Raw genomic sequence first — 143098 nt, 5'->3', positions numbered from 1 at the left:
CGCGGAGGTCAGAAGTTGTGCACCTCTGCCCCAAAAGAATAGGACTCTCTTTAATGTTCCATATAGGTGACAACATATCTCACCAGCACCCAAACGGTTAAACGCGCTGTAAAACTGCGTGTCCGTCTATAAAAAAAGTTCAGCTTCCAACGATAATCAGATCCTGTTTAAATCGCGTGCACACGGCCAGCAGAGTTTGTCGAGTTGCGTGAGCGTACTTTGAACTAATTGTATGTATTTATCACGCTGTTGGATATATCTGGGAGATATAGATATATAGGTGTTTTTATTCCCATGGAAAGCCTACAAGTGATTTTAAACATTTATTAGAGACCATTGGGAATTTCACAACATTTTAAACAAGCAAAATAAGAGTTTGAATGATTATTATTCAAAAGTAGATCGCTGGCCCCTACAGATAGGGATTCGAGGTGCGGGGAGCCACCATTCAACGAGAGGACTTCCAAGCAAGTGGAGACAATCACACCACTCATATCTCAAGCTTCCATAGATCAATGTATAGGGGATGCATAAGGTTCTGGGGTTAGGGAGAGGTCCTCTTACTAAGCAAGATGGATGCTTAATACTCTCATGATGGGTTTAATACCCCTACAAGGAGCTCCTTGCTTCGGCTGTCCTGTGTGACTCCATCATTTGCATGTAAGCAATACAGTAAAGAATATGCATGGAAGACATGGAGGAGAGAAAAAGAGAACGGAGATTTAAGTATTTGATAGTTCCTAACAAAGTATCGGGACGGGAGTAAGATTTCAAATGAGGGGAAAAGCAAGAACAAGAGGCCATAATCTAACGCTAGAGGGTCAGATGCTTAAAGCTAATGTAAGGAAGTTTTCCTTACTGAAATGGTGGTAGATAAGTTGGACAGCCTCCCAGTAGAAGTAGTAGAGGATACTACAGTGAGGGAATTTAAACATGCATGAGACAGGCATATGGCTCCTGCATCTAAAACAAGTTCAAGGATTGAGTATTTACAGTAGGAAATATGGGCAGAATAGTTGGGCTGAACAGTTCTGCCATCGAATTAGGGTTCTGTGTTTCTATTACACTTGGGTACATTGGCTCCAACTACTTCCCTTCCAACGCAACTTTTAACTTTTTTTCCTAACCCAAGGCTATGAACGAAAATCGGTGACCTGAAAGACCCCAAGCAAAGCTTTACATCTGAACAGATTAGGCATGACACTCTTGAGCGTCTCAAACAGACACTTTAACATAAAGGTCTACTTGGGTTACTTAGCATCTTAAAAACTTCAAATGCCAGCTGTTACAATTATAACCCTATGAGGAGTCTGTGGGAAAGTTGCTACTGTTCCGTAATCTTCCTCTGAAGATTCCTCACTCAGCGCCTGAAGGTTGGATTATCTCATGATAGCCCCCGACTGAACTGTAATTACTTTACAAATTATCACCTCCGTTGGAGAACCACCTTATGCCATCAACTCACTAACCAAAGCATTAAGCCAGCAAAGCATACAAAACAGCCAGCTTGGACACAAGGATGAATCATCAAGGGCCAAAGAGGTATTTACTTACTACCTCCGGGCCCCGCTTTCTTCATTAAGACTATTTTCATCTACAGCTACTTGTGCTCATTCCTAATTGTTCTATACAGTTGATATAATGAAGACATTATCCAGGAGGAGCCAGGAGATAAGATCTGGACGACTGGTCACACGAACGCTCATCCCAAAAACGAACCAGTATAAAACACACCATTATAAGGGTCAACACCAGGACGCAGGTGTGATGATTCAAAATAGTGATGGTGGGCTCTAAGTGGCAAATAACCATAGCCAGTGCCTACGTTACTGCCACCAGATGGCTTGAGATGCAGGGTATGATAGACTTTATAGTATATTGATCTACTGGCGTTGGGAATGGGTCTTGCCAGTTATTGGGCAGATGCCTTCATCAATAAAACATTGAGAAGTGGAGGCGACATTGAAGATGGTGGGAGGTATCAGGAAAAATATGGTTGAACTGGCAATAAGTTATTCAACCGGCAGTTCTGTTGTCCCATTTTCACATTCTTGGTTCGTATGAAATCCTACCAAGTCCTACCAACTTTTTGGTAACGGAACCTATAAAAAGGAGAAAATGTTCCTCTACGCCTTGAAGGGGGGGGGGGGGGTTACTCCTAGGTCACACTAGATGGTTGTGTATCTTTATAACCACGCTATATAAATACTGCTACATTTTCATCTGGTTTTGATTCAGCCCTCCCCCAAAAAGGTCCACGTTTTATGGCACCCTTTGTAAATATAAGATTAACTAGAAGCTTACCAGGCAACTGTGCTGTGCTAGTGTAAAGAGACAAGTAGTCTCAAAAGCTTGCAATCTAATGCGATTCAGTTAACAAATAATACAAAAATACTTTTCTTTCCATATAAAAAGTAACACTTTTAGGAATGCAAACAGGAAAGTTATTTTAATTCACTTATCTTCTTCATCCCGATTGCGCAAGAGGAAGGACTGCCGTGAGTGATATGTTTAAATACATTAAATAAACAGACAAGATACGGTGGAAACATTTGCGTCTCTTTATATAAATGGTTTGTACGTCAAAGAATCATATGATCCATTTAGGTTCAGAGGGTACGTACACAGCCATATTGGGCATCTACATTTGGTTAACCGTTTAAATGCCATCTGAACTTAAATAGCATTTGCGGTAGATGATTGGGTGGAAATGTAACCTTTTCGGCGCGTCATGGCGTTTGCACTATGGGACTTGATGCTTTGCATACCAGGAGAATTTTAATGCTTACCAAGTTAAGTATTTTTCCGGTCGTCCTATAATGTTCGCAGCAATGACATGGTCACCATTAGTCACAGTAATTCCAGCCCAGGCCTCTGCAGTCTCCCTATTGTATTTTCAACTTTCTAAAATGCCCAACCACTCCCCATAGATCAACCCTATAAAATAACCATCTCACTTTCAAAGCTTGGCCGCAAAGGCATCCCATCTCCAGGTCATCAGAGACCTTGTGCGGGGAGACGCATCCCAAGGCTAGGTAGCTGTAGCCGGAATATTAACTCTCGGTGTACCAGAAGGAGGGGAGGCACCATCCCTGCTATTTACACAATCCACTAACAGAGAAAAGTGCTTTAAACTACATACTTTACAATTTGCTTAAAAACATGCAACGTGTGATGACATTATTATGGGTATTAGAATTATACCCAGTCCTACTACCCTTACAGGGGCAGAATGCAAAACCCTGACCCCGCAAAGTTGTGTTAAAAGCCCCCTCCATGTATATCTCCAGTTTTCAATCTGAACTGATGTGTTATTGAAAATAGAGACAATTATCACAGCATACAATACACTTTATATAGTCTCAGAAATACAATGTCACAACAGCAAATTAGTGCCAATTTCTAAGGGCCCATTTCTGTGCCACCTAAGAGCCTTGGGGGCCCTCTAAGCCCTAGAGCTCTATCAGAGTTACGCAGAACCAGGCAAGGAAAGTTGCCCCGTAGACAGCTAAGAGTCCTTTTAATATCAAAGGGGCAATCTTTATACTCGTCTGTCTGGACATGACTGATGGGAGTTGCAGACCAAGCAGCTGGAAGAGCCAGGGGGTGCCTCTCCTGCCCACCCCCTCCCAGTAATTCCCAGCACTCTCTTCCTGTCCTAAATGGTGTCCCAGTCTGACTCCCTCTCCAGGGCCCCACCACGTCTGCAGGAGTCAGGAAGCCCCCTGGCTTTCACACATAACTGATCAACAAATTAGCCATGTCTAACAATCAGGCTATTTACTGGGGGAATCACTTACCACCCCCTCCCAGTCACACTGGGTGAGCACAGATAAGGACTACTCCCTCTCCTTCATGTGCCCTACAAGCCTCCATTCTACATACAATGAAGAACAGTACGTTTTAAAAACACAAAGTGGCCTATAAACTATTAAAAAGTGGGGAGAATCTAGAAATAATGATAAATCCATAGGTTATGGCTTTCCTCTCTTTGTAGAATAAACAAAGGCGCTCTATTAGTAAACACAAAATAATAAACACAAACTCACCTTCCTGGCTTCTTTTGGTAAGAAGAACGTTTAGGATCTGGTTTGTTTGTTTTTAATTCCCGAAGCCCCTGATCGATCTGGGGGTTTGTTTTGTAATCCAAGGTTCAGTCTTTGGCTGATGCCCAGCACTGGAGAGACTCTGAGACCCCCTTCTGTTTCTTCCAAGGAGTTTATCCAGAACAGATCCCTCTCCTCTCCGTGTCTCCTCTCCGTGTCTCCTCTCCGTGTCTCCTCTCCGTGTCTCCTCTCCGTGTCTCCTCTCCGTGTCTCCTCTCCGTGTCTCCTCTCCGTGTCTCCTCTCCGTGTCTCCTCTCCTTCTGCTGGATCTTGAGTCAACCAGCGAGAGGCGCCTGTGATCCTCCTTCTTCTCTTTCTTCTCCTTCCTGATCTTGGCTATTGTATCACACTTGGGGCGGGGGCTTCAAAGCTAAATCCTCATATCAACTCCCACTATCAGGAAAAAGAAAAGCCACAATGTAAATTTAAATATCTAATCAACAGCCTGCTGTATGTGTCTTCTCATCCCACCCCACCCCACCCCACCAAGACAATTCGATCCTCTAGAAGTTTCCAGGATTAAAATATTTCACAACGATCTAACATTGTATCTTCTCACCCCACATCACTAAAACAATATGATCCTCTAGAAGTTTCCAGCATTAAAAGATTTCACAATAATCTAACATTGTATCTTTGCCCAACTTGATTAAATTAACTTGTATCTTTTTTTTTCCCCTAAGATTGTTGTCTCAAAATTCCATAAGAACGCAAGAGGTTAAAGCCTACAGGGGAAAACGAAATCAGATTTCATTCTGTATTTTTCCAGTTATGTGAAAACATTAACTTGCCACAAAAGTTTGGAAATAAGAATTAAAATGAATAAATAAATAAAAGAAAGTTATTTTGGAATCCTAACTAGAAGGAGATAGAACCTTCACAAAAAGTGCAAGCTGGAGTTTGATCCTTTTGAGGATCAGCTTACAGCTCAAGTAATTTGAATTATTACTCAAGACCCCCAAGAACTTCTTTTTTTTTTTTATTGTTTTAATATGTTGTCCTCTTACCTGGTTTTCTATAACTGTGGATCAAAGTCCATCCTGGTGAAGGATCTCTCTGTTCCAGAGCTGCAGAGTAAATGTCCCAACTCAGGCTATGTGAAAGACTAATGCAAACCACACAGCATGGAATGAACTAATCTCTTATAACACCACCCCCTTCCTGAACATGACACATGGAGTTAAAGAGGCAGGACAACCTCACTCATCCCTCAACTTCTCCCAACTCTTAATTAACACCTTAGCACTGTATATATTAGTGGCTGAGATGTGTGAAAAGAGTGAATTAGAAATTCTTAAAGAAATAAAAAAAAAAAAAAAAAAAGATTTGCAGAGGAAATTATAGAAATTCCTAAATTGGTTTTGTGACCCTTGCCCTCAAGACCATTGTTGGAATTTCCTGAAACTGTTTTTTAGTGTAATTTCTTCCAGATTGAGGGATCTGGATTGTGATTCAAGCCTTAGGGTGTTGCGTGGAAGAAGGAGCCAAGTCTGTAAAGTTTCTTAGCAGTGTAAAAAAAAAACAAAAAAAAAAACTTAAGACTTCAGAAAAATTGCATTTTTTTTTCTTTTAATGCAGAAAACTTAAAAAAATGATGATGCTGTAACACAGCCATGCGGAAAAAACTTTCTATAGTGTCTAATATTTGGTGAACCATTCATTGATATATTTTTTTTATATATTTTTTTTATTTTTATTGCATTTTTTTTAATGACTGCATTAAAATCATTGCTGCCCATGTGATGCTTGAAGGAATAATTTATATACAAATATTAATATAAATATGAAATCATATAATTATTAAAATTATATGTAATTAGCTGTTGTTTCTATAAGTCAAATTGTTATGTTATATACTAGGTGTTATGACCTGTCTACCCATTGTACAGCGCTGTGGAATATGATGGCGCTATATAAAACAATAAATAATATGTGGCCTGGCATATTCAGATGGCCAGTATAATTATGGCCGAAGCAGTATATATATGTAAAATTATATGTAAAATTGTGCAGTTATGTGCATTTCGGTTATGGATGTGTTATTGTTGCTTCATATACAGCAGCTAATTTTGCCTTTTTTCTGAAAAACTCCAACAAGTTTTTATCCATGGGATATGCCACATTTCATGGCGTGGCTCGTGACAATTTTACATTTTTTCCTTATGACTGATGCATTCCAGAAATATTTCTCAGAAAGCCATTTATACAGTAAAGCTATGACAATTTTGCGAGATTTTTTCCCCCAATTTTTGTGTCTATGTGTACAACTGCACTTATTATGAGCCCCATTTATCATACTGTGTAAGTAGGAAGCTATAAAGCTATGTAGTTATAAAGCACTGTTGGGGCTAGTGATGTACCTATCTGGGTCTCTGCCCTAGTCCTGGCCTAAGCTCGTGCCACCAGCTGTCCTTAGAAGACCATGCAAAGGGGTCCTTTTAATTCTCTGCTTCAACCTTGTACATTCCACATGACCGCTCTTTGAAGAAGTGAGGTCTGGAATAGTCAATTTGTAGACCAAAGACTACAAAGGTCAGGCTTCCTCAAATTAATTCTCCCATTTTCCTCCCGTCATATCGCCTTGTTGTCCTCAGTAGAGCCATTGACCATATGGACATTTCATTGAAAGACTTGGCTGGGGTGTGGAGCCATCACTTTAAGCTTTGTAGATAACTCAAGGAGTCTGCAGCTGATACTGTCTAAAGTTTTGGCACCTCATCGAGAGACTCCAGTCTGGGAACATGTGTACTTATACGTGTTTTGCCTAAATAAATACGGCCGGACAATACTTTTGACACCTTCTGCTGGGGCCTCCTTGAATAATCTGCAGAGCAATAGAGTGAGGTCCATACGGAAGGGAAGCTCAAAAGACTATTCCGATTTATGACAACATTTACAAATTGTTTAATGTAAAAAAGGGAATAAAATAATAATAATAATAAAATGAATTTCTGGTGGTTTATTAATTATTTTTACGTGGACTGGGAATGTTCTCAACAGAAACTTAATGACATAATTCAGGTAGTTAGCTACAACTATATAACCCAAGGAAATTGTGGTTTGATGACTCAGACATATATTAATTAAGGGTTCTTATTGTCCTTGTGTTCCTAGAAAAATAACAATGCGATTAGTTATTTTGGGGAATGACATGTCGGTGACTAGATCAGACACAGGTATTTAACATTAAACGCCATGTCCCAAGACTCTAAGTTAGACAAAGGGTATATTCACCTGAGTCTTCTCAGAGGGGTTATGCTTACGTGAAATAACTTGACCTCTTTCCTTCAAATCTCTCAAGGACACAGATTTCTTTTGACCGGCTCCATCACCCGCCAACCCTTGAAGAGCGCTGGGGTTGTGGACCTTGATGTCATATCCCAACACGTACAAAACTCAGGCCAAGGGGGGAGTTAGTGAAGCGAGACGTGCGTCAGGGGTACTGAATACTGATTTTTAATCTGCAGACGGTATTAAACTCTGGGTGGTGTAGTGGCTACAGACGCAAGAGAATTCTTAGCACTGTACTGCTTCTTGAGGAACCCTCTGCTCTTTGCCCGGTTGCTCCTGTGGTGTCATACATAGAAACATTGAACTTGAGAGCAGAGAAGAACCATTCGGCCCCATCTAGTCTGTTTCTCCTGCTGTAAAGACTCGGACCTTAATCCATCATTGGTGTCGTCTTAGATCCAGGAGCCGTATGCCTGTCCCATGCATGTTTAAATTCCCTCACCGTATTAACCTCTACCACTTCTGCTTGGAGGCTGTTCCACCCACTTTCAGGTGGTTTTCATAGCTCTACTGGGATATGTCCCATTGACTCTTCGTGGTGGTCAGGAGACCCTAGCAAACTCCGGTTACATTTAATCGAGGTCCAGTGAAGAACCTCTCTTAAATATCTGTTCTTGGGTGCGCAAAGGAAGAGACCCCCCCCCCCCCAGCATAATATCAAGAGTGACTGATTTTTATGTTACAAAAATTCAGACCATTTACTAAAAAAAAATCATTAAATAAATGATAGAAAAGATGTTTTCTAAACAATTAACTGCACTTTTCCCCGTTTGGGATTACAGTGAACATTCTGTGTGTGTAAAGAAATGTCCCGAGCTTGCAGGAAAAAAATCCTTAGTAAGCAGGCTTCTGATGTTTGAAGTGGTTGTATAATTGATAACCCGCTCACCTTTTTGCAAGCATTGCTATCTTTTGCTACATGCCTATACTAATATTTTCAAATGTACTGCTCTTTCCAGAAAGCTGTTGGATATCTGTATCCAGACCCAGTGATTTCTGTGTCATTGTCTGCGCTAAGTACATCTGTTAGCAAGCAGAGCTGGACTGGGGACTTGATTCAGCCCTGGCACTTTAAGGCCATTGGCCAATGGATGTGCGGCTGACGGTTTGGTAGACGAGGTCGCATTCTAGTGCACTGCGCAACCCTCTATTGTACAAATATTTAATATTTTATGGTGCCCACACCATCACATAAAGCCTTGTTGTGATGTTGGGCAACTAATATTAACTCCACAAAATTAGACATAATAGCCAAATTTCACTAAATATCTAAAATACAGAGATGCATGCATTATTTAATGTATACCAATTGCATTTTGATAACTATATATACAAATTAAAAGTAAGATATCTAAATGCAGACAAAGACATGGAAAAAAAGCTTTAATTAAAATAAGGGATATATTAGTAATTTTCGGATTCATTTAATTAAGCATTTAATTTTGTACTGAATAGATATTATCATAAATGAAAATACCAGCTCAGGGATGTATTAAGCACATTAATAATAAGGAAATATACAATTACATATACAATTGTATGCAAAAAAAAAGGGGGGGGGGCATCCCAAAAAGCAGACTTTTGTCACAGGAAGTACTCCAGACAGGAAGTGCATAAGGACCAAACCACTTAAGGCAGCGGGGGAGGTGCAATTCTTCCCATTCCCCCCGCAGTTTGTCATTGAAACACAGGTAATTGCTGTCTGCATATGAGTCCCTTACATCAAAACAAAACTGTAAATATTTAATAAAATTAGAAAAATTACATTATTGAAAATTTTTTAAAAAAATGTGAAAAATTAAATCATTGGCCCAAGCCTTCTCGCGGACATTTTAAATATATATTAATCACCTGCCAGACTAAAGGACGGGTAAAAAAATATACACAGTGCATAGAAGTGACCATGCATAACAGTGAGATTATCCGCGATCCAGGAAACAGCACCGGTGAACCCAAAGCGCGCCCAGGTCGGACCTTCTCCGCCACCTAAGTAGCACCATGGTCTTCATGCATTTATTGTGCCACGTGATTCTCGTGGGTCTCAAGTGACAAATGAATTAGAAGTGAACCGTGGGACTAAGTCGCCATTAACTCAGTTACTTTTGGTTCTACCTAATTTGAGGAGTTCACATGGAAGTAGGAACTTGGGTCAACTAATCACACTCAAGATCTTCAAGAACTTCATGGACTGATACTAAAGTGTTTTTTTTTACAATTGCTACATATTTAGTTGAAATAGGAGTGAATCTTGACCCAACAATGCAGATAATCTTGTGATATATGACCATAAAAGTATTAATTAACCTTCCACCCCGATTTAAAGGATGAGGAGACCTCCTATGTTCCTCTAATCTCGACCTATTTCATATTAGATTAGGACGGCTCCTGGGCAGTCGCCCCCCATGGGCAGGCACACAGGGCTGTGTGTGTTTTACAATAAAGAGAGATGCTTGCATTTCAGTGAGTAGGTTTCTTATTACATGAAGCCTTTGGCATGAGATAACGCGTGGATTGGAAAGACGTCTCCTTAAGGTGGAAAGATGATCTGAATTAGGTTAAAAGATAAACGAATTGGATATTACCAGCCAGTCTTGGTAAAGGTGTCTACCAGCGTTACCCAAACTCGTATTTAATGATCTTATTAGAAAATGTTTTTGAATCATTGGTTTCATCCATGAAGGTTTGATACGGCTCTATTAGTTTTGTTAAGTACCCAATATAGCCAACTATTCAGTGCAAAGTATTTATCTATTACCTTGCTTTTTTTCTGTAGAAATATATTAAATCAGAACGCTTTTTAGGCTCGGATAATGACGTTAAATGCTGCCTGCTGGCTAGGTGGAGCCGATTTAGCCTTCTGTTAAACGAACCATAATTGACAGCTCTGTAATGATACAGGTCATGAAAAGCCACGCCAGATGCATCGACCTAGAAATTAAATGTAATTAGCGGCCAGATGTACCCTTTACACCAGTGAATTGTGTTGATGGAATTAAATCGAGTCTAATTAACTTTAATTTCAAGTGACTGGTTTGGATGTTCTAATGCTGTTGGCTCACAACAGGATCTCAGAAGGATGACATCTAGGTGATGGTCTTGTTCCTAGGCTGGCCTTCGAGCAGGGCCACCTAAAAAGTCCAACCTCTCTTTACCCAGCACTCCCCATCCTTGAAGCCCAATAACCCTGTTCCCCGGGGTTTCTCATAGTTTAAAAAAATAAAATGATTCCCAAAATTATTCCTAAAGTCCCGCCATGATAAAGATGTTCCTCTTTCCTTGGGTCAAATGTCCTACTTTCAATAAGACGCAACCCACTGGGAGCTGCTGGGTGGTAATAAGAGGAGCACAAAAGAGACCCAGACATGGTGTACGTGTTGCATCAAATTCGTTGTGTGTTGAATTACAGACAAAACACTCTAAAAGGCGTTCTGGTAGTTGCCCAGAATATTCGAATCAGAGCAGCCCAGGGGGCAATTGCCCCGTGGCCCCCTCCCTTGCATGCACCACCTTTACCTGCCGCAAATATGCACCTAGAAATGCCTTGGTGGAAAGAAAAACCGATGGAATCCTACGGAGCTATTCTAGTCCCGGTCTGGCACAAAGAGATACTCATTACTTTGTAGCTCACACTCATCACTATAGGGTTTCACAAGCGATTTATTGTGGCTTCTTGTGCATGCGCACACTTCACACAATCCGTACATTACCAATATGGGCATAAAATGTTACTTCTTACCTTAAAGTATATTTGGTTGTGAACATACCCCTATTATTACATAGGTGGGGCAAATACGGCCCATTTAATGGGACAAAACAGCCCATTCCTTATTGTGGAATTAAAGGCTGCTCAAAAAGTAATTCATTTGTCTAAAAGTTTGGATATTTTTCTCGCAGAGCAATGCATTTTTCAGCAACGCATTTGCCCCGACATGCAACCTGTAAAGAATTTTTCGCGTTTCGATGGCTATCAATCAGCGATCTAGACACGTTTTTTGGGTTTTTTTTGCATATTGTTATTTTAAGGTACAGAAGGCCGTGCCTTTCAACTGCGGATTTCGCAAGAAAATGCAAATATTCGACCGTTTTATTATTTGGATACGAAAACAAAAGCCCTTTTAATAAATATATTCTGCACACTCAAGAGCCTTGTGTCGATGTGACAGCTGAATAGCCGGAGGGTCGGACTCACAATGGCGTACTATGTTAAAACACGCCTCGGCTTTATTTCACATCGCAGAGGATCTAAGTACGCAAAGCGTAACGTCGTATGCATGCGGACTTCGGTGCTCTGTACTTATTTTATATATGATCAAATCAGGGGAATCAAGCTTATACTGGATTTCCTATGTACCAAAAATAAATGTCAGCACCGAAAATGTAACTTAATAAACTTCAATGAAACGCAGGGTTTTTGCCCCAATCCGAGGGTGAAGGGGCAGATTCTCGGGGTCACACAGTCTGGAGCCGACTCCTTCCTATTATACCCTGCTGGGATCATATATTAGACTCCCAGTTGGTGCTTTTGCTCCCAGTATGTTATGGTTGATATCCCTGCTTGAATGCAGGTGACTCGATGAAGTGTATCGTTAAATAACACGGGGACCGGTATTAGAGCCGTTTGGCTAGTCACTATAGAATCCAGACAACGGGCTATTAAAGGGTTAATATTTCCTGGCTTTGTCTATACATTATGTGTATTACAGTTAAGAACTCATTGTGGGGTAAACACATAAACAAACGGTGAGTCTCGCTTTACGGCTGCCGTTTTACGCCCCTTGTTAACCTCATTGTGTAGCCCCCCCCCCCCCCCGCCGGGTGTCGGACAATTGTCTACCTGGACAGAAGTTTAGGAAGCACGGGTGGGGGAGGGTTGAAGAGGAGATTCAATTACAAATGAGACAAATGGGTTAATGAGATTTCATCATCATCATCTTCATCGTAATAATAATAACAATAATAATAGTTCATTTGGGATACTTTTTGTTTTTATTTTTGAAAGTGTTTCTGTGTAGTTTCGCAGTGTTTTGGGGTCGATTTTTAAGCAGTTTGGTAACTTTGTTATAGCAGGCAGCTGGGATTCGATTTGTGCATTTAGGTGAAATGGAGAAAAAGGTATGGAATAGTAAGGGTGGGCTTTAGCCTCTAGCCCCCCGCCATGGTCAAGAGAGGTGGCGTTGTGGGACCCCCCCACCCCCCCCCACCCACTTCCCCTACAACCATGGCGCTTTCCTGTGTGTGAGGCTAGAACCGCAGGACATCCTCGGGACCACCCTCTGACATCCGCAGGACCGCCCACTGACTTCTGCGGGACCACCGCATCCCGAAGAGGGTGGGCTCTGCATAGCTGGAGCCTGGATGTTCCCAGGTATGCTGATAAAGTCCGACTGCCCCCCCATCCACATGTCCCACATTTTAGCATGTCTGTCCCTTCCTCTATAAGCCCCTCCCACCACGTACCACACCCTTTCATACAAAGGCCACACCCCCTAAAGACAGTTGGGAGTTTATATTCAAATTGTGCGTCTCAGACGCCCCAAAGTCAAACTAACCAGATATTCCCCTAAATCAGAGTCCCCCCAAAAAACATGCAGGGTTACTGGGGCAACAGGTGGACATCCTCGAAGGCACAGAGGTCTCCAAAGTCACGTGAGCGCCTTTATTATTATCAATATATGTAGCACCATCATATGCCACTGCGCTGTACAATAGGTATATACAATATATATATATATAAATACAATATACAATTCTATATTTGACATAGAAACATAGAAGAATTACCCAAATTTTTATTTTGTATGGAAAGTATAAATATAAATAAATAATTATAAATAAATAAAGATTTATGTATTTTTTTTTTTTTTTTAATTCTTAAACCCAAAGCACCAAACTACTTGAATAATGCGGGGAAAGATGATCTAACGGCCAGAAACTAACTACTATGGGATAATTCTAAGGGAAGGAAATCAGGAGGGGGGGACAGAGGAGGAAGGCTTTGTGACGAATTTCAATAACAATACCGATCCGCGTTCAGGTGACACGAGTTCATTGTTTTCCTAAGTAGCAAAAGAGCTGGCTTTGGAATGAGAAAAGCGTGTCATATCCTTCCTTTTTCCCAATAAAAAGAGTATTTATGGAATGAAAAGTGTGCGTACGCCTTTACGTAAAGACTTCCTTTATCCCCGACATCAAGGGGCGGTGTAGCAATATTTGCATAATAAATTACCTTTAGGGTCCGTCCACAAACAATAATTAAAAGAAAAATTTAATAACAAAGGACGGTTGCCAAGTTTTTATTGCCGTTAACTTAAAACCCTTGAAATAATAATAATTGTGAGATTCCGATACAATTAAAATAATTGTCTTTACATTAGAAAATTCTGGTTAGCTTGCTGAATGTAACAATATTAGAAACATCACTTTTGGTAGGCCCAGACTTGGCAAATGCCCGGCAGGACGCTGGCCAACAGCACCCTATAGTGTCCCAGTCTTCCGCGGTGTGCGGCTACTGGCGGGAAACGGCCGGCCGCACGCTACCTAGTGAGCAGCCTATCATATCCAGCCGTCTTCCAAACGTTTGTCATTAGGTGGCCACCGGCCTTAAAGTGCCAGGGCTGCCTCATTATCCCCACTCTGGTCCTGACATTTCCCCAGAAAAGATACTCTTGATCATGGAAAATTTTCATTCATTCACATTTTGTTTTGCTGGGAAATGGTCAACGGTTAAAGACCATGTGACACATAAGCAGGTACTGATAGGTTGTCGCCATAGAAACAAAATTAAGTAGATGAGCACCTTTAAATTCAACTGTTAGACCAGGTATGGTTGTGTGGTGACAACCAAAGCTTCATGACAGACAGGCTCTATTGTATCTTCTGGTTAAAGGTTTTACTTGATGGATTTATGGATTTACAAAAATGTCCTGAAGCCCCCCTCTCTCCTCCCTCACCATTACAATGGCCGCCTGAATCAGTCTACTACAATCAATGGCTTAATAACAGGAGAAAGATAACTTAACGGGGAGGAATAAGTATGAAGATGAAGTAAACGTGTCTGCTCTCATGGTGGGCTCGAGGATATTGCAGGACTTCCTCGGCCTGTTTCTTCTTTCAGTTTTTTTAAGTTATTTCTTAGTCCCAGGCCTCTTACCCCCTAGGATTATTATTTTGGGAGACCCCCCTCCCCCACACATTTTGGACGTTGCTTAGCAACAACCTGTTTTTTCCCCATTATTTGAATGCATTCATATATGGGACCAGATCAACCATCCATACCCTACAAAGATAACACAGTGTCAGGGCCGAGATGGCAGCCATGTCATTTTAAGATCGGGTGAGTAGTATCTACAGCGGCCATTTGCCCCGTGTGCCCGATGGCCGGTCCGGGCCTGGTCTGTATGTTTATTTTGACAATACCCCTGCAATAAATATAATATATATATATATATATATATATATATATATATATTATGTATAGGTAAACAATCAGTCGTTGGTCTCGTCTTAGATTCAGGAGCCGTATGCCTATCCCATGCATGTTTAATACCCTCTACCACTTCTGCTGGGAGGCTGTTCCACTTATCTACCACCCTCTGAGTAAAGTTAAAATGAGTTATTTTTAGTTATGCTAAACGCTGCGAGAAGAAGGCTTTGTGCTTGAAGCAAAAGTATTTACATTTGAATTGGGTAAAGAGGTGCCTTTAGTTGTAATTTAATTGAAAATCTTTCAATGAGGATCAGTGATGTGGATTTAACTCAATTTTGGTTGGAAGAAAAACAAACATTTTATTTGTATTATTTACCAAGAAATGAAAAGACAAATTAAGCATTTTTTGGTCTATTACAAAAAGAACAACAGCATCCCGAGGCTTCCTTAATTGCGTTTTCCACGTCCCAGAGACCCGCTGCTAAAAATGCCACGTTTAACCACAAATTCACATAAAGACGACATCCTGTCTCCGTGGTAACAGAACAGCAGGCTGTCTTGAAATCTTAAAAAGTTCAAGTTTGTTGGGTCATCGGTCCCCGATTTCTATTTGTTATTTGTGGCAGATCACCATGTTTTTTTAAATTATTATTTTATTTTTATTATTATTATTAATGTTTTATTTTTTTTACAGCGATGAATGGCTAAAAAAAACAAAAAAAACAAAAAAACATTTGTCTCGCATTCACGGGGAATTTTTGTCTTTTTTAAGCTTTGGCAGAAAAATATATATTTATTTTAATAGAATTTTTTAATCAGGGTATATTTTAAACATGAGATGAGAAGCTGTGTGACCAACCGGCAACCTTTTCTGTCTTTATTTATTCTCATTGGGGTTTCGTATTAAGTTTGTTCTACAAAGTTTTTGGGAAATATAAAATAAGGCATGTTTTATACCTACATAATTATTGTGCAAAAAATATGCAACGAACGGAATTCCGTAAATATTTTTGTGCCATAATCACCATTTTTAGACATTGCTGCTTTTATAGATAACCCCCATTTTTTTCTTCCCCTTTTTTCAGTGGCTTAAGGAACCAATCAATTTCCACCAGAGACGAGGAATAATCTTGAAACCCTTGGTAGGATATATAAATATTATATATATATATAGTATACTTGACACATATAATATTGATAAATAGAGCCATAATAAAATAAGTAGGGGAAAACGCAGTGGTTGGAGGGGAAGGTTGCTGGGGGGTAAGGAGTGCCGAAATCAACGTTACGGATTAAAATGATATATATTTATATATGTATCGGAAACCCTACCTTATGTAGGTTCAGGCAGCCTTTGCGAGGTAGATAAAGAGAACTTTCGGACAGGAAATTGGGTGGATGAGCAAGTTTTGCCCCCATTTGCCATAAATTTCAGCCTCCTGGAGGTAAAAGGATCTCTTGGTTTAGAACTGAACAATTACACTATTTGAAAAACAAATGAGAAATAACACGCACTATGGCCAGTTTTAATAAATGAATTCAATGAAGCTTGAGGTTATGAAGTCCCTCATTTATTTATATAGCGCCTTCAGATTCCGTAGCGCTGTTACAAATTACAAATTGACAAATTAAAACTTTTTTAAAAGTGATTTAAACAAAAATTGGCAATAACTTCAACACAGACTAAGACATATCGGTTACAGAAATAGAAGAGGGCCGCACTCTTTCGAGTTTATTAAAGTAATTATAGTGGCAAGTATTGGCATTACACAGCCACCTGCAACCGCTGTGGTCCAGAGGGGCCACTAGGAGTTAGGGAGCCCTAAGATTCTTGGTTCAGGAGGGCCCTTTAAACTGACCTCAATCTACCATTCATGATATTACCCAGAGCATTCCCTTTTCGGGATGTGGGTAGACGTTCCGGCTGACATTGGTGGGGGGTCCGCTGACGTCAGTGGGCGTCCTGTTGATGTTGCATGCCTGGCTAGCCCCACAGGTGGGAAGATGCAGTAGTTGGATGGGTAGTTGGCCAGGAGCGCTGTTCCCGCGACCCAGAGTTTCTCTGTGGTGACCAGGAGACCCAGAGAAGCTTCACCCGGAGTCTCCAGGTAAAACCCAGAGTTCCCAGGTAAGTTTAAGCACTAATGTCACACCTTCAACAACCTCTGGATCCAAAAGTGGATACATACATGGAGGCCCCATTCCAAAGCTTCCAGAGGTCCCATCACTTGGTGGCCTGTTCTTACAGGATAGTCCTTGATATTATCAGGGAATTCTATTGGATGAGACACCAGATCCTATTGTTTACAGATGAAATACAATACATTGAAAAATATTCAACAAAAAAAGGACAAAAAAAAAGAAATTCCCTTTAATTTACACAAATCCTGTGATAGAAGACAGAGGACGAGCTCTTTTGGACAGCCTGGGAAATGAGGCAGCTTTTGCGAGCCAGGTGGTCCTTATCTATCATCAGTGGCCTTGTTATTTTCCTGTGACTATTTGGTTTCTGATTGGCTACCTGATGTTTGTTTAAATAAGCAAACACCCCTCCCCCATCTGACCGCAGATGTATATGTAGAGATCTATGTCCAAACAGCACAAATGTTTACATAATACGGAGGCTTTAAATGGATGAAAGGAGTTACATTTAAATCCGCATGACAGAAAAGTCGCCTTATCCCTGAATTTAGTTTGTTTGGTGAAATACAAAGTTTTGCTTTGTCTACAAGAAAAGAATACAATTTATATTTTGGAAGAAGATAAAGGATGATTAACGATGATTCTAGTCATTACTTGTATGTAGAGATAAAAACTGTGACCACAATGCTGTCCACATTTCAAGGGTCCAAATTGGGACCCCTGTATTGCGGAGTGTGGCTGGACCCAAGCTTGGACATGGGTCATCTTCAGGATCCCCTCCATATGCATTTGCACTTATGTCTGCCTCTCCCATCTATTTTCTGTGCAGGAGATGCCTTTGGGCCCCCGTGTGGATGCATGGAAAGTGCTCCCATTAATCTCATTGGGAGCGTTTTCCTACCGCTGATTGGCACCATGGAGGACAGCGAGACAGAGAGTACTGTAAGTTCAAGTCCCATTAAAAATAATCTTTCCATGCATTCAAAGTTTCCAGATTATTTAAATCATTTTAATTTATCAGCCCTGGAGGCATGCATTGTGCACGCCAGTACTGGAGTGAGGCAATAATCCTGGCCCTGGCCCTTTAAGGCCAGCAGCCAATCAGTCACAAGTATACGGCTGCACCCAATAGGTTGCTGGGAGTCATATTTGCCCAGTGTGCCTGACGTCCAATCAGTAACTGATAGGTGGTCATGTGGTACTTGAATGCAGATTCATGTAATGCTGATTGCTTTATGGCAGGACTTTCGAAGTCCTTGTTATATGCTTTCTCCATAGACCTTCACGAGTCAATGAGTCCCCTCTAGGGATCAAGGGCTTCCTACTGTGCAGGATGATATAGACATGCTTAACGTACAGTAGATCTGAATAGGGTAAACAGTGTGTAGTTCACGGAAATCAGTTAATGATAATGGGTGCTATTAAAGAATATTAGTAAATAAGTCTGGTAGAGCAGTTCTAGGGGGGAAATTTTTGCCCCCATCCCCCCAAAAAAGACACTTCATTGTTGAAGGCAACTGTAGTAATGTCTGAAAGGAGGAAGCCGAGAACAGAATGATCTGATTTTAGCTTTGGATTTCCTTCCATGGCCTCTAAGCCAAAAAATTCAACCGTTTAAAAAAACCCAAAACAAAACATAAGCCAATGGTGATTAACCCCTGCTTGCCTGGATATGGAAGAAAATTACTCAAAGTTTGGAGCATACAAAAAAAACATCACATGAGAAATAGACTTTTGCGCGGAGGTTTTTGGATTTACCTCTGGCATTGTCTTAAGCCCGACCCAAGGCAACTCCTACAGCTGCCCTCTCCGTGGCCACCATCTGTTGGATTATGATGTCATATCCCATCGATCCACGTCTATAAGGCATGCAGTGCCTTTTAATGCAGCCTGTGGATACACAGTCCTCCGTGGCATCGTTGCCAACAGTCCCAAATCTGCAGAGACAGTCCCATAAGTTTGGGTCCCGCCCAGCCACATTCAGATCTTTCCTGCCTACGCTCAGTGCATTACAAGTATGCCATGGTGTAAAGAGGCTGGTTGGCGGATCATGGATCCCCCCTTTAACCCTGCCATGGAGCAGAGGTACTACATGGGGGCCTGATCACCCAAAAGGGCAATTTAAAAAAAAAAAATCAGAATGTCTGCATTGCTCAATAACCATTGGAGTATCCCGGAAATATTTCGATAAATCTACCCCATTGTCTTGCTGATGCTATTGGCTCATCTGTGTTCAAGCAGGGGACAGCCGGAAAAGTATGTTTTCTTGTTCATTGACTACAATGTAAGCTATATTGTAAAGAGCACACTCAGAAACATTCTCCATAGCTTCACCGCATGGCTCCTGACCGCTTGGCTTCCTTTTAGGTTTGGCAACTGTTTTGTGGACAAACATGCATTGTTTAAATTGGCTTTTATTTGCCGGAATCCGAGCCCCTCCTAAACCCCAAATGAATTCAATCAGTACGGTAGGTAGCGAGAGGCTTTTGTGCAGCCGTAACGCTCTCAAGGCCAGAGACTGCGGAATAATAGAGGGGGAAATACTTGGAACTTGGGAATTAGTAAATAGGGCTTGTCTGGAACAGCCGGATGTGAAGGGTCTCGCTGTATCTGAGAGTGAACGGCTATATCTCTTTGAGTTTGGTTTATGTAAAGTGTCATTATAGAATCATAACATAATTCCTCTCTCTCTCCTTCTTCTTGGAAAGCGTCGGTGGAAAAATCACAAAACATTACAACAATATTTTTTTCGGCAGACATTTTTTCCACCGTAGATCTATTTTTAAGGGTAATATTGCTAACTTTTTGGACAATTGTCTCCTTTTAAAAGCTTTTTTTGCCTATACCTTCTAAATATGTATTCAATGTAGGGGGGGGGGGTTGGATGCGCATGCATGGCTGTCTGGAAAACTCTTTCTACATTGAAGCCCCTAGCAACGCTAAAGGGTACATTTTAAGTAGCCTAAAGGAATTAACTAATAAATATATTAAGAAAAATATTAGTGCTTGAAATAATAGGTATGTAATATATATATATATTATATATAGTATAGGTATATGTAAATACTCTCTGGTTATTCTAGCTTTAAATTGTGGAGCATGGCCGTAAAAGAGACCCAACAGACCTTGAAAGTTTAATTAGAATACAAAGACTAAAAAGTGATTACTTGTGCCATTTTGCCCAAAATACCACTTTTTTATGCTATACAGCTGAATACAATGCAAACCATGATAGGGATACTTTTTGCTGGCAGCCAACAGACACCTTATCAGGTTTAATCACTATCATAATCTAGCCGGGGGCTATACAAGGAGCCTTTAATCTGCAGGGGGTGCGACTTTGGTCTCTTTTGATCAGCACAATTTCTCTAGCACATGAGATGTCTCATCTCTTTAAACCTTTTAAGTCTCTCAGCAGGGTTTATCACTCCTGACATCTTGTGACATCCCTGTTAGCACCGCCTGACTTCAGTTTATCTGAGCAAGACATTCCCAAATCTCTGATGAGGAGGAACAAAAGGTGACAATCTCCTCTAATGAACTCTTTCAACAGTGGTTTAGGTTGGCCGCATGTATTTCACAACCAGCTCTGCCTCCAACTAAGACAATTCCACACATCTCTCGACAGCATGGAGGCCTTAATACGTTTACAGAACAAACATCAGGTAAACGACGATGCCACCAGTTATTGTGACCATTTCATAAATTAGCAATTCAAATAAAAAGGTATTATTACAAAAGATCTAGGTTAGGCTACAAGTCTTTTCATGGACGTCTAATCTGCAGATTGCTCCATCCTTCCCTCTGATGCAGAGTTTCCAGATGCCTTTAAATCATATATATATTTGTAAAAAAATAAGTTTGAAGAGAGTAGAGTGAATGTCATCAACTGTTTGCTTCCAGATCAGCGAGCCTGTCTGTGAGCTGATGAATATCTATGTGGACACCTACAGAAGTATCTCATCGTGGATGGAGAAGTCTGGACTTTTGTTCTCCAGGACCGGCCGATCTATGTTAGTCGGCAGAGACTTCAAGATCGAACAGTAAGTGTTTCATGACTTTTTGGAGAAAGTAACAAAGAACTTAGTTACTTTGCAACTTTTTGTAACATTCTGAGCTCACAGGGTCATATGTCACAGGATCCAAACATTGTTACCAAAACACATGAAGAAAGAAATGAGTGTAGTTATAGTGGGTTAACCTCATATTGACAGATGAAACTACTGGAAAAGAAGGCGATGTTTATAAGTTTTACCAAACCTAACCCAAGAGGTGGACCAGAGGTTAATAGTGAGTTGTCCTCAATGGAATTCAACATCACCCATACAGGTGCTGTGGTTTCTTCTTTGGCAGAAAGTGTTTTCTTCCCAGTAATCCATCACAAAATACATTTTCAAAGAGATATTGCTTTTGATGACCAACTGAATGTTTTTTTTTATTGGTGGTCATTTTTTTTCAACCATGTTGATGTTCATTTTGGTTGAAATCTCAACGGTCAGCAGATGCAGGCAGAACAGTGAGCGGTATGGGGCTCACAAAGCTGAAGCCACGGAAGATCTCTTGTTCTTTTGAAGACAGAGGCCAATCTAGCGGGCCTCTCGTTGGCACATATGGGCTCTGCTCCGAAATCCTGTTCAAATGCTCCAGAGGTGGCTAAAAGAAAGAAGAATATAAATTTAGAAAATGTTTATATAAGCAAAACAAATAAGAAATATTGTTTCTAAGATCTAGATGTGTTATCTACTTGGTTCCCACATACCCACACCCTACCCTAATGGATACTGAATATACTTACTGTTTCCAGGGTAAATGGTGGGACTACTCTCCCAGCCTCAAGCTCTTCCCAGTTGATGCTATTAAAGAAGGCACATGATCTGATGTTTGCCACCATTTGGACCCGAAAAGTAGGGAATTTGTTCAGGAGCTATCAAGAGACAAAATGAGATAAAATATTATTATGTGAACTAGACCACATAAAGAAACATAATAATTGAGCACATTTAATGTCTTCACACAAGTAGTGCCCTTAGAATATCTGCTTGTACTCACCAGTTGTAAGATGTCTTTGGTGTCACTGCTTAGCCACTCGGGGTACTCGGGTGTTTGATAGAGGACTGACCTCTTCAAGATGTGATCATAACCATCAAAATTAATGGCATTAAAAGGATAAAATCCCGTGGCCATTTCATAAAGGATGACGCCAAATGCCCACCAGTCGACCCCGCAGTTGTAGCATTCATCCATGTACATCTGTCAAGTAAAAGGTGAAGGTTGGCTTATTTGTTAAAGTGTCCAAATAGAGAAATAAAAAAGATATTGTCAAAAATGTAGATTTCTAATCCTCACCTCTGGTGCAATATAGCCAGGGGTTCCTGCATTTCCAATGGCTTTGGCGTCACCAAACATATTCTGCAGCGCCAGCCCAAAATCAGCTATTCTTATATGGCCGACGCTGTCCAGGAGAATATTTTCTGGTTTCAGGTCTCTGTAAAGACAATAATTCTTAGTTATTTATATTGTTTTGTTTGTTAAAGAAAAGCAGCTTCACTGATGAGGGACTCCCTGGTTATATTATGGGAGTAAGTTGGCCCATTTGTAGAAACCCCTTTCCATTAATGATGAAACCAGCATATCAAATACTAAAATACAATCCAAAGGCCTTCTATGGAGACAGTATCTGGGGATTAAACAGAAGCTCTCAGAGCAAAAAACATTTTGTCCCAGAAATACAAACAAGATAAACATTAGGAAGAGGGAAAACTGGCATGGAATGGAACGGAAGAATTATTAGAAATAACATATATGCGTAAAAAGACGTAAAGCAGACAGAGCAGGTGACAGAACACAATGTGATATATTTATATATATGTGTGAAGGAAGACTGGTAATTACCGATGGATGACGCCATTGTTGTGCAGGAACTGCAGGCCGCAGACAATCTCTGCCGCGAAGAACCTGTTGGATAAACACGAAGTTAACCCCAAATAATAAAACTGAAACCATTGTTCTCCCTAGAGCCCCGTGTAATATTATTCCAACCCTGTGCCTTTTCTATCACAATAATTGCCTTTTCTATACAATCGCTGTCTATCCTCATACCCCAATCTCTTTAAATCTACCCTCTGTCAAGTTTTTACTTCTCATTCTTACTTCGTGGTCTCGATATGAAGCCTGCCTGCATTTGTAAGAAAGTCAAAAAGGGTCCCTCCACTTAAATACTCCATGACATAACAGAGGTGGTCCTATTTCAGAATAAATAGAAAATAAAATCAAATTTACTATGTAGACAAAGAAGGTACTTCTAATAACTACGCCCCATAGGGGGGCAGGTCCATATTTTAATACATTTACTCTTTCAATATTTCCTTCGGGAAGGAAATGGCTTTAGAATTCTGAATCCAGCTGCCTGATTTACTAAACATTTGTTTATATGATATAAAATGGCTTTTTCGTATGCCTTATAAGTAAATACAGATATAGATAGTATTCTGATGGACAGGAAGGTCCCAGTTACCTCTGTCTGGAAAGTGGAGATGGCATGGGTGAGAAAGAAGCTGCCTGCGGTGATCTCCAAAACCTGACGCTCCAACATGATGTACTCCCTGCTGCGATTCACCAAGCGCCTTTTGCTCACCATTTTTACTGCAAGCTTCTGGTTACTGATGTTATCAGTCGCCAGCAGGACCTAAAAGATGCACAAAGGTGAATTAGGATACATTGTCGCGCTTATTCATAGATATAAATAACGGAAGCACATAACAGACATGCCTCCTACCATAATCAGACTTTTACACCTGGAGACTTTATAGGGTATGGGGAAACAAATGTGATTCAGGGGTAGACATTGGATCTTTGGATGCCTTTTAGGAAATCGTAAGGCTCAGGTTTTACTACCAGTTTCCACCAATACACAGTAAAGCTTACAGGTAAATGCTCTAAAAACCTAACCCCGAAACACCCACTTACCCTTCCAAAACCTCCTTCGCCCAGTACGCCATGGAACCAAAGCCGGTCAATAGATGTTGGACCTGGTACTGTGTCTCTGGGTGTGACTTGCGATGGTTCAGGTGTTTTTTTAGTACTAGGGCCAGTTTCATCTTGCGAAGATGAACGTTTTCGCTTTCTGGAACCTGCCTTTTCCCGTTCTTCACCTTCATGCCGCCTTTCTCCTTTTGGAGACCCAGATACCTTCCTCTTCTTCTTACATGGCTCCTCACCAGTTCCCGAATTGGGCCTTTTCGTGCCCCTTCCCAGGCCTACCAGATGGTTAAAACCCTCTTTTATATGACCGGCAATATTCCAGACAAACAGTAGGAGCATCTGAAAGAGAGTGATAACCTCTCCTTCTGCTCCATTAGATGTCCCTGGTGGAACTGGGACATCTTTCTGTGGGCTGCAGCCTTTCCCTGCGGAGTTAGAATTGTTTTTGCTCTGTCTCCTCTCAGGTGTTTTCTGCGCCCTCTTATGGCCTCTCCCTCGGCCCCCCTTTCTTTTATGTTTTTTTGGCATTATGAGTGATTATCTCACAATATGCTTTATTCGCTTGCTTCTTGTACGAAACCTGAAGCAAAGTGAGTTCTGATGGCTCTAGCCAGCTGATATCATCCAGTGTTCATTGTGATGTCATCGGCTGCCTTAGATTCTATGACATCATAAACACAGCTATGACATCTCCGCCCAGCTACCAAATATGGACTATGTTACTATGTTATCTAATTGTCACCGATGGTCAAATTAGTGAGTATTTTAAATGGTTTCATACACCTGTTACAGATTTGATATTTTCCTGAAATATGGCTTTAGATGTAACATGTTTAATCATTAATGTCTTCACTGAATGTGAGAAGAGACCTCATCACTTTAATGACATTGTATCTCATTAACCAATCACATTATCCACTGGACATTATTTCCAAGGATACCAGGAAAATAACGTCTATGATTTTTTTATGTTTCTTTGCAGCATTTCATTTATTATAAAATCACGGGAAGACGTTCTTTGTTGGGATATCTATTCGGAAGACCAGGAAGTGGACAGATTATATTTCTATTACCGATGGTATTAAAAAAGCACATTAAAAGAATTTGACGCCATATGGGCATGGCAGAATATAAAATAGTATTATTTATTCAATGACATTCATGAGAATTGAGTTAAAACAAAGTAATCTTCCCCAGACCCTTAGAATCCAAAATCTAAGACTTTATATCTTCTAAAAAAATTATTAACAAACAGAACATTTCCAAACATAACCCACCAGTGAACTCTTTTACTTTGTTTTGAGCATCACATGTCCTTTTGGATACGATAAATAGGGAGTTTTTGACAATTGTCATTACATTTTATTCACAGAAAGGAGAAGAGGGCCCTGCTCTTGTGAGCTTCCAATCTCCCTGTTCATTTTCTCTCTGCCTCAAAAATAGTCTTGTTTGCTGATAGTTAAACCGTTTAACGGCCCCTCATGAGTGTAATGGATTATTGCATCATAGCCATTTTTGTTGGATGATAATCAAATATCAAATAAATAGTGGGCATTAAAACATTTGTGACGTCATGATATGTTGCGTGTAAAATCACACCCGAAGCTATCTGTTGGAACCGCTGCCCAGCTGCCTCCGTCGGACGTCTTGCACATTAATGTAGATACGAGACTTCCCATAGGCAGCAAAAAAAGATGTAATGTAATGGAGCTTTTCATAAAATATATTACGTTTCTGTTAGTTTTATTATTTGGTGTGGAATACATGAAGATATCCTGGGGAAACATGTTTCACATTAGTACCACTGTATCATGAATAATGCAGGATTTGGTGGTCTATACATTAAAAATAAGCCCGATCTAAATAATATAATATATATTTATAAATTATTGAGTACACAAAAATGAAAAGTGGATTCAAGGTTAAATAAACGTATGGTAAAAATATTTTAAAAACAGGGTTTTAGGGGTTAAAATGACTAATGTGTCTCAGGACTATACATGGTGATTCTGGAATCTCCGTCGCTAACCCCATTAATAAACAATCCTCCGTTGGCTCTGTCTGGGTTACAAAGTGATTACGTCGCAGGAGTAGACGTCCAAGTGGCTTCGCTATGTGAAAAAAACACCAGAATTCATAAAATCATCACGTAAACAGAATTTGTGGCCCACCGGAGAGTTCCTGACCCACTGCTTCCGGTCTGATGTATGAACACGGATGAAACGAGAGCGCCAGGATGTGTGTCTCTTCAGAGACATGACCGCTGTGTGGTTACAGATGATGACACACCTGCGTACACAAACTCGCCTAGTCTTTACTTTTTGGGACGTGGGACCCCATCTGCGATACAAAGCGTAGAAGCCAAGTATGATGTGATTATCTACACGGAAGTAAGCAAGACTCTTTAATGGAATATACTGAATATAACAAAAAGAAAAAAAAACACTCGACAATGATTTCCTCCACGTAGCGTCTACAGAGCATTATAATTGGAAGCACATGTAGAGTGTAACGAAAGAGAAGAAGAGAAAGTGAGATCAGACGGGACTAAATAACATTTCCATGACTAAGCAATCCAGTGTATTTTATACAAAACAAACAATGCAAAATGGGTTAAAAAAAGGGGTAGGGGCATGGATCTCCCCCTAGAGATCTTAACTCCCATTAATCTTAGTACGAGTAGGTAGCACACATCTGGGAAACATATTGCTCTGTTTGAGGGTTGTATACAAATCATGCCTGTGGGTACAAGAGTTTCATGCTTGAATGCATCTGCGATGACATCTTCCAGCTGATGGATGGTCCTCGGCTAAAGCCTGATGGTCTCCAAACATAGATTTCCATCCCAGGGACCCCGTGCTTTCCAAAAAACAGCTAATTCATTATTTCTAAAGAAAAAAAAAGAGAAGAATAAGAGGTGGCCAGCGAAGAAAGTGACAACAGAGCACGAAAAACGATTACAAAATATATAAAACATAAGGAGAACCGTCTCGCAAACACACAATGGTGCTAATAAATAAAAAAATTACAAAAAAATACAAAAATGATATATAAATATAGTTGACAGCCTGGTGTGTTTTCATGCATTTGCTCTGCTGGAGCTGAATGTATCGCAATCCCCTATTTTTTCTGCAAAAAACATATACTCAGCTATTTTTATTTCGGTTATTTTGTGTCGTTGATTAGCATGTGATATTCCGACTAAAAGTTGCAAATATGAAACCAAACGGGTTATGTTTAATAGTTTTGTTTCCCAGGGCATTAACACCAGGCATTCTATCTGGGGACAGTACCGGAGGATTGCCCTGTTGGTACCAGGGTTCCCGGGCTCCTCGGGAATTATAAAATTTGGATAGAAAGAGGAGGTGACAACCAAGCGACTTCTAGCCTAGGCCGCCAGTTGGTCTAGAACCGGACCTGGCATTAACTTTGACATAAGAGTAAAGACGTTTCCGATGACATGAGCCAGGCAATTTCGTGAAATACAGTTTTTAGACTTATTTTAGTGGGGCCCCCAGGAAACTCTGCTATGTTATTATTAGTCTTCATCGTATGGGTTCCTGGGAACTTTTTGGGTTTCCTTATAATGGGCAATAGCTCCACCTAGGTGTAGGACTAGCATTGTCACGATACCCCCTCACCTCCCATGAAGAGCCAGTGGGGCAGAGTCGACTGGCCCTCAGAAGCCCCCCAGGTGTATCTGGCTCCTGCTGGGTTTAATCCTGAAAACCAGCCGCTAGGGAAGGGGGAGAGGTTATACCTGATACACCAGCACTGAAAAGGTTAAATAAAAGTACACATGGATCGCTGAGCCCCCAAGCATGATATGATTAATAAAATATAATTATAGATGTTATGAGTTCTGATTTATTCTGAAGCAGGTCAGGCTTTTTCTTTTCTTTACTAATTAATTTCTGTGTGTTTTGATTTACGGCGGTGGGGGAGGTCAGCGTTATGAATCTGGTGTTCATTAACCCCCAGAGGCCACATACACATAAGCTGAAGAGACATGCACACCCAGGCAGCTCTCCGCATTGTTATTGGCTGGGAGACAGGAAGCGGAGAGAGAGGCAGCTGTTTATACTCCAAATTCCACGAGACATCTGGCCTGGGATGTGTGCTGAGAAGGGTTTCACGTGTAAAGCCTGGGCTGTCTCAGTTCGAGGAAATGTGTTGCAATGCCTCTTCTACAAGACATTAGTGACCTTTATCCTCTAGAACGTCCATCGCTTCTAAGCCCAGGAAATCGCATATATACTTATATTTATATACACACGCTAGCGTTCAAAAGTCACTTCCAAATTTTCTTGTGTTGGGGGGGATATCTTCATAGGTCTACAGATGCCCTTTATCACTCCCATCACTCCTGTGTTCCAATGGCCCTTTGTCACTCCCATCACTCCTGTGTTCCAATGGCCCTTTATCACTCCCATCACTCCTGTGTTCCAATGGCCATTTGTCACTACCATCACTCCTGTGTTCCAGTGGCCCCTTATCACTCCCATCACTCCTGTGTTCCAATGGCCCTTTGTCACTCCCACCTCTCCCGTGTTCCAATGGCTCCTTATCACTCCCATCACTCCTGTGTTCCAATGGCCCTTTATCACTCCCATCACTCCTGTGTTCCAATGGCCATTTATCACTCCCATCACTCCTGTGTTCCAATGGCACGTTGTGTCCGCTGATCCAAGTTTAAGTTTAAAAGGCTTATTGATCGTTAAACAAAAACATTTCGCAAATTTGTTACAGCTGGAAATGTCATTGCAAATTACGCCATGATGGGAAAATGAATAACAAAACAACCGTATATTTCCCTAAATGTCTATTTTTTACTGCCATTAGTATTATTATTTTGTTTGTTACAGTAGCGAACTTATATAACTGCAGTCCTGTTACTTTTCTGGTAGGATACATACGTAGAAGTTGAGTTGAAACGATTAAGTGAGCAAGAAGGGTATCCAATGTTTTAACCAGTCGGTGGCACACAGGGGGCTTCTCCTAAAGGTAAGTAATTCTACAGGTTAAAGGATGCATATCAAAGTACGTTAATATGCATTGTTTGTTGGGGAGGTTGCATGGGACACCAGACTCTCCATTTAAAAGGCATATTCCACATTAAGTCTCTATCAATGTGTAACAAAGTATAGACACTGTGGCCCCACTGCAGCCCACTCTTACAGCATATGCACCACCAGCACCAACATGTTTATCTATCATAAATATCTGAAACTCTAGACTTTAGACAGGAGTGGCCAATAAGTCTATACATGGACTCCAATGTGTTGTAGAAGACCATCGTTGAGATTGTGGAGCATACGATGTCCGTAACAAATCATGGAATGTCTTATGATGCTCATTCAGATGTCCATCATGGGTTGTGCAGCTGATAATGCTACTAAAACATCATCCCTGCTTATAGCATCAAGAAGAAGGAGACGATCTGAGGTGGTCCTTCAATCTTTGAAGTATCTTATACTCCAGAACACAGGGGAGTCATAAGTTGACGAGATGATTAGAGTGGGCAACGTGCATGAAGGTTCTGGATCTCATGTCTTCCTAGACAACCCTGGAGATGGGGGAGAGAAATCATCATAGAACACTGGGAACTGTTTCCGAGAAGGTCAGAGAAGTTTATGTACTTATAATTTATCTAATCTTGTTCATCTCTAAAAACAGCTATTATATCTAATAAAATTATAATAATCAAAAAAGCCTAAAATTGACATAACTGAAATCCATTAGTTTGAGTTTTTAACAAAAACAACGCGATGTTACTTTTTCTTCCCCTTGGGTTATTTTCTTGTGTTATTTTAAGATTATAAATGAAAGCTTTGCAGAATTAAGTAAAATTGTGGGCTGGAGGGAAGTAATCAAAATCATGAAGAAAAGAGATGAGAAAATTTGAAGGAAAAAAAATAAAGGGGGAATGTTTTACCTTCTGGACATCTGGTTTCAATTCTGGAGTCCATCCAGATGTGACAGGCTGGCTCTTCTCCAAATCCTCTGTAAACTAAAACACAGAATCACACTGGAAAAAAAATAACAAAATAATTAACTGACATTGTAATTGTGAACTTGGAAAAAGAGTTGTGGAAAATGTCATGTAAGCAAAAGGCTAACAGGGAGCGAAGCAGGCGTTCGAGACACTATCAGATATAATGAAGAGAGAATGAAATGTGTTCATGGCTATAGAAAACAGAAGAGCGTTCTCATGAAATTATTTGGTGCATTAGTATATTTATTTTTACATTATTATATTTCTTTTTATGGCACTGGCAGATTCCGCAGGGCTGTTATAATACGGGGCAGTGAAAATATTTAAGAAGCTGACAATAGCATTGGCATATGTTAAGATATACTTGGACAAAGGGGGCAATGACCCTGCTCTTATACTATATATACATATATATATATATACATATATATATATATATATATATATATATATATATATATATAGTATAAGAGTAGGGTCATTGCCCCCTTTGTCCCAGTAGCCCACATAATGGTTCTGCCAACTCATTTCTTCTTTATTTAAATATATATATATATATATATATATATATATATATAATTAAATAAAGAAGAAATGAGTTGGCAGAACCATTATGTGGGCTACCCAGTCCTGTCCATAATTCATTTAGCTCCATAGAAAGCCAATACAAGAGCGTGGAAAGGACCCACTGAGGCTGAGATGAAAATACTGGCTAGTGGACTTTGTAGGTTTACTCGTATGGGTCGGTGACGTTCCTGATGAGATCTAACAAGAATTCCAACTCTGTGTGCTATACTAAACGCTACATGTGAAGCGGCAGGCATTTGCAAATTGGGAAGCCCATGTGCCAGTGGGAAAGGAATTAAAAGTAACATATCTTGCGTCTTTCTCTGCTTGTCTACACTTAGATTTCAGAGAGTCCATCGGAAATGCTGCACATATTGAATTCCGAGCAGGTTTTCCAACCCATTCCTTCTCACATTCGCTCTTTCCACTGATAATTACAACCTTTCCTTTACTTGCCGAATGCTCCATCCCATCTGCTACCCTCTCGCGCTGACCTGGCTTAAAGGCATTGTGGATGCGTAAAGGTGGCACGAAGAGCAGAACTAATTGGGATTAAAGTCATTTTTCCCCATATCCCATTCTTTACAGTTCGACGGACACAATAAATCCACGTAAAAGGTGTTTACAGATTAAAACAAGAAATAAATATGTATTAAAACCCAACTTTATGTAGGGTCAGCCATCTTGAAGGGTCACTACAGTGTCTCAGGTAGCCCGTAAACAATAAATACATATGAAAGTGTATGAAACCGAGGAGGGTATTTAGAAGTAGAATCATATATTTGATTTATATAAATTAATTATAATCATTATAATCTACTGCTTCTTTACACATTATTGGGGTTTTAAGGCTGTAGAACCGTGTGATACCTTCATACCCAACAAACATTTTGACCTCCTAGAAAAGATGGACATCAGGGGAGGAAAGAGCGACATTTGAGAGGCATTTGTGTCCCGAAAAAGAGTGTCCCTCCATAACAAGGGTGCTTGGAAGGCATGATACAGGAATAGAGCCATTCAAAAATGCTATTTACTCCTGAGGAAATCCTGTTGGAAGATCTAATGAAAGGCGTTGACAAGGTGACAAAAGCTACTTTTTCACAGCATTACATTTGAAAAATTGGAGGGAAAAAGCTGGGTTCTTTCCTTCAGCCTCTCAACACATTTCCCCAGCAGAAATCTGATTGTTTCTCCCGTTTTCTCCATTACTTTATCTCAGTTGGTGGAAAGAACACTCGAGGAACTCATTTCTATAGGTTCCTACAAGCATTATGTTTGTTTTCACTTTGGGAGTACTTTCGCAAAGTATGTATTATAGTTTTACACCATAATATACATATTTTTTTCTATATATTTCAGAAAAATTCTCCTGGGATGGGAGGTCAGATAATGAAAATCCACAAATCAAAATAAACCAGTTCCATAATATTAAACCAATATTAAGTATTCTCGAAATATGCTCTGTCACGACGTAACCTCTACCTAAAACAAAAAAAAACTTAAGCAATATGAAAGTGTTCTTTTTTCATAACTATGGTTATTTTAGTGAGATAATAGTTTTGGCGGGAATATATTTGTATTGTGTAAATTTTTAGCATTGTATTCCGAGGACGTCCCTAGGGTTTCTTGGTGAACTTGACCTCTGGCGCCCCCTCCTGCACGTACTTGCTTTCTAACATAAGAAGGAACCTTATAGCGGTAGAGACCCCTACCATCTCAGTAACCAAGGCAACCATCGGGTTTGACTATATGGTAGCACCAACTCTACTATCATCTTAACTATGAAGGCAGATGGGGCTTCACAAGCCATGATATATCATTCAACACATTCTAATTCCAGTGCAGGGAGTTCCACCCAAAGGGGGTCCCTAGGGTTATATCGGGGGTCCCTAGGGTTATATGAGATGTAGGCCTGACGTTAGTAAGATTTCCCCATCTACCATGTTTCTTCATATTCATAATTTTCCAGACATGGTTCAATTTACAACAAACATTAGGCAAACCCACTCCTAACATTGTATGTGGTGCCAACAACGGTGACCTGCAGGTCTACAGATAAAGCTTTAAGTAACAAATCTATATACTATATGCAATACTACACAATATAATTCTCAAATCAAATTTTTGTTCAAACATAGAATAATTTTATTAATTTTATTATCATAGAACGCTGCTACTGGTAATAATACTGTGCATTCTATACAGATCATTTTATGGCAAATGGATTGCCCTTAATAATGTGTTGGGGGTTTTTTTGGCCACCTATAGAAACGGATTTTTTTCTCGATCCAAAAAGCAGCCTTTTACTTTGTAATTTCCGTATACCTTCTGGAATGGGATCTGGACTGGCAGACAGGCTAGTAGCCAAACCAGAAACTATTGCTTGGAATTGCCTATTTCTAAAATACTTGCATTCCATTGGCAACCACACGCATAATGAAACCCAGCCAGTTCGTTCCTTTCTACCCAATGTCGGTACAATTCCAACGTTCCAACTGCTAATCAAAACTACAAAAACAACATATTATATTTCCAACTTGAAATAAATCTGAAATTCATCAGATATGGTTTTGTTTTTCCCTTCTGCTTTTTTTACGCATTTATATATTTTCTGTTTCTCCTCTTTCTCTTTTTTCTCGGGAAGTAGGAGAAAAATGTTTAGCTATGTAACATGGGACAAGGTAAGACAGATGTTTATTTTATTACGGATGATTTTCTTAAATGCTATTATTGTCACTTCTAAATGGTCGTTAATGCATAAATGTTTATTATACGATATATATTTACAGCACATATAACACGGACTTCTACATTTTGCAAAAACCAAGTAATTAGAACCCGAGAGACACACAGAAGAAAACTGAAAAAAGTTTGGGTGATTTTGTACAGACCCCTCATTGTTCCAAATGCTTCTTCCTTCCCTGGGTAGCGTGTGATAGAGGAAGTACTTAAGCTCTGTTCTGTAAAGAAAAATAAATATACCAATATATCACAATTATATAATACTAATATATATATCAAATATTATACCTTTTATTGGGTCAATATAGAAAAAGATGTAAAGTTACATCAGCTTTCAAGACTTCAGTAATCACTTCTTAAGACAAACATCTGAATAATTTGTTCTAAGAAAGAGGCCTCTTGGGTCCTGAAAGCCAACGCTAACACTTTTTTGTATGTTGACCCGATAGATAGTTTCGACTTTGACTAAGGACTCTAGAAACTGACAGGAGGTTCAGCCGTACTGTCTACAGACAGCAAAGGATTATGGGAGTCGCCGTTCAAGATACAGATTTATACCTCAGATACCTCTAGACATAAAGAATACTACCAAAGCACCCATTCTTTGTAGCTAAGGGTAACAGAGGTTCCATGGGTAACCATTGCTGGATGGGGGCCAAATAATCTGGATAGAAATACATAGGATCTATTCAGAAGTAGAATCTGGAGCGTTTCCACGTAAGAGACCCCTGGAGACGTATAGGCAGAAGGGGTTACATGACCCAGCCATGCACTCAGGAAGGAACTGGGGGAGGATTTGGGGTCAAACATCGGTCAGCGACTCAGTATCACCTGGGTGGGATTTATTTTGGAGGGAAAATATACTGTATAAATTTATGTGAAAATAACCATATTTATTATTTCAAACTGATATACAGAGGAGAGAAGATTCCCGCCCTCCCTCCCCGAGTCTAGGAGTTCAGCGGAGGACGGCTGCATTGGATTGCGTTGGGATCTGGCGGAGTGATCCAGAGGTTTTTAGACCTTGATCTAGTTTGTGGTATGGGCATACATTCATGTTGTGTTAGATGTTAGATGTTAGAGTGATGCCCATACAGGTTTTCTACATTCAAGGTGTTTATTGCCAAGACCCATCGTGTCCTGAGTTTTACAACGACCGGTGGTATCTGGCGGGGCTGGTGTCGTCAATAGGACCATTAAGTTATGGTCGGTTCAGTTTTAAATTCAGAATTTTAAGACGTGTACATTTCTTTAATACTGTTAAATTTGGAGTAATAAACAATGTCGCGGCATTTAGTAAATAAATGCCGTGGCCAATTCTAAATCCAATGTGCCTCCGTGTCATTTATTTGGTGTTCGAACAGTTTATACACAGTGCCGTAATGATAATGTGTAGTGCATGGGTCATGGTTATCAGCCCGAGATTTTTGTTATCACATTTATTGTGAGATTCTTTTGAATTCTAGATGACAATACAAGACTTTAATCATCTTCCTGTTGTTGTTCCTCAGTTGAAGCACAAAGCCCAAGCTACCATATGAACCACCGAAAACTGCAATATTTGGTGACCTCAGTGTACCGAGGGATTTGTAAATGTCGGGAAAGAGGCATTTTCATCAAAAGCAAAAGGAAAGCAAATTCTCTCGATGGATGCCAAGTTGTGGGTTGCTGAGAGCAAGCACGTATTTGTATGTCCAGCAAAGACTAATTACCAGCACCTTTCACAACAAACCTTCATCCAACATTTTCCTGTAGAGCATCCAGCTCCAAATCATGACTTGACATATTGTTTTTTTTGAGGCCTTGCTAATCACGCATAACACATATTATGGATTTATTGTACATTTCCTCACTGATGTTATGTGTGGCCGGCCCCACCATGTGGGCCAGCTGGACAGTCTACATGGGCTATCGTGATGTGAAAGGTTGGGAAGATCATAATTTACTGTACAGTTTTGACATTTCCTAAGGACCACAAGTCTTGTTGATTTCAATGTGGATTTCAATCTAGTGTGATAATTCTGGTTAATATACCAGGTAGTAGCATTACACAATGAGTAGAAGCTCAGAGGTGGCATGTTCATCGATGTTCTAGACATGGAATATAGACAGTGAATAGGCCTTGGTACTCTAGTTTGAGATAATGTTCATCATGGGGGCAGAGCATTCAACAACAAAAGATGAAAATCCCAAGAGAGTCACATTTTTGACCAACCAGCTAAAAAAAAACCTGCCCAACATCATAAATAACAGGTCAGGTCCCACTGTGGGTCATGAAGCCCACTTTTACTGCTATGGGAATTACTCCACAGTTTTTTAAGATCTGTCCTCCTTCACCTTTTCCAAAGTCCTTGGTGTGGGGGATGCTCGTCTTGCAAATAATGAGCATTCCATGTCTGTTCCTTGGGGTTATCATCTTCCAGATGACACTTTTTAATCATTTTGAGGAAGACAGCTCATGTGCAGGAGAGCAGGCTTCCATTGATATCAGGAATCTTGTGTCTGTTTATGTATCAATGCCTGGTAGCATTTCAGTTATTCTAGAAATAATTTACTAGATATCACATGCCAGGATTAATTCAATAATTCTAGAAAAATATTGGGGGCAACTTCTAAATTATCAAAGTGTTCTATCCTTCAGTTTTGTTGTATTATTCCTTTGTACATGTAATGCAAGGATGTTTTACTTTACTGAGAGGGTGGTAGATAAGAGGAACAGCCTCTAAACAGAAGTGGTAGAGGTTAATTCAGTGAGGGATAGACATGCGGCTCCAGTATCTAAGAGGAGACTATGGACTGATTAAGGTTTGAGTCTTTACAGCAGGAGAAACAGGCAGACTAGATGGGCCGAATGGGGCCGATCTGCCGGCAGATTCTATGGTCCTATATTTTCCAATTTGAACGGCAGTAGTCAAGTTGATTATTTTGTAACATAGCATCACTCGGTCAGATGCAAGAATAGAAAGTCATGCTATGCGACTTTATAATTGTTATTGAAGGACAAGACATGATTAGGGAGAGGAGAGGGCCATTTCACTGAGTGCATTCACCGCATATCGCCATCATATTCTGCAGCGCTCTGACTGAGAACATAATAAACCAGGAGAGTTTAAATGAAATATGCTGTTTTGAAGGGAAGGTTTGTTTGTGATACCAACGGACTCATTTTCCTGCTTTTATTATGACTAAAATGGGTGTAAAAGCCACGAAAACTAAACATTTTGAGAAAAAACATTTGGGTCTCCCAAGCATAAAACGGATTGGAAGTTTGCTGTCAAAAAAATGGAATTGCAGGAGATGTAATAAACAATATGATCGCCAAAGGCATATATTTTATCCCATATGTCTTCTACCCTGTCTTAAGGAGGATTCCTGGTGCGGTAGTTAGAGTTCAGCTGAAGGAGGACACGCAGTTTGTGAATCGAGTTTAAATTAGGAAGGAATTATGTATGTAGGGGAGTATGTCGCTCACGTTTCCGCCTTGAATCAAAGCATTGCAAAGTTGCAGTTTCTTTTGAAATAATGCCATAAAACATGAAATAATTATGAAATACATTGCTAATGTCTAAAAGTATAACAAATGTGACTGTCCTGTGATTAGTGGAGATTGTGATCTGTATCTGCTGGAAGTCCAGCTTTGGTCTCTTGCTTTGTTCCTAATGATAATAGATAATGAAAGAAAAAATGAAAGATTAGGATCATTTAGTTAGGAAGCCACTTATTTATAGTTACTTCACCCACCCCTGGGGATGTTTCCATCATGTCAACTGATGCAAAAGAAACATTGTCTGTACTTTCATCCTTTTTATTTAACCATTAATCTTATGGAAACATCTCTTTAATCGTTTTAACATATCATCTACCGTATTGGCTCGGATATAGGCTGCCCCCGTATATAGGCCGCACCCTAAAAGTTTGGTGCTTTTTTAAAGAAAACGTTTTTTTCTTTAAAAAAGCACCAAAAAAACATGGTGCCACTCTGTCTCCCCCCCCGAGATATGCTGCCACTCTGTCTCTCCCCCCCTGAGATATGCTGCCACTGTCCTCCCCCCCGAGATATGCTGCCACTGTCCCCCCCCGAGATATGCTGCCACTGTCCTCCCCCCTCGAGATATGCTGCTACTGTCCTTCTCCTCCCCCCCCGAGATATGCTGCCACTCTGCCCCCCCCCGACTTACCAGAGGAGACTCCCGGGTGTCTTGCGGGGCCGGCGGGGGACATCTACGCAATACGCGTATACAACTTCTGGTGCCGGCACTCAGCTGATGTGCCGGCACCGGAAGTTGTATACGGGTATTGCGTAGATGTCCCCCGCCGGCCCTGCAAGACACCCGGGAGTCTGCTCTGGTAAGTCGGGGGGGGGGGCAGAGGTAAGACGCATCATGTGGACGGTCACCAGCTGCGGCGATGCGGGTAAACAACCTCCGCAGCCGGTGACCATCCACACAATGCGCTTAGACAACCTCCCGTGCCGGCACCCCCCCCCGTGGAAAGTGCTGGCAGGGGAGGCTGTCTAAGCGTATCGGGGAGTAGGATACGGGTCCCCTGCACCGCTGCGGGGGATCTGTATCCTAACCCCGCTGCCTGCATGTCCCGGGCGTCGGGCGCTACACCCCGAATATAGGCCGCACCCCCACTTTAAAGACTTAAAGTGGGGGAAAAAAGTGCGGCCTATATTCGAGCCAATACGGTACTTATGTCCCGTTTGGATTCGCGGGATGTGTTAAGAAGGTGGCGACATGAGCCTCAGGATATCTGTATGATTTTTGGAGAGGTTGATATTTCTTCAACAAGGAGACCAGCCTAGTTGTGGTTTTAGGATTTAGACTTAAGGAAGGCGCTCAAAAGACTCAAAGAGGAAAGAATGTGAGGCATATGAAGACAGCAACGCATTAAAGGATGGTTCATCCAGAGATGTGGTCTGAAGGTCAGATTGGACACCACGGGAACTTAAATGATAAACAAGCCAAGGGTCAGGAAGAAGGAGAACAAACAGCATGATCAAAGCCAAACTGCTGGTTGCAAACAACTGAACAAAGTGCCCTGCTTCAGTTGATATAGCTCAACCAGCAGCAGGTGCACGTTCCAGATAACCATGGCAGATGTGTATCCCTGGAATGCTGTCAGGAATAACAGTAACTTTAACAATGCTTGACACAACCTAGGCGTAAGTCTGGTGAATGAGACATGGAGCTATCAAGAGATCCAACATGAGATGCAATATTATAATATTTTAAATAATTACTTACCAAATTTTCTTTAAATGGATATTGCCGTATTGGTCCAAGAGATGTTGAGTAACAGAAACTTTTGGGTTCTCTTCTTCATCTGTCCCTAAAGCAGGTATATGAAGATAAGAACCATCCGGTCCATCTAATCGACCCACTTGTTTCAGCAGTAAAACCCTCCAATCTATGTTGGTCCTTGGCCTTGTGTTATGTCCAGGAAGCTTTATGTCTATCCCATGCATGCTTAAATTACCTATCCGAGGGACAGGTGCCACAATGCAGTAGGAATCATAGTCATGAGCCTCAGCAGATTCCTCACAAGCATATAATTAGCAGGGCAAGCAGTCGGGTCACATGTGAAATATACGTCTATAGAGGAATATCAACATAGCATTTGAAAGCAGATAAAAACCACTTGGTCCATCTAGGCTGCCCAGTTTTCCTGATGTAAGACTTAGTGATGTAGGTCTTAGTGATTGATCTTGTCATAGATTCAGTGCAAAATATTATTAAAGATACTATAACTGTCTACATCATGAAACTCCCTATGTCATATGTTGGAGAAATCCCAAGGATGATCACCTTGTGTATTAAAACAAAGTGCCTTTCCTGCAGATTTGCAATTTACCATAATGGGTGTCCCTCAAGATGATTATCTTAATCCAGTCCGCATTCTTACTGGCACCAGCAGAATCTCTGATTTCAGGCAACTTGGATCACGTAATAATTGAAGGTTTATCCGCTATTTGACAAGGATTTATGTATAATATCTATGTGCTGTTCAAGCCTGAAACCGAATTCGAGACAATTTGCAGATTATTCTTCATAAACGCAAAATAAAAGTGAGCCCCGAGCAAGAGATGACCCAGTTAGCAGTAGGATTATTTTAAAATGTCCAGTCTTTGAAGTTGTTTTTCTATACCATGGATTGTAGAAAGAAGCAAAGCACTGCTATCCAAATGAGAAGTATTGATAGAGCCCAAAACACTGGCAGGATTTAGGAACATTAATGAAAAAATCTAATTATGTTTCTAAATTGAGAAGGGGAGAAATTCCACATTCAGACTGTACGATTTAGGTGAAATCTAAAATGCCAAAAAGTTGTGTTTTATTTTTAAAATAGTTGAATGGATCATACAGGACCATACTGGGAACTTCCCAAGGTAGGGTAACCAGGACTCTCTTTCTTCTGAGGGAGTGGCTTCATAAGGGGGGCAGGGTTAGCCATATGTAAGTGCGGGGCTTGGTGTGTGGGGTTAGCTGCATAGGGACAGGACTAACCCACAGACAATCTTAAGTGGGTGGGGAGTAGGCGTGGCCTAAACGCCGCTCTTCTGCCCAGAGAAAGAGGAAAGTGGACCCAAAGAGACTCCAGAGAGTTCCCATGATCTCGCATTCATTATCAATAAAAAAATATTCAGCCTATCAGCTCCCTATTCTCATGTCACATGACTTCATTCAAGGACAAAACATTTCCCGGGGGAAAAAAATCTAATATGTATTTTTCTATAGTTAATGCAGCAGAATAGTTCAGCTTGAATGCAAAAATATCCAATAATAATAAATGCTCCTTTTTTAACCCCTTAATGACAAGGGGTTCAAAATGCATTGTTTTCAATGGGTTTAGGGACCGCCTATTGTCCTTAAGGGGTTAATAATTTTTATAGCATTTACGTTATTACTCGATACACTGTTAACTTAGAAGTTTAATTACAGCGTCACTGACAACGCAACACATAAAATATGTTTCTAAATAGATTATCTGTTTAGCGTAGACTTCAGGGCACCACCAGTACCACTGAACATATCATTTATTAATGTTGGCCTTTTTTTATTAGATAGAACTACTTTCCACTCCATTAATATTTCTCCATTAAATGTACTGTTTTATTTTTTCAACAATTTAAAACACTTTGGTATGTTTGAGTTCATTTATAATAGTTTTCATTCTACTCAATGTTTTTTCTTATTAATGTTAGTAAAAATAATCTATTTTTAAGGGAGACTTAAATGGAACAGAATGAGAAATGAATTCATGTTTGGTATTTTTGTATATTAACTGAGTTATCTAATAGATGAGTAAATGGTAATTGAAGTACTTATAACTTTGGTCTGCATCAATAAAACACATTTTATTATCGGGATAAACCCCCTAAACGCCACCAAATGTACATTTCCCCTTCCCTAATGCCTAAGCACAGGGTCAGCCCCACCATATCGGCAAACCTAAGCAGATGTGCATGCAAACATCCCAAAGGAAAGACCCAAATATTTTTAATTCAACTATTTTTAATTAATGCCTAATGTGTAACATTTTAAAACTGCTGGTCCAGTAACCACTGATATGACATTTGGGGGAGTAATACAGTGTATTAGGTAAAAAAAATAAAAATTTAAACCAGACTCATCTAAACAGATAGGGTCACCTTGACATCTGGTTGCTAGCCTTCTAGTCTACCTGGTATTGTGTTATCTATCTAACCCTAGGTAAGAAACACTGGATTAAAGCTGTCTTCTCTTTCCCTAGAATCCATCTAAACCTGACGCACATGGCATCGTCAGAGCGGCTTTCCACGGAATGGAGCTGGTAGATGGCACCACCATTACGTTCTTCACATTCTTAGCAAGAAAGGACATCAAAGAAAGGGCTTCAGAGACATAATTTACTTATTGCACCAGAAACCCGAGGGTGTGTTATGTGCTACTATCTATATATCACATGAATAATGCAACATAAGTACAGATAAATAATTAATAATTAATAATAATAGCAGTTGATGTTCCATGAGATGTATATTTTAGCTCCCTTAATGGCTGAGCACAGGGCCAGCCCTACCATATAAGCAAACTAAGCAGGTGCCCACGACATGGAGCTGGTAGTTGGTGCCACTATTAGGTTCCATTGTTGTGTTATTATGTCAGAGACTGATGCCTGCGGGGGCCAGCACGGCCAGAGTGGGCCCTGATTGGGCTCCCGAGTAGGGCCAGGCTTTGGCGCCAGTTTTGGTAGGTTGCAGGGTGAGGTTTAGGGAGTGGTGACTTAGGGGGTTGTGACGCGAGGTTTGGGGACATTTTGTAGTCACCTTACCTTGTTTGTCCCGCCCTCCCTCCCTGTTTATTGTGTTATGTTGGGGTATTTGTATTATGTTGGGGTATTTATGCTGTCACAGCCGGGTGGGTAGCTTACCAGGCATCTAGGGAGTGTGAATGCTCTGGGGGAGAGCATTTGATGGGAGGTTCCCGATAGATGGTGCCCAAACCCAAACTTGAGGCTCCCAGCATTTTGTAATGTCCGTCCCTGTGTGGTGGTTCCTAGTTTTCCTGGTAGGCTTTACGGTTTTTGTTAATTATTTATGTTTATTTATGTTATTTATTATATTTATGAGTTCAGGTGGTAGTCTTTGCCCTGTTAACGCAACGAGGTGTCGGGCCTAAGGTTGCGTGGCATTGACTTGGTTAATAAATAAAATTGGCTGTGGCCTTTTCAACCCAAGTTTCATGTGTCTGTCGTTATTGGGTTAAGGTAAATTGGGTGGAGGGGTCCTGGCCGGAGATCGAGGGTACTTCAGTCACTCATTTACCTATGACGCTATCACCCCAAGGGCATGTTATGTGCTACTAGGGTCTGTTTATGACACATGCAAAAGTAATTGCAATAACACCTAAAAGAAGCAATTTTTTATGTTGTTTCGATATTCTCTAAAGAAAAATTTGCAATCATTGAATTGTTTAATTGGAACTTTCCAGAATAAATGAAAAACAATCACCAGGATTTATTAGATTAATATTTTTATTATTTTTAATTGATTTATACAAAGCCATTATATTCTCCAGTGCTTAATAGTTACATTTATTCAATATAGCGTGCAAGGTTATTTTAATGCAATCTGAAAATTATGGGGGGGAAATCAATTCATATTTATTGATATTTGTATATAAAATTTGGTTTTCACTATAACAATTAATAATAACCGTTATAATAATAAAATAAATATTAATAACAAATAATGATTATAATACATTTAGTTATATTGTATTATTCATAGTCAGTATATTTGTCAATATATAACAGCACCCTTTGCTTATGTGGGAAAGAAATACACTGCACTCTTTTGGGGCATTGAAAACTTTGTCTGAAGGATACCAGACAAGAAGGTATATACATTAAAAAATGCTATAGGTCAGGCTTGATGGATTACCCCCAAGGATACCCGATCCCTACAAGGGCCATGAGAATATAACATCAAATGCTTCATGTAAATGACAGCAACATATGGATGGCTGAATAGCCTCTTCTGTGCGTCTGCGGTGTTCAGATGACCATGGATGGTTTTCTTCCCCGGATTTCGCTGCGACTGTAGGAGGACAGGGAAACAGAAAGAATTCGGGGAGACATGTTGATCAGCTACGCTAAACCTTGCAGAAATAATGTTCATGACGTGCCGAGAGAAACAAACACAGATGTGTTAGTGGTGTAAATAGAATGACGAATGTCAACTCTAAAAGAAAGGCATCTTCACGGCTGATACAATGGAAACTCAGCTACCAAACATCGCCTACTTCTTCCACTATACTTAACACTTTTAGTGTCTGGAGGGGTTTATTCATCAATAGACAATGTTATTTGCTGACAATAGGTCGCTTTATTATGGCTGGTTTAATTTGGGTACATATGGACTGATCTGGAAATGCAAATCTGTAGTGAAGAAGTCAAGATGATGCCAGTCTTTGGAACTGGAATTACGTGTCATGCTTTACCAGGCTGTTTACAATTTATAGCCGAGAATGGACAACCATTTAATAGATTGCCTTATGGCATATCCACTGAACGTGTTTAATCAGCGATGTATTCTGCCTCCCCATGCAAAACCATGGAGCAGATCACGTCTTTGGGCGATTAGCCCCTGATGTACCTCTGCTCAATGGAGCAGATCTCCTTCCACCATGTTCTCCGCAGCCACCATAGACAACATTGAACATCACTGCGCACCATTTAGACATGGAGACACGGGTATGATGTCATATCCCAGCGCTCTATAGGAAGGACGGAAGCCATGGAAGGGTCGTCTGGGGTCCTTGTCCTGGGTCAGGCTTTGATATTGTTAATACAATATAGATAGATATTGTTAATACAAGCGTTTGATTTCTTATGTTTGCAGGCAACATGGGGTTAATTAGACGTTATTAAGAGCCGAGTCCTTCTTCCTCAGTGAGTCACTCCAATAGAATATTTGTGGGTTATTAAATGGTTAATGTCAGGGTCAGCTCGGTTACAACTTCCCAGTTATGACTAGTAAAGGGACTTTTAACTTTTATGTACATTAATAATTAACTCCTCTTAAGTACCTGGTCCTACTTTAGATAACACCGTTTAAGCGCCATTACTCCGCGTGGAGCTGTGATGTAAGGTCTTCCACTTCCACGTATCTGATAGCGTGTTACGCTCACCAATTAAGTGTCGGATAAATGTCCGACGGGATAGCGCTCATGGTCTCACTTCCTGGAAATGACTTTTTCCCATTCAGTTTCTCAGCAGATCAGATAAAAATGTTTAAAACAAAAAAATTATATTTCAAACCCTAAAGAAACAAAAGCATTTGGAAGACCAATAGATTCCTGATTCTCTGCAGCACATGAGGGCCGGTAAATGGGGAAGGGGAACGGCTCTAATTTCATGATTTCACGTCTCTAGCAGCATTTTCTTTTGTTTTACTTGTAATTCTATATGTAGCAGTAAAACTGTCTAGAGTAGCTTGCAGACGGAAGGAGTGTTTCCATCTTGAGAACCTTCAGAGAGTGGTGAGTGTGTGATGGTCAGCGCAGGCCATATGTGTATTGGGATTCTACATTCCGAGTTGATTTAGTAGGGGTTGTCGCCAGTAACAGGAGTCGCCAGATCGCCCTTCTCTGTTGATACCTACTTCTGGACCATTCAGCTAGTTGTGAGCTCTTACTAGGTCTTTGTTGACTGGAACATAACCCGAACATAGAAATGTAGCTTTTAATGGCAGATAAGAACCATTTGATCTAACTAATCTGCCATATTTTAACTGATATAAAAAAAATCAAACTTGGCCCTCTCCTTCTTTATGTCTATTCCATGCATTTATAAGCCTCTGACCTTTTAGTGTTAGATTGTGATCCCTTGTTGTAACATTTCTCTTGCTTGGAAATAAACTTCTCTCCTGTACTTTGTTAAAACCCATTACGTATTTAAATGTTTCTCCCCCCCTCTCTCTTCTTTCCACCAAGCTGAACACATTGAGATCCCTTAGTCTTTCCAGATAATTTGTATCCTACAAACCATTCACTATATTAGTCACCTTCTTCTGAACTCTCTCCAATGTGTCGATATCCTTCTGGACATGGGGTCTCCAGAACTGTACCCAATGCTCTAGATGAGGTCTGACTGTAAAGTGTCAGCACCACCTCCCTCTTCCTGCTACTAATGCCCCTCGCCATTTAACCCAGCGCCCAGCTGGCATCCTCCGAGGATTACAGCCGTAGCTAAGCTGCCCATACAAAGACATCAGTGTCTGTAGAAAGTTATTGGCTCATATGAGTCATTTACTAAAATGTACCCCACAAATGCCTTTTCCATTCTACCCCTTAAACTAACCCCCATTGTCACACTGCCCCTACACCATAATATGTGTAGTAGATAAGAAGATGGTTCCAGTAGATGTAGTAGATGGTTCCAGCAAAAAAAGTTCTACATATCACCAGCAGTGGCTTTCATTTTTAAGAGAGGCACCTACCTGACACGGAAGAGGCAGCCCTGCTGCAGAAGCTGCCCTCCTCCTCAATGGTCTGACTATTCTTACTACTGATTGGCTGCTTGAACTAGAAAGCACAATATTCAGAGTATTTATTTGGCTTTGTGGTGAAGAGTTGGTTTACAGTAGTTGTGCAGTTAGGGCTCTTTAAGGTCCCAACGTATGTTTCCATTTTTTTTATAACCCCCGTGATTTTAGCTAATAATACAAATACTTTGTTATTATTTTTCATTATTATTATTTTTTTTTTCAACTTAATGCACAATATTCAGTAAATCGCTGGCATTTCCCGCACCAATACATTCCCTGGACCTCGCTATATTCCAGATGGATTCCGTTATCGGAGAAGAGCTTATTTGTGCCAACAAAATTTCTGCTTCCAAAAGAGAAAATTGTAAAAACATTTCGTTTTTGGTTTCTGGATGATTTTGTGATTTATTTCGAAAAACCCAGCAAGGCATTACTGAAGCTGGAGCACATTTGTTTGGTGATAGAACATGTTCTGAATGTGAAAATGAACATATTATTTATCTTTCTGTTATTTATATTATCAAGTTAGAAAGGCCAAGAATGGATTGGCTTATTGGTTAGGATTAGCAACAACATTTAAAGAGACATTCTGGAGAAATTATCTTAGCAACCAAGTGCATATACCTGCATTTTCCCTTAATAAATAACCCCAAAGGGTGCAATTTGTATCACCTTAATAGTGAAGCATGTTTGCTTATTTTTTTCAGACACATCATATATCTTTAGCTCCCAAGTCGCCCGTTACTTAAGGGACAGTGCCAGATTTGCAGGCACTGTCACACTGTCCTGCATTGCTGCCTCACTGGGGACCATTGGATGGTTGGGGAGATCTTCTGATCTGTTCTCACTGACCCATGTAGCTATTTCAGCGCAGACCCCCATAGTTGCTCCCATATGGCCACCTTACGATGCTCTAGACATGAGCACTGCAATGCGGCTCTTACAGGTGGTCCTGCTTCCAGCCACCCACCCACTCCCGCCACTGACCATTTACCCCACTCCTCCCTGTCTCTTACCACCCACCCCCAACACAAGTATCCAGATTCGGACACCTGAAATGTCACAATAATATTTTTTTATGATACACCAAGCTGGGACAAAAATACATTAGTATTATTTTTATTACATGGACATTTCTTTATGATGTATGTTTATTAATATTAAGGAGATTGTTACTCACCTGCCCTTTAAGTGCTCTGTTAATTATTACCATACCTGGAAACCCTCAGGGTTTTTGCCCCGGTCTCAGGGTGAAGGGGCAGATTCACACAGTCTGGAGGAGACTCCTTCCTATTCTCCCCGCTGTGATCATATATAAGACTCCCAATTGGTGCTTTTGCAACCAGTATGATATGATAGACCAGTATTAGATCCATTTGCGTAACACATTTGAGGAGTTGCTAGATAGAATCTGCATGATGGGCCATTAAAGGGTTAATATTTAAAGCGTCTCAGGGCCAGCTCAGTTGGATTATGACTCTGCAAGGTCGGCCACCTAATAGCTAGATCAATCTTCACGCTTCCAGTCCTTCCCATTTTCCCTCTTGATGTTTAATGAAATAAATACGAGGGACAACAGTTTCACACCATTAAGTAACCGGTACTTCTTTTGAAAGTTTTGTATATTATCGCGTTTTGTTTTGAAACGTGGCCCTGAGTGAAAGGCCGCTTTGAACTGAAATTCTAATTGGAAGTATTAAAGAGGTATAATATAAGAGGTATAATTATTCTCTATACTTCATACAGGACGGGTAGATATGTTTCAGTATCATAACCGGTATATATCAGGGTCTCTAGCCGCACGCTGTTACCCCGGGTCTCCGATTCACTTTCCTATTTCTCCGGGCAATGGAGTGATTTTTGGCCATATCTTCTCCTGCCAACTACCCCACCTACTTCCCACCCACTTATGTCTGTCTGGGGTTAGCTCCTCCCCTATGCACAGATAACCCTGTCCCTATGCGCATATAACTCCACCCCCATATATTGATAGCCCCACCCCTATAAAACCACTCCCGCCCAAAGAGGGAGGGCTCTGGGTAGCCTACCCTGGGAAGTTCCTAAGTATGGATATTGAAATGTATATTCTTTGCCATCGTAGAGAATGTATCAATATGATTAGTTCTGGGCATTCCTGGGGACGTCCTATGAGAGGACCCATGGAGATCTTCCTTTCCTTCTCCTTATAGTAGGCCGGAGTGAGGCATGGAAGAGGTAAGCGGTACAGGTAGCAGCACACAGAACCAAGACTTGCACCAAATGGGCTTGACCTGCAGGAACTCTGATTTTGGGCAAAATCTTCAGAATTCCAGGTTTGGCATGTAGGTATTTCTATTTCAGCAGCTGTTATAAATTTTGGGAGGTGTCCTTTAGCTGCAGTAATTTAGATTGCTAGATACGCGTCTCAGAACAAGAGTTACGTTGACAACAAAGATGACTGAGGCTTGAGCTGGACTTGTGTGTGATGTCTGGCTTGGCTTTAGTGCCCTACAGGATATTTTATAAACCTCACACATTATGGATACGTTACGTGTGGCTGATTCCTTTTTCCCATAGGAGAAGTTCTTGAGGGCCAAACCTCCATAATGCATAGGGTGCATGAACAGAAGGACACACAAGACATACAGGTGGACGAGCAATCCAGGACCAATTTTGATTTGTAGAAATTAGACCACTATATTTTTTCTTTTTACTTCCCATTTGACGTTTAGTAACTCCAAGGACCCTTTTAAAGAAAAATTACTGTTATAAGTTTAGCACTAAGCACTTAACCTGTTACTGGACCTTTTTTTGCTTTCCACCTATGGACTATATCATATATCCAATTAATATATAATGTAACTAATATTAAATAATGAAATGGTTGATTAACAAAGGTGTATTATTGTGATATTTGATCCATAAACGTATCCACCGACTTCACAGAATTAAGAAAAAGAAACAATTCTAAGCAGGAGAAAACCCTAATTTAAAACAATAAAGAAATGGAAATTCTACAACTTTTCTTAAAAAAAGTTCCTCTAACAAGAACAATTATTTTTCTAAAAATCAATTTATCATTTGGGCCAAAACCTATTTTATTTATAATCCACCTACATTACATTATTTTATTTAATATAATTTTAATAAAATATTATAAAGTCCATCTTAGTAAATAAAAAAAAATAAAAAAATCATTAAAATTAATATGCATTTAACAAAAAGACCTAGGATGACACATAATGACCAAGGAAAAATATATTAACAAAAAAAGGTCAAGATCTAAAAACAAACATAGGGAATCCCTATTTCAGGAGAAAAAGATGTTTCCAACAAAGAGAGGAAAATTGGCCTGGCTGTCCTTTTAATGAGGTGTTGACGCCGTTCCTTTAAAACCGATCCCGGTGCACTGAGTGATTCCTTTGTAGTAATTCCATAACAAGCAGAGCGCCTCGGTCTCATTTACATAGAGCGGAACGCTAGCAGCTGTTGGCACCAGATGAATCTAATTACAACGATGAAAACAAAAAGGCAGAGAACTATCTGCTTAATCAAGGGGTCAGTGAACGGAAAAGTAAATGAGAAAAAAAAAAAAGTTAGGGGTTTTCTATTTTTCCAACAAAAAAAAAACAACGTGGGAATATCGGAAAAGGTTACCAGACGGGAATTTCCCAGTTAATGAACTTTTATATTTTTTTCCTGTTTGAGACATACGCTCCTCCCAAACTTAACACTAAATGTTTTTTCACTAATCTGTGAATTGTAGAATTAGGAAATGATATTTAAGACACATGCATTAACTATGCATTATACAGGGCTGAGTAGGTTTTGTTGTTGGGGGAGCTTGCTATAGCTGGCCCTTCATAATACATAGTGTGATTTCAAAATACACAACTGGAATTAAACCTTTAAATGTCTATTATTGTCAATGTGCTCTTCTGTGTATCAACTAATACAACATTCACCTTAAAAACACAACAAACAACCTCTTCCGTTTAAGCACTTAGGACGTTACTATGTTTAAAGCCACCGGAATCTTCTCATCTAACAGTCAAGGTTGGGTTTTCTGTATAGATGATTAGGCGCGTTCCTATATCTATACAAGTTTTTATGGGCACAACCTAAATCATAATTACTAGTATCAGATTCTAGTTTTTGCAGAATATCAAGTAGCTAAAGTAGGTCAAATCCAGATAAATTTTACCTATGGAAGTAAAATATCCTAATGGACCATACCAACTTTGCATAAGGCCAGATGCCTGCAACATGATTCCTCCCCTGATACCTACTGGTGTAATGGATGCAGTGCCAGTCTTGGATGCCCTAGTGTACCAGAGATACATTTCTCAAGACAGGGTCTCAACCTGCTGTTGAATAGTCCTTGTGCTCCTGATTGTCTCAGTGGAAGTGACCACACTGACCATTTTTCCAGGACAGATATACAAATACCCCACCAATCATGGTGTTCAAACATGTGTTGGGGTTTGTGGCCAGAAACTGTGAGGGAGGATGTCAGGTGTAGAAGTAGGCTCAGTGGGAGACATGGCTACTCAGCCTTACCCAAAGAGCCACCTTGTGGCGCTCAGCCTCAGAGCATCACAAGGAGGCCATGTGGGAGCTCTACGGCTCTCTGGTTCAGACAGGGGAGAGCAGAAGGTAAATGCATCTCTGGGGTCAGCAACATGTAAATTAAAATGTATCTATCCTGGGAAAAAAATGGCTGCTGTAGTTCACCCTATGTACAAGGTATGCAAAGAGATTGGGCCCCTTGGATCTCAGGCACCCCATACATCCACTGTAATTACCCCATGGCTCTCTGTTCTGATTATTATCAAAACAATCCTTCCCCTGTTACCTTTCCCACCTTCTGCTATCACAATGACATTATATTACAGCCATGTGTTTTGATTAAACCGTCGCTGTTCCAGACGTCCTTAAATAAACACTCGACCAAAATCGTCTGTATGAACTTTTATTGACAGACATAACTTTGATAACACTACAGCATACATTGAGTAATACGGTTCTAGAGAAGAATGCTAATGAACTGTCTGTACTGTGAAGAACACCAGCAATAATATTAATATCACGAAATGTGCACTCTAGAGGTCAAGGCAGTTAACCCTTTCAGAACTGGATGCCAGGGAGTAATAAAGGTTGGGGAGAGGAGCAGCTTCCCCAGGGCATAGCAGAGGCAAGGGGCAGAATAAAAGGGGTAGGTGTGTTTGGGGCTATATTTAGAAAAACTGCCCATAGACTATTTATTGAAAGAGTTATTAAAAGTTAGAATAAGTCCTAGTATGAGAAGTAATTAGAGTCTAATAACACTTCCACGACCAAACACATCAAAGGTGTTTTGACCAGGCCCTTGGTTAACTGAGAATGATATACCATACGGCATGTAAAGTGTTTCCAAATCTTTATATCTTTGAACGTGAAACACATTGGGTTCCTTGACCTGCACAAAAACAACACAATTAGTTTACTTTTAAGGTATCTTTCAAAACGTTGACTTCCCAATAGCCATACTGTGTATCAAACCAAAGACAGCTATGCAGGCCAATGAGGTCGCTGATGTTTGGACTTTTCTATAACAAAGGCTATATGTAAGTTGTGCAGGAACATTCTGCAGGGCTATATGTAGATGTGTGTCTAATGCCTCTGGACATTTACAGGGTATATATATCCTGCGCCACTAAAGCTTACGATGGGTTATAACCACCATCCAACCTCCATTGTTGTCCATGTCAGATGGTCTTAACATATTGCTAGTTAGTCCAATCCAGACGAGGCAATATATCAGCTCAAAAGAACCCTTCTAAGGCTCTCCTGGCAGTTTGAAATGAATGCACATCTATTAATTATATTGCTTATTAAAGGAAGTATTTAACAGGAGCCTCAAACAAGCTTTAGATCTCAGTGGAGCGACATGCAACTATTGTCAACAGAGAGCTTCAGTCAACTATAGTCTACAGCGCCACCAGGAATACAAAGGCCATCCGAGGTACTGCACCCATCAAACAATGTAACTTTAATATCTTTTTTTTATGCGCCATTTTTCAGCAGAGGGAAGTGTCCTGTACATTCATTTATAGATTCTTCTCTGTTCTGCAGTGCAATCTGACAGGCAGTGATATAACCCTGAAGGACATCAAAACATTCTAAAATACACAAAATTAAATAGTGGAGAAAGAACACAAATGATGAAATAAAACTAGCAGGGCAATGGAGACATTTTTCTTAGTATTGTTTGCAGTTATGATGTTGAAATCGACATCCAAAAAACCCTACAAAACAGAATAAAAAAATAGTTATGTATAATTTGGGACAAACAACCTATGGCGAACTTCTCCTGTAGGAACAGCAGAGATGGTCCTGCATAATGAATTGTTAAAAGTGCTGTGCCGCTTACCCTGCTGATTATATAAAAAATTTTTTAAAACTAAATGCGCCATTAGAAACATTTTTCTTTAATCAAGGAAAATGATAGACAGTACTTGGGACAGAAATTGAAACTGTCCTGTTAAAACCAGGACAGTCGGGAGCTATGGTACCAAAACTTCCCCCCAAAAACTGGGTTATGTCCACAACATGGCACTGGAGCAGATAGGATTATGCTCAACTTACATAAAACTTAGCTTGCTGTCTGCACTTACTTATTAATTTGGAAATGGGCTGATCGGGGTTAATAGACCAGCAGAGAAAGATTTATTTTTTGGCAACTAGCTGCTTGATTGGCTTATTATGGGTATTATTAATCCTCCTTGGGCAAAACATCAGAGATCACCTTAAAAAAGATACACTTGTGATACTTTCACGTGATACTTACTGTCATGTCTTATCTCACTGAACGGTTTTTATGTCTACTGGGGAACTGCAAAGAAAAAGAAATAAAATGGAATTTGTTTAATATTTTATTACATTATTACATTTATTAAATGTTATTAGTGGGGAAAAAACGAATCCATGCAAAACATATACATGGCTGAAGAGTAAAACGGTGTCAATGCATTATTTTAATTATGTTAATGGCTGGATGGGTAGAGTGAATAGTGGACCAGAAACGTGGTCACTGTTGGAACCCTGGGTGACGAGCTGTGGACCCCCGGAGAAAAGCACGGACCCTGTAAAGCTGTCCCTTTTGCCTTGATTTAAAAAGGGGAACTCCCACATTTTTTTTTTTCAGTATCTGATCAACAATATGTTTTTTCAAAAATATTTTTTTTCTAATAATTACATAATTAAATGTTAAATTTTCCGGCAGCTGCATATTAGCCATAGACAAACACCCTGACTACTTATCACACTGCCTGTGGGAATGGCTCAGTCTAAATCACCCTATCTGACTCTACCTAATGAAAGTCTATGTGGGAATGGGCTCCATTAGCATTACCATAAAGCACCAGCTCAGTGTGGTGTCTGATCACATGACTGCAGATAAAGGGAGTTTATTTGTCAACAATCCTGTTTACATCACTGGGGGGTTATATTACTGTAAACATCTCTGGGGCTTACTCTGACGTTGAAAAATATTTTTTTCTCTTTACAGAAGGCCCATCCGATATGGTATGGCCCATCAGAAACGTTTCAGAAGTTGAATCCTCTAACTCCAACTTTGAATTTGTAATTTTTATATTTTTGTCTATATTTCTGAGCTCTTTAGAAACTCATCAACTGGACAGAAAGAGTCCATTGGAAGTGCTGACTGGTCCTTACTAGCACTAGAGACTCAGTAATAATATACAAATTATATCGGAATTTTCATATCATGCCAAGTTAAATGTCAAGGTAAATCAATCCCTTTTTTTAAGCTGTTATCCCCCTAATCGTATTATACTTATTTTTTGTGCTGTAAACCATGGAAATCAAATGCGCCTCCATTAAATGCACCGGTGCACAAAGCTAAAAATCCAAGATCGTTCTCCATCAGTAATATCCCAGCAGACACCATCACAAGACTAACAATATTAACTCTGCACCACCCAGTAGGCAGTGTGAACTCTTGCAGTTCAGAGTCATCACCACCAGATGGCGCACTTACCTCAAATAAATTCAAGGAACATTAAAAAGTGTGATACAAAAAACATTAACCCATTGTTAGTTATTTTCATGCATAGAAATAGCTAATGAATTCTGTAGACACCGTTAAGCGATATTATACACAATCACAACATATGTATCTATTATCACAGATTTCGTGCCCTCCCCACCCCAGTTTTGTTCATTTGCATGTTGGCCATTGGAGCGGATTTTTTAATTACGCGTTAAAGGGGCCGCATGCAGTTTTCCTTCAGTGCTGACCCTGTACTTGATATTTTATAGTCTGCATAGTCTCTGTGTTTATGGTTCTTCTTAAAAGTTATTTCTCTAACAAAGATTCCCAAAGATTTTAATTAGGTTTTATGGATTGTAATGATTTTAGTTACTAACTCCGTGAATGTAAACCTTTCTTGCTTAATTGAGTTGCGACATCATATACTGTGAACTTTCCCTATCCCAGGTTAATAAAAAGATTTATTTTTTTTTTACAAAAAAAATATTTCTGGCTATTAACTCATTTTCAGAGTAGGGGTGATAATTAAAAAAAAGATGAAGAAGAGACTTATGCTGTCATAAAGCTTACAAGACAACTTTTAATGAAAACGTCACCTTCTCTCTTGGATCAATATGACTTCACCCATTCCGTCAAACAGTTGATCACAGATATTATTCTTTATACCTTAGGCAGGTCTGTAAATTCTGCTATTCAAGGATAATGATAACCTTAACCCCGTGTGGCTCTTGGGATCAGGCAAGACATAGCAACATTAATACCCCTAACCCAGATATTTGATTTATTGCTTCCTAATGGAATGTCTTCACATTCAGATATCCTTTTCAAGGACTGGAGATTTATTTTCAGATGTCTGAAAAAAACCCTAGTTAAACAATGATGTCATACAGCGAGCTGAGAAACATAAATAAAACTGGTTCTGGCCTTTATCCTGTCTACAGGCCCTAATCTGGACAGCCATTGTGCCGTTAAATATTTACAAGCATTGGATCCTTTGTATTAACCCTTCTCAGTCCATCAGAAGCCTCCGGCTATATGATGCTCAGTCACGTGCCCTTGTGTGATTTTCGATTTAGAACATTTTCAGGATTACTCACAGTCTCTTCTCTTTATGGTGCGTTGGGCAGAATTAGCTAGCGTTGCGTATTTGTTCTTCTTCATTGTTCTGATATATGGTGATGTTTTGCCTGCGTACCCCTCAGACACCAACTTTTAGAACAGCATCACTTCCAGAGCCAATTACTGCATCATATAAGAATCATACAAACGTACCTCTAACTTCCAGTCTGCAGTCCACTTCGGCTTCTCCTAAATCGTTGATGGCCTTACAGGTGTACGTTCCACCATCAAAGGGGCTTGGTTTGCGGATATTCAAGGTGAGGACTCCTTGGTTATGCTTCATGAGGAATTTGGGGTCATCTCGAATCTCCATCTTGTTCTTCATCCAGATGACTTTGGGCTAAATGATGAAGATCAGAAGATGGGTAAATGTCTACTTTGTGTAGTTAAGGCTCTTTAGTTTCTGTATGTTTCCTTCTCTTAATACAACCTGTTGACGGTTCGGAGCCAATTGGTGCGCCAACCTTAATGGGAATTGTAGCCCATACTGTAGATTTCTAATTTGTCTGTCCCTGTTTTTGTCGTACAATAAGTATCGCTTACAAAGGAACGTTAGATGTGTTCTGGAGAACATCCCAAGCCCTGCAAACCCTGCTGTTTAGTGTGTTTCTTCCATACTCTGCCTGCTGGGAAAACCCTTGGAAAGGAAAACCCATAAACCATTTACCGACACTCATAAAATAATCTTTATGATTTACGCAGCGTTCCAATGCTCCATGGCTTGCAGGAAACATAAAGATGACAGCCAGCTTTTTTTTAGGAAATCTTTCCATTTTTATGTATGTGACTTTTAAAGCCGTATTGTAAATATAATTTAGTGCATTTCAATTTTCTTTTAGTACTTTTTTTATAAGTTACCTTATTCTAAATGGGATGACGTAGTAGTTAAAGATGTTAACTGGCTTCACAACTGCCTAAATTATCTATTTACGAAGTAAAAAGGTCTTGTTTACCCTGCGACCGTCAGAGGGGTTGTTGCTGTTTACCCATCTGGTTGTCATATAGTTAACTGTAACCCTCCGTATAATGTGTGGATCATAAATAAATGAATATTTATGTAAATATGATATTTTCACAAACCCAGGGGGGCTGTTTGCAGCTTCACTTTATATTATGAAGCCCAATCCTGGTGGGCTCATCCTAGAACATTGGGCTGGCTTGCCCCGGATAACTCATTTAGCCTGGAGAGATTTCTCGAAGGTCTAATCACTGGTTTAGATCAGATGTCTCCTTCCAATTTCTCCTTAAAAACTAGTATCATTTAAAGAACATCTGCCGTGTTACCGCCGTATAGTTTCTGCCAAGAAGCCCGTTACCTACCTTTGGATGACCTCTTACTGCGCAGCTAAGGGCTGTGCTGTACCCGGCCACAACGCTACGGTTTACGAGAGGGGTAATGAACTTGGGAGCCATGTTGATATCACGTTCTTTGTAGTCCTGGGGTTTATAAACTAACCCTGTGAAGAAAACACTTCTGGTTATAAACCACGTTATAGTTACGATAACGAGGTAAGGAGATAGACGTTCTTCTGTACCTGTTTTCTGGATGTAGGCTGTGTTCTTGGAGACGCCTGGGTTCTCGCTGAGGCCACAGATATTTTCACTGTAGATTCTGAAATAATATTCGTTCCCCATGATGAGATCGGAAATGGTGCAGCGGGTCTGCCGATTGTGTTCAAAAACATTGAACCATTCCTAAAATAAAAGCGCATTTTAGGCAAGTTTAGGCATCAACTAAATACATTTTTGGGTCACTTAGAAATGTCCTAATTTTTTTAAAGAAAAGCACATTTTGTCCATTAAAGTGCAGGCATTGTTAATGATGTAAATAACTATTGTAGCTAGAAAGGGCTGCTTTTTAATTGAATATCTTCTTTATACCTGAATATCTTCAGGTATACAGAGGCCCTTTATCACTCCCATCACTCCTGTGTTCCAATGGCCCTTTATCACTCCCATCACTCCTGGGTTCCAATGGCCCTTTATCACTCTCCATCACTCCTGGGTTCCAATGGCCCTTTATCACTCCCATCACTCCTGTGTTCCAATGGTCCTTTATCACTCCCATCACTTCTGTGTTCCAATGGCCCTTTATCACTCCCATCACTCCTGTGTTCCAATGGCCCTTTATCACTCCCATCACTCCTGTGTTCCAATGGCCCTTTATCACTCCCATCACTCCTGGGTTCCAATGGCCCTTTATCACTCCCATCACTCCTGTGTTCCAATGGCCCTTTATCACTCCCATCACTCCTGGGTTCCAATGGCCCTTTATCACTCTCCATCACTCCTGGGTTCCAATGGCCCTTTATCACTCCCATCACTCCTGTGTTCCAATGGTCCTTTATCACTCCCATCACTTCTGTGTTCCAATGGCCCTTTATCACTCCCATCTCTCCTGTGTTCCAATGGCCCTTTATCACTCCCATCACTCCTGTGTTCCAATGGCCCTTTATCACTCCCATCACTCCTGGGTTCCAATGGCCCTTTATCACTCCCATCACTCCTGTGTTCCAATGGCCCTTTATCACTCCCATCACTCCTGTGTTCCAATGGCCCTTTATCACTCCCATCACTCCTGTGTTCCAATGGCCCCTTTATCACTCCCATCACTCCTGTGTTCCAATGGCCCCTTTATCACTCCTATTACTCCTGTGTTCCAATGGCCCTTTATCACTCCCATCACTCCTGTGTTCCAATGGCCCCTTTATCACTCCTATTACTCCTGTGTTCCAATGGCACGTTGTGTTGGCTAAGTTTAAATATAAAAGGCTAATTGATTGATAAAAGAAAAAACCTAGAAATGTTCTGGTTTTCCATAATACCAGCTGAGTGACCCCAAACATTTGGACACTTTGTGTATATTGGATTAAATAGGATCTAGCTTGTGTTAATATCAAATTGACTAAAATATGAGTAAAAAAAAAAAAAGTGTAAATAGTGAATTGCAGAATAAAATGTTAACCAAAGTTAGTTTTGGACGGTCACTAAAACCAGGCTTATGGTTTATGAGGGGTATTTCACACCTTAAGTTTGCAGAATGCTAATGATATCATGAGTTTGTACTGAAAAAGAGCAGCCATGTCCTGTTTTCTTTTTAGAGCGTCTGTTTCATATTTTACTGTCCCCGTGTTTCTATAATACTAACCAACGTCATCCACAAGCATCGTTCTTGGATTTTTTCATTCACACAGATATGCGAAGTGTTGATTAAACAAGAAAATTAAGGGAAAAAGAAACACCTACCATGGTCTTCTTGTCGGCTTTTTGGATGGAATAGCCGGTAATCTCGGAGTTGCCATTGTCCTTGGGTGGCAGCCACTCTACGAGGGCATTAAATCCCCACACTTCTTTGACAGTAACAGCCTGAGGAGGTCCGGGTTTTTCTGCGAAAGGTAACATTAAGTGAAGAATAGTTACTTTTATATGAATGATCACGCTTCAGTCCCGCACTCCCACCCGTGTATCACATTTAATGTAACTCTTGTTTCAAGGCTATTGTTCTAAGAATAAAATTTGCAGGGACTTTTTTTTAATCCACAGGACATTTCAGAATTTCTTCTTGGGATTGCTCTGTTCGAAACATGTTTGTCCTCTTTCTCTGGCCAACGCTGACCTAGCAGACGATGCATGCGTTATGACTCCCTGATTGGGTTAAGGAGCCCGTCCCATTTGACTCCCCGCGGCACTGACATTTGGAGCCTGGACAAGTAGTTGTATGGCTATGTGGTATGGTCAAGGAACTCTGGGATTGGTATACTAAGTATGTATGTTTATTACACTTAAATCCAATACCCTATACAGTCCGACTAGAATGTCAGGTGTCTTTAATGTTCTTGTTTCTTTCATATTCTTTCTGTTATCTTATGATGTAATAACAGTAATGTTTTAAGTGTGACACACCACGTATTATTACTCTTTGCCGATGTATGGATTTTAAATGTGGGGTTGTCCTATATGGTTAACATATGGATAATTAATGCCATTCTCCTAGGCTATACACCTATGGTAACTCGTTCTCAACCATATTAGCATCGGCGTAATACAGACACCAAGTATGAATTACTGTTGACCGTACAGTGGAAATGCTGATATTATAAAATTCTTGGCTGGAAAACAACATCGCATGAAACCAAACCAGCCCAAGAACCAGCAATAGCAATCCTGTTGGCCTGTCAATCTCTCAGAAGTGACCATTTCAGGACTGCTATATCTGCACATTAAATTCGGAATTGGACGGGATTCAAATAAACCGTCTTCTGCACTCTGCGGCTCTACACGGCGCAGAGATTAGGCAGCCTCGGCTGGACGTTATCCAGCGGTTCCATTGAGTTAAATATAGATTAAATAAGGGAACATGAGATTTCTCCTGCATAAACTTTGACTAATGTTTCTTGCCTCCATCAGCATAATGAAGACGGAAGACAGAACCTTCAAAATGTTGCCACGCGGTCCTGGGTATATTTATTTTACTATTGGGGGGTTATGGCTGTCTAACTAAATTAATGGGAGAGAGCAGCAGCTACACAGGCAGATCCTAATTGTGTTTCTTTTCTTTGGTGAAGATCTTCAAGGGCCATGAATCAAGGAGGAAGACACGGCGCAGTCATCCTTTAATGTGTTTCCAGATAGAAGCCTACAAAATGCCCGTTTAATCAACGCGTAAAACAAGACAGTGCAGCTGTCTCAGCCATGTTCTAATTTAATTTCGGTTGCAAAGCTCTTTTAATGAGATTTAACACTGGAAGCTGGGGGCCGTCTGCAGGAAATATATCAGACCGATAAACACGGGATGTCTCGCCAACAATCAAAACCAGCTGTGGATATTAGGAAGATTATATGGTTCACAATATGTTAATGGGGGATATTAGGCTTCTTATGTAATTAGCTGTTGAACAAGTGAGATTATTGCTAAATTAGCACGTTTCTGAGGCTAAAATTCTCGAATTAGTGGGAAAATAAGATTGCGGATAGAATTTCAGGAGAGGACTCTGGGTTTGGCTAACCAAGCCACCTTCAAGTGACACGAGACCCCCCTACAGATGCACATTAGGACCAAAACACTACAGTGGACGAAGGGTTTTTGATAGCAGAAGACATGGTTTTTAGCACTGGAAGATACTGTCAATATTTCAATAAATTAAGCAAAAGTGCGAGAGCAAACTAAACTATTTCTGATTTATTAAGAGCATTTTTTTGATCCAAAAGTCTTATCATTATAGAAGCCCATGCAGCATTCCTAATGGTCGGATCTTGTCTTTGGTTACTATGTTGATAAGTTGTGATAGGAGAAGAAAAAATGTACCCATTTCTAAAAATGTTATTTTCTGCCCCAAACATGTTTCTAAAGTCCCGACATATATAATACTTTCGGATGGTTCTTGCCCATTTTTGCATCATGGTTTTGCTGAGCGTTAGCGCGGAAACAGGCGAAAAAGTAGTATCTCCTGCAGAAGTGAGTTTGCTCAGCTCTACCCCACTTTTCAAAGTTTCCGCTATATTTCCTCCTTATAAATAACTCGATATCCGAAAACCCATTTTCCCTCCCAGGTGGTGAAGACCTACCCACAATTCGAATGTTGATTGTCGCACAGTCCTCCATATTTTCAATCTTAACAGAGAGTTCGTATTTTCCCGAGTGACTGCGTTCCGAAGACCTTATGAATAGGATGGTGTCACATTCAGAAGTTCTGATACTGACTTGTTTGGGGTCCAAAGGCTTCCCTTCTTTTGTCCATGTGACAATTGGTCTTGGTTTTCCCTGTGAGGTTTTATAGTTAAACGCCACATTGCCAACTCCATAGATTTAACACATACATGAATCTGTTTCCTTTTCAGATATTCTCTAATGATGAAAACAATGTAGACATGCTAATTGTCTGCTATTCAACAGAACATCTAACTACCATGCATTGTGGTGGAGATCTTAAGTACTATCCAGAAGAAAAGACTGAGAGCCAAATACTATTAAATTACAGAATAAATTACAATAAATAAAAACAATAATATGATACTAAATTACAGAATAATAGTCTAGATTATTGGTGTCCAACAAGGTTTAACAGGAACTCGATTTGTCCATTTTTCAGGAAGACCTCTCGGAGTATAGAGAAAGTGAGTGCTCTATTACCCATTATCAAAGAAAAATAGCCTTTATGATATTAAGACACCTGGCTTTTTGTACGGCTCCATAGTTGTAAAAAACCCATCAGCTTTACCTGAATGCATAATTATTTATTAGCATCTGCCCCCACAGACCTATTTCCCAGTGGAATATGGCCCTTATGGATTCTAGTTCTGTTCTAGATTAATGTGATGAAGTGTCTTTTACAAATACATATTTTGTTTCCCATCCCATTTCTGCGGACATTTCCATCATACCTGAAACGGGATAACTAGATTGACCTGCTCCCCTACTTTTCTAATGAAGGTCTGTCTTAGTTGCCGAGGTAAGCGAATCTTGGGCTGCTCTGAAAAGCGAAGGATAGTGAAAGCAGTGCATTGGTTAAGAATACAGTACATAAGAGAAAATGATTGGACATGGTATCATTCATATACATGGTTAACTTGAATCACACGCGTAAAAATATTTTTTATCTCGACATATATGGTTAAATTAACGGTTAAGGCCTTCACTTGACAGATAATGTTCAGAAAACGAATCTAGAGTACTGCTACAACCATGAAAATCAGGTCACTCACCCACAATCTCCCGGATAGTCACAGGCTGAGCCAAAATGGCTGGTTCACTCTTTCCGGCAATATTTACAGCTCGTACTCGGAATGAGATCTTCTCTCCGGTGGGAAGACCTTTCACAGTGTAGCCACATCTTTCCACCAATTCTTTATTGCCTTCAATCCATTCATCAGCTGGTAAAGTGCATACAAAGTTAACAACGGCAATGATGCCTCTCTTGCGGCCCCTATACTCAAGAATGATATGTTCCCTTGCACTTTTCAAATACTTATACGTAAAAAGTCAAGAGATGGCAAGAGTGTCTACACTGGTCACAGCCGCATTCCGTCTTGAGGTCTCTTTTAAAAAGTAACAATGAATTGGGGACAGTTGGCCTTATGGGCAGGTCCAAATTCGTCTAGCTTGGACTGGACCCAACACACAGAGGCTGGAGTGCATTGGGATCAGAAAATACAACATTATATGACCCCATAATAGCACCGCCGCTCTCATAGTGTGCAAGCAGCTATAACGAAAGGATGTGAGGAGTGAAGTGTGATAGACTGGGTATGTTTTAGAGTGGGCATATATGTGTACGTTTGTGTTAGAGTGAGTCTGTGTCAGAGAGAGTGTGCGTTAGAGTATGTGTGTTGGAGTGCGGGTGTGTAAGTTTGTGTGTGTATGTGAGAGTATGTTAGAGAAAGTGTTTGTGTGACAGAGGGAGCCACTCAGCTTAACCTGTCCCCCCCAGGCCAGAAGTTACCAGTTTTCCCCTATACTTACACCCTTCTTTGCAGTACTCAATGAGGTACCCATCTATTCCACCAGCTCCAATGCGATCTGGAGGCCTCCATTTCAGGGTACAGGTAGTGTCTGTTACGTCCTCAACGATCAGGTGCAAAGGCTCACTAGTAGGTGCTGAAAAGGCAATACATCATCAATGTATCCTCCTCCTTACCATGTAAATGCTGCATTTCACATTACTCAATCATATTGGTGGTGGAATGTATTCATCGATCATGAACTATGCAGCCAAAATACACTAAAAAGCTCTGGCCAAGAATTATAATCTTGGCAGCATTTCTCAAAGTGCAATGTTTTCGGCATGCGGATGAATGGAATATTAAGGTACAATATGTATCCATTTTACTAATCCCTTCTCCGAAATAAACTTCAAGGGAAGAACTGTTTTCTATGTTTTGTTAAGACAAATACAATTGTCCTTTATAAATGCCAAACCTCATAAGGAAAGCCCTCAAGATGTTTGCCTGGTTCTCTTAGGTCCATCTATGCAAAAATGCTACATATTCAGCATTCTCAAAAATACATTGTTCACAGTAAACACTGGAATCCGTCAGTTTACTTACCAATGGGCATGAATGGTTTTGAGGTATTAGCTTGTTGGGAAATTCCAATGGCATTGACAGCAAAGACTCGTATTTCATACATTACACCCTCAATCATCTTTGTGGATTGGTATGTAGTTTCTGTGAAGACTTCAAAGTTCATCTTCATCCATCTCTGGCTGCCCTTCTTTTTCCTTTCAATGAGATACCCTGAAAAGAAATAATATGCAACAAGTTAAAAATAAATTGATTGTAACACATTTGGATGCCAAGCTATGACTTGGAGATACTGCACTTGTCATGTAGTGGATCATGGTCTGTAAACATCCAGCCTGAGGGCAATTCAAGCCAGGTGGCTTTACACATATTAGTGGAAAAGTTATGGATAAAAACCCATAAAGGAAGCATAATATGAATATTACACTCATTTTAATGTAGAATTAATATTATTATTTATTGTTTTATATAGCTCCATCAGATTCCTCAGCGCTGTACAACGGGTAGACAAGACATAACAATTAGTATATAACATAACATAAACAACGGGTGAGGAGAGTCTTGCTCAATTGAGATTTACTTGTATGATTCTATGGCTCTTCAACCTACCTGTTACGGCCTCTCCGCCATTGTATAGTGGAGGATCCCAAATTACATCAGCCCAGTCCTCACCGACACTTGTGATACGAACATTCTCTGGAGGATCAGGAACATCTTAAATTGGAGGAAAGCAAAATATTTGAAATCAATTTTAAATACTCATTGAACCTAAAAAAATAAATACAATATATTATTTGAGCAGAGAGTAACTTTTTAAAAATATTTTTATTAACGTTAACCCTAGAGCTCTGTTGGAGTACATTTGTTTCTCCTACTGATGGGTCATGTTTCTGTATACATTCTGCACAACATATCTTTCAAACTTCATTCTGCACAACGTAACTGTGAACTTTCCAGGGTAGGACACCCTGAGCTGTCCTTCTTCTGAAGGAAGGGCTTGTGAACAAGCTAGCCTTTCATGAAGGTGGACTAGTCACAGGTAAAAGCTTGGCTATACCCAGACAGACATAAATTGTCGGGAAAGATGAGATGAAGTGGGCAGTATTCAGGTGGCCAAACACCGCTCCCCTGGGAAAGCAATGCGTCAACCGGACACTCTAGGTTAAACCTGGACCTATTACCTGTAAGTATATCAGGAAACATCCCAGGAAACATCCGTGAACCGCACATGCGTAGCCCACACCAAGAGGACAGTGGGACTATTTTGCTTACCTACAACTTTGATGACCAGCGTGGCCTTGTCTTCTCCGGCTGGATTGGTTACAATAATATTGTAACTTCCTTCATCCGCCCTTATTGCTCCTTCAATAATAAAGCTGCTTAGATCATTTTTCACCTCAACGCGGACACGTCCTTCGATATCGGTGAACTCCTATTGTGAAAGAACAACACAAGGACTCAAAAGTAGAGGGTAGTGTTTGTTTTGGTTGATGTATCCCCACAAAATAATGTGTTATTACTTATAATTGTTTGTTGGGAAAATAACTCAAAAAAAATGCTTGGTAAAAAAAGTAAAGAATGTCACCAAAAGAAAATATTATGGCGATTGGAATAAGACTTCCTAAGACTAATGACAATTGATTAACATAAAAGGCTAAAGGGTGGAATTTATATCACACTAACACGCCATAAGCTCAAATACTGGGGTATAGAGAGAGAAGACATTGTCTTGATGGACAGGGTTTTGGCAGATATGTTGCCCCAACAGTTTGCTACAACCTCATTGACCAGCATGTCCACCTCCATGTAAGGGGAGACTTTCAGTGCAAATTCATCATGAGTTGAACTAGTCCCAAAGAACTGTATCTTTTGGTACCCTGAACCCATCGCTCAATGCCCTAAGAAAAAACTGTCAGGTTTGGACTTTTCTCAAGCCAACTTGACCAATGGTGGTCTTTTATAATGAATAAATCAATCTTCTCTGGGAACCATATATCCAATTTCCTTGTACTTAAAGTGTAGAATCCGGTGCTTAGCAGAAACAGGGAAATGACAATAAACTTCTTACCGTGTTTTCCTTAAACCAGGTCACAGTTGGTGCAGGTTCTCCAGTGATTGGAACATCTAAACGTAATTTGTTTCCGGCCACAACCACAATTGTGTTGACATGTTCTTTGCCGCTGCAATCAAGGTGGATCTTGGGTGGTTCTAGGGGAGCACAGACCAAGGCTCAGCATCGCCGTTTTTTTTCAATTTAATATTTTGTATAAAGTTATGGAAAACAGACATATTCAAATAGTGAAATTTCTAACACCCTAATTGAGGGGGGTAAAGGTTTGTGGGTTACTTCCTATCAATGTAGCTTATTTTAGATTGGACAAGATTGGGGATGGACATGAACGTCGAGGATCTAATAACTTATGTAACAATATGAATTCCATAAATGCAGTATTCATTTAACCATCATTACTGAAATTAGGCGAGGATATCTTACCTTGACGTGGTACGTAGTCAACTTTGATCTCTGAAAAAAGAAAGAAGACATTTAATTAGTTGGCTATTCTGCTGGTTGAAGGGTGTGTGGGGGGGATATTATAATTTAATTATAGACCACCAGAAGGTTCCATAACACTATAATAGTGAGGAATTCTCATTTAGAGTAACTCTTTGTTTCTCCTTTTACTAACTCTCCACATCTTTCTGGTAGACTTGTATATGTATCAGTGATATGAGCTGTTTATATTACTCGTGGAACTCTGTGTCTGACAGAGCTATCCTCATCTAGGTTGGGACTTCTAAAGGATTCTAAAGGATTCTTTAGAGATACTCCTCTTGTCTAATGGAGCCTTCTCCTCTTCATCTAATTATCAGTCTTCTTTAATGGGACTACCTGTTTCTCTGCTAGCTAGATACTTCAGCAGGAATTCTCGTTCCCTCTTCAAGCTCTTACTATTAGACATTCAGTTGGCCAAGTACCATGTATCTATGAGTATGGTCCAGTTGATGTAAATAATTACAAATGCAGAGTGTACATTTTCGGTTGCTAAGCTAACTCACCAAGGAAGTTGAGTTTGGCAGAAAGAGTTAGAGCATATCCATCAGGTACAAATGTGTAATCGGCCTCATCTTCTGGACGAACATCATCAATCACCAGCTTGTGAATCCTGTAGTGGTAAAATATAACTTATAACGTCCACGAGTTTCCCATTCCATTACTCTCGTTTGTCTTAGAGCTAGAACTGTACACTTGAACTATGTAGATTCTTAAACATGTCTGTGTTGCTCTTAGCCACTGAAACTGATTAATGACATAAAAAGACAAATACTTGTCTCTATCAATCTACAATCCTTGTAGTAGAGCTAAATATGTGCTTATGTGATACACTAAAAATTGCTAGTTTATGAAATAAGACTTTCAAAAAAGTCAACATCATTCATCCACTTTTTTGTGTTTGAATTTCTCTTACCTTCCCTTGTGGGTCATCGTAATACGTTTGCTTGGTCTGATTTCTACTCCATTCTTCAACCACTTGCCTGTTACTTTATCATCAGACACTTCACACTTAAAGACAGCCTGTTCAGCTGCCTTCACTGTTAGATCGGCGATACCCTGCAACACCTCCAGCTGCTTTTCTGTAGCAATCAAGGAGAGGGCAAAAGTATTGTTGAAAATTCAAGAAAAAAATGAAGAATAAGCCGTTTAATTTGTAGGGAGAGTCTCTGGGTTTTTAAGCCAGACTATGGTATATGTATGTTAAATATAAGAATTCCAGAGATGTTATCAACATTCCGCTATGTGGTGCCCACACCTATTACTTGCTCTCAGAATGAATGAGCCGATCCTCAAGGTCCTGAGGAACTACCACCATATGTTTTTGGATGAAGAATGTTGGATTGTTCCTTAAAAGAAATGTTGCGTATGACAAGAAAGCCACCATGTATAAACATACCTTCTACTACAAGGTCAGCCTCGCACTTTCCACCATTAGTCATCACTTGATAACGCCCAGAATCTTCAAGTGAGGATTCGTTGATGACCAAAACGTGTTTTTTCCCATCCTTCTTAAAACGATATTTAAATGTCTCCTCCCGAGTCAACTCAACGCCATCTTTCGTCCTGGTCGATAAAAATAAAGACATTGAATTAAACTTGACACTGAAAGTCTAAAATAATACGCTGTGTTGCGTAAAGGAAGATGCATGCGTGGGGAACCTACCATAAGACTTGGGCTCCCTCTTCAGTAACCTCCACTTCCAGTTCTACCTTCTCACCGACAAATACCTGCTGATCCTCCAGGGGTTTGGAAATTAAAACAGGAGGCTCTGAAGAGAAAATTATATTTTTGAAAGGATGTATTAAAAAATGCTGAACTTGTTGGATCATTGGGTCCCCACTATAATTAAGGACATCTAAGATCACAGACACCACTTCATCAGTGTAGTAGGCGCCATATCATTTGCACCATGTTAAGCACATCTGATAATGAATAGTATCCTCATGTTCTCCACCAGTATTTTTGTTAGGTCTACTAATGGTGGGTGAGATAGATCATGATGATTAGAGGACATACAGTAGCTAACTAAAAATCAGGTCAGTTCAGCGTGGAGCTTTAGGCTCTCTCCTTACCCATCACCTACACCCTGAGCCACATTTGAGATAACAAAAAACACTAGATCAGGGTGGACAACATTTTTCAGTGGTTTAAGTTCCGATCATCTTCAGACAGTTTGGCTTATGGAAGTCTAAAAGCCGTCTTTTCAATTCCTTTACTTTCAAGCAAAATAAACTCATATAAATCATTCCTTGCTTCAATAGCTATAATTTGCTAATGACACATTAAAGAAAATAAAAAAATATATACTATCAAAAAACATATGATATACTGTAACACACTAATCGAAACAAGGGGTGGGCTGAGAAGGAGGGAGCTATGGCTTGTTGGTTCTTCTGACTAGGATAAGATGTAGCCTTTCCTGGTTCCAGGCAGTGTATCCACCAGAAAAAGTCGCTTTTACCCATGTTTATATCTATCACAAGACACGTAGGCTGCTTTGCGCTGAGCAGAGAATCTATAACAAGTATTGGGGCAATGATACTGATGGGCTATTTGGCTTGTCCCCAAAATGTATAGTTCAAAGTACCTTTGACAAAGAGTTCAGTGTTAGACCTTTCATCTCCAATTACACACTCGTAAGTTGCATCATCTGCCAATGTGCATTTGTTGATTGTAAGTATCCTTCTCAAACCAACGTTTTCAAATACATACCTGCGGGGGGGGGGGGGGGAGAAAAAACCCATAAAGAAACGGAATGAAGACTTTTTACAAGCATTCTGGGTATGAATTTGTCCTTATTAAGGAAGAGAAAACCCCTTAGACTAAAGGTTAAACCATCAGAATTTTCAGGTTGTGTATGGAATGTGGACTTCAGTGGCCACAGGTCTACTAGTAATATGAATGGGTCTCAATTAGCCAGTAACATCACTTACTTGGCACTTGGACGAATTTCTTGCCCATTTTTCAGCCACTTTACGGGTATGTCAGGATTAATCAACTCCACTTGCATCTTAATCTTATTTCCTTTGTCCACGGAGTAGCAAGGTTCTAATTTCTTTGTAAATGCTGGGGAGAAAAACATAAATAGAGAACATTTTTTGATGCATCTGCTTGGGTGTAACTGTCTCCATTCTACTGACTTTCAAACATTTCAACTGCTATTTTAAAGAAATGGCAAAGTTTCAATAGAAATCCTAAAATTCTATCTATCCCAAAATGAACTAAGAGAGGAATTAATCTACACCATTGATTTTTGGGGTGAACTGTGACATCCATGCCTGCCAAGAATTCCAATATGTCTTTCTTAATTCCTAAACATGTTCTTGCGTTATCAAAGACAGGTAAAGTCCAGACCTAACTAAGAGGAAAACTAATTGTGCCCAAAGTCCAATAAAGCCGTTTGGTTATATATAGATGTTATAATTTATTAAATATATGTTTACTCTGTACGTACAGTCACTTTTTTTGATCTCCACTTTGACTTTCTTTAGTCGTTTTAGCATGCCTCGGAGGTCGGTGACACCATACTGAAAGGCAATTCTTTCATACTCGCTAGGTTTTGCTTTCTTCAATATCTCCCATACATCTGGGGGGATGCCTTCTATACCCTCCTCTTCTTTTTTCTTCTCTTCAGTGGCAACTCTAGAAACAATATATAGGATACCACAGTCAAAGTGGGGGGCATTAATAACTTCCACCATTAAATCCTACCACTGAAAAAACATATATATATATATTGCCAAAAGTAATGTGCTATGGAATGATACTTTTGTTATTGGACTAACATAATACTTGATCATTCGACATGGGAAGCCTGAAGCCACAATTTAGTATGACTAATCCTTGAAATAAATATTATAGAGTAAATAACACAATACCTTAACTGTTCCACTAAATGATTTCAGGGCCTTGAACGTTTTGTCCCCTGAAGTCACCACAACTTCAGGAGGGCATTTTATCTCTGGATAAGTATAAATTAAATAATTCCTATTGTAAGTTAAGTGCCAGGAAACAGATGACCAAGCACACACACCAACACAGGCTCTGTCACACCGACACCCAGACACACACACCAGGACAGGCTCTGCCACACCGACACCCAAACACACACACAGGACAGGCTCTGCCACACGGACACCCAAATACACACACCAGGACAGGGTCTGCCACACCCACATCCAAACACACACACACCAGGACAGGCTCTGCCACACTGACACCCGAACACACACCAGGACAGGCTCTGCCACACCAACACCCAAACACACACCAGGACAGGCTCTGCCACACCAACATCTATACACACACACCCCAGGACAGGCTCTGCTACACTAATAACCATAAACACACAAACAGCAGGACACAATCTACGTCACAGACATCTACATCAGGATGGATTTTTCACACTGCATTGTCGTTTATACCCCCTTAGTGTTTTTGCCCCTTGTGTATTGATGCCCCAGCCAGCACCCTTTTAGTATAGATTAATGTGGTGCCCCCACACCCTTGTATGATCATCCTCCAGCCACCACTATTTGTATTAATGCCCCCAGCAAGCCCCTCCCTTTATTATTGATTTATGTGATGGCCCCATCGCATATATGCATTAGACAGGCATTTTTAACTACATAATGAGTACTTTTCTCTTTGAAATAAAGACTATAATTGAAACATTATTTCAAAATTACAGCTGAACTGGCAGTTTCGTTAATATTAGCCCCAGTTGCCGATATATATTAATATTAGTCCGTGCTGCCGAATCAGACATACAAATCCTGTATTTGCAGGTATACAATAATAATATATGAAACATAGCATTGAAGGTATAGATCAAATAAATACATGGAAACAGCAGTGCAGGTATTAATTAACTGAACAAGACATACAAACCATGTATTTGCAGGCATACATAAATAATGTATGGAAACATAGCATAGCAGATATGGATCTGCAGAATAACACAAACCTAGCTTTGCAGGTATAGATCAATTGGAATTCACATAAAAACACGGCATTAAAGGTATATTTAAACCCCCTAAATTACAGGCATAGATCACAGGTTGCACACCCCAAAGCCAGCCCTGGTGTCCACACTGCCCACATAGAACCTGACCAACACCCAGATAACACACAAAGGATTTGCCATCTTTGTCCCCAAATAGCCCAGCACAAGTCAACTTTGTCCCCAAACAGCCTGCCTGTGTCATCTTTGTCCCCAAGGCTCAAACATCCTGGTAGTGCCATCTTTGCCCTTCCACAATTATACATCTATGATACACAAAAACACATTAACTCATTCTCTCCCTTATTCAGACAATCGCGCCGGATATGACATCATAATCCGGTGCTCAGCATGAAACGTCGGCACCGCAACGGAGGTAGGGGCCTCGTGGAGGAGACTGAGGGGGGCTGAGCGGTTGCTAGGCGCCCCTCTCTCTCCTCCACGTAAAAAAAAAAAAGCGTTTGAGGCTGCCCGGGACTTAAAGTCCCATTGCGGGACTGTCCTGGGCAATCCGTGGTTCCAAATTCAGCGGGGGGGGGGCAACAGGGGGGGCGACACCACTGCTTCTCTTCCACTCTTTGGTACAAACAAAAGTCGAGGTTACCTTTATATAGAAACCCAGCAGTGCCCTAGAAAGTATAGACCCTTGCACTGAGCTTCTATCATTTGCATCCAGATAAATGGACAAGTACAGAGATTCCAACACCATCTTCAACACTGTCCCATAAAGGTGATATGTAAAAGCCTCCTCTCCTGGGATGCTAATGTAATAGGTGGTGGTAACGAGTTACTCAACAAGCCTTATATCACAAGTGGTCTGGTCCCGGTACATTCTCATCTCTTCTTCTCCCAACTGAAACCTTTACCAGGAGTTATATGGATACGAGGACCATGGTAAAGGGACAAATGAAGGATGGACTATAATTATTCCAACAAAAGCCCTTCATAGCTTAGATGTCTATGGGGCCCATAAAATAAATACCAGTGCACGTTGTGGTTATCGAAAACATGCTGTAATAGTTTTTGATGGTGGATACATGTATTAAAAATTTACAGCAACTAAGTTCATGCAATAGGTTTCCAGATTTCCCTTTTCTGACATATTTATATCTTACCTTTTTTTGAGCAAGGCGCTAAAATCAAGCTCTCCTGCAAGATCATCCTTTTTACCTTCACCTCTAAAAGGAGATAGATGAAAATATTGTTACTATTATTATTATCATCATTATTATCATCATCATCATCATTATCATCATCACACCTAGGATAGGCTACCTGGACCGCTCCCTTTTCTGTAGGAGTGACTTTGTGAAGGGGTGGGGTCTAGCTATGTATTAGGGTGGGGCTTGCTGCATGTAGAGGCATGACTAGCCCTGGATAACCTTTTGTGGGAGGGGTTTGGGTGGTAAATGGGAGTGGTCAAATACTGATTCCTTTCCCGGAGAAAGATGGAAACGGCCCAGAGAATTGAGGAAACATGGCTTCACCCAGAGACTCAAGGTCAAACCCACAAAGCATCCAGACATAATTTCTTAAACTTGATGTATGACTAAACACTAGTCACCTAGTTGCACTTCCTAATGCACAAAAAACACACAAAGTTCCCACATGCCACAAATTAAACACACGAGTCCTGCAAAAGTCATAATGCAGCCTATCATCCCGATTTAATACCTAGCTACCTCTCTTTATCTCCAGAATCTCTACCATTACGTTGCTGGGTCTTTTTGCTGTGTGACTCTTCATTTTTTTGATTGCAGCTTAGGGGTTGTAAATTAAAATCCAACAATACCCATTCTATACATTCCCAGCTCTTCACATTTTTTTAATTTAATTTAATCCTTTTTCTTTTTCATAAAAAAAAGTTATTTGAATCCTTACGTCCTTTTGAAAGCTTGTAAGATGTTTCCTTCATCTCTTGCAGCTGAAGGGGGAAAAGATAAAATAAGATAATTTTCAATATTCTCCATCCCATATTCACCAAGTGAAGATTTTAGCAATTTGGGGTGGAGACCAATGTCATATCTATCTTTGGCGTTGCCCTAAGCCTAACCCAGGTCAGAGCCACCAGCTGTCCCCTTACAGCTGAGGCCATGTGGTTCCGAGCAGAAGTGAACCCTGAGGGCTGCTGGTCCTCCCTTTTAACCGGCTATACAGTGGTGCTATAGAGAGCCTCATCACCCTAGATCAGGCAGCTCCCTGTTTTGCAGTAGAGGCACTGTTGCCCCCTGGACCTGCTACCCTAGACCTTGTTGGCCTAGGCCAGAATCCACCATTGGTGGGCACATTTTGTGAGTTTCAGGCGAGGACATGTTAAATTTATTTTAACTTGCATGCCAAATTTTTAAGCTACGGGGATTTGCATGTTTTTGCAAACAGTGAAAATGTTGTTTTGCGAGTATTAACATACAAGGACATGTTGACATGTTGAAAAAGTATGTTTTGAGGAAGACTAATAGCAAACATTGTGTGTGTTGTATCTCCAATGTGCCTTGGCATGCTTTATTATTAGACTACTTTGGTATAATTGCCCCCAAGGCTGAATGTTGCCTGAATGTTCCCTGGTTATTTCCCCTTTCTTGGTCAATGACAGGTAAACGTTTCAATGTATACCTTCCACATCAATGCTGAAGGAGCAGCTGTCACATTTTTCCTTGGAAATTACTTCACATCTATAGTTACCAGCATCGGCTAGCACAGCCTTAATGATCTTCAGTTCAAAATTATATATCTGTAAACAAATGGAATTTTTTATAAAAAAGAAAAACACAACATTTGAAATGCTTCTTTAAAACGAAATGTATCAGAATTACATTATATGTACTATTTCCTTCAGAGCTCTCATAGAAATAAGACATGAAAAATGGGGACTATATTGTCCCTTTAACTAAGAGCAATTGTTGCTTGTGACGTGAAAAGCAAGCAATGTGACAATACAGTGGAAAGAGCAAGCAGGATTTTTGATTATAAAAATAAAAATAAAAAATTAGATATTAAAGCTTATTTATTTGCAGATTTTGCCTCACCTTCTTTTCCTTGTCAATAATTTCTTTGAACTGGTATCGTGTCCCACTCTTGCTCCCAAGTTCTAGCCATTTTCCTTTAAACCATTTAACGCCAGGTTTTACAGAAAGTTGACTGGCATCTACGGACGCGCAGAGGAAAACGTCCCTTCCTGGAACGAACGTTTAAAAATATATATTAATTGTAAGAAGTCATGTTGGGTGTTACTATTTTTCATTGCTTTTCATCTTGTTTTAGCACTTTGAGCATGAGTTATAGTGAAAATAAAACTATGTTAGGAAATGCGTTGTAAATGACCATCGTAACATTTGTTAAGTTACTACTCAGCGTAGCTGACGTTCCGCATTTATGACATCATATGCCTAATAGTGTGACCAGGCTCCCGCTCATGAGTCAGAGGGGCTACCACCCAAGTGGACCTGCCACCCTAGGACTGGGCTAAGTGAGTTTAGGCCAGAATATGCCAGGGCTGGTATTAGCACCAGGCATCCAAGGCAACGGCCTGGTGCACTTGAATCATGGGGCACTAGGCAGTGGTATATATATATATATATATATATATAGACAGGTGTAAAGTAAGGACATGTCCGGGCAGCTGGCAGAAAATCTATGTGCCTATTTGTTGTCCCCTGATGCCCCTCTTCTAGGAGCTCAGGATGTTTGTTGGGTATGAGGGTATCGCAGGGTTCTAAAACCCAACAGCCTCTGCTGGTTGGAATTATGGCTGGAAATTGATGAAATATGGCTTTAATTAGTGGTAATGAATCAAAAGTGGTTGAAATCACCAATAAAGACAAATTAGGTGCCATCATGTGGTTCATTCCTATGTTGGCAGGTCAGTTAATGCAGAAGAAAGGAGCAGGTCAGTTAATGCAGAAGAAAGGAGTAGGCCGGTTAATGCAGAAGAAAGGAGTAGGTCACTTAATACAGAAGAAAGGAGTCAGAAGACATAGTCTAGGGTGATAATAACTCTATGGTCAGCACTGTTTGAAATAAAGTAGAAGGTGGGCTACAGGCCAATCCATTCTCACCCAGTAGCAAGACCAGCAACTGAACTCACAACTTGTTCAAATCACAACTTGTAAAGAGGCATTGCTACCGATCAATCTGTTTCGTATATGATGCTTACCGGTTTCCACAGAAACACTTTCCGGTCTCTTAATAAATAATCCATGTAACTCAGGAGTTCTGTCTTCTGGTTTTGTATCTACCGTGACAACAAAAAATGAGGTCGATTAGCTCATTAAAAATATTATATTAATGCAAAAAATGCTTTGTTTACCAAAAGCTAATAATAAATTCAATTTATTTATTTACGACTCCTGTCTAACTTTCTCTACTATGGACTATTTGAAAACAGAAAATACGTTTTTTTTAGGGTATCTCTTTTCAGTTTCACATTTCTTCAAAACTAGATTACGTTACGCAGACAAATCAGGTAAATTTTCTTAATCCGAGTATCACTAAAATACTGCCAAAAAAAAAACACATAAAAAATTCTAAATGTGGGAAAACTGTTATTCCAGAAGATAGTGGGAAGAAGGTGGTGTTTGAATGTCTTTGTTGTACATTGTTTGATGACATCATACAATCAATATGTTTGCATCAGGTTTCATTCATAGCAATGTCCAAACTCATTGGAGATCCACACTTGTGTCCTCAGCATATAAGCGGTACATCTTCTGTTGTATTTGTCTTGCAATTCAAGAGTGAATATTAAAGGATTCGAAAATGCATCAAACACCCTTGGAAGGTCTACAATCAGAATTTAGTTAGGTGATGAAGCTTCCATCTTGGCCGATTTTGCTTATCGTCTAACAATTCTTCAACTCTGCCGACGTCCTTTGGTCATCAGGATCAGTTCTTATATTAGTGAACGTGGCCAACGGATACCTTTGAGTTCTTCTGTTCACTAAATACCCATTGAGAGAAACAAATCTCAGACCAGTTCCTGTATGTCGTATCTGAACTTGGGTTCTTGTGCAATAATCAAAATCAGCATTTTGTTGATCGATTAGAAAAATATGTTCTGTTTCTTCTTGGCTTCCTCCGGTAAATAGTTTTTTAGTGGGAATGTTGAAATTCAGCTTGATCTGAGTGTCACTCAATGTTCCTTGATGTCCTCAGCTCATGGTGATGAAGTAGAGGAATACTTAGCATACCAGATGATTTATCATCGTCCTCTACGTGTTAACTTACCGTCAGGTGGCAATTCCCCATCACTGGTGTCTAGAAATCAAAAAATGAAAACGGAAATACATAAATTAATATAAGAAAACAAGTTCTATGTATTGTAACTACAACTTGGCGTTCTTTCTCTTTTTTTATGTTACATCATGTAGAGCAAGTTTTCAAAGGGGAATCGTAAATAACGTAGCTGCACCAGACGGACGAAACCACTGAATTTCAGCCACGATGATGCTTTCTTTCACTGTTCTCCACAAAGACACCAGAAACCATTCATACCCCATTGCAAAATGGCTCTTCAACTCCTCCCAAGCCGTCCAACGTTTGGACTTCCGACGACATGGATGATGGTGACTTGACAAAATATCGCGTGCAAGCATGCATATGGAGAAGGACTCCGGTGGCAAGGACACCAAGGGATGGCACGGAAAAAAACAAAGAAACAAATACATGCCAACACAGAAACACACAAGTGCAGATCCATTTAAGCACATAGAACATTTATCGAGAACATTGTTGGTTTACCAAGACTCAACAAAAATGGATGTTGACTAAAAACCAAATATAGATGTAGAAAAAGTATGGTATAGTATGATATATATATGGTTTCAAGGTCTACTTCAACACAACATTCGGTCAAACATAAGCATGTGCCGTGTAGTATTACTATATAATAGTAACCTCATCTGTATATCTTGGAACAATGATGATGAAAAGTGTGTGAGTAAGACTGGAGTAAAGTCCAGCGGTAAAGGTGTCAAGTTCCACCAGCTTCTCAATGATAATTTGGAAGTTCTGCTGATTTTCATGAAGTATAATGTTGTTGAGTGCTATAATTCATGTAAGTCTTCGCAACTTCAAAACCGATAACTATAGAATAATGAAGGAACTTAACACCTTTACCACTGGATATCACTCATACTCCATGGATCAGATCCATATTATAGTTGTGCATAAAGCTCGGTATTCCTTTCTGAGCAGGTACACATAGTGGATTCTTGTCTTATTTATCACACTAAACAAAAAGTATGTCGCTGGTAGAATTCTTGTCCATTAAAGGACAATTAACACATATATTGTTTGGAAGCAGGGGAGAATATTTTTTGCTGGTTGTGGATTTTAACTATATGTAAAAATGTATATTGGGAGGACAAAGACATTGGAGGACACACACAACATTTTACGTTGACAAAAACTGAAAATAGACGTACAAAAAACAGAAATACAAAAGACAATGACCTCCTAACATTCGTTACGGTCTACAATAACGGATGATTCAACAAGGTTTCCCGGGTTAATGGGCTTCTTGTATTGCTTCTGTTCTGTTGTCCTCATGGAACGATAGAACTCCACTAGGTTTTGTAATACGACTTTACTCAGTTAGTAGAGTCTTGAACCCCTATTTCATGAACGTTTATGAATGACGACCTTCGCAACCAAAATATGGACAATTCCATGGTGGTGAAGGACTAAAAGTTTGCTCTTCGGGTTCAATATAACTTTGTACGTTCTCTAAAATGTCTTTCATCCAGTTGACGCCGAGTGACTACAGAATAACATACACAGTTGGTCACATGTTGAAACATTGTTTCCCATGTTGTATGTTTCTTGTGTTGACCCTTCTAAAAGGGTCAGTCATCCAAATCGTACATCATCCACAATATAACGCATAAACATATAACATAGGATACAAACCAAGGAGCGGCTTTTCCATATCATTCCCAATACACAAGACAAACTGTAACACAAAACACATTGCGACACAAGACATACATGTAAAGTGCTACACTGCGCAACGGCAGAGCGTATTCCTACAAGCAACACAATTAACACAAATACAAAAAAAAACAAATGCAAAACAACCAGGAGTTTATTGCATGACATGTTTTACAAAGGCATACAAGAGAATATCGGAACGTACAACATAGGTTCGTTTCTCCTACGATACGTTTACCACCGGTGGCATGCGGTATAATGTTGTTAAAAGCCACAACAACTTAAGTTTTGACGGGAAGTCCAGAAGAAAATGTTATCATTGTATAAAGATGTTACCTGTCGGCGGTTCCTGCGGTGCTTCAGGCTTCGGTTCTGGTTTAGCAGCTGACTTTGGAGCTGGTTTCGCGAGACCCTTTTTAACTGCTAGAGAAAGAATAAAGACTTAAATATTCTACGTTTCCTTAAGTGTTTTCTACAGCGAAGGGAAAGAACCAGTCTATAAAACAAAACTTATATCAATATATCATCCTCTCTCATAGATGTTATATATTTCTGCTCTGTTTTACTTTATTACCCTTTTGTTTGTCATCTTTACAGCGGCAGTAAAGTGTGACTGTAATCCAATCAATTGTTCTGAAACGTCTGTTAGCGCAAGTGGTCATGTCTAATGTAGAGACATTATTTAACATCTGTGAATGCTTTATATCTTAATCCAATCTACAAGACAAACACCCTGACTCCTTATACTGCCAGTGTTAAACAATAGAATGGCTCAGTCTTAATCACTCAGCTAGACACTCTGACCAATGAGTCTGTGGAGGAATGGACTTCATTATAATTGCCAAAAAGCATCAGGTCAGTGTGGTGTTTGAGCAGGGAAAGTCACCCAAAATATCACATGACTGACAACAATGTGGGCCTCCAGGTCTGCAGATAAAGGGAGTTTATTGGAGCAAACTGAAACAAAACCATGTTTTTAATGCTAAACTCAATCACTACATACATCACTTCATCTGTAAGGACTGGATGTAGATGGAACAAAGCAAACTCCAGGCATAAATGAAGCTCTCCGTTGACTTAACATTGAACTTGGCAATAATAAGGGGTTTAATAGAGCATTCAAATATCAAGAACAGATCCATGTTTTAAGAAAAAGATTTAGGGGGTCCCTTCCCATCCACAATCTGGGATTTCCTTTGGTACAAGTTACATAAGTAACATCATATACTATAAGCTTATATTACATTACTATATTATTATATATTACATTATATTACTATTATTTTTTTTATTATTATTACTATATTATTATTATATATTACATGATATTACTATATTATTATTATTATTATTATTATTATTATATTGTTACATTAATATAATAACAAAGTGGTACGTTTTAAGAGAATTCTGCAGCACTAGCAACATGGGGGGAACGAGGCTAGCAAGGGGAGCAAGAGGCTGCTCTTATTTGGTTTGGGGCTAGCATTATTATAAAAGATCTTAGTGGTAAGATATGTATTTTTGCAGATGATACAAAGGTCTACAACAAGGTAGACGTTCCTGGTAGAAGATGCCAAATGGCAAGGGATTTAAGTAAATTAGATTAATGACTGAGTGACGTTCAGCTGCAGTTTAATGTTGATAAATGTAAAATAATGCACTTGGGACATAAAAATCCCAAGGCAGAATTCAGCACTTTTCTGAAGAGAGGGACTTAGGAGTAATTATTTCTGATGACTTAAAGGTAAGCAGACAATGCAATAAAGCGTAAGAAAATGCAAGCGGGGTCCAGGGTTGTATAGCAAGAGGCATTAGTAGCCGGAAGAGGGAGGTGGATCTAGAGACTCATCTCCAGAAGGATATTGACATCTTGGAGAGAGTTCAGAGGAGGGCTATTAAAATGGACAAGATAAGCATACAGCGATCTTGTGTATAAAGAAGGGCTTTTTTGGCCACATTAATACAGAAACATTTAAGTAACCTTGCATACAGTACTAAATAAGTGTTAAGTATCAGATTATGAATTAAAGGGAGGTATGAATGTTCCCAATGAAGTAACACTACCCCATCTAGTAGCCATTTAAGCTTCACTGCTTAATTTTTTATATTTAAAAAAAAAAATGAGATGGCTGAGCCCCCGCACACACCCATCTGGTATCGAATCACAGACACATGCACATAAAAGAGACCATGTGCATAAAGTCTCTTAATATAACTCGGCCAATCTAACATAACGCTGAGCCATCAGATGAAGAGATGTATTAACTACACTCACTTCCCTGAAGGCACCCACTCTTTCCTTCACACCCCGTCCACAGTGTTTAAATAAGCCCTGGCATGCACGGACAACACTCGGGTTCCCAAAGCACCGCATACAGTACGGATCAGATACATTTTCTTGCATGTCCTCTGGTCCCAGCCCATGGCTTCCTTTTGGCGGCGTTATCCAAGACTAGAGTCAGCTGTTGGTGTAAGCGTGTGTCTGTGTACGCTTGCTGGATGCAGACATACATTTCTTAACTTAGGCTGTATCATGCTACACATGCTTATCATTACTAAACAGGTTCAAATTAAAAGGGAAAATTAAGTTTAGAAGGAAGATCTGTCTGTCTATCATCTATCATACCTGAAGACTCTCGGTCTTCAACATTTAGTCTCAAGTTTTTACCAGAATCTCTGGATTTTACGGTAAAAGATCATACAGACTGGGGTGGACTCCTTATTCTACTCTGATTTCCCATTGATGCTTGTCCCAATAGACATATAGAAACATATATATTTATGGCACATCAGACCCGTCTGGTCTGGTCTGCCGTTTTTCCTGCTGTAAAGACTCAAACCTTAATCAGTCGTTGGCCTCGTCTTAGATTCGGGAGCCGTATCCCCAAAATAAGGAAGTAGCTGTTTTTTGTATAGCTTGCAAGCAACCAATGGAACCTACTTGGTTAATCCTACCAGTAGCTTAAGCAGTCTCAAAGATTAAGCCACGCATGAGTAATAAATACACAGTGATCATCCAATCAGCTTTGGTTCCTGACATTTAGTGGTTCATTTGATGCTTTAAAGGGATCTATTCATCAACGGACGGATTGACAAGAGAGTTTCCTGGAAAGTTGGGGTCTCTGTTTTATGACATCACTTTATATGAAGAAGGTCCAACCTCTGAGCTTCTACCACAGGAAGATCTTGACCTGGCCCTGTATGATGTATAGTTAAATCAATGAAATTTTTTAGTCTCCTCACCCATTAAATTATGCATTATACAGGGGAAGCTCAGACACCAGGGGTAAGCACCAACATTGCTCATGGTGGACAATTTAATGATGTTCTGTGGACCTTCATAAACCCTGCCACAGACACTGGCTTAATTGTACGGATGTTTTGCCTATCCCTGTCAGAAATTCTTGTTGGAGAAACCTGTCCATGTTGGCCCTTCATAATGAATAGGGAAGTGAGGAAGCCACAACAGAGAGATAGACAGACAGTATGCCCCCTCGATGTATGTCAGTTTATTTCTTGCAAGCAATGACAGGTTCTAACGGTGTAAATATGAGCCGTCGGATAACTCTTATGCTGTCGTTCAAAGTTATAAGAGGGAGTCTCATGTGACAATCTGTAAATTTAAAGCTGACCTATCAATATACTAATTAAAGACCCCATACCTGAAAGAATCCCCCCCCTCCTCTCCCAATATGACTGATTGGCCCCAAGCTGACCTTTTTGGGCCCCTTCTCAGATTGCAAGCTTCTTGGGGTCTCTCCTAATTGGGAGTGAAAGATCGGAGCAACAGACTGTTTAATAAACACGCAACGAGGATATAATTAGCTGTTTGCCTTGGCGTAAGAAAATTACACGATTCAGCAAATAAAAGAACAGATGCACTAGAGATCCGTGAAATGAAATCCCACCGAACGAGATAATTACTTTCTTTGCTTAAACCAAAACGTCGGAATTTCATGAGGCCTATAATTATTTGGTTAGTTTCCAGACAGGCGGCAACACACGGCTATTTCTCTTGGTGAGGAGTAGACGGCTTCCTTGTCATTTGGTTTTGATAATAGAGTTACATTGAAAACGGAACACGAGGGGGGCCAGAATCATTCCTCCAAGAAGCCTCCAAGAAAGCAGTCCAAAAACACCGGGCAGATCCAGTGCTCTCCAAGACATATAAAGGATCCAGTCATGAAAGGGAGTTCTTATTACTCTAGAGACCCTGGTGGCCATATGTATAACCCTTCAGGCTTCCACCTTCTAGTTTTAAATCAAACCTTCCAGTCCTGGAATTCCTCTTTCTATTAAAGATTATTATCGCTTCTTGGTCTTGATTTAATCCCTTGACATGCTTGAAGGTTTCCATCATGTCTCCCGTTTCCCTTCGATCTTCTAGGACGTACGTAACAAGGTTTCTAAGTCCTTCCTGCTGGAGAACCCCAGCCATGGCCAACACATTTCACAGTTACGCGAGTCCTTATAGTTTAAATACTTTTCTTGAGTTCGAGCCATAAGTGCTTTACAGGTAAGGGAGGCAACGGCCCCCCATGAGCTTCACTGATGGACCTGCTCTGTCCCACCTAATCAGCTGACTAAATGCAGCATTTAAAACACCAATCCTAGTACGGTGGAATATCCAAACCATTCCCAAAAATCATTATTTAATCAGGTAAACATTTTATTAATTTATATAGTTTTTTGGGGGGGAATCCCTAATTGTCACGTGACACCAAAGGAGGCATTGATAGGTGGTTGTCATAGAAACAGAAAAAAGCTTTGTGTTGGTTTTGTACGATTACACTGATCTGGTAAGGTTTATTTACTGGTGGACAAGTCCCGTTGACTGCCTATGTGGGACAACATGTCTAATCTGTTTATATGTATTTATAATTATTACTTGCTTCGTAAAAAAAAAACATCTAACTGATCACGAAACACCAATAATCCAAATGTTTTTGACATTTCGCCCCTAATTATCGCAGCCTCTTGACTCTATCTATACGATAATGGCATGTGCTAACTGTAAATGTTATATGGCCAAGGGGATCGGGTGACGCAGTGTTTGGAAATCTGTCATCACGCAGAACGGATGAAGGTTTTAAAAGAAACATATATCGCACATTCTAAACGTGGCCGAGCGGTGACACACATCTTAATTAAGGACAGTGCTTTAATTGGGGTACGTCGGTGACCCGTGATACGATTATTTTTAATGTAAAAGAAAAAGAATTTCATGAAAATCAAACTTTACATTTGTCTTTTATTTGAAGATTAAGCTAAAATGGGCCAAAAAAATAAAATACATTCTAGGAACTATTTCTACATTTGATTATGCAACGTTTTATTGGTTGCTATGGAGCCAACTACACATTTAGAACCATGCCCCAGAATGGACACCATCAGGGGGATACAAGCAGTACCTGTGTATGGGGTCCAGGCAAGTATTGGTGCCCGGGTCCCATTATCTGTCATGCGTCCCCTCTTTGCCACTCACAGCCTGATATGTCAGCTGTGTCTAAGCCATCGCAGGCTTTGCCACTCAGATTGCCCATTTCTGGGCATTGGGGCCCACTGGCCCCTATCCGGAGATTAGGGCCTGGTAGCACCTTATTGGGCATTGGAGCCTAGTGGCTTCGTTGCAAGCTTCAGGTCATGGTGGCCCCATTGTGGCCATTGGGCAGTGAGAGGGGCATGGGCAGGGAGTCAGGGGCTGCATGATGTGGCGCGGTGGTAGGAGCATGGGTGGTAGATGGGGTAGGGGGTCCTGTCTTTAGTTATTATGGGGCCCCGCGATTTCTAATGGGTGCCTGATACAGTACAATACCTTCGAAGGATTGTGTTTTCTCAGGGGAGTATGCATATATGCGTGAGCAGGCATCGGGGGGGGCACTTGGCTTTACTTAACCCTATGCTTAAAGGTACCAGCTCTCCCCCACCAGTCATAATAAAAATATTTTCCTTGGACACGTCTGGAAGACCCCCTGTCTGCTTAACCACTATCCGCTTCACCAGCTTTAAAACAAGTTAAAAGCCACGTAAGTCCTAAACCTCAGTAAGTCCTAATAGTCATTAGACAGGAGGCTGTTAAATGGCGTGTAGCTTGTCCATTCACACATATGCATACAGCGGCACAGATGTTCCTTATCTCTGCGTCGGGTGAAGAAAGATGGACTTTTAAAGGAGATATTAGGGCTGTATAACAAATTGAACTTCTAATGTCTGTGCTGATAGAAGGAAGCATACTCAAGTATGCTCCCTTTCCATGTGTCGCAAGACTCCCTATGAAATCAAATGGGGGAAACAGCAGCCAAAGTTATCAATGCCAGCTAGATGCTGAAGCTTGACTTCAATGGGAGTGCGACAAGGCATCCGCATTTCAATAAGAGCGCACACTCACACTCGCATGCGATAAAATACATCGGAGCCCATGCAAAATGGACCTCAATATGCATTCAACATGAAATTAGGAGTGGAGCGTCCTAATGTATCCCATTCCCCTGTAAACATTGTTGGCATGTAGGAACTTCCCGTGATAAGTGCTATTTGATATGTTATGACATAAACAGCTATATCAGTATATCGCAGCTGTTCAGTATGTAATGATTTCCAAGACATGGATATGTTACTGTATGCAATACTGGACTGAAACAGTATATATATCACCTGTGCAGATACATTAAATCATGTTAAATATTATTCGCTATATACATTAAGCTTTTTTTATTCACGATAAATATATAAAATATAAATGAATATATATTCTGGAAGAGATACAGCATGTTTCCCCTATTTAATGAATTTCGAATGTGGTTGTTATTGGTAGGAATTACTACATGGATACGGGAGATAATGAAGAGGCTTTTGTTAATATTTTTAATAATCTGCCATGTTTTAACCACTTTATTAAGTTGTTTCATGATACATTTTATTCCTACACATTTGATATTGATATTTTGATAATAACTGATGGTTCAATTATAGGGAAATAATATTAATAATGATAATAATAATTGATTTATATAGCACCACCATATTCTCATACTCAAAAGCTTAGGAGGACCCTACTCAAACAAGCTTAGAACCCAATAGACTTAATAGTATGAAAGTGGAGAAAGAACCCAGTTTTCTGGGAGCTCATGGATTTACTTAAAACACATGCAAAGTGAATTGATTATAAAGTTTGTCTCAAGAAAATGGCGGCGATTAGCAGACTCAATTCGGATTTATTTCAGCTAAGAACTTCGAGAAGTCAATACCTTAAGTAGACAATTAGACCAAGATAGATACTCATCAATATACTATAAACCATGAAAGAACGTCATCTGCAGGACCTAAAGAACATCCAACAGACATCTATGGAAAGGACAGATTATTTCATTCAATGGGATTTTTTTCAGTCCAAGGAGTTAAAATCCAGCAAATCACACCCAAATGACTTAATATCCTATAACAAACATATGGATAGATCCATTTCCCTTGATAAAGACATATAGAATCTCTAATTTGCAGCATATTCCTGTTAACAGTACCAATTTTTATACATTCTGACATCACCTTTTACTTATTAACCAAATGCTTTTGGACAACACATGGTCCTTGTCTATTGGTTTGCAGCCATCTTTTCTTTTATTGTGCGAAAAGACAATCTTAATGCTTTATGTCCCCAGTTCTAATATAATTTTGTTCTACCACTCTTAAGTGTATCATTGCATGTGCCCCCTACTATTATTATATTTAGGGAAACAGATACCATGTTACATGATGACTGCCTAAACAGTCCATTGGCATGGGGATCCCATCAAGCATAGAACAGACAAAACAATCTTGGAACATGAACTGAAGAAGTATAATAAGAAGTATAATAAGAGGAGATGTTCAGTGTCACACCAACTGGCCATATCCAGGTATTTATGTACATTATATGTATATATTCCATTTGTCATTTAGATCTAAGTTTATATTCTAAAATTATTTTGTCTACGCCATCCTTGATGGGTTGTCATCTGACATATGTTGTGACCTCGTTAACCAGACAAAAACAGATTAAAGAACTTGCCAGGTATGGAGAAGACTACCCCGAGATAATGAGGTTGAAACGCGATAGGGAATTGATTTCTAAAATGTATGTTGGAAATATGATAGGGGGGTAATAAGATAGATTAAAAATAGATCAAGAAATATTATAATTGCTTTGGCTGCCATAAATTATAATTGGCCTTCGGGGTTTCTGTTGTATGGAGTACAGAAAAATCATCTAGGTTTAAAGTTGATAAGGGCTGGGGTTACTATGAAGATAATTTTAATAACCAAATAAAGGGACAGTATAATGTCTCTAACAGCCTGCTTATGAGAGTGGTCTATGTCTATGTCTATGTGCCTAGTATCGACATGCTTTAAGACCCAATCTCCAACTGTGACCTCTTTTGCTAGGCTTTTTCTCCTTCACCAACTGATGTACCTCTTTTTCACCTCTTCTACCCCTCTTTCCTTTCTACCTTGGATCATCTCCATGCCTGGGAAGTCTCTGGGTTTGACACAGAGTCTCCTGGTGAAGCCTTGTTTCCCCGGGTCTCCAGCTGAGTTTCTTTCTTTCTCCAGGCAGGGAACTAGTGTGTCGCCATTCATATTCCCCAACCCATGTTCTGTCCACTATCCTCTGATACCCTTTCTTAGGTCTGACCCTCTATTACCCCTGTGTGTTCAAGTACAAGCTAGCCATCTTACCAAGGACTAATTTTAAGAGATCCACTACAATACAGTAAAGTTCCTGGAACGCTATATCACGTTCTTGGGTCCCCCATAACAAGGATAATTATCATGTCTAAGACGCCTATGAAATATTATACATGGCAACAAATTATGTTTACCATGGCAATGCCAATTATTATTGAAATATATATCAAAAGTATTTGTTTCTGTAAGCCCAAATTGTTATGTCCCGTATACTCATTGTGCAGATCTATGGAATATGATGGCACTATATAAATCAATAAATAATATTTGGTACCATAACATTGCGAGTACAACACAATTTAATCTTTAATTAGAATACAATCCACATCTTCCAACCCCCTTTAATTTTTAAGGGCAAAGGACGGGAGCTTGGCCCTTCAAATACTGTTTGGGGGAAGACTAGAACACAGCCACAATTCTATAAAGGAGATGTAAGGATAGAGAAATCATCAACTCAATTCTGGGTAGCAGAAGGACCCCAGTCATAGTTTATAACTCTACGTTGGCACAATGTATAGGTGACAACTAATATATCTATGGCTGTTGGACTTTAGGCAACGCTTGCAACATCATACTATAAATCAAGTGAAAGGCTCTGGGAGGTCAGAGAAAGAAAGATGAAAGAAATTTTAGAATACTTTGTTATGCTACAGCTTGGAAAACGCTTCGGGGAAAAATGACGCGTCAGATCAAGCTACCAAAGCCGGCATCAACTTATCAGGCAGTTTAGGTTTCCTCTGCTTAACACCTGTCACTCATAGCGCATTGCATATGTAGACATGAATGCACCGTGAACGGATTCTTAATCTCCGCCAGGACTGGATATGGCTATTTAAATTCTGGAAATCTAGTCCCTTTTATAATGTGCCCTATGTGGGGGAAAAAAGCCATTTTTGAAACGTGGTCTGGCCAAGAGACGTCATTCCTCCTCCTGCCCAAAAATCCCATCATAATTTATTAAAAGGCTCCAGTTATCAATATTTTCAGATGCTCCAAAAATTAGGAGGAGAGGTTTCTAGGGGTTTTCTTATCCCTCTTATTAAAGTGATTTTGCCGATTAGGCTATTTACCCCACATTCTTCAGATGGAGATGGACTTTGGAAGCATCTGAGATGCCACCAAGAATGGAGAAACATAATCAACATTCACTATAGGTCAACAATAAATGATCTAGTGCAAAAAACTTTCAGCTGAGCTTCTTTGAAAAGAGCTGGTCTGAATTCCCCCAAAATTTTTTAATAAGATATCAAAAGAAATAATAGGAGAGAACAGCTATAAAAAGATGGTGAAGTAGCGGCACATCTTTGCAAAAAAAGTAGATTCATTGAAAAAAAAAACATTACATGTCCATAACAAAATAAATAAATAAATCAACGTTTCCACCCTATTGCATCTTCATCAGGGCATGCGCAGGTCATGCTTGTAAATTTTCACCCTGCTAAAAATCCAATAGGGTCAGAATGTTTTGTCGTTGGTTTTAATGGCATATAACATTCTAATTACTTAATAGATGTATTTTTTGTGCACCTGGCTCCTTTTTTTTTTGAGTGATATTTACTAAAATGGACTGTAGTTTGGTCATCTTTCAGAAGCTGGAGACCGTACTTTCCCTCAGCATCTCTGACCCAGTTGAGTTTATTAAAATGTCACCGTGAGCTCCTGCTGCAGCTGACCTGACGTATATATAGTTCGTATATAGTTCGCTGACAACCTGATATCAAGTGGAGCTCTGGATCTATGTTTCCAGAAAAGGAACATTCTCAACGCTTCTACTACACAAAAACACCTTTCATCACTATACGTAACGTATGTGTATTTATCATGCATGTTACAAAAGGTTCCTATGTTAATTAATTGCATGTTACAGAAATCAATAATCTTAGTATATATATATATATATATATATAAATATATATATATATATATATTATATGTTATAGTTATATATATATATAGCATGCAACATTGATATGAAAGCTCAAATACCAGCTGATAGATGTGCATATTATGGTGGTTTTCTATTATATTAAAATTTTAAAGATTTATTCGATATTCAATATTCGATAATAAAGGCTTATTCGATACAGGTTTTTTTTTTTCAGAAATAAAAATAAAATTACCGTATTTCATAAGAGAAAAGATTTAATTAGCGTATATTTCTAGCATTATTTCCTTAGTCCATGCAAATATGTGTATACACCCAGCATTCCATTATAAATCCGATACAGCTTGTATTATGACACTCCTGAATCTACATGTAATATTTAATCAGGAGCCTCTGTAACCTTTATCCGCCAGGATTTGCATCTTAATGCTTCAAATGAGTAAGCGTCATTTATTAAAAGTGATTTATAAAAATCGTCGACCTTAATGTAGCATTTGAAAGCTTTTTAGCATCTTTGGATGGTAAAATCTTCTAACATGATAATTATGATCTTGAAACAAAATCCCCCCCCCCAGCTATAATCCATATAGACTATATAGAAGAAAAACTATCATACCCGGTTTTGTTGGTTCAGGCATGTTTGTCTGTCACCCTCCTGGGGATCAGGAACAAAGTCCTTCTTGAGGTGTCTTCTTGTCGCTTTAAAGAGCATCTCTCCTCTCTTGGGAGACGTTGATAAATGTCACCTGACCCCTGGAGCGTGTTGCCAAATTCCTAAGTCGTTCCATAAACTTCCCTAAACCTCTAGTTCAGGGAGGGGGGAGGCATCACAGTTTAGCCTTAATAGTATCAGACAGCAAGGAGCGATAGGGTCTGATTTTGTTTATGAAAAGTCTATAACAGTCCCTCAAAACTTAGATGAATACGTTGGACGAAAGAGCCGGCTGTGTGCAGTAACCAAGAGAGTGAAAACGAGACGGGGGATAGAATCCACAGCTGAGCTTGACTCCTATTGTGATGGGTATATAAGATATCCACAAGAAAATATTCCGGGAACGGAGAATTTGCTCTCGCTTTCTTTGGTTTTGATAGAATTTTCCAAAATAATGAATAATGAATAATGTCGTACTGCACAGCTGGTGGAGAAATAGACTTCTTTCCAACTGGACCTCCAAGAAAAAGGGGATTTGTTTCTAGGAATAGGACAATAATTGCACTATGAAAGATAGCCTAGTTAGATCCCACCTTGTAGCCTTCAGAGGTCATTTAACAATGTAATAGTATCTCTTCTATGGAATGATAATAATTTTGGGGTATCTGGGAAGAAACCACAAGCTCGTGAATAGTTCATTCTTGGTTAGACCAAACATCGTTATTGGCTTCAAAAAATACAGAACGCTAATCTCTTATCTCTTTCTTCTCATAAAAGCAGACTCATAGTAAACCCCAGATTAGCACCGCTATGACGGTAACGTAATATGAGCACATCAACAACACTTTCATAATTATCTACTTGATTGTTTATACCTTTTGCCAAGAAGCCATAATCCTGATGGCCATGGTAGATGAGATCAGCCTACATTGCTTAGGTGGTTTATATCTGTGGCCCCGCTGTGCCACAAAGGTCACAGTTGTTAACCAATATCTCCTAGTGTCTTGGAAGATACCCATAAGAGTTTAACGAGCATTCTGTAGACACTTGACTAGAAGTCAAGGACATCATTTTATTTATTCCAGTTTGGCATATGACAATATGGACTATAATGACCCAATTAGCACAAAAACCATCCTTGATTTGCATCATATGTAATTCAACACCTGTATTTACAAACACACATAATCACATATACACTTATGTGTGACTATTCCAAATGAACCGACCAGGAGACTTCTCTGCATCTTCTCAAGAGTTCACCTGCGATATCCCAATGAAAAAAAGCAGCACTTGATGTGCTCAGATCTAAAATCAGCGCGACCCTGGCAATTCGCTCATTCACCCTAAAATAAGTTGAAATTGGTTAACATGAACTGTCAAATTTCCATATATTCGGTATACACGCGAGTGTCAGAACGCGACAAGCAACCCATTCATTGGAGCTGTTTCCGAAGTTGTAAAATATATGAGTTGTCCTTAAGACTAGGTTAACCGAGCATCCCATCGAACATGGGAAAGGGAGATCGGGGCATGGGGGGGGGGAAATAATTTTACTTAATGGGGACATTGAGTTCCATAGAATGATCTGACTATTGTAGATACACCTTACTGGTATGCCCATTGTATATAAAATCCACTTTCATACCCAAGGCTGGGAGCTAAACGCAGACCTCGGCTCTCACCACCATACACAGATCCTAATGTACACTCAATCCTGTGCTAAATTTAGACCCCCCCCTCCCTGCTACACTCAGATCGTACAGCGACCTCACAATTATATTAAAGGACAGCCAACCAGAACAGTTACAATTACCGTATAAGAATGCAAGGAGCGCAAATAAATAGTGGCATTTATAAATAAATACATAAAAAAGTTACAACTTTTTAAAATATATTTATTTATAAATACCACTATGTATTTGCGATCCTTGCTTTCTTATACTTTTACTTTTTTTTAAAGTTGATAGGGGTGTATCTACTTAACCAAGCGAGCAGCATTTAACCTTTTCACATAATTTAATCTCCTTTCATCGCCTTCAAAACTGTGCATAGATCATGCAAAAAAAAAAAAACAAATGTAAAAGAATATTACAGTCAAATTAATTAAAACGTTACAGTTTTTCTGAGCTTTTCTGAACTAATTCTGGGTGGCACTTAAGACTTTGAGAAAGTAACTAAAGTCAAAGCTATTTTCTCTTAAAACAAGAGAGTCTCTTAATGCATAAGGGGTGGAATAAGACTGTTCACGACAATACTGCTCTCTGCTGATTGGCTGGAGCCTGCATTGATCCTACCACCATGCGCCATTAACAGTTGAGAGATGGCAATTTAGGAAAACATTGCATCTTGAGAAAAGAAATTGTGTCACCATACTGAAAATAACATTGGCTCGTTCTAGAGAAGCCAAAGCTAATTATAAAGTTTAATGGCTCGTTAAGTATGATATAGATAATTGCTGATCTTAACACGGCGCTGTTCCATATTGCATACAGCTATTTATACCTATCTTTATCTTGACCAGGGCTGACAATTATCACTATATCAGGGGTAGGCTCTCCATTCATGTTTAGGCTCCTGCCTGGCAGCTCTTTGTGTTGGAATTGGTGAATGTATAGGCCAAGGGTTGCTCTATGTAAGCCACAATCTCTAAATAGTGCTTCTGCTCTTCCAGATTTTGTATGAGTCTCGCCACGTCTCTTCCTAAAAAGAAAGTACAGGAGCAAATTATGCATCACTACACAAAACAAACTAGTGGTAAGACGCGACCCTCCATCCTTCAACATCCATAGCTCAAAGGAGAGGCAGCTGAGGTCAAGTAAGCACTCTAAGGTTAAGTAATCTTCATGGGTGATATATTGATGGCAGATGATTGTTTTTGACACTATGTATAAAATGCTGCGCTTTGTAACCGTTTTTTTGTCTCGAGATTTTACAGTTGACACATATAAAAGGTTATATATATATATATATATATTCATATGTACAGCACAATTGAATAATATGGTGCTCTATAAAATAATAATAATAATACATAAAATAATAACTTATTATTATTGGCATTATTATTATTATAACCCTCTTAACATCCTCTCCTAACTTCCTCTTCTCAGAATCTGCCTGATTGCCTCTTCAAGTTATCTCTGCTCTATAGTTAACTTGCTGATTGTTGTTGATTGTTTGCCGGTAAAAGTAGCGGGTAGAGCTTCAGAACAACAAACGGATTCAATAAAAAATTTGATTTTTTTATTTTGGACTGTCCCAAAACAATCATAGCATATTTTTCACCACTTTTGTATGTACCACATGCGACAGGGCCTCCGAGACGACTTCCTGTCAACAGGCTCCTCCCCCCGACCTTGCGCCAATATATAAGAGTCAGGGAGATGATCTGGGGGAGAACTCCAGAGACTTCAAGTACGCCTAACGCTCCAAAAAAAAAAAAGAAATAATATATTTGTGATACAGAACATTTTTATGATTTATTTAAAGTTTAGGGTTAAAAAGCTACCCAGAGGCATTTTCAAAGAGCAATATTTAGCATAGTTTGATTTCAAAGGCTGCCATCCAACAAGCTATGAGAAGTTTATCTGTAATTTTACTCCCTTTCTGATGGGCATTTGATAAAGACAGCACTCGTCACAAATATAACTTATCCTTCCGTACCGCATGGCGATTCACTCAGATATATTTCATGTTGATGCTGACAGCCCTCAGGTCTCTAAGGTTTCTGCAAAATGCATCTAAATTTAAGACATAGTAACATCAGACCAGACATCTTGGATTCCAGGATAATTGCTATTTGTGGCTAGTTCATTTCCCTCCAAAGAAAATAAATATATTGAAAATTACAGGAAGGAAAAGGAAATTGAATAAAGAGAGAAAAGAAAAGGGCGAAAACGGGAAAGAAGAGAGGAAATAAAAAAAGAAATTCTCAGCAACGCACGTTATTCTGAAATTGAAAAAGAAATAAAAAGTAAAAAAAATAAAGAAAGAAATAAAATAAGAAAAAAAATCCAGCCCCTTTAAATTAGGAAGGCATCACTGACATTGCAAAGAAGGAATGGAATAATAGGAGGGCTTGAGGCCACAGAGCAAGGCATTAATAATTTATGACCAGGGAGCCTTTTGGTGCAGGGCCAGCGCTGGCCTCAAGCCAACTGAAGAGATCGGACTACTGAATACAGATGGTAAAACATAAATTACATCTACAGATGTCACTCATGGAGAGGGCATCAAAAAAGAGCTATGAGCTATAGCACCATTCTAGGGGCAGGCTGTCCTGTTAGGGGCAGGCTGGTGGTAAAAGAGGACAAACCTGGCCAAAAGGCCCCGTGATGTAGTAGCCCCAAAACACTGCTGATAAATATATTTATAAGCAAGTGTTAATTCTGGCAGTCACTTAAGAGAGGTGGTAAACCCCAAGGACCAGGCCTCGACTGGCGAACCAAGCAAATGCACACTGGGCCACTGGCCATGAGCGCACCATGATTAGTGTGTAGCCAGTGGCTAGATATACCCAGCCGCATGCTACGTGAGCATATAAACGTATGCATAGCTAGCCATTGGACGCTTTTAGGTCATCAGGCTGCTTACCTTTAAGTAATTGTCAATCCAGTTCTGCTAAGGACAATCTTAAATCTAAGACTAATCCTTGACTTCTAGGTTACAAGCTGTTCTCACTTTACATTTAATTTGAAACATTTTATTGTACAGAAAATGCCCAATATATCACATTCTTTTCCGAAGCAAAAGAGGTAAGGAAAAGGCTCTCAGGTTTAAGCACAAAACCACTATTCAAATGTAATACACATTTTCCAAAATCACTACATATTTAACTCATAAACAGATACAAATGGATCCAGACATGGTGTAAAATACTGTTTAAGTGATTGTTACACATAGCACCATAGTGGATGTTTGAGGTAGTAAAATGGACATGTGCCTTTCACTAGCTTCTGATGGTGACCCAAAATAGTAGTCCAACAAGCAACAGCCCATCTCCTTTCCTAACCGTCCCCTGACTTGGCAAAATGAGGCATGTTGTCCAGCTTAGACCAGATGCTGCAAACAGCCTCGACACCCAAAGACAATCGACACAATGGAAAGAACACAGAACAGGGTCCAACACTAGAAGACCCTGCTAAACGTTTTGGCCATATATGTATTTGCAAGAAGATTAAACAGCAGCTGGGAACTATTCCTCATATTGGTGACCTTCTGTCTCCAAATGTATCATTCATCATGTGATTCTTAAACTCCATCGAGCTCTCTCAGCCAATAAAACCCTTCTTATTCTATGCCCTGTGGAAATCTCAGACCTTTGGGCCACAGGACATGGTCTTCGTTCCCCAACCAGAGCATGAAGCTGGTGACCCCCTTAACTAAGAAGCAACTGGATGGGTAAAAAAACTCTAATCAATCACAATTAATCTAAACAAATATTGAATTCTCACTGTCACATTATGACGTTATGAATGTTGTGGAATTTTGATATAACGATGATAACAATACCTGTATTGCGGCTTTGATAAATATATGTCTTATTTATTACTATAATTATGTATTTTAAGAATGTGCCGTGCTAATTTCTAATCCCATTAGAAATATTATATGTGTTCTCCACAATATATAAATACACTATTTCACTGACCTTTTGATATTAATAGACGTCTCGCTAATGAGGTTCATTGTATCGCCATTAATACAAAGATGCAAGCAGCACGCCCCCTCTGGGGTTTACAAACCCCTTGTAAAGCTGGTTAGTTTTTCTACCATATATCAGAGGGGGTAACGAGAATTTTTCTCTTCATCTGATTGGTTTTCTGGACTTTTTGTCCTTGGGTGAGTGATAACGTGTGCCAAATTATTTTGACCCACCATAATAATGAGATATTTGGTTGGGTTGAGTGGCTTGTTTGAGATAAGCAGGTCCAAGGGAAGTATTTGGGGTTTGACTACAGCGACTTTGATTTTCTGATCTAAAAACATACAAAGTTCTATAAAGGTTTTCTGGGGTATGTTTTATTGTTTCGAGACCAATAATGTCCCATATTATTGACCTGACCTTAAATTATTTCAAGAACCAGGAAACATAGTTCTGACATAGGTGACAAAGTAGATGTAGGACTAAAGTGCCTATGATTAGAGTTGTGAAACAAATGGATATTGGGGATGTTATATTACTAGGGGTACTTTGCTAGGCTTGCCCCAGGGCTGAAAGTTGCTAGCCCTCCACGTGGGGAGAAAAAGTCAAAGGAATAAACCTGTAAGGTTCTGGTACGGATTTGGTTTTTGCTGAAAAAATTAGACACAAGTAGTTCATCTACTGATTTAATTGTTGTGTTCTCTAGAAGTAAGCCATTAACGGTACCCTTACAGCACATGCAATATCATACTCCGAGTGCCTAGTAATTTCAGGAACACGTAGAATGTCAACAGTCACAATGATTACTGCGTGACGGACTCAACGTAAGTTTAGCAGAACTATATGACAAGTAATGAATCCATTCTGGACTATCCATGCTTCTAGAAATACATGAATAAAACAAGGCGTTTGTAAGCCTCTTGATGTTATGTATCAAGGATTTTGACTGACGGGGGATATGTCATAAACTTGCCTCACCTAAGAATTTAGTAGGAGGAAAGTGGTAGAAACTGGAAGATGGTTGTGTCACTTTACAGATCACTGGTCGGATCTTGTCTAGAACCTTGTGGACTATACTGAAGACCCAATACCCATGGAAATGGGCATAATCACAGTAATCATATGCATCAATCTTTTTTCCCTACTGTATTGTTATCTTGAGTGAGGGAAAGAGGAAGATGTTTTTTATTGTATCGTTTTAACTGATTAACTGTTTTTAATCCGGTTTTGGGAGGTTCATTTTTCATATGGTGTCTAATAAAAGCCCTCAGTGTTCTGGGGAAAAAGTAACTGAAATGATACTTATAATTATGTTTATGTCCCAGGATCTGCATGATTATTCATCTCATGTCATCTCTCCTATTATTATGTTGCTGATTGTTGCTGATTGGTTAAGAGAGCCTTTGAAAGGATGAGTGAGAAGAAGGGAGAGGACTTTAGCTCGGGACATTGATTAGGTAATGCTGGCTCTGCCTTCTGAGACATAGATCTCGGCTTCCATTGAGTTAACAGTTAAAGCAAATACCTTCAAAATAATTACACTAACTGTTAAACTAAAAAAACACAAATTATGGGTAGTTTTAGTTGACAAATAATTTGGAGTAAAATAAATTATTTTGGTGTTGGTTTCAGGGGTTTTCTATTCTGCTCATTTTGATAAATGTGCATTACCCTGGACCGGGAACCGCACAACTGATCACAATGTTATATATTAAAACTTAAATTAGTAGTAGTAAGAAAAATAGAAAAAAATGCATTTTACTGGACTAAAAAAACTTCTCGTTAGGCTGATGCTCATTTGGAGTATAAAACCAAGGGCCCATATCAATGTCTGCCTGTAAAAGAACTCAAATGTCATATTGATTACAGGAAGAAATCAGGTAACAGGTGTCGCAGAGCTGGACGCTGCGTGCGATACAAGCCAAATATCACCACCCTTGGCATTCACAAGTCCGTAGGTCAGCTCCAAGGAACTCACACTCTGTATCCCTTAGCTGCCTAAGATGTGCAGATCAGATTTTTCCACGCGAGATAAACAATTATTGTGCCAGATACACACAAAGGAATGAAATCGGGCAAGATGGGAAGTTTGTGGAAAATGTTTACAAGTCATAGGGACGCGGCAATGCCAAAGTTAACACCTCCTAAGACCGAGGCGACGTTTGAGCTCCAAACACAAAGATAAGCGGGGAAATTGTCAAAGTAGCATTCTTAGTTTAAATTACCACTTTTTTTAATTTTAATAAATTAAAAACAAATTCAAACTTAGAATGTTACATAATAGTAATTAGAATATTAATAATAATAATAATAATAATAATAATAATAATATTGTAATCCAATCCAGATCATGTTTTGTTAACATCAATAAAATTGTTAGTACCGGTATTTTTCAGATAGGTGACAAAACGTGCAGTCCGTATAGATCAGAGGCATATAACAATATCAACTAATACTACCAAATTTTACATTAATTAAACTTTACATTAATGTATCTTAAGTAGCGACTGCGCTGTTATTACAGATAAGGTTGGAAGCCATGAACAGCTTGGGAGATGGCATCATGGCCACTTCTGGTAGGTGGGGTATCTAAGGTTAGGGTAAAATTGAAGAGGTCAAGGCAGACAGCAAAGCATCATGGAGGTAAGAAACTTAATCAAATAACTAATTAGATTAGTTTATCTCAAGGAGTAAAACCAGGTAAGACACAAATCAAACAAATACCTGGGTTATGGACAGTAGCCTTCTTATGAGACATCTGCGGGACAATTCAGGTTTACTACTTTGAATTCTAACCACCCTAATGTTTCCAACAAAAACATGATTTACTTAAATTTTTGAGCATATATATATTTTGGATCCATATCCACAAATCCATGTTTACATCCTTTGATGTTCCCTCCAATGTATGGGCTCTGTATGTTTGGTGCTGCTGAGGGTATCACCAAGCTCCACGCAAATCTTTGGCAACTTTGGCAACCGGGCGTTCAGCTTTTGTATATGTATATGGACTGACTGTGTAGGTTTGTCTGTGCTTCATGTATGGATGTAGTAAGGGATATCTGCCAATAATCCAATATGCTGGAAAGAAGTGTATTGTAAGGAGCCAGTCAAACCCCTGTTCCTCTCACTCAAGATATCCTCTCACTCAAGAAGTAATGAGCTCATCACGTGTTAGTCAAAATATAACGAAGCAATTGCTATGATACGTCATCCAGCACAGCTACGTGGTGAACGGGTCGCATAGCGATCAATCTGTCTTTTGACTTTAAGCAAACTTCTGAATTTGCTTACTAGGCAAGCAATGTATGATTCCAGGAAAGGTGGCCATGGTCACACATGCTTTTAATGAACAGGCAATTGACAATGAAATTGTTTTAACTCGGGTTATTTTCAATCTCTAAATCCTTCGATTTCCAACCACAAATTATACATGTGTTCGGCAAAAAGGTCCTCATGAGCTAATCTTTACATTAGGAAAATTGGATTAGAGACCAAGCACGGATTAACTCTTTACAGCTGGAAAAACAAGCAGGCTAAATGGGCCAAATGGTTCTTACGTGCCACCAAAATATTTTCCGATCCTCGAATTAGTGTATATACCGGCAGCACAGTATAGGTGTTGGCTTGAAGACAATCCCATTGTGGTAACACAATACCAATGTTTAATGGTGTGTCCCACCCTTCCTCCTCACACAGGAAAGACCCGACTCCCACCCGACTTCCACCATCTCCGTGTATCCACATGTTGTTCTAGAACAGGGATTGGATCATTTTTTGGATGGTAAAAGGCTGAAGATTCCTGATGGTCTGACAGGATGTTCCAGCCAATGACACCTTGCACTGGCCAATAATCTCATGTTCCATCTGTAGAAGGGTAAGCAGGTGGGACCTACCCATCCATTAAACTCAACTGTCTAGATGAACTGTGGTCAGTCCCAGTCAAGCGAGACCAAGTACAGACTACAATGTTGTTTAAGCAGTTATCTGCTTTTAGTAACATCGTGGAGAAGTTGCTTCTAGCTAAGGTAGACGCATGCAAGGGTTTTGTTAAAATCCTTATATAAATCTTTGCGGTAAACCTGGGGTTTGGGTGGAGAGTGGTAATTGTTTTAATTCCATCAATTCCTTATTATTTAAATTGTTCATGGTATTAAGTTGGATTGTTTTTACCACCTCTAATGCCTATTGACTCACATGAGACAATTCACTCCTTGATGGGGATGACAGGATACGCGTGCAGTTGTTTAACTTGCCGACTCGTGAGACACATGTTCAAGATGTCTCTCCCAATTTAGCTCTTTAACCAAAACATTGTTATCTATTGCCTTGTGTTTATCACAGGAGCAGCCGTTGTAACGTATCGGTCTCAGGATCTGCCTGATTTTTCCTTCCCCTTAGGTTATTCCTCTCCTTTTGGTAAGCTGATTCTGGTTCTTACAGGGTTTGTAAAGCTGATTTATCATTTTAACAAAATTCGACACTTTCTACAATGAATAAGCATATGTAATTATATGCATCTTGTATGCATATCAGATCCAACCTATCTCTCCCTGTTAAGTTGCTGATTCTTGTTGATTGGTTCAGGCAGACTTTGTGAGGGAGGGGCAATGAGAAGGGAGAGAAATTCAGGACAAGAAATTGATGAGATAATGCTGATCCTGCCACAGGCTACCAACTATTCCCACGTAGGGATATTTTTAGAAAATTTCACAAGCACAAGAAGCGCAAGTTATAGACAGTTGGAATAAGCACTTTTAGTTATTATAAAAGCTGTGGACATTTTTGAGGTTGTAGCCTTGGTTGAGTTTGTTAGTTCTCGCTTTGCTTGTTCAATACAATTATTAATTCAAGATGTTTGTGTTCCTAGAATTAGAAAAAAGCAATTAATTAGGAAAATATCAAGTATATGATGTTACTTTAAATATCATACATTCCATAAAGATCAATAAAAACATCCATGACGCAACCTTGCTACAGCTCTTGCCCTTTGGCAGGCGTTCCGTACACTCAGCGTGTGACTCACTATCCTTCCATGAGTCCTTGATGCCTGGAAAACAAAACACAAAAGAAACATCTTGATGTAATCCTACGGCTCTACATTACATATTACATATTACAAATGTGATGAAAGGTATGAGGGAGAGAAAGATGAGGAAGTGAGATTATTTTCCTGGGGAGGCATATGACATGTTGAGCTAAAATGGACGGACAAGGGAGGAACAAGGTCAAAAGCATCTCTTTACTATGACAGCGAGTTAAGCTTCATCTTTAGTGTGGAAGCTGGGCTGGATGGGAGCCTGGGTAACTGATGCAAATAGTGAGATGTCTTTTTAGACAAATTACGGCCTCGTCATTTCAGTGTAGTCATCGGAACCCTTTCTTCTGTCCATCATCATCAATACACAGCTATGCGTCCAGCTGCCCCCATGAAGAATCCAAACATTGACTCAGTCCTGACAGAAAAGAACCCTGCGTTGAGGCAGGCGGAGAGAGAGATCTTCATTGTGTCTGTCTTGATCAGTGGTTCCTAGCCTAGTCAACCACGATAGGTAAACACAAGGACTGGCATGTTAGGTTCCGCTCTAGAACCAGGAAAATAAAATACACTTATGTCAATACGGGCATGTCTAAAAACAATCGCGTCCTGAATTCAATAAAAGTGCAATGTTTCCAATGATTTCTAGGAAGGAGACTACAGAGGACGCCGGGTGCCCAGTCTTCTTCATCTGGGGATAAACTCCACAAAGGGATATGTAGCCCCTTCCTTCTCTTGTAAAACCAAAGAAGGGCCGGATCGTCTTTGCCCCTCAAGTTTCCGAAAAAAGGGGGGCCAACTCACATCATTTACCAAACAAATGTGTCTTCAGTGACCAAGCTCCACTTTGGCATTTTTAATGAGTGCAAAAGAGACACACATGCACCAAAACGGTGCAGTGTATAAAAACACAACGGAAACAGTGTCATTAAGGCCCCAGCCCATGGGTAGTATTATCAAAATTGTACAACCACCAACCGGCTACAGGCCAAGGGTCCGTGCATCCATGGTGGGCTTACCAGCCTGATCACAGTGGGTGTTACAGTGTACTCCACACCCAAACAAACACAAGTGGCAAGCGCCTAGGTGGACCTAACCAGGGGTCTCCATAGGGAGACCCCTATATACAAATGTTTCCATAGTGTTAGGTCTCATCAATGCTGGATAGGAACCCAGGCAGGTAAATCTGAGATGAGCGCAAATTCAGAATGCAAAACATGGATGGATTTTGTTGATTTTGTTGCTCACCATAAACATATCGAATCTGTTCTAGAACTAGAAATGCAAAAAAAAATAACACAAAGAACATGTGGAAAGCCGCCTAGAAACCTGGCTTTAATTATAGAGTTGCGTATCACAACTTTGTGATCATTCCTGGTTTCCATAGCTATTTACAAACTGTTTAATAGCTTGAAAAAACATCAACACAAAGTTTTTCAGAGGTGAAGTGGAAAAAGCTACGTTTTATTAAGGTGAAAAATCGACTTTGCATCCAAAATTCACAAGGTAAGTTAGTCTACATCTCAGTTTGAGTTCAGGGTCTTTATCCATGCCTATGACTCATTCTCTCTTTCTAACACCTCAAAAAGATTAAACTATCAGTGTCGTGACTGGGAAATAAACTTGTTGCCGTGTACCATGGGTGTAAGCCACCAGTCATCAAATATGTCACACATTCCTCATGTAAACTCCGAAGCCATAGCAAGAAGTGTATCGTAAAAAGAAATGATCATGTCAAAAAAGTTGTGATGTCTTATAACATGGAACAAAAGTAAAGTTCATAAGGTTCTTAACCAAACTTCTTAACCAAGAATAGGCCACTAGACACCACGCAGACGACGACACGGAACTGGCTCACTATTGCTTGTCAATTATTTTGAGGAACACATATTTTATGAACGCAGTTTATGTATTCGATGGGTTCTCCCAAGAAAACGTACTGAAAACATGTTCTTAAGACTCAAAAGAACCGTCATGTCTTGATACAAAATACATCTTTCTGTAAGTTACCTAGCCAACTCTTTATCGTGTTTCCCAATCAGCAGTAGATGAGGTTTGTCCACCAGTGGTGAAGTTTCTTGAAATAATCCTTAAATTAAAGTAGGCTGGAAGAAATATCCGCTTTGATGCCAGCATTTCCCAGAAAAAAACACAGTCAGCTCCTCTAATGCAACATTCAAATGCAGAGTATTTGGTATCTTGAACAGCCAGGTTCTTAAGCCCTAACAGTAACAAATAGCCTTGAACTAGAAAGGCTGCTCAGAGGTCATCAAGAGAAGAAACAAAACATACAAAATGAGACAGATTTCATTTGGATTTCGTTAGGATCTTTTCCAGACAGACTTTCTCTAGAAAAATATGGACTCTAAACCGAAAATAAATATTTTATGAATTTTCTATGGTTAAATCTAGTTGCCTATATTAAATAATTCGATATTGTCTACAAATGGTTGAACTTTGTCAACTATGCGAGAAGCCAGTATTGTCCCATCCTGCATAATGGCCGGCATATTAAAAAATAAAATACTTATCCCAAGCTTTTCAAAATGTGTGTTGATCTGTGATATTCCTTTATCTGTGGAAATAGCTGGAGGTGAAATGGACCCTTCCTCAATAAAAATCACTGATAATTGTAAAACTGGCTTCGAAAAGGCAGAAGACACAAAAGAGTCAAAGCAGTTCACAAGGGCTGTCTCCGTTCATGAGTAATATGGTCCTTGAGGAAAAAATATAATTTTTAATTAATTTTCTCACAAATATCAGTTTGCCCACAAAACCTTTTAAAAATGTAGACTTGTTATAGCAGCTAATCACATGAGGTTTGGATATAAAGATAAGCCAGACTAGATGTTCCAGTTGAGTTTAGAGATGCTCAAGATCTGAGGAACATTCAATGTCAGATGACCCTTCATTCCAATGTCTTCTCACCGAGTTTTTCAATATAAAACAGCTTTTTGTACCAAAGTATTGATGTCACCAGAATACAGCATCATTATTATGACATCATCATTTTTTAATCATGTAACATTGCCTCCTTTATATTTTTGCCGTGGTTTATACTAGACAGTTTATGTTTTCTCTCAATGGAAAAGCACCTTTAGGAAGATGGAGTGATATATAGCCCAGTAAAAAATGAACAGCAATTTAGAAATACCGTTCTGACTCTGCCAACCAAGGAAAAGGTCTAACACGAGATCCCACTTCATTATTACATGGGATTCCTCTCGATATTCAGAGCGACACAACCAATGGTTCTTAATCTCTTTAAACCACAAAGATGGTTCTTTAAGATGGTCACTGGGGAACGCAAAGATGTTTTCAGTGTATTAAAACCTCTCGTACTCCAGAATTGGGTTTCACCAATACTTCAAACCAGGACATGTTTCATGGAGGGTGGACAGGGGGCTAAATGTGAGAAGGTCTATAGGTGCAACCATGACCTACACCTACCTTAGTAGGTCATGACATAATGTCATATCCAAGGACACCACGTGGGAGATGTGATTGAGGTCTCTGCAGCATCACTGACCTTAATCGATTTCACAGCTCGGTGGGTCAGTCTCCAACCATACCATGATCCCCGCTGCCAGGAAGAGTGGGATAGTGGAGCAGATACCCAGGACTGGGCAATTGGGCAGTATCGTCTCAAACCAAAAAACAGGACTAAAATCAGATTATATACAAAACTAGCATCATCCTTGATCTAAATTATTATTAAAATTGCATTCTTTGTTTTTTTAATAAATAAAGTAGATTTAGAGCAGAGCAAACTAAAGTTTTTTTCCTTCAGAAATATACTGTATCTTTACAGATATAAATACGGATAGAAATATAAAGTTATTGCTTTATAGCTTTTTTTAAAATAAAATGAAAGTGACAGCTATATAGAATCAGTTATAAATGTGTGTGTATTATGTATGAATTGTCTTTTCACATTAGTGAGATGGGGATAAATCTAGAGGTCTACAAATGTCTAGTTAGGTATGTTTGTAATTTACTGTATTCTCGTTAAGCATCTACAAGAAAGATAAGATGCACTTCCTACGTAAATCAACTGTTGGTTCTTTATGGTAACCTTGGGTTACTGTTACCATATTCCAAAGTACTTTGACAAAACACATTATGTCCGTCTCTTCCTCGTGTCCATCACGACTCTGAAACAGCTGGGAAGCGTTTCGTCAAGAAATGCATTTCTTCCTACTCTGATATATGAGCCCAATCTACTATACAAACACCCTGACTCCTTATCATACTCCCGGTGGGAAAAAAATAGAATGGCTCGGTCTTAATCATTCCTCTAGACACTGTGACTGACGGATGCCTATGGAGGGATGGACTTCCATCAAAATCAGTTCATTTTAGTGTTTGAGTAGGAAGGGTCACCCAAAATACCCCATAATCAACTACAATAGAGGTTTATTGGAACAAAATGAGATAAAACCAGGTTTTTGTCAATACATACTATATAAGCGGCGGGGGGGGGGAGTTATATTACTGTATACAGCACTGTTCAAGCTTTTAGAGAGCCAATCAGAAGAAATTACTTCAACTCCTAATCACAAAGGTTGATACTGAGAGACTTCTCTATATGGCAGGTTTATTGGACACTTGCTTGTTAACCAGAACTGAAGCTGAAAAGGTTGACGGTTTTGATAAATTTAAAGACACCAGATGCCAAAGACGTCAAGTCTATAACTTTTACATGGAACATCAAATATGAGATCAGATTAGAGCCCATTTTCCTTCCTAGTTTCCTTATACCTAAAATGATTTTTTCTTAGGTGAACCAAAAAAAACCCCACAAAAAAACCTGAGCCAGATGAAAGCTGAACCAACTTGTGGAGAAAACACTTGACCAGATCCAGGTTCCTCTCAGGAGACTGGTGACCTCATGTGACCAGAACACCATAAGGAGCTGGCAATGCTTATCGCTAATTTTTCGTCTTTATTATATCGATATATAAATTATGAACTTCAAAGAAAACAACCAAAACACACATTTTGCTATGTTATTAAGCTGATAAATCCTCATTATTTACATAGGGTATTAAAAATGCCTAAATGCTTTTTTTGTGTAAGAATTGCAGTAGCTCTCAGCTTCTGTTTGATTTCAGCTCTCAGTGGTTGGGATCACGGGAATCACAGTCTAACAGCTGAAGGTCCCAGTCACAATGTTGGCACCTATACATATCATACATATAACTTCAATGCAACATTAAAAGCCAGATACCATGTGCTACCAACTATTCTAGGACTGAAAGCAACGAGACTTTAGGAGTAATAAATTACTTTTTTATTTTTACACCCAGGGTAAAAGTCTCTACTCCACCTCGATGCTATCCTATGTTGACTGCCGCCCCATAACATCTGACCCTCTTCGGAAAGGCATTTGACACCTCATGAAAGTGCAGTGTTGTGTTATCACCCCCCCATGATCAGCCAGAGGTATTTATTTGGAATACACTCAAGGTCAAGAACTAACTTATCCAGGAGATCGGCACTTTTAGCCCTTGCAAGATGGTATCTAATTAAAATTTCATGCACTATTACTAGGGGCATTGTGGCATTGTGACTCCAGTCCGAAATATTTGTCTGCTTAGAAGCTAAGAAGAACCTAAACTGCATGTTTACATAAATACATAAACCAATTTACATAAATCACAGAAGAAACATGCATTATTAGAAGTGAAGAACCCTCTTTGGACCCTGACATTTACCGGTTCACTTGCGTCTAGACCGTAAGCTCATTTCAGCGGAGATCTCCTCAACTTTTGTCTCTGTAGGTTCAAATAGTGTTATTATGAATTGTGTCCTGTTTACCAATTGTACAGCCCTGCGGAATATATATATATATAAAGAATAGTGATAGATTAGACTCTATATGCTAGCTTGACCATAGCTCTCACACATTGAGCTCTTCGAAAGACAAAAAATTGGAAAGATAAAATTGAAATGTGAACTAAAGTGGAAAAAGGATGCTGGAATTGGGTTAGAATTGGGCACGTAGTGGAAAAATGCAGGAAATACTTTGGTGGGAAAGGACATTGGCAGAGGATGGTGTTCTCATTTACTAAGGGGCAAAAGGGGCAGATTCGACATGACTCCCCTCCCCGGCTGAAGTGGTTTGTTCCATGTGCACTTCCTCCCTGGAGTCAGCAGGGAGTGTTTCCTGTAACTGAAGGATGTTTTAATTCCATTTTCTTATTATCTATTCACTTAGTATAACTATTGCTTTTTGGATTGGCTCAGCAACCAGACAGGCTTCAAACCGTGGCCTAGTTAGTATGGATTAGAGGCGCGAGTTACACTACAAGCAACAAGGTGTTAATTGATCACATGGGCACATTTATGTAAGGGGCTCCCCAACAATGCCTGATGGGGAAACCGACCACATTACTTTCATTATGTTACAGCCGTAAAATTAAAAGCAAGTTCCTCAGATCCTTTCTTAATCAATTGTTCTTCCTAAACAAGACCTTTCACTCTCTTCACTTCGATTCACTTAAAATCTACCGCTTGCCGGACGCCCTCTCTAACAGACCACCGGTCTAATGTCCTACTTATCATTTATGGTCATTTATGAGATGTCCTCTACATAATATGGTCTTCCAAATTCTATCCTACTTTCTAATGGTCTCAGAACTCTGAGTTTGTTTCTGGTCGAGACCCTGTGTATACACAGCAACAGCAATAGAGCGTTCAGCTGATAGGAGCTCCTGGTGAAAGCCGAGACATCAAGGAGCAGGGCCAACTTATGCCTCCCATGGAACCAAGCAGTCTGAGCTCAGGTTTCTGCTATAAAAAGCAAAGCGCTCTCTGAACCGCACATTAACACACATCTGGAGGGGGGACAGGCATGAAATCAGAACAGCCTTATGTCATCATGCATTTGCAGTAAAAATAGACGTGTCTTGATAAGGATGATGATAGAATACGACCCCCCCCCACCCCGTTTCATCTGTTACGTTAGTTTGGGGTCATTCGTCCAACAAATTTTATTGCTTTGTCGTCAAAAAATACAGACTGCAATATTTCGGATTTCTTGCGCTGAAGAATTGGGTCGCACTTAAAATACTAGAGTTTTCCATAGTAGTCGCATTTCAATATCAACTAAAACGTACCCAGTATATGAAAAATGTGCAGATAAAGTAGGAATATACTTAATAAAGAACGAATACCTCTAGGTTTGAAGCTTAAGAGCAGGGCCTTCTTTACTAAAAGGTATCGCTTTGCCTATTCTAGTCCCGTGGATAAATGGTTGGCGCCATAAATAAATAAATAAATTAATTAATAATAATAATAATAAGTATTTAGATGTATCGAAACCAGGGTATCAGGTGGATGACGTTCTCAGCCTACAGTTCCTGCATCATCTTAGATTTGTTCTACTGTAGACAATGGTTAAATAGTAAATGTAGCCAAAAAACTGAATTATTAAGATGGTATAAAGCTTGCGTTTTTTGTTAATTAGCTTAGCTGTTTAACATTATGTCTGTGGCTTAAAGATTGTCCCGCATGTAGTACTATTTTTTGTGTAAGTATCTGCCATGCGGCCTATGATGCCATTTTACATAATATTACTTTGTGAGCTGACGAAATAGTATCTACGAAACTATGAAATAGTATCTATGAAATAGTATATAAATTGATTAAAATAAGGATGTCTTATGAAAACAGTCAAAATGCTGTATAATTGCCTTGTAGAAAGGCAAGTCCTCTAGCTCCCTCTGGTGGCCATACTGTAAATCTTTAGGTTCCAAATGTTGGTCAAAAGAAGAAAAGGAATTCACAGATGACAAAATAAACTCAATTTCCAGCAGTAATCAAATTAAGACAAAATAAATAAATGTTTACATGCAGCCACTTGATTGTAAATCAGTCAGAATAAAGACAAGTAGCAAACATAGATAACCCATTATGGAGGTTTGCTTAGAATTTTAACCAAAAAGCATCCATAATGCATGTGTGTAACGTGAGGTTATTAGCCGCCAATGAACATGGCTTAATGTACATTGTGTTTATGGTGCGTCTGTACGCACAGTGAGCACTGGGTATACGTGTAAAATCTTGTTCCGCCATGGAAGCTTCAAACCTTTCTCCTGACCTTCCGCTGTTTAGACGCACAACATTCTGGATGAACAATGGATTCTCCTGAGCTGTGGCATATTTGCCTTGGGTGCTGCCCTTGGCCTAACCTTCACTTTTGAGCCCGTGATATGACATCACATCCCAGCGTTGTCTCTTAAAGGGGCATAGTGCTGGGTACTGCATATTAAGGAGACATAGGCCTATGTCTAGTTGGCTTAGGCCAGAATATGCTACTCCTGAGTATGACCTCAAAAACTAAGAATGACAGTCCGCTGTCAACGCACTCATAGAAAGTGTTTAGTTCTTCCTGCCAATGCTCTGTACGCTCTCCAGAGAAGAGGTCCTTAATAAGGTGTCTCACATGGTTGAAGGAGCTGTAGAGTAGTCAATGACGAAGTTGGGGACAATTCTTTGTTGGGATCACTAGAGTCTCATAGAACAAGGAAATTTAGATAATGGGAACAGCTCGGAAGAACAAGAATAATAAATACTCTAGAGCAAGTGCCGCAGGACTGTGGCCAGATTCGCCATTTGGTTGGATGGCTCAGAATTTGAGAACGTCAGACGAGTATACTAAAAGTGACACCACTGCACATTTTTTTCAGTAAATTACGCACAATTCTTTCAAACCTCCCGGTTTACATTCTGCCAAATTAAAATGATGTACTGTAGTGACTGTCAAAACTGGGAACTCGTCTGCCCACTTCAGAGGAGATGCTAAAAACAAACTCTGTTCAACATTCTTGTACAACTAAAACATACCTTCCAAGCATCCATCAGTTTGTGGGACAGTCCCAATTGGCCCCTCGGCACTGTCCCTTTTAAAGAAGGTGGGTGGGGCCATGCTGGGGAAGTAGAGCCTATGGGCAGTGTTAGCCCCCATATGCTTCAAAGGCCGAGGGATTGGGGCAAAACCTTAAATTAAGGAATTGAAGCATGCCTGCATGGGATAGACGTATGGCTCCTGAATCTAAGACGACACCAACGACTGATTAAGGTCGGAGGAGAAATGGGCGACTAGACGGGCAAATGGGTCCAATTGAAGGTCAAGTTCTATGTTTCTAACATTGACTTCTTCTCTAGTTTGATCTCTTTTTTGTAATCACCTTAAGTGACAACATGACCAATGAGCCACTTTCAAAGCTTTCAACTCCCGGTCATTATTCAGAAAGCTTGTGACAGTAAGGAATTAGGTTACGGTGAGATGATTGCTGGGGGCCTGAGGAGTGCCATATCAAAACAGCGCTCTGTTATTTGAAACCACATTGTGTATTAATGATTCAGCCGTGAACACATTTGGCTCTCAAACAACAAAGTGAACAAAGTCATGTCTAACTGCTATGATATACTGGATAACAATAGAAGAAGGATTAAGCCCTGCTCATGCAATACGTTCTTGTAGATGTGGCATCTTGGGCCCCAATGAACAGCTGGCTATACCTCACTAAAGTGCGAAAAAAGAAATATCAACATCTATGAATTTAACCCCACGTTCATTCACAAACTTGCACCCAAAATATATAATATCAGATGTGGTCTGGGAAGGGGTGCAGGGTCTTCTTATATATGAGCTTCCTGAAAAGGCCCGGTTATGAGCAACGTTAGGTGGCCCAGCAAATACTTGGAGCTTGGGGGTCCCTTTTATCAAAGTATTGACCTGTACCTCATGGTCGTTGAGTTTGCGGCATAGACCTCAATAACAGCACCTATGCTGTCATCTTGGGATCTTGTGAGGTGCAGAGCCAGGGTATGACATCATGTCTCGGCACTCTGCTTCAATAGGTTGCAAGGTGGTTGCATATATAAATCCCTGCCCTAGACCCAATGAAATTCCAGGAGTGATGCTTCAGACCACTATAAAGTTGAGAAAAGAATCTATTATCTACTAAGATCTCTCCAAATTAAAACTCTGTATAATTACTTTGGGGACCTCTTGTACGTACTTTTGCAATTCAAATACTGAATCAGATGGACCCAGGCAGTAAATGGAGATTATTTACACCAATACGAGATAAAACTGTTCTTTAGAACAAGTGAGTCAACATGTAAATGATTCTGAATGTTATAATCAGACTTATTAAAAGATTTAATGCCCATTGTACATTTATAAATCCATAAAACACAATACTTTATAAGATTGTCTATTTAATCTTGTTTGCCTCTTTTAGATGGGGCGATAGTCTATGATTATTTAATCTTATCCTTTTTGTGAAACATCAAAAAATCATTCAGATTTAAATAACCGAAGAAAGATGTTTTAGGATTAATGAGTCGTTTATACAATCCTGGATGGGAAAAATTTTATTTTTGGTTTGGCCCACGACTGGACCAATGATCACGAGGTTATTAGTGAGGGCTCCGGATAGCTGGAGCCTAGAAGTCCACAGGTATAGATATACAATATTACTAAAACAGACACAATGGATTACATTATTGCATTTCCTTTACTTTAAAATGGAATTAATAAGATTGGTTTGTGTGTTGTGTCCTTTGCGCCTATGCAATTGCATGTACGCAAACATCTGTGGTGTCGAACCGGTCAAAGCTACGAGTTTCCCAGGACTTTAATAGATTTCAGCTGCCCGGACCTTCACTATTTATCTAGATTATCTGCGATTGTGTAGGAAGCAGGAAATCCCATGGGAAGCAGGAACTGGAAGTTATAATAAAACAAGATGATCCAAACTGAGTTTAAATAAGTTTTTTTTTACATTTCCCAAGTAGATGGTGCTGTTCCTATACATGAGTTTTGTGGGACTCTCTATATATTCCCGTTTTAACAATTTTCCAATAACAATAAGGATTATGGAGTTGCGATATGAATTAAATTGACAACATTTATCTAGTACTTCTCTAAGGCTCCCCAAACGCTGCATGATGGCAGAAAAAAACGTATCTGTTCAAATATTGCGCCACAAGGAAAGTAGAAATATACCACACACACATATATAATATATATATATATATATATATATATATATATATATAAATACATACATACATACATACATACATACGGAGATATGTTTTCTGAGGTTTTAGATACGTTCTTAAAATCATCAACTTTGAGCCCCTATCATTCCCCATTCAGTCAAAGTCTCCAAACAGTTATGTGTGTATAAAATTATATTATGTGTTATTTTTGGTAAATTCCCACAATTTGGTGACCATAATCTGGATATAGTGAGGGTGAAATATAAACATTCATTGGTGCAAAATCCTAAAAAGTGGCTTTATCACACACCAACCTGCTGCTTGGACCATACCATTCTTAATACAGATACAAGATCCATTTTTTTGGAATACTTTTTATACATAAACCCCCTAAATATTGGGTTCCTTTATTTCTAGGAAATATATTTTTTTGTTCTGGGAAATATTTCTATGGGGTGCCTTTATGTATTTTTTTTTGTTTTATTTTTTTAGGCACTCTCATTGTGTATTAAAGTAATTTTCACACGGAGACCCGAAGCAAACTGTACATTTTAATGAATCAAACACACCCACAATTTTTTTTTTTTTTTGTAAAATAATTTTATATACTAAGAAAAGTTTTGTTCACAATACAAACAGGGGTATACATTAAAATCCATTGTTTTATTTTCTGTGTACTATGGCTTTCACAGAGATCAGAGCAAACTAAGCATTCTCAGAAAACCTATTCGGAGGACAAGGGATTGGGGGAAAAAATATGGTTATAGGGTAAGCTGAGGTCACCTTTCACATTAACAGTCATCCTATCTTCTGATTCCCTTCCCATCACCCCGTTTCTCTTCTTCTAACCAAAGATAAGGCACGCAGCCAGAAACCAGACTGCTTTATACTTCTGATAACAGTTGTGATAAAGAATGACAAACGTAATGGTTCGAAATTCTATTTGGTATCGGACGTAAGAACAACTTGCGTTCAAAGTCATGATAGAATTTTTTAATTTCTTTAAAAAATAGCTATATCAAAAATATTTATTTAAAAAAAAAAAAAAAAAAAAAAAGATCATTTAGAACGGTCGGTATTCTGTCGAGTTCGCATCGGGGTTTAGGCAGGCATGAAGACCTCTGCTGAGGTAGCACGAGTAGTCATTCTGGAATAACAGTTCCAGAATTCAAGACTATACAGAGTTTGGCACGTCGTCGGAAGTGTAAATCCTTCGCTATGTTAGTCGTGAATGGGAACTCTTTTTTTTGCCAGTATAAAAAAAAAAAAAATAATAAAAAATTCCAATAATATATTATCCCCCTCTCTGGCAAAACCACTAAAAATTAAGGCAGAAACATTGATATTTTTCGTTTTGTTTTTTTTTACTTTCCCTTTAAAGGTGAAAATGTATCCAGTAGACTTCATCACAAATGCCAACACAAGTAAAAAACAAAACAAAAACAAAACTAAATATATATATATATATATATATACATACATATATATATATATATTGAGCCCTTGTGGTGCAAACCTGCCTCCAGAGCAACATACAGAGCAGTGCAATTAAACAATAAAATTGACAATATTGTTTAATTACCAATAATTACAGCTATCCGGAGATTCTGATCCGTTACAGACACTTTATCAGTGTCATCATCAATGGTTCGCCCTTCTTTTGCAGACAGTTTAAAACATCCCTCTTTCAAAACAATGTTCCGTACTCACTTTCTCTTCACGTAACTTCAAAACTTAACAAACACTCAATAAATAGGGAACCCTTAAGGGGCAACTATGACCTATACAACCAGAGAAAAATTGTGAAATATGTGTTATGGCAACCGCATTCAAAAAGGTAGCTGCTAACAATCCTTATGGTCAAAATGAAGCTAAAACGGTTCAATTTTCACAGTGGGGACATCTATTCTAATAAAATGAGACACCCTGCCATGGGCACTGTCTAGAATTCGAACAGTGGTGTGTATTATTCAGAGAGTTTTGAATGCTGTGACGTTCCATTTTGAGACACGCTGAAGCCATCACAAACTTGAGGGATGGGTTTTCATCTGGGACAACCCAACCCAACCCAAAACACTTGGCTTTTAGGACTTGGGGAACCCATCTAACAAAACTATTCTCTTTAAAATTTACGGAATAAATTTAGTGATACGTTCTCTCTTACAGCAAATAGCATTTTTTGAAAATGATTCCTCCTTAGAGGCGACCTCGGTTTCTCAGGAGTAACATGACTATCACGCGTCCATCTCAGGTGGTTGCAGCTACCATTTTGAAGACTTCCAATGGACATTTCTGTACACTATTAACAGCAAGTTCTTGTCTGTGGTTATGAGCTTAAAATAACATACTGGTAAGCAAGTTTCCATGATCCCACCTTCATGCCCCTCCTCAACAAAATCCAACGTACAGTAGTGTAAAGCATAAAACTTGAGTCTTCCCTCTCGAGGAACTAATCCGCCTCAACGTTCTGTGCATCTTCAGGAGTGCTGGGATTCGCAACTGGCAGGACTTTCAGGATGCGGGAGGCCACTTAAGTACACTTTCCATTATTATTTTCATAGTACAATTTCAAATTCACTCAAAAAGCATATTGGCTTTTCAATACAAAAAAAAATATATATATATATGTCTTTTTTTCCCCACTTTCTTTTTAGGCACTGAATTTGTGACAGAAGAGGGGTTAAGTCACTAGACGTATTTTTTTTTCTTTCAACAGTCCAAGAAGGGTCAAGCAAAAAAAAAAGGAGTCTTCTCGTTGGTGTGTCTCTTCTGACTTCCTTCTTTGAGGCATCTTGCCTTCTTAACACCAGAAGGGAGCCGAGGTCCCTGGTTTATGCTTCATACAAAATCAACTGGAAGTAAAAACATAATTCTCATTGGTCTATCTCTCCTGCCACATGGCGATGACCATATGACCATGTCTACTAATGGCTTCTACATGTCAGAAGAAGAGAAGTCTTGGCAAGAAGAATGACTAATGAACTAGCCAACATAACTCACATTATAAAACACCTCCTGACCTTTAAATAACTTCACGTGTCCATAATGAAGTTTTTAACACACACACCCGGATGGGTCCAGTTTTTAATCTATTTAAGGCCAAAAGGTGCATCAAACCAAATACACAGTAGGATTCGCTCTACTCCCTGATATGTTCAATTTGTTATCGTAAGTCTTTAAAAGACTTGCAAACTCAAGAGCGCCGTGAGCCAGTGTAGAAGAAAAAATACTGTGCAAGCCTACAAACAAGAAAATTTAGTGGGCTAAAAACAAAAAAAAATAGTGACGAGAGCAAAAAATGTTCCTACCACGGAAAGTGCAGGCATTACATTTCAGTGGAGTCCAAGGAGCTACATGGGGGGGGGGGGGGGGGAGAAGGTTGGGTGGAGGAATCCGATTATCTCCAATCCGACCCAGCAATCCGACTCCTTAGGTTTACAAAATCGGTGCCGTACCGCGAACTGATGCACATGGCAGCAACAAAGTTTTTTTTTAAAAGAGGAAAATTAAAATAAAATACACCGACATTATCTCACGACAGCCGTAGGTTCTACATGGCTTCCCCGGTTGGAAACTGTTTCACACACACAAACATATATTTATATATAATATAGATATTTATATATATTCCTTTTGGCTCAAAAACATAAACACAGAGAAGATTCTGCTAGGGTGAGGTCTTTGTGGTTTTGTGGCTCTTCCCCTCCTGTCCGTTCATCCATTTAAGGGTCCCGTCCCTTTTTTCCGTTCAGTCTCCTTTCCCAGGAAGGCTTAAGAGGCTCTGGGGGGGGGGGGGAAATGTGAGATGCCTCCACCTTGGCCCAAGCTCATAAAAGCCAGTCCTACATGGCTGAAAAGAGGGGAAGGGAGAGCTGCTTTCTAGCTCAGTCTTTCACCAGCCGGTAAATGTGATGTTGAGCGCCGTGCTCGCTGGTTGACACTTCAAATACATATGCTATGCACAGCAGTAATTCTTGGGTGTCCCGATTTGTAACCACCTGTATTTAAAAAAAAATATATATATATAATAACTATAACATATTTCAATGCAGACTTAATAACAAAACAACAAAAATAATTAAAATAATAGCCCGAGTTTATTCATATACATAAATTAAAGAAGTGTTATTGGGGGTAATCTAGTATATTCAGCTTGGTGGTATCTAAATAAGATCATCCCATTGTATGGTGCTATGGAACATGATGGTGCTTTATAAATGAAAACTACGTTACATTTATTTATATAGCGCCCGCACATTCCGTAGTGCTGTAAATTAGATTTTTATAATTTTTTTTTTTCTTTTGTTAGAAATGTCTTGTTTTCTAATCAAATCTGCCGTTCGGGTCTCTGTTTTGGTCAACAAGCAATATTTCTGTTACCTGCAGGATAGTGAAGTTTTCTAACACACTGTTCATCATGTACTTCTCTGGTAGCTGCTTCAGTTTATGGATGAAGTTGATAAGATATTCACACATAGGAGAGCGATGGATGCGGTAAAGGAAACGGCCATTTTCGAACCGAGCATATTCCGTCTGCGAACAAAAGTAAAGAAATATGGTTACGGGGCTTATCCTAGCCTTGAAAGCTCTTGATTCATTCTAGTCCTTCCAATAGCTGTTCCAGATAAGAGCTTGTCTTTAGACTACACCAGTGATGGCACATTTTAGGGTAAGTAGGACTTTCAGCAGGTCACCATTGAGAAAGGTACGCGTTTGGACAAACATTTCAAACGGCTTTGGGATATCTTTTTTTGAATCCATGATCTGAATCACTGCTGTCCGCCAACCTTTCTAGAGAGCGGGCCATCCATCTTTCAGAGTTGGAACCTATTTAAATTAATAATCTAATTCAGTAGAACTTGTGGATTCTTGTAATAAACACAGAACTGTCCATAAGCCACTAATCGGAAAACATGATTCTTGATTCTAGATAACCATTTATTTTGTAGGCTTTGTTCATTCCTTTCTCATTCCCTTGACTAACGTTTGCTTGAATTACAGGAAAGACAAAGCAAAGGTGGAAAAAGTTGATGAACTTTGTAGATACGCCATAAAAGTTTAACCTTTTGAATACGTTTTAACACCAAAAATGAACAACAGAAATATTCAGAAGATGTCTTCTCACCTCAACCTTCTCAACCACTTGTTTTCCGAAGGAGCAGACCTTGGAAGAGCAAGTTATGGTCATATTTTCGGGAGATTCATACTGGCTGCTTACACCGTAGAATACACCAGGTTCATCCTGAATGCTGGTATTGAGGTCGGCCTGGAGACAAAACCACAAGACAACATCGTCAACGGACAAAGTATTTTAAGACATCAGACTGTAGTTCAATTAATATGTATTACAAAAGAATGATGAGAAAATGCTGCTTCACTCCAAACAGTCACAAAAAAAAGTTTTTAAGAAGAAAGAATGTTCTTTCATTTTTGTGTGGGGGGGTTCGGGTTTATAGATATTGTGATGCTATGTCGAGAGTTAGAATATAGACATGTATGTAAACATACAAAAAAGAAAACAATTTGAAATAAAAAGTGAATCCATCTGGGAATATGATGGAAATATTTAGAGCAGTAAGGATCTTATTTAGAAGAATGGTGATGTCATCACGTAAATTAACTGCTAACATGGAGAATCACTGAACAGCTAAAATCCATACCCTGGTCACCGACCAAAAGATGGATAGATAGGTGTTAAAAGCCTGGGGGGTTGTATAAAATGGAAAGGTAAGAGACCATTTATTTTTGTAGGTCTGCAAGCTAGTAATTGACAATATAATCTTACATTTAAGGAATATTCTTCAAAATTAAAACTGAGATAAAAAATATAAATGAACATACCCAGAACTTGACCAAGAAGAAGGCGTTAGGCGGGCCCTTCTCATAAAGTTCTTTTAAGCCTCCTTTCTTCTCCGGGAACTTGTCATAGATCTGACGGACGTCCACAGATTCCAACAAAGAATCGCTGTACGAGGGATTCGACTGGCTGATGTGGACATACAGGTGTTTGTTGTACTGTTAAAGAAAGAAAAGGAGTACGTTACTAAAGGTTAACCTTCCTCACAAGCTGCAGTGTAGACACAATAGTCGTAAATTCTTCAGTTCCTGGACAAATGTTCTGCTGCTGGGCCTTTAAAAGCTCTGTTTTCGTATTATTTGCCCAAAGTGCTCCTGGGTTCAGACTTTATTCTGAATGTAACCAGGGCAGACGTTCTTAAGAATGTTATTTTCCTCAAAACCCAACCAAATCCCCTGGATCAGTGCCACGTACTGCGTCTGGTTCTCCTTGCTGTTCCATGAAGGCCATGAATTCCACCAAGCGCAGTTTTGGTGTTCCAATTGATCGACCTTGCCAAGCAGGCCCTGTGGGTACAGGGGAGAGGCTCGCAGGGCTTGCATTATAACCTTAAAACAAATGAAAAAAGTGGATTAGCATCAGGTCCTGCTATCTTTAGAAGACAACCAAAAAGGGTGACCTTAGCACAGGAAGAAGTAGTGGAGAAGAAACAGGAAAATGTGTCTGATATTGTGCTATATTTACTAAAATCACACATTAAAAATGATGGATAAGTCTGACATCAAAGCTGTATTTTGATTGGCTTCTTGGTCAGCCAATCAGAAAAGAGCTAAAATCCTTATTCTGGTCACCGACCAAAAGATAGATAGATAGATAGATAGATAGATAGATAGATAGGTGTTAAAAGCCAGGGTGTATAAAATGGAGCCAGAAATTCTAAAGGCTTTTAACACTTGTATGTATATTTTAAATAATTTAAATGTGATCTTTGACATAAAATGAGAATTATTTTCAGTTATTCTAACAGGTTTTGGCACAGTGGTTTTATGTGGTTTTAGTAATTAAAGTAAAATTTTTACTTATTTAGTTAAAATAAATGATTTGCAGGAGAAATAAAAAATAAAAAGGAAAAACTAAAACAATATATAAAAACATATAAAAAGAATATACATATATATATATATTTTTTGGAGAGTGATGTTTGTACCTGGAACAGCAGGAGGGGGGGCAGCAGGCTGTAGGGGATATGGAGGCTGGGAAAACGGCTTAATGCTAAAGAAAATAACACAATAAAATAAAAATGAGATAATGAACACTCGTAACACGACAAAGTTCACCTCGTATTCCTTTTTCCCAGTGAAGCAGTTTATATGATCAGAAAAAAAGAGAGAAAGATTGAGAAAAAACATTTATGACTTGGAGATCTATTTTAAGGGTTAGAGTAGTTTAAGATTATAACACAAATACAATTTTGAAAATATTTAATTTAAAATAAAGTATTTTATCTCAGAGAAGCCGAGATTGCTGGAAAAAGTCTCATAGCTAATCGGTACTACCCCCCCCCCCACACACACATCCCTACAAACTTAATGGGGAGGAATAAAAATGCATATCTCAACAGGCAGTTGAGATCGCTGCTTCCATAGTATGCACATAAGACGGGTTTTTAGTACATATATATATAATTTTTATCATGAACATCATTACGTGGGTTATTTATAGTACAGTGAAAAAAGTAGGAATGATCTACAATAATATATTGGCTTATTTTAGGAAAGACCTCAAAGACAGCATTCTATTTCTAAGCCCCTGACATAGTGTGTTAAGAGCAGACGAGGGTTATACTTACTCCTGCGTCGGCCGTGGCTGTCCGGTGCCGTTTGGCCAAAACTGGAAAAATTCTGTGGCCTGGAAAAATAATAAAATATGGCATTAAAGTCTTATAAAAAACTACAGGGCGGCGGGCAAAATCGAGCCAAAACATCAAAAAAACGTTTAATATTATATATATATTAAAATTCTATTATTAAAAATGACAATCTATTATTAGCAGATAGCGGGGGTCTGTAATGCTTGCACTCAACGCTCTAAGATCCCTCTGCATTACTCTTCTACTTGTAATAATTTAGACCTCTCTATGTGCTAAAATTGTCCAAAAAACAACAGATAAAACAACTCCACAATTATAAACGATTTGTAAAAAAAAAAAAAATAAGTTAAATCTAAAACTTAGAAATAAAACATTAAAGAAAAATTTTAACTAAATTGGGTTTTCAATGTTAGATCTGATTATGGGGTTTATCTCGGATTCTTTAAGATCGGGTCCCTCTTCCTTAAACTCAGCAACTAAACGTATAATCATCAATACAAGTTATTAATCATTTATTTCAAACATAAATGCGGTGTAAACTTGTTTGTGTCGTTAGGAAATGGAAACATTTAGTAACTCTGGGTCCAGCGGTTGGTACACGATGAGCGGCGCTTACCCCTGGAGTGGGTTGGAATGGGGTCTGCGAGATACTTGGTACCCCTAGTTTATTCTGGATGGCTGTGGCGGATATAAGCTGCGCTGAAGACATTGCGGCCATACTCTGGAGAGCTTTGTCTTTTGCCACCTGATCCTGAAACAACAGTATAAAAGAAAAAAAAGAACACTAAATACCCATCTAATATTTGAATACAATGCCGAAAAAAAATATGTATTTAGCAAGAAATAACATGACAACATTTTCTATTAATATAATCAGTAATTTATTCCGTCAATAAAAATGTCATTAATCTGGAATTCACAAAAGTAAACTGGATTTTATACATTTACTGATTCATTTGATTTATTCTCAGATGTTGAAAACATGAATTTAAATATTGACAAAAAATAATTATATATAAAAATAATTATATATAAATATATATAAATGTTTGCCACATGTTACTCTATCCCTTGACCTGTTTCCTCTTCCTCGTTCTTTAACATTAACGCATATATCTTATATTTTGGCTTTGCTTCTGCTGAGCATTTCTATGCTGGTCAGCGACTAAGCAGCGACTCTTTCACAATATATATCTATGGAGGCGTTTCTAGTCAAACCCAGGGTTTCTACGGCTTACAGAGTGGGAATTATTCACTAAGGTGAGTTGAGTGAATTGCGATAAACTACCATCTCACCAGGGTTGGTCCTTCATAACTCACAGTGAAGTTAGTCCAGATTTCCAACCATGGCTCAGCTCACAAGAAACTCAAAGCTTATTTGTTATATCCCAGCGTGTCTTAATTACTTTGACCACCACAAGTATTTTAACGAGTAGCGAGGCGCTGATCAATGGACTAGAAATGGCCATACAGCTATCCAGGAGGACACCAAAGAACTTTCCTTGACTACATCTAATGACCACACGCTTATATTTTTTTTTTTCCGGAAAGTCGTGAACATTTTTTCTTCGAGTAACAACCAAAACTTAGCAAAAAAAAAAAAAAAGTAATAAAAGTAAAACCAGCCAAAGAAACTTCCTCTGCTGGCTGGCCAAGTAAGGTCCACAGAATACAGAAAGCCAGGACATTCTCGGTGAGTTCCAAAGATGACAGAATTAACAATTGCTTCATAGGCTAGCGTCTGCCAGTAGCCATTTCTCACTCTCCTGCAGATTAAAATCTTTAAATAGCACTTGAACGTCTAAAAACTTGGCTTTGTGCAAAGGTCTTACGGAACGGAGTTCATCCTTGTAATGTTCTTAAACACGATTTTTTTGCCCCTGGTTGTTGTCTCAAAATACAGAAACTTTCCTTTCAAGTTATACCTACCCCCCTTCCGAGGGCCTGAGTCAGACACTTTTACCCCCGGAGGTAGGGAGGAGGGGAACGGTTGGGGAGGGGGGGGGTTGACTTTTATTTAATAAATTGGGATTGTCCCCCATGGCAATCTTTTTTTTTATTGTTTCTTGGTATTTTGTAATAAGTAATTGTACAATAGTCCCAAGGAGCTTTGAATGTCAACAAGTAATGAACCACAAAACACTATTTAAAAAGTATTTTCACATTTCGAAGCAGAACTTGTAGAAAATGCCCATAGTTTGGGTGGCTTTTCAATCTTATAAATTGTCTTGGAGATGTTTGGTTTAAAAATAAGGGTCTGTTTTACCAAGAATAGCAAAACATGCATATCTAATTGGCCATCATGAAGTTCTCTTCCTTCTCCTCCACTACCCTTACAAGGGCAGCCTGAGCCAATCAGCAACAATCAGCCACTTAACAGTAGGGGACAAGTAACGTGATGGGGAGGGATAATCATGCAGACCGTGAGAGCAGAAAGTTAAGATGGCCGCTCTTGAGGTTTACATATAAGGGGTGTTTTAAATGTATAATCATTGCCGAACCATAAAAATGTAGAATTTGGGAAACATTACGGATGTCATATGCTGTATAGTCTATATGCTCTTATATTTAAGCTAGAGTTTCAAACATATATATCCACATTCAATGAATTGGGTGATTTTTTTTCTGTAAATCAAGAGATTACAGTGCAGAACGCCAACTTACCATGTTCATAGCCTGGACACAAACAGATTGTCATCCAGAGCGGAGAACAGGAAAGTTGCAATCCACAGGTTGGGAGAAAAGGGAAGTGAATGGGTTAAGAACATAGGATGGAAGGGTGAAGCCAAGGGGAATGGGGGGGGTAAGGAAAGGAAAAAGGGAGGAGAGCGGAAAGAATAGTTAAATCAACAATACATTTGATTCTAAAAACAACTTGATTAAAAAATACAAAAATATGATTTTGTACGAATGCAGAGTGGACAATGTGGTTACGGACACGAGGAAGGCGGTGGCAGTGACATAAAATAGGAGGAGGAATAAAATTAAAGAGGAGCTAACACCAGCGTATGTTTGAGGAGTTCCATAACAGATGGACATGCACCTGTTGGCTACCCTGATCTAGATGGTGTCCATCGAAGTATGAACATAGGGCCTTATCTGGTCTTTTTAAAAATATGTGCCCATGATGTCTGGTGGCCATTTCCAAAGCACTGTACTATGGTCTAATTATGCAAGCTTCTTAAGACTGCACACAAAAGCGAACAAAACATATATAAAATACAACTCAATGAGCATATAGCACTTGACAACTGGACTGGGGAACAACTCAGACGTGTTCCATGTTAAGACATTGGAATTCAACAAGTTCTCAAGGAGCTACACCAAAATATGTAGCTAAAACTTGGCACTTTGCAAATATCCTAAATGCTCTTCCTTTTGTGAAAGTTTTTTTGGGTTCAATTAAGAAAACGGCTGCTGTCGTTGCAAGGAAAGAGCAAGATGGCGGGCTATATATATCTGGCGATCCCTTGGCGCCACTGGTAGGACCTCTTTAATGCAGCACAAATATGAGGGGACTACAGTTAGTTTATAGAAACAATAAACAAAAAAATGGTCAGAAGACAAAGGTCTCAACAAAGGTTTGATTTCTTGGTGGTTCACTAAGACTGGCCTCATCCGAGGGATAGGTGTTAGCAGGCAAAGCGAGATTATTAATAACCAGAACCACAATATAGCACGTTCTTTGGCTGTTTATGGGTGATCAGTACCACCTTAGAACACATGCCAAGCAGGAGACATGAACCAGAAAGATAGTCAGCACAAAGCAGCCATCAAAAGCTTTTAATAGCGGAATGAGAAAAGATGATCTAAGCCAGGATGAGTGGTTCTAGAACCCAGAAAGGAAACTAAATTAAACAGCTCACCCCGTATGACATTGTTAAATAACAAAACTATTATGATTAACAAATACGCTTTCTAAACATTGTTTTATCCTGATATTTAGTTACATATTCATGATTTTATGTTTATATATATATATATATATATATTTTAATTTTTTTTGGGACTATCTGGAGAATGATTAAGTATTGTGAAATACAGATTATGTATAATGGTTGATATTAAATGCCTACTGAACGTTACCCACCCAATATCCAATGGACTGTTTCCATTTCAACAAAGAGGAGGGGGAAAAAAATTTTAGGGCATCATCTTTGGTCCAAAAAATCCAACTAGTGAACGTTATAATTATTATAACGTTATATAACAGTTAGGGTCATTCTAACCCCAAACGTACAACTACATCTGTTCTGTGTCACCTAATTACGTAAAAATAATTGAATAAGCCTTCCCTATTCCCAATCGCCTAAAAGGATTATACCTCGTAAAAAACATATATTTTAGTGCATATGAGTACTCTGCTGAACACAGAACTGCAGTTCTCTGGATTTCTACTGAAATGTATGGAAAGACTGATGATTTTTTCTTAAAAAAATGAGGTCTTGATTCTTTTATTTTTGGCATCTTCTAGCCAAAGTCTAGAAACATAGAATCTGACGGCAGATCAGACCTGTTCGGCCGTATGCCTGTCCCATGCATGCTTAATACCCTCAATGTATTAACCTCTACAACCTGTGATCAGCCTCTACCACTTCTGAATGTAATCAATTAAATGATATATATTATATCTAATCTTAATAAAAGGTGGTGGTCTTAGATGGAAGAACCAGTTTGTGGTTCTTTAATATCCAAAGTTTCATTGTGGTGATGTTTGGAAACAATGATGGATGACTGATCCTGTTTCCTACTCCTACAACACCCCTAAATGCCCTCTAGAGGCTAGAGGAGTTCCTAATCTAAAACAAAGATGAAGGTCCGGCAATGTCCTGTAATAATTATTATATTGTCACTTTTACCTTTCTGGAACATTAACTAAGCTTGATTTACATAAATCGCAAACGCACACAAACTGGCCACTACCATTTTTAGCCCATTTGCCATTCCGTTGCCTGGCTCTTGCGCAAGATTTGCCAGCATGCACCGCAACTCCTCTTTCTGATTGGATGCTCGCCTTATATAGGCACAGTAGATATTTGTATCAAGTTTTAGAAGTGGGACACCTTCAAATAAGTGCTAATAACCCAAGAAGTTCTATAGATGGTCATTCCGAAGTGCTAAAAATACCCTATACTCTTCTGTTTTGAAATGTGTAACGATGCCTAGCTTATTTATAGAGTATGAATTTCCTTTCAAGAACAGAGTAACGAAGCCTACCAAGCCACTTTAATAGAAGCGAGATGGCAAACGATGAATTAGTTCTGAAACTGACCCACCGGTTGACTCCTGCCAGTTGGCACTAATAACATGTTGGCTAATCCCGCCTGGAACAGAAGCGTAGCTATTAATGCAGGCAAGACAGCAGGCAGGCCGAGAGGTAGAACGCAGCCGCAAGCAGAGGAGCATAAGAGGCATGTCCTGTACTTACCTTTAGCTTGGACTGGATCTCTCTGGATTTCCTCCGCGCCAGCACTTGTATGTGACTAGATACCTAGAGAAGGCAAAAAAAAAAGTCCATTCCTCAAATAAAGAACTTTCAAAGATAATAAAGAACTTTTCTGTGTTCTTTAAAGGAAAGGTCAGGTTCTGTCATATTGCGCTACTGTGGTTAATGCAGTCGTACGACGACGCATTCCATTCATTCACATGCACTAATTAATCCGTCCATTAGGTGGCGACTTCTCAACATGTATGTTTCTGCCCAGGGTATAAATAAGCGAGAATACAAACACAGAAACATAAAACATGACAGCAGATACATGTTCAGCCTATCTAGTCTTTCCTGTTTTCTCGCTTCTGTAAAACGTCAAAGCCTGTTCTTTGTTCTGGATAGCTTTATGACTATCCTATACAAACTAAAATACCCTCATTGTGTTAACCTCTACCACTTCTGCTGGAGGGCTGTTCCACCCGCCCACTACCCTCCTGATGAATTAACACTTCATTTTCAAGCACAGCACAGAGAAGTTCCCTGTATGCTCTATAAACCAAATTCTTTAAATTCATTCCATTATGGCTATTTTCAATTTCTGTTAACGATAGTTTATTGGTATTAGCCTGAACATAGGTCTTCTCCACTTCAGGATTATTTAGTGCTATAGGTTTAAAGCTTCTTACAGGGTTGACTACCAGAAAGGCACTCGACACCCTTCTGCCCTTCGGAGGATTAAGCTGGTAGCGGGTAGGGCAGTATGGGGCATATATCTTCCTCTTCTGCAATGATATTACATCATTGTTCAACCAATTCATTGAATTCTGGAGGTGGCATTAAGGATATTTTTAAATCCAATCTAGTTGGGATTTCCATAAACATTAGAAACACTTGGTTGCCACAACTAGTGAGTCACCTTCCAGGTTCTCCACGATACGATGTGTTTGATTTTTTATGGTATTTTTATCTTGGTGAAACAGCTTATATGATATCTTGAGGGCCATTTGTGGTCAACAGTTGAACCCAATACTAGTGTAGGAAATACATACACACGGTGGATGACCATGATGTCAAGGGGTGGTGGAAGGAGAGTACTAGACAGTTCCTTCTCAATGCTCAAGGGAATAGGTAATTGCTCTTAGATATGCAGATTAAATGTTAGGAACCTAATATAAAGTATTCTGTGGGGAAACTAAACAATCACTCTTTGTTGGTTGCTATCAGGATATAAATGAGGACATTAAAACACTTAGTAAATAGAAACATGTAACTCAGTAGAACGCGTTATGAGTCAGCTCCATGCAAATAAGGGATACCTCAACACAGCACGTCATTTGAGTTACTATTATACAGGTTTGTCTGAAGCCACTTTCTTTACCAGGATAAGGAGAGGGTTTTTACATGGTGGTGTAAACGAGATGACGAAGAATGGGGCAACCTCTCGTTCTAAGTATATATTGTGATGCTGACTGCGTCAACAAAAAGAGAGTCATCTTTGCAAGGCGAAGGAATTCAAAGATAATGAGACATAGATACATTATTCTTACTCCCTAGATAAACTAATTAAGCCATATAATACTGAACTGTGGTAGAGAACATCAAGCCTGGGTAGGGGATACAAGTTTATATATGGCTAGGGTGGTCCTTAAATGTTTATTCTGTGTTGGATCTATTGATCACAACGTGGTTTGGAACATTTTGGCTGCATCACAAGGTTCGGAGATAACCCGATGTAAGTGTTGACCCCTTCTGACGCCAGACATTGCCTTTGATGGTAGGTTACATGGAATCCATAGAACTTGTGAGCGATAATGTGTTTAAAATAGGTCTTCGTTCCACAGAACGAGAAGGTAACCCCAAATAACTCCTGAACCCCACCTGGTTTGACTTCTATGAGTTGATGTATTCATTGTCTTTACTCACTTGTTTTCTTGTGCGCGTCTTCCCTGTCCGAAGTTTTATGTATCTGGCAATCAACTCGTTCCGACCTGGGAATTAAAAATGACAAAATGTATAATATAAAAATGAATGAGGAGTTATGTCGGAGACAAAAAGAAAATAATTAAAAAAAAAAAAAAAAAAAGGTAAATTTATAAGAAAACTATATGTTAAACTAAAGCTTGACCTGCTACCAGAAACCTTCATCACACCAAAAAAAAAGTTTCTTTCAATAACGACAATTGTATAATTATGTATGAATTAATTGTATAAAGTTTTATTTTCTTTCCCAGAAGCTCTTTAGGGTCCGACTCCAGGGTCACAAGCTTTTTTGTGTTCACCAGCCTGTGCCATAAGTCAATATTTTATATTATATATTTTTTATATGATATATATATATACAAAATTCCACCAGAGACTTCAGAGAATTCATTTTACCTCCAAAGTATTTTTTCAGGATAAAAACACCCGGAGAAATGCTATAGTCCTGTTATATATAACCTTTTCCACTCAAAGCAGGCATGGGGCCTAACGTCAGTTTAATGTAACCGAACAGATGTTGTCCTATTAACTGAATCCAGATATTCACTGTATATAAATAATATATACCCTTTTTTCAACCCACACAAGTCATGATATAGTTAACCCCAGCTTGGCATTAAAAATACACTCCAAATATTTATTAGAACCTTAAAAGAAGTGTGTGCTTTTGTGTTTTTGTGTAAGTCATGACTTCTAAAACGTTCATTATCTGGATTGCCATTTTCGCTAATGGTCTATTTTCTTTGAGAGTCTGTTTTGGAACAACACGCTTCTTCGGCGATGTTAATTGGCATCTGGATGAACTGCTGATTTTGCCATGCCAGGAACATACAAACTAATGTTTGATGTTGCAGGACCCTCGGGGATTTGAGGAGTTGAGCTGGAGACATCAGACTAAATGAGGGGTGGGGGGCTGTTTCTCTCCAAACAAACCCATTCTCTTTTGTTCTGTTTGTTAAGTTAATGCAGGAGCCACTTACTGCCTTTTTTTCCCCGCAAGAGTTCAATTGTTGGGGTCAGTTAAGTTGTGTATTTTGAAAACACCTTCCCTCCTAAGCCTTGGGGAAGGTAGGACTGTGTTATCTATTGTTATGTGGCAGGGAGCCTTAAGCTACGGGCAGAAAGGGTGGAGACAGCTGCACCTGGGGGGCTTTTTTTTGAAAATTTAGAAACCAAGTTTAGGAGGGAAAAAAATATATATATTTTTTTTTTTGACAGCAAATCAACCTGTAACTGGTATTTTTTTCAAATAAGAATTCAAAAGAACTAAGATTCCATATTGTAAAGAAACAAGCTTTTTTTTGTGCCTGATCCTAAACACTCTCGTCTGAAAGCCTTCCTATCCTGAGCAGAGCCCCTACCAGCTCTTGTCCTCCAAAGGAAGAGTTGGCCCATAATGTGGAGAAGGAACCTGGCAGACAGTCATTTTTCCGACGAAGGGCTAAATTAACTACTACCAGTGTTCCAAATTGTACTATTAGCGGTATGTTTTCAAGAGCAGATCAGACCCATTCGGCCTCCTAGTCTGTACTTTCCTAGTGGTTACTTTAATAGGGGTATAGAAGAAAAGGGAGCCCAGCTCTTGTGAGCTTACAACCTCATCAACTTCTGGTTTAACCAACTCCACAAACCGACAGATTGTAAGACTGACGTACGAAAGAGATCTGAACACGTTCGGACCTCAAGAACTCCCAACAGCAGCAGCGTGGTTGAGTCCTTCTCTTAGTTCGGCTTTGAGAGTTTATTCTCCTTTTACCGTGTGTAACCTTCTCATCCGTTCCGATACTTCTCGCGTTGTAAGCTGCTATCCAGAAAACGTTGTATCGAAACGGTAGCAGACCAGAAACGTATTATTTCTTTTTAATGAACCAAAGAAAAAGCAGCAGAAGGAGAATGTAGATTGTTTAGAACTATGGGCACATTCTTTCATCTCTAGAATCTGGAGGGAACTTGGAATCTTGAGTAAATAAGACCTGCCTATAAAACAGGACCATACCGTAGCAGCTGGACTCTGCCTTCCGATTCAATTATTTGGCCACTCTTTAAAAAGTACATCTGTCTCACCCCCACCCTTACCCAGCCTGCCTCCCGCTGCACCAGAAGAAAAAAAAAAAAAAAAGGCTGCGGGGCAAACATCCCCCTGAAAGGAACAAGTCGCAGCACGTCAGTGACCAAATATAGGAATAAGCAAGCCGCCGGTGGAGCTGCAAGATGCCAGATCTACAATCAGCAGCAGGGTAATCCATGCGTGACCGTGGCTTCATTAACCTATTTCGATGCCAAAGGAGAACGCAGCTAAAAATGTACCCCAAAAAAAGTTAAGCATCCCACTTAGACGACCAGGCTCCAAGTTCATATATTCCAAAGAGACTAAACAGTTTAAGCTGTTAGGGAATCGTATTTAGAATATTTAAATAGATTTAGTCTACTACAACTCCCTTGGCACTCCAGCCATAGCGATGTCTAGATCCGATACTTGGGCGCTATAAGGGACTTTACCCCAACCCCATAGGAAATGGACAAATTCTCAGGGTCACACATTCCGGAGCTTCTCAGACCTAATGATATCTGGTAGTTTCTTCACAGCCCAAACCTCTGCTTGAATACAGGCGACTTAACTTAAAACAAGCCATAGTTTTCAGGAGGACACTCAGTACAAGCATTCGGTTGTCACTGTGAGTCACCATAAAAAACAAAAATGAACGCTCATATGAACAAAGAAAATTTATTTACTGTATTACTTTGTTACAAGAACAGAAAAGACTGGATCCACCATCAAAAGGCAAAGGCTCAATGTGAAGTTCCTTATATAAAAGCAGGAGGTCCAGATATAAACCATTGCACCGGTGGAGAGGGAAACGAGATAGGACAGCAGAAGTAATTCCAAAAAATAAACAAATAATAAAAAAATGAACATGATAAAACCAAGGGGATGAGAGGTAACGGCCCCTCAGAAACCTGGATTTACTAATTAACATAACGTATTCTCTCTCTCTGTTGATGCGAATATTAACCCAGGCATGACTAACTTATTTTTAAATTTAACATAAATAAAATAATAAAATTATATATATTATATTTATACATTTGTTAAATATTTCCCCTTATGATAACCATGTAACATTGGGTGAGGTGCACAGAACTCAAAGACCTCTGTGTGCTAAAATCTATTTAAAATGATCTTTCATAAAGTTGGGGTAGAAATCTTCATTTAATTTAAAAAAAAAAAAAAAAATGTATCTTTATATCTTTATCAAGGACAAACACAATAACTTTCTCTAGAGAAATTTTTTTTAAACTCTAACAAAGTTTACGGCGTGTGGAATCATTCCGTCTAACCCCAGAAGCGTGGAATGAGAGTGTTGCGCGAGCGATGCCCTCAACGGGTTAACTCTTCTGTTCAGAAGTTAATAGACCGTGAAGAGCTAACTATTCTCTCTCCCTTAGCTCAAAGTAAACAGGTTGGGTTTAAATGTTTCCCTCTTTTCTCTTTTGAATAATAGCTTTACTATGCCCCAAGCAAATGTCAAAGAACAGCTTCCTGGGCCTGATGCTCGATGTCCATCAAGATTTGGGCAGGTGGTAGGAGAAGACACCTGTCCAGCGCTTTAACAGACGCGGTATTTATCTGGGGAGAAAGCTGGTATTTTATTATTAATTTTCTTTTTTTTTTTTGTTACGCTTATTAACGCTTACGCTTGCTCACAACGGCACAGCCGGAATCACAGACTAACAGTTATCCAGACGTGTCGATGCATGCATACGCGCACACACACGCACGCTAACACCACACTAACACATCGGGTTTTACCACCCCCCCCAGTCTTAAAAAAATAAAGTTACGAGCATGATTCATATCTGCCACTGATACTGTCAGCCCTGTCTTCTGTGTGTTAATCTTAACCCCTTTGTAGCTCAGTCAAACCCTAAGCCTCTTAAGTCAACAGAATGTACCTTTGCAAAGAAAACGTGTTTTAACCAGGTTTGGAATATTTTTCATGGGGGTTGATTAACTAAGGAGGGAACCTGTAGGAGGGTCGTCGTCACTGAGCTCCCCGAGGTGGCGCCTTCTAAGACATCAGCGGGAATAATAGAAAGTTACGTTTCTGATTGAACTATGCACTATGCAGGGCCAGCTTGGCCCCCTCACGTAGACAAAAGTTGTCAAGGTCGGTCCTTTCTGATTTATAGCGAAGATTGTCAAAAAAAAAAAAAGAGTGTTTGTAGAAGAGCTGTGGTTCAACTCCCTGACTTCACTATTCATTAAGGGGCAACACTAACATGTTTCTCCAGCAAGAAGTGCTGAATGGGCCCTGTATAATGTGTAATTAAATGTGTGAAAAACACCCTCGGTTTAACTATACATTGTACAGGGCCAGCGGAGCTCTTCCGGCAGTAGAAGCTTAGTGGAGACGGGCCTTCTTAACACATTGTGAAGTCAAGGAGTTGAAAACGTAACTCTCCTGTCAACTCCCCCTTTAGTGAATAGACCCAACTGCGTTAAAGGAGCAGTTCTCTGTTAAATAAAGTGACTGCTCCTTTAAACCCTTGGATCACCTGGATACTCTGTCCCGTCTTATTGTAAAAGTGGCCTGAAACAAAGAACGGCCACACCTCGTGACCTGGATCCTATGACCAATGAACCTCGGTCTCAGAAATTATGCATTCAGCAAGTCTGTGCAAGTTTATTTTTTTTCCTCTCTCATCCTGGCAACGTCTACATAATATTACTCTTAAACAAAAGCCGGGGAGTTGCTGATGTCAGACACTTTTGGATTATTACACGCAAAGTGCCTCTTTTTATTAGGATTTAACAATCATGATTTTTAGATGTGCAGGTGTGAAGAAATTTAAAGTGACATTAAATACAAACCATCTATTTAAACTTGTCAGTGCCATTTTTTATTTATATATTTTTTAAATTATTTTTATTTTTTTATTATTTTTTTTCTAAGAATGTAAGCTTAAAAAAATACGTCAATAAACTTTTTGTTGCCTTAATATTTTGGTAAAAAAATGTTTATTTGAAGAATAAAATAGTGAATTAGAATCCATGAGCACGGACACTGCCGGTATATTAAGTTTATCTGATAGGAGGTTTCCTGTCCCTTTAAGGCCCGGCTCTCTCTCTTTGTCGGGAAGAAAATCTGTTAAATAAGACAGTTGTTAGAGGGAGTAGGAGGGAGGGGGAAAAAAAAAGAAAGGGGGTTAGAGATACAGCATCTCAGGAGGGAAAGAGCGAAATCCAAGGGAAGAGGCATGTCTTGGTGTTAAAAGGAAACTACAGTGAGGCCCGACAGCTGCTTCGAAGGTCAAAGGTCACTGCTTGTGCATTCATGGGCTTAACAGTTTGAAGGCAGCACCTGCCAGTTCCAGGGTGTGTCTAGAATGTTCACCGAGGCTTTACCGACATGTGACCATGAACGAGGGGAGGGAAAGAAAAAAACACAAAAAAACAACAATTCTTAATTTTTATTTATTTATTTATTTAAAAAAAATTATTAAAAAAAAAAAATCATGAAAACAAAAGCAAACCAAAAAAGTATTAAATTGATAAGGGGAAAAAAATCCCCACAGATGGCGGGACTGAAGAACTGTTTACTTTACATACATAAGTAATTTAAGATTGAGTTAAAAAAAAAATGTGCTTCTAGACTCTTAAGAGGGGATACAGGTGTGAAAGTCTAGACGGGGCCGCAGTCAGGTTAGTCAAACCAACCCCAGGGATACGAGCCATTAAACGTTTTAGATTGTGTGATTATTGTAAAGATTGCACCCCTAGCTATATATTACCCAAAAAACACGTTTATTACTGTACAAGGAGGAACGTTAGGCGGTTTAGTCCAACACGGTTATTCTCCAATATTAAAGACCGTTACGGTCAAGAGGTGGAACGTTACCTTTAAAACAGGCGTTTGGCTTAATATTGTTTCTATCCCCGAAATATAGCAGAATAGGGAATTGTATCTGAAAACAGCTGAGTGAAGTCAAACGTAGTCGATTACAGTTACTCAGAGGTAGAGGTTGGAGAGAACATGAAGGACAGCTGTCCAGGAAGGCGGAGGGGGGGGGGTTAGCGATAGAAGAAAGGGTATCTTTAGAACCGTCTAAATACCCTCGGTAAAGATTCCTCTTTACACCGGCGCGGCTACTCAGAATTCTCCAAAATGAACCAAAACCATGATTTGAGATCACAGAACACCCCGGGAACAGTGTAAACATACTTCTGCATTACAAGTAGAACTTGATTGCACACTTTGTGCAGCCAGACGATCGAGCTCACTGCCAGATCACACGAGCCTCTGGCTAAGGAGAATCGTCTGAAGAGAGAAAGAGGATGTGGGAACGGCAAGGAAAAGTGGGTCCAAGAATGTGAAACGTTATATGAATACTTTACTACAGCCCCGAGACTGTACTTGTTATAATGCTCCTCGATAGAACATTGGCCAGGTCCACCATATCACCATCCCAGGTACCTGCTGAGCTGGTCGGGGTAAGGGGGGGAACGCTAGGTTTTCTCAAGTGCTTCTAGAAACCCTAGACCTGCTCCTGTATATAACATGCCCCCCAAATATTTCAGGTGTCTGAACGGGGGGCATCCGTGTTGGTTGGTGTGGCCAGTCCCACAAGTGAGTAGACAGGAGGCATCACCCTCAGTGCCCCATTAGCCACCTCGTCATCCTAGTATAGCAATTGAGGTCCTCAATTATTTTTCACCACCTCCATGGGCTTGCCAAGGGGGATCAGAGGGCCAGTCCTAAAAAGAGGGACTGCCCTGTGAGAACTGGGACTGTTGGGAGGTATGGTTAGGGCAGCAGTTGTATGGTTAGCTCAAATGATAACAGAGACAGAACGCTAGACTGGAAATAAAAGAACCTGAGGAGGTGGAGAAGAATAAAGGACACACCAAGCATTAAAGATGATAAGTTATGGATATCACGGTGTGATGTGCGGGAAAACTCAAGTATATCAAATATTCTATCAGAGAAGTTCAAAATAAGTAAAAGTTACTGTTTCTGGCTGAAAAAATGAAATAAATCAGCATTTTAGAGAAACGAGTTCTGACAAAATGCTTCAATTAAAATAAAGTCCCAGCAAACTAACTAAAAAAACGAGGCTTACAAATATTCGATATTTATTATCATTTCTATAAGTAGATTCTTAAAGTAATAATAAAGAATAAAGTTCTGTGGGTCTGGGGGTCCTTTACTGGCTCATTTGATGGAACGTCCATTAAGTATGATGATGTTCAACAACAGAGCTCTGAAGATTATTATTTCTCAAGGTCATCCCAAAGCCACACGGACCCATCTGTGACCTTGCCATACGATACATGCTATACATGTGCGCCCTGTCCCCGTCCATCTCCCATCCATCCCGTATGCAGCCCCAGCGAGTGAGCGAGCGCCCATCTGGAAGCCACATGTGTCTCTCACTCCAAAGCAATTCCGCGAATCTGAAGCAAATGCGGCCGGCTATGCAGGAATTCCTGCAATCTGCGACGGGGCGAGCCGGCTCTGGAAGGGCATTCTGGAAATGTATTGATCTCCCAATGAAGGGATCGCTGGATGAAGACCTCACCGTCGTCACATGTCCTAATCCAAGCTTGTGACCCCAAGGGGGGGGGGGGGCAGCCACCGTAAAATTCTTCTTAACTACCCCACCGGCTAGCAGAGAGAAAACCCCTGCGCTTTAATATTATACATCTAATAATTTATATAATAAATATTAAATATAAATTAATATATATATATATATATATATATAGTTAATAAATAATAACTAATGATAATTAAAAAAATGATAAAATGTTTTTATTTAGCTGCATTAAACAAAAAATGTTGGGTTACTAGAACCATAGGACTTTACCTAGGATAAATACTTATATTTTTATTATTATTATTTTATATAGCGCCATCATATTTCGTAGAGCTGTACGACATAATTATGACTGACTACATAAAACGTGAATTTTTTTCTCCCCCAAACCTACGGGTTAATCACCGCGCTTCATCCTAATTATGTGAATGTAATGGTTTATGATAAGGAATTTACAAATAGAGGGGGTAATAAAATATGATTCTGGTACAACGGAATGCTCTTTTTTTAATTTACCTGAGAGGGTCGTAGGTAAGTGGAACAGCCTCCCTGCAGAAGTGTTAGAGGTTGATAGACGTATGGCTCCTGAATCTGAGACCAACGACTTATTAAATGGGTCTGAATGGGCCGAACGGGTCTGATTTGCTGTCAAATTCATTGTTTCTGTGTTCTCGCTGCATAATACCCTGCAAAGCCCCTCTTTGTTATATAGATCTGTATGTAAGTGTGTATATAAATGCTGATGTATATCTTATCTGGATCAGGAGAACGTACAGCTGTCATCTGAACTGCTGCGTAGACTCTTAGTAGACCGTAAGCTCCTACGAGCGCCGTCTAGATCTTGTAATGATTACGGCAGTCTGCCATTGCGCCGGTTATCCTTACATATATCGTATATATATATATATATGACACACAAATAGAAGGCATATGAGCGGATATACACCAAGGGGCAGCGTATACTGTAGCAAAGTACAAACCCGTCACTTAAAACTTTGTCAAATGGTAGCGAACTTTAAATGGAGACGGAGGACCCTTTAAAACGGCTTAGGGCTTGCATTGTATAAGCCAAGTCCGCTCCGGATAAATTTTAACCCGTTCATTTCACGAAGCATGTGCGCCTTTTGTAACTAAGGGGTAAGGCTTTAATAAACACAAACATATACTGTACAGAAAGCTGGCCCGGCACTCAAAGAGTTAAGGACTGTAAGCTTGTATGTTCTACCGCGTGTTACTGATATCACCATTTTCATTGGTCTTTTCTGACTATTTAACAGCGCTACGGAATCTGCAGGCGCTATATGGATAAGCGTAACGTAGTGTGAGGATGTGCTGCGGATCAGCCAGGCACACAAAAGGTTAACGATGTGTTCCTTTACTGAGCTGTCTTGTAATAGACCAGGTCTAACCCTCGAACACACTGAAGCTTGTCCTGCCAGGCAGAGACCTGGATCAGATTTCATCTACCCCCTTCCCCTCTCTCTCTCAACCCTCCCCTCCCGCAGTCCCGCTCCCCCTCCTCCTCCTCCTCCCTTCTCCCTCCTGCTGGTGTCTTCTTTCCATGTGACCTTGCAGAGGCTTGATTTACTGGAATCATGGACCCCCTAGAAAGGCAGGGAGAGAGGGAGCGGAAGGGTGGGAGGAGAGGGAGGGAGGGAGGGAGAGAGAGAGAGAGAGAGAGAGAGGGAGGAGAGAGAGACTAAGAGGGTATTAGGCAAGAAAAGCAAACTCCAGGCAGGCCTCTCCCAGCCAGACACCAACAAACAGCTGCCCCGGCGCAGGGTACTAGAATGCCAGGTGGGGGGCAGTCAGAGGCCAGGCTACGATAGAGGAGGGGTAAGGGAGTAAGCCGCAAAAGCCTTAAAAACCTGCGGATTCAGCTTCGGCGAACTCCTATCACGCACATCTGGGTACAAAAAATGGATGATGGGAGCGGTAGTCCGACATGCAACTCATATCATACGCTCCCTTTTGTAAATAAACTCTCAGTAGAGTTGAGTCGGGCCAGATAAGATTTTTCTCAAAAGGGACCGGAGGTAACAATCGAGACGGCTGGCAACAATTCGAAACAGTGTTTACATTCGGATACGAGTCCCGGCTTCGGGCTTTCGATAGAAAAAGGAGAAAAAAGAAAACAAAAATGCAAAAAAAACACAACATGTTGCCACCGTAACAATAAAAGCAAGTGAGAAAGAGAGAGGGAGGAGAGCAAAGAGAGAGATTTCCTGAGAGGTGGGGAGAGAGGGGCGCGTATTGTCGTTCGTGAAGCAGGGGGTAGGGCTGACGGTGACCGGGGGTGGGCTTTTAAATATTTATTGTTATATATAGCGCCATCATATTCCACAGCGAGGTGCATTGTCTCAAAACACGATTGTATATGATCTTTATTTTACCTTTAATGAGAGGGTTGTATATACGTGGAACAGCCTCCCAGCAGAGGGGGCAGAGGCTAATAGAGTAAGGAAATTTGAACATACATGGCATAGGCATATGGCTCCTGACTGATTAAGGTTTGAGTATTTCCCTACAGAAAACCATTCTTCATGAACGACCTCCTACTATGATAATATCCCTTATTTAATTTAATGCCTCAAAAGGCTTTTTTTTTTTTTTTTTTAGAATATTTTTTATTTTTTATTAACATTGATATGTCTTTAAGAAATAACAGCACAGAATAAGAAGTGGTAAGAACCAATATAATAATAATAAAAATAATATCTATACTACTATAGTGTTTATATATTATTATTACTATTATTATTATTCAACTATTTCCAGCTAAACTATATCACGTTATATTTATTTATTTATTTAGCGCCAGCAGATTCCGCAGCGCTTTACAACCCCCTCCCTCCAAGAAACTTCAACCATCGCTGAATAAACAGAATATTGTCTCAACGAAAAACCCCAAAAGGAGGGGGAACAAAACGAAGTCAAGGGCCATTGATTGCCTTAGATCGTTCGAAAACCTGCATTCCTTGTTTGTTCTAGAAGTACAGGTGAATTTGCCCAAAGGAGGTATCTATCATAGATGTGACAGGTGCAAAGCCTCAGGTCCTATCAACCCCAAGACACCCAACTGAGTATTGGTCAATCGTGGCTTAGTTGCGTCACCAACACATACCTTGGTGCTTGAAGGATTTTACCCCAAGCCTCTGAACTTGACGTTCACATGGACCAGTTTCAGCTTTCATATTGTGCAGTGATTTACTGCTTCTGCTTCCTCTCAAAAACCAAATACGAATACTGTGTTTTATATAGAATATAGAATTACTACTCCGGGAAGTCTACGTTTTCAGCCAACGATGGTCAACCGTTGACTTCTAGTGACAGCTCTGTTCTGATTGGATTCATGTGAACGACCAATACAAGATCAATATTATTTCTTATGGTGGCAGGACAACGCCAAACAAAAAAATGTTAGAAAACCATTGTGAAAACCCAAAAGTTAATCTTTCTGTAATTTTAATACAGTTATAGACTTTAAATATGACGTGCAAGGGGTCCGACTGCATCATGGACCTAATGTTATGATGGAAAATGTACAGTTTTGTAGACTTTCCATGTATCTGTGTAATATTTTTTAAATATCGTTTGACTCACCATACATCTTGCCTTCGTCTGATAAGATGATTTTGCGCCGTCCGCATGGCGGGTAGATAGCCAAGGCTTCCTGGAAGCTCTGCTCTATGTCTGGGCTCCATACACCTTCTGCGTCGTTGTCCAAACTCTTCTCCATGGAGTCGCCGAGGTCTCCCGTGCTTTCTGCCGGGCTGCCAGCCTCGCTCCATCCATTGGGATCCATGTCGCGTGGAGAGCGCAGGAGGGAAAGGAGAGGCTCCTCCAAGCCTCAGCCAGCGGAGGCAGATTCAGCAAATGCTAAAAAAACATAATAAAGACCTTCTAGGTGAGAAATGCCACACGACCAAAATGTGTCTCAAATCACTTAAAGCATAAGCAGGGAGCAGCCGTATTTTTATCCTCCAGTAGAGATACTCAGTCAAGCTTTAAAAAAAAAGGGAATGCTATTTCAATTAGTTTTATGTTTAAAGCACAATTATTTGCTTTCCTAGAGGAACCTTAGATACCATTTTTTTTAAAACACCTCTGTTAAATCCAAGCTTCTTCTCCCAGAATTAAATGAGGCATTTGGTCGCCCTGTTGAAACATTTTGGGTTCTGTAGAACACTTTAAAAAAAAATCAGGCCTATCAAGTCAACTTTATTTATTTAAGTTTTGACCATTCCAGCGAGTCTTCTATGAAGGCATCTAGATATAGATTTAACTACCAACCATGAAGCTCACTAATGGTTTCTGGTGGACAATTCCCTATTTTTCCTACTGGACCCTAAGGCACTGAATTAGGGTTTCTCCTGCTTGCACGTTTAGATGTTGAGCACGTTGGCTCACAATCTTCTGTAAATTTTAGAAGCCAACCCGAATGACCTATTACAGGTGAGGGACACTTGTACATGAGCTTGTGTCCCGTATGCCACCCAGATCACAGGAGATAAAGCACAAATGTGGTGATATATGATGTAGAAGTGCAACCAGCAGAGCCAAATGGCAAGCAGGAGAAGTGTTTGCTCAACAAATGGTCAGGAGATAATGACGCCATGTGATTTCTCTTTGTACAGGGCAAAAGTAAACTCATCAGAGGCCTTCTGTGTTATGTCTTCTACAAACACAGCTTACATTGTATGGCTATTTCTTCATTTTTGCATTAAAGCTCAAAAATCACACGGCGTATATATTTGAGGTTCCAGAAAATAGACCTTCTGGTCTTTAAGATGTAAGACTCTGGTTGACCATAGAAAGCCCTTGAATTCCAAGAGCACTCGTTGTCAACTATGCATTGATGTTTATATATAATAAAAAACTTATGGTATCATGCAGGGTCCTAAACTTGATCCCGGAGTGAAGAAACCCTGCTAGAATTGTAAGATTTCTCAATTTAATTTATAATTCCCCAAAGATTAAAACCCATAAATGTAAAATCAATTTGATTTCTACCAAAAGCCGCAACAAAATTATTTTGTTTAAATTTGAGATTATAAAAAATTATATACAAAATATTTCTCCATCTAAATTCAATTTAAAATTGAATTCAATTTCTTTAAGTGATCACATAATGAAAATAAAATAGCTTTTTCGCCCCATGGCAAAAGACCTACAATAAATAACACCGTGTTGTTATTTTTCCCCAGTTATTTCTTTTGAAGCTTCTCCGTCGCGGCGGTTTTACACAAAAGAAATGTTGGCGTTTGCCCTGTTATATAATATACAAGCGCTTTTGGTTTATGACGGCCGGGATAAAATTGCAACAGAGTCTGCAAATTGTCTGCAAGTTCATTTACAGCCCGCTAATCTAGCAACGCTGTGCACTTGAGACGTTAATTTTTAACTTCTCTTTTATGAGAATCCCTGGGCTGTTTGGCAAATATAGTTAAGCGTTTGTGTGTGTTAATCTTAATCACCCCAGGACCAAAGAAAAGGTTAATCCTCAACAGTTTATTATGAATTGGACCATTTTGCTGACAGTGATTATTTTTGGGTGGCTGTAGTTAGTACTTTTGGGTAAATCTAATGCACAATGGAGCAGTAAGCAGGGCCATTCCATTGGTTTCAATGAAGGTTGCACCCCTTAATTGCACCAAATTAGCCTCTTGTATATAATCCCAGAAATCAGTGAGAGGAAGAGTAAAGGTTTTGTGTCATTTTACTTTATTTTAATCTGCATATTTTATTAAAGGCCATATTTTTTGTCACAGTGAAAAATGAGTGCGGCCCGCACACGTATACAATTCTGATGAAGTGGCCCACTGCAGAAAAAACTTGGACACCCCTGGATTATGCCCTTTGTACATGCGCCCCTTTTTCTTTGATTTTTTTTTACAGATATGATTCAATATGTAAATTGAATTTGTTGAATTAGTTGAAAAAAAATTGTTGGGTAAAAATCATGTTTTTTGGGGGGGGGTGAGGGGGTGGGGGGGCCCTTAACAGATTCTCGCACCCGGGCCCTGAGGCGTCTAGTTACGCCCCTGAGGGTTAGCCAGCCTTTTGCTCCAATACATCTCCCTGCCTGGGCCAACCCTACCTTACAAGTGACCCAGGTTGCTGCTCTAAGCTGGTGGAGGCATCTACTTGTTCTTCTCGACATTTAGCAGGCAAGTGCATGCCGGAGTGGGGCGCAAGTGACATGGATCACCTAGGGTGGTAGAAACCATAGGACCTGCCATGATCCCTTGGAAATTATTATTAGATGTATAGTTCAACAGGGCTTCTTGGCTACCTAGGGGATTTAATTAAAGGGTAGAAGACTCACGACACACAATATAGCCACCCCTGGCCTAGTCAGAATATGAAGACATATAGTTATATACGAGTAGACATTTGATTGCACATAAGTGAGAAATTCTGAATACATGTGAAAATATTCTGCTGTTGAGGTGCTCTCTGGCCTACATGCTCAGACCTTGCACAGCAACCTGAATATTATTACCAGCGAACACACTGGCCGAGATAAAGTAGTCTATAACCTTCTTACAACCCCGTTCCTCCTCCCCGCACTTTGTCATGACTTGACATTTAACACTAAGCAGATCCTGGAAGCTTAATGGCTCTTCAGCTAGTGCTAAGGAGACAACCTGGTATCAGAAACTCCATCTATACACAAACACAATGGAGGTTGTGTATGAAACGCACATCTGGTGCAAAGTAATAGCAAGGGAACAATCTGCAAGGAACATTCAGCTGGTTACTATGTGATTGCACCACTTTGTAGTAAATTTAGATATTTATTAATTATAATATTTATTTCTTTGTTGTATTAGGGATCTGTTGCTTAATACCTGTATGATGCTTGTCTTTGTTACCAAGAATTAATACAAGTGATTTATTTTTTTTTAAATGCTGGCCAGCCCTGACCTGGAAGCATGTTTAAACAAGCAAAAAGATAAAAAAAAGAAATTAAAGGATTAAGTGCCACCCTAATCCCACACCAGGCTTCTAAAAACTTGCCTTCAGGCACTTTCTACAAAAGAGATAAGTGACCCTTCCAAAACGACCACCATTTTGGGACACTAGCTTGACAGCTTGGGTAACGATGACCAAGATTACCCCAGAACCCCATGTTTTTGGGGGGTTTTTTTTTGCAAATTCTAGCATGATTACAGTACTTATTGCTTATTGTTTATAAAAATCTATTTATTTTGGAGATTTTTATGTTAAAACGTTCCGCAGGGAAGATGGGGTATGTAAAGTTTATGTTTTGCTCACTCACCCTTACAAAGGCTGCATTGACCAATCAAAAACGATCAGCATCTTAACATTTGGGGAGAGAGGTAAATCATCTCTAGAACAAGAAACTGCGACATGGGATGCACATAATCTGAGTCTCTAATACAAATATATTACTTACTTCATATGATGAATAATAATAATATTAATAATAATAATTTTAATCTCCAAATTTTATTACATGGGTATATATTTTGGCCAGAACTACAGAACGTAGGATCTGGGGGAAAAGTGACATGTTCACCTTAAAGTTACGGGGTAAAAATTCACTAGGATTTGTTTTTGTCCCCCCACTGGGATATTTTTCATCTATGACGTAAGTAGAATTAAAAAAAGAGTATAATAATTAAAAAGGATCTGTTAACTTTACAGGGGATAAACCTTTTGCGTAGTTCAGTTCACAATATTGAATCACTCGTGACATATACTAATAAAATATATAAAGACATCTGCGTAATCCTCAATTCATTCTTACAGCTTGTAAACATTGTGACGTCCTATCCTAGATTTAAATCTAAAGTTTACAATATATTTGGTTTTCAAACAATGTTAGAATTGTGTATCTTTTTACAATAAATCATAATTTGTAAACTTTGAAAATATTGGTCTTTCTGAATATTTCATGAATGAACAGTTAAAGATCTGGAATGCTTAATCAGAGCATTCTCCTATTAATCGAACAACTCCTATTGGCTGCATCACCCCAGCCAATAGGAAGCTGGACTCATCGGTTACAACTGGTCGAGAAGCTCTGTAGCTCATCGGGACGTTTTGCAAGGAAGGGTTCTTTTATAACCAGGCATAAAAACCTTGAACCCAACTATAGCTCAAAAAAGGTCCGGCTTCCTATTTTCTACAACTTAGATAAGAAAAATACTGTTTGTATTTTTGATTGGCTATGTTCCCCTAACCCATCTGGATGCTGATTGGTTGAGAGAAGAAGTAAACAGAGATAGGAGAGCTATGAAACTTATTTTCAGCCTGGGTACGGCCTTGATAGTTTATGTTTACGTAAAGTTACAACCATAAGGTAGACATAGTAGTGACTCATTACAAGTCTTCTCCTTGTTTGTTCTTTTGTACTCTCTAAGGACAGCACCGAATAAGAACATAAATGCCCGTGACGTTTCAGAGTCCCTCCCCAAACAATGTCCCCAACCAGTTGTCTTTTTTATTGTTGGTGAGCAGAACTGGGAATACAAGGAAAGGTCGAGCTCCTCCAGAGAGAGCAGAACTGTCACCCTGCCAAGTGGCAGCAGGTGCGATATGAGCCCTTGTCATCCGACCCGCGGCCAGGGGTTATGGCTCAACCACCCTTATAACGAGAGCTAAGATACACATTTAAAAGCCGTAAAAAATGGCACAACAGATAATTACAGGAGGAAAGGGAAATTGGGATGGTATAGGACTTATTTTTAATCTTCAATGACTGTAGACCTTTACTTACATATCACCGTCTGTAGGATTTTTGCATCGTTCCGAAGCTAAGGATTTGCTGAGTAAGCCTAATTAGGTAGAGTAACCAAAGACCTCCATGGTTCAGTATTATTAACAAAGATATATATAGGATTTTAAATGACTGGTACAAGAATATGAAGATTTAATTTATAAATGTATAAAAAGGTGCTTCTGTAGAATTTTAATTCAGCTCATGATATTTCCCAACGTGGTAAAAAAAAAAAAAGAATTAAAAAAAAATATATATATCATTAATAAAACAAAAAAACTCCCCATTAGAACATATTACAACACAATTGTTCTTCAAGTTCCTGTCTTAGCTGATCAGCCCAACTCCTTTTTCCTGTAGGAAAATGTAACACTCAACTTTTACTGAATGGACCTTTTTTTATTATTACTATTTGCGTATTTATTTTGACTACAATGGAATTAAGAAACAACTTTTGTAAGACTTGTGGAAGTTCATAAATGTACATAAGGTCAGATGGTCCTTCACAGGGTCTATTGTCCTATACCGCTCGATGTAAGCGACGATACAAGGTACAAGTGGTAGAATGCTGTTGCTCGGTGTAAGTAGACACGTCCAAGTACATTAAGCAACCAAGGATATCCTTGTTTATTAAACCATAAGGACTGACCACGTGAGATAAAGCATTACTGGGATTCTCCTCAGGGTCAGCTGAGCATCAGGAATTACACAACCTTCATGGTTCTCCACCAATGATTCCACACACAGGAGAACATTTTCTACATTGAAAGGCATCTTGAAACACTTGATACTAGTGACAAAGCGTCTCTTGCGAAATATCAGCGAATTATGGCTGGGGTCGTATTCCTAGCCACTGAAATAGAAAAAGGAGAAAAGACTGGAACGAGGTCTGGATCATTGGGATCTGTTAGACAGTCAAAACATCTGACTTGTACCACGGCTCGTTCTTGGTTTAGAAATGTGGGACTTTGGCTAAAGGTCACAAATTAAAATATATTATACAATTAGAGGAATATATAGATTGCCCTGTTTAAAATCGCAACTGAGGAGGTGGGCACCTTTTTGTGGCCCGATGTAATACAGTCCCACGTGCAAATATCCTCCTACAGTGGGCCGTTAATTTGAATATGGGGCAAACTATTACCAAAGTATGGAAACTGAGAATGTTTGTTGATGTATATGTCCAATGAGTGATGGAATGGAAGAAGTCAATTGCTTTTTTATGTTTTGTTTTCTCCTTTCACTAGTTTTCAGACAGCGTTTCTCCATGTTCAGTGGACAGCTGGAGAGAGTCTGTTCTCAGCATGATAGCATTTAGCATTAGAAAGGGGGGGGGGGGATAGGGGGAGGTTAAAAGAAAGAAATTTTTGTACAATCCTCCTAACAAGACAAAAAAAACATAAATTACATTTTTAGACTTTAGATTTTACTCTTGGTTTGCAGAATTCTAAATGGAAGTATCTCGTGATCTTCTGCACTCCTTACGTTCTCCATCTGCATCCCTGCCCTCCATTCTCGTCTCCCTTCCCCCAACACCATGGGCAGCCTGTCAAGCAACCCTGACAAGCCAGGCCTCCTGCTTGCCAATCTTAGCTTCACAACAGGTGGATCTGCTTTTTAAAAGGCAGCTGCTCAAAGCGAGAGGAGCAGAGGGGTCTGGAGATGGTAGGGGAGATTGCAGAAGATACAAGGTGGAACTCATCAAGGACAGGGGAAACCGGAGGAGGGGGTGGACTAGGTGGAGAACCACGTTTGTGCTTGAG

The 143098-nt window shown here is 39.5% G+C and overlaps 2 protein-coding genes across 7 annotated transcripts; both read right to left on the bottom strand.

The window, feature by feature from the left end:
- Positions 1 to 21453: 21453 nt before the first annotated feature.
- LOC149276021 (myosin-binding protein C, fast-type-like) lies at positions 21454 to 93893 on the bottom strand. Its single transcript, XM_089504031.1, has 41 exons — positions 93856 to 93893; positions 90708 to 90905; positions 89466 to 89548; positions 77275 to 77361; positions 75235 to 75264; positions 74165 to 74242; positions 73038 to 73186; positions 72625 to 72742; positions 71893 to 71935; positions 71127 to 71189; positions 68464 to 68651; positions 67943 to 68075; positions 67597 to 67721; positions 66672 to 66777; positions 66405 to 66571; positions 65922 to 66087; positions 65512 to 65618; positions 64949 to 64978; positions 64523 to 64662; positions 63727 to 63886; positions 63064 to 63168; positions 62479 to 62667; positions 61895 to 62029; positions 61138 to 61305; positions 60817 to 60905; positions 60001 to 60196; positions 57682 to 57821; positions 55971 to 56130; positions 55756 to 55892; positions 54589 to 54775; positions 41024 to 41097; positions 29882 to 29956; positions 26236 to 26363; positions 23932 to 24454; positions 23480 to 23650; positions 23116 to 23207; positions 22858 to 22920; positions 22312 to 22450; positions 22015 to 22215; positions 21761 to 21889; positions 21454 to 21618 (listed from the first exon to the last, which is right to left on the bottom strand). The coding sequence occupies exons 1-41, from the start codon at positions 93891 to 93893 to the stop codon at positions 21454 to 21456; spliced, it is 5475 nt and encodes a 1824-aa protein (XP_089360157.1).
- A 19900-nt stretch (positions 93894 to 113793) lies between these two features.
- LOC149276020 (transcriptional enhancer factor TEF-1-like) lies at positions 113794 to 136391 on the bottom strand. Of its 6 annotated transcripts, none has more exons than XM_089503998.1 (12): positions 136190 to 136391; positions 124931 to 124995; positions 123005 to 123067; positions 120241 to 120252; positions 118175 to 118327; positions 117556 to 117596; positions 116914 to 116978; positions 116181 to 116314; positions 115751 to 115924; positions 115035 to 115175; positions 114290 to 114442; positions 113794 to 113907 (listed from the first exon to the last, which is right to left on the bottom strand). In XM_089503998.1, the coding sequence occupies exons 1-12, from the start codon at positions 136389 to 136391 to the stop codon at positions 113794 to 113796; spliced, it is 1317 nt and encodes a 438-aa protein (XP_089360124.1). The 6 variants fall into 6 exon arrangements, with proteins under 6 accessions (XP_089360124.1, XP_089360125.1, XP_089360129.1 ...); XM_089503999.1 differs by having other exon boundaries at positions 117556 to 117614; positions 118193 to 118327; XM_089504003.1 differs by lacking the exon at positions 120241 to 120252 and adding an exon at positions 116025 to 116039 and having other exon boundaries at positions 115751 to 115918; positions 117556 to 117614; positions 118193 to 118327; positions 136190 to 136382.
- Between the last annotated feature and the right edge of the window lie 6707 nt (positions 136392 to 143098).

The sequence above is a fragment of the Sceloporus occidentalis genome, unplaced genomic scaffold (assembly GCF_023333645.1).
Source record: "Sceloporus occidentalis isolate IW3139 unplaced genomic scaffold, rSceOcc1.0.p SCAF_252, whole genome shotgun sequence".
Lineage (NCBI taxonomy): Eukaryota > Metazoa > Chordata > Lepidosauria > Squamata > Phrynosomatidae > Sceloporus > Sceloporus occidentalis.
Note: the sequence above shows the minus strand (reverse complement) of the source record. Positions and strands in the feature narration are given on the sequence as shown.

What these genes read in the sequence shown, in the direction of transcription:
- LOC149276020 (XM_089503998.1), bottom strand. Translation starts at nt 136,391, where the DNA reads ATGGATCCCAATGGATGGAGCGAGGCTGGCAGCCCGGCAGAAAGCACG. An exon ending in AGACGCGCACAAGAAAACAA is followed by an intron (nt 123,068 to 124,930) that starts GTGAGTAAAGAC and finishes TGCCTTCTCTAG; the next exon opens with GTATCTAGTCACATACAAGT. An exon ending in TCTTCTTGGTCAAGTTCTGG is followed by an intron (nt 115,176 to 115,750) that starts GTATGTTCATTT and finishes TTTTGTCTCCAG; the next exon opens with GCCGACCTCAATACCAGCAT.
- LOC149276021 (XM_089504031.1), bottom strand. Translation starts at nt 93,893, where the DNA reads ATGAACCTCATTAGCGAGACGTCTATTAATATCAAAAG. An exon ending in AATCAACATTCGAATTGTGG is followed by an intron (nt 57,822 to 60,000) that starts GTAGGTCTTCAC and finishes TACCTTTCGCAG; the next exon opens with AAAAACCCGGACCTCCTCAG. An exon ending in CTGCAGACTGGAAGTTAGAG is followed by an intron (nt 41,098 to 54,588) that starts GTACGTTTGTAT and finishes TTTCTTGCTAAG; the next exon opens with AATGTGAAGAACGTAATGGT.